The sequence below is a fragment of the Coccinella septempunctata genome, chromosome X (genome assembly GCF_907165205.1).
Source record: "Coccinella septempunctata chromosome X, icCocSept1.1, whole genome shotgun sequence".
In the NCBI taxonomy this organism is placed as follows: Eukaryota; Metazoa; Arthropoda; class Insecta; order Coleoptera; family Coccinellidae; genus Coccinella; species Coccinella septempunctata.
This window is the reverse complement of record NC_058198.1, coordinates 22,153,448-22,297,626: the sequence shown is the minus strand read 5'-3', so window position 1 is coordinate 22,297,626 and position 144,179 is coordinate 22,153,448. Positions and strand designations below refer to the sequence as shown.

Here is a 144,179-nt window from a genome sequence, read left to right as displayed (position 1 = left end):
TTGAAAATACTGTATATTTTTGTGCTTCAATGAACTACGAATCAGTATTACGGTGCCACCATTTTTGTGGTTAGATCTACAGAAGAAATCTACGATTTTATAATTTCCTGTATTTATTTTACTGAATATTTCACTATCTTTTTCACTGACCCAATGTTCGGTAATACACACAATATCAGGAAGAATCTCATTCAGTGTATAATTTAATTGATCTAATTTATTTCTGATGCATTGTATGTTGAGATTTAAAACTGTTAAGTTCAAGGGCTCTGTACTGTTTGAGACTTGGTTGGATCTGGTTGAAAATTTACTATCGAAGATATACTCGGTGAACTCCTGTTGTAGTTGAAACTGAATCGTGCAAAAGCAACACCTACAGGCCAAAAATCAGAATTATATACTTTTTCTTTATGTTCAAAGTCAACACCTATTTGAAAGCATTCATTATCAGTTATTTTATGATATGTGTTTATTTTATTAACTATGATAGTTTCTTTTTTTATTGGTTTCAGTTTTTCTATGAGATAAGACCTTATAATTTCCTCTGTCACTCCTGTTTTGACTCTAGAGACGAAAAGCCATACTCGTTTATTCTGAATTTCTCTGCCTTGAAAGTTGATTTGGGTGTCGTTACTTGTTGCTGTTCCAGTCATTTTTGGTCGTCTTGTTTTAGGTATCTTCATGACAGGTTCCCAATCATTTGAAGAATTTTTGTTGTTTACATTTTCCGTTATATCGATTTGTTTATTTTCCAGGGTTGGTAATTTGAGGTTATTATGGTTATATGTTCTGTCATTTATTATCTTCTGTGATTGTAGTTCAGTTGTAGGCGTCAATTTTTGGTTTGATAGTATTTGAATTTTGAGGTTTTGTTTATTATTTGTTGTTGTTTCTGTATTTTTATTCGATGGTCCACTTTCTGTAGCATTTTTGAGCACAGAGCTATAAGCATGTTTCGAAGTTGACGTCTGAGACAGTGGAATGTCAACATTGTTTTGAGTCCTTTTTTCTGTTTTTGTTTTCACGATTTTTTCTATAGGTCTATTTTGTAGCAGCGTAATTTTTTCAGTTAAAAGTCTGTTATTTTCCTTCAGGATAATGTTTTTATCACTTATCTCATTGATGAGAAGTTCTTTATTTTTTTGAAATTCTATTAGAACATATTTTAAATGCTCAATCTCCTTCTGCAGTAATTGATTTTCATACCTCATTTTTGTATTTTCCTCCCTGAGTTGTATTTCTAATTCTCGAACTAATTCGTTATCCATTTCACTTGCTGGTTTATCACAGCACTTAACATAATCTTCATCCAGGAATGATAACACTTTTTTGTCTGTTAATCTTCTTGCACAAGAATCATGGAACAGAGCTCCACAATTTTTGCAGGTAAACGACGTATACGCCTTTTTAGCACAGCATTTATAGTATTTTAATTTTTTTTGGTAATTTTTCACCTCAGAATCAGTACCCTCTTCAGAGCACTGATCTAACGCGTCATTCACATTTTCCGCCATATTGTCCACTATTTTGGATGGTAGTTTGTTATATAGCTTTAGGCACATATATGTACAATTTCTTTCCGTCAGGGACAACGTATGTAGAGGGTACAGAAAAAATTGATTTCGGGTCCTGTATGAATCACTTTTCCTAAATTTGTCGAAAAGGTTCCTATTTTGGAACAGGAACTGCAGACATCTATAGATGTAGATGCCAGAAAGTGTGAGAATGTTATTCTTCCTGAATACGCCACGGCAGGATTCCCGGTACCTCAGGCCAAAAAGAACCCTAACGACCATCTTCTGGATGTAAAAAACCATTTTCACATGTCGACTATTCCCCCAAAAAATGACACCATAGCTCATTACGGACTGAAAGTTGGAGAAATAAATTGCCTTCAAAAATTCCAAGCTGAGCTCCGATCTCAACACCCGCAAAACAAACACTGTCTGGCTTAATCTTCTGCACAATTTATCAACATGCTCTGTCCACTCAAGGTGTTCATCAATGTGGATACCCAGAAACTTGGTTGTTGTTCGAGGAGAGATAATTTCTCCTGATAATGTGAGCTGATGTTCTGTTTCAACACTTCTTAGTTTATGGGAAAAGAAAACAAATTCCGTCTTATCCACATTGAGATGTAAGTTATTTAGTGTGCACCATGATTGTACAGATTGGTGAGTATATTCAAGGAGGCCCTGAAGATCTTCACGGTTTTTCCCGCGTATTAGAATGTTTGAGTCGTCAGCAAAGTTGATGAATGCTATTGATGGTAGAGATGTCATTCTAGATATATCATTTCCTTCCCTGAAGGCGGAGAGTATATTTCTAACGATATTAGGAATGTCATTTATATATACAACAAATAGCAGCGGACCCAGCACACTGCCCTGTATCACACCTTGCTCAATAAATGAGTCTACAGACGTATAATCAACTCCATCTATCCTAAGAGATACATGCTGAGAGCGTCCGCTGAGATAGCTCTTGAAGAACTTGAGTTGAGCATCTCGTATGCCATATGCCTCAAGTTTCTGTAGTAAAATCGCATGATTTACTGAATCGAATGCCTTCGAGAAATCTAAGAAGAATCCGAGTATCTGCTCATTCATCTCCAAGCCCTCAGTTATCATCTCCACTAGTTCGTAAATCGCTGTTTCAGTGCTTTTTCCTTTTATGAAACCATGTTGTTGTGGATTTAAAACCTTGAATTTCCTGAAGAAGCTGAGAAGTCTATTTACTATAATTTTCTCGAAAATTTTGGAGAAGTTACTTAAGAGACTTATAGGTCTGTAGTTATTTATATCATTTGGATCATTCCTTTTGTAAACAGGTTTTATCACAGCTATTTTGAGCATATCCGGAAATACTCCGTACTGAAAACTGTTATTCAGGATATGTCGTAATGGTTGAATAATGCAAGAGATACTTCTTTTTATTACTCTCGTTGGTATACCATCATAACCGACGCTTTTTTTATTCGCCAAGTTATTGACTACATGTTCGATTTCTCTATCAGTTACCTCGAACATAAAAAAAGAATGATCCAGCCGAGTAACAGCATTCAATGTCTGTGACACATTGCAGTGTTGATGTTGGTTTGCCGAGTTTCCAAATAGAAAGCCAAAATCCTCTACTAGTTGCTGGGGCTCGTTAATAATTAAGCAACGATAAGCAACGATATGCCCCTGTAATTGTTGCAATTCGACGTATCGCCTTTGTTCTTATAGAGGTTGATAACTAAAGCGTCTCTGAAGTCTTGTGGCACATCTCCCTGTTCCCAGATCTTGCGGAATAGTATTAGGAGACTATTGACAATGTCCTCATCCAAGGCTTTGAATATCTCCGCCGGAATGCCGTCTAGACCAGGTGACTTATCATTTTTCATATTTTTAATCGCGCTTATGATTTCCGACATTGAAATTTCGTCATCAAGCGATGTCATCGGACTATACGCGGGAAGCAGGTCTAAAATGGATAAATCCGAGTCGTTATTTTGATTCAAGACCTGTGAGTAATGCTCCATCCATCTCTAGCACTGTGTAAGGCTCTAGGTGAATTAATAATTTATGTAATTCCCTTTTGAAAACATATCTGTTGTCCATTTGTTTGAATCTTCTAGGAAGCTTATTAAACAGCTTCATACAAACGTACTCGGCACCCCTCTCTGTAGCTGAAAGTCTATGGATAGGGTACACAAAATCGGAGCTTCTACTAGAATGAGATGGTAAATTTTCCCTGAAATATTCTCGATTCTTGAAAAGAAACATGAGACATTCCTCAATATTTAGTGCAGCAAATGTCAACAAACCACAACTCCTAAAGAAACCCCTACAAGTTGCTCTATAGCTCAGTTTATTGATGACTTTATGGCCCTCTTTTGAATTCGGAATATTTCATCTGAAGCTTTGACACTTCCATAAAAAATAACTCCATACCTGAGAAGTGATTCGAAACATGAGAAATAAATCATCTTCAAACCACATCCGCCCAAATACTGCGACATCACCCTTAAAGTGTAGCATACTGAATTTAATTTCTTGTTGAGTTTGTCGATATGAACGTCCATTATAAGGTTTCATCAACTATCAATCCCAGTAATCTCGCATCAGTACTCACACCAACATCCACTCCATTTAGGCTTACCTGGTAGGAATATTCAACGTTGCTTCTCTCAGTTTTGAAAAAGACACAATCAGTTTTTCTGTGATTCAATAGAAGTCCCTCATTACATATCCAGTCTGATAAAGCTTCATAAATTTCATTTAATTTTGCAATTAAGGTATTAAGGTCTTTCGCAGCTACTAAAATATTCTTATCATCTGCATAATCACAAAAAAAAACAATTCAAACTGGCAACTGATATAGGAGCATCATTTATATAAATAATGAATAAGATTGGTTCCACTATGCTGCCCTGTTGAATACCTATTTCAACAGGTTCTGGATTAGATCTATAGGAGATTCCTTCCCCTGTAATGATTGTCTGCTGATATCTCCCTGAAAGGTATGATCCCGACCATGCGAGCAAAGCACCAGCAATTCCATACCTTTTCAGTTTTTTCAATAAAACCCTATGACTCACACAATCATACGCCTTTGTAAGATCCAAGAAAAGTCCCATTACTTGATTTTTTTCCTCCAAAGCTTGCAAAATTTTCTCTGTAAACTCCAAAATGGCAGTGTGAGTTTCTCCCTTTCAAATATGCATGCTGGCTCTTTGTCAACAAATCATTTGTTATAAAGTACTCCATTAATCTGCTACTCACACATTTCTCAAAAACTTTTGAAAAACTAGGTAATAAACTTACTGGCCTATAGTTTTCAATCTCTGTAACGTTCCCTTTCTTGTGTAGAGGTTTAACCGTTGCTAATTTTAACGCATCTGGAAAAATTCCTGATTCAAAAGATGACTTTATGGCATATGTTAACGGTGTACTGATCTCATGAATCCAAAATTTTATGAGTGATGTTGAAATTTCATCATATCCACTGCTGTGCTTATTTTTGAGGCTTTTTACTGAGGCTATTATTTCTTCTTCTGTTATTTTTTTGAACCGCATGGACCTATCGGCCTGTTCAAAATAAGGAACATGATCTTCTTCGATGGAATGGGGCACCATGTTGATTGCTGAAGTTGAAAAATATTTATTGAATTTGTCTGCAGTATCCTTTCCGTCACCTTCCACCTGTATATCTCTAGGAGCATTTGATCCCTCCTTTATGCTATTCATTATAGACCATGTAGTTTTGGATTTGTTATCGGATTCATCTATCTATCTATCTTGTGTTGGTGATATGCACCCTTTCTTCTTGCTAACATTTTCTCATAAGTTATTTTTGCATCCTTATATTGTTGTCTGAAAGCTGCATTTACAGGGCTAATAACATATAATATGTCCAGTTGCCTTTTGCATTCTTGAATACCGGGATCCACCATATTCTGTTTAAACACTTTCTTTCTCAGTTGTATCTTCTTTATTGGAAAGCTCATATCAAAGTAGTGTCGAAATATACTGTAAAATCAGGAAAGAAAGAATATATTGGGAGTGTTGGACACTGTTTATTATCTATTGTTCACTGTGTAACAATGCCGACGTTTCGAAACAAATCGTTTCTTTTCCAAGGCTGTAAATAAATACAAAAAGTATACTATAAGACACACAATATGACATAACATGAAAATAAATTACCTAGTTACGAGAACAATATTGTACGCTTTTTAAAAACATTAGGATTTAACAAAGAAATCAAAATCTCTTGGAGAGCAGACATACAATCCCATCACTTTATCAGTTTCTATATTTATGATAATGACATCAACATAAGGTTACAAAATATTGATCAGGAATGGTCTTAACACTATTGACGAGGCCAGCCATTACTTATTACTTATTACTTTCTAAGTATATTATTATAGATCGTGCTTAGGTGTTGCACATCTTCTCTATGATTGACGGTATAATTTCTTTTTATGTGTATCATCTCGCTTATATTACGTCTATAACCAACCTCTTCTCTATCAAGAATTTTTACATCTTCAAAATTAAATTTATGGCCCATAGTCATTTGATGTAAAGTTAAAGCAGTTTTGTTAAAATTTGCAATATTTTCACTATCATATTTATGTTGTTTCATCCTATCGCGTAAATACTGTTTTGTTTGGCCAATGTAACACTTGTTACAATTGGCACAGGGTATCTTATATACTACTCCTGATTCTAAATTATAAGGTGTTTTAAATTTCAAATTTGTGAAAAATCTCTTTGTGGTCAATAAGTTGTAAAAGGCACACTTGACATTCAACTCCTTAAATATTTTATTTATTCTGTGAGAAAGACCAGGTAAGTACGGAAACCTAAAGTAGGAAGAAATAGACGAGCTAGAAGGAACATTAACTATATGACTTCGGTTGGATGTGTGTTTATTTATTATTCTTTTGACTAAGTATGTAGGATAGTTATTCTGCTTCAAAATATTTTCAACTTTATCTAAGTTCTTCCTATGAAACTTTTTGTTGCTTAGTTTTAAAGCTCTTTTAATTAAATTAAGTTTTTTTTTGCATGCTATGACTGCTGTAAAAATTATGCATCTGTTAGTGCTTATTGCTTTAGTGTACCAGTCAGTAATAATACTGACTGATTTTGAAGATGTAAAAATTCTTGATAGAGAAGAAGTTGGTTATAGACGTAATATAAGCGAGATGATACACATAAAAAGAAATTATACCGTCAATCATAGAGAAGATGTGCAACACCTAAGCACGATCTATAATAATATACTTAAAAAGTAATAAGTAATGGCTGGCCTCGTCAATAGTGTTAAGACCATTCCTGATCAATATTTTGTAACCTTATGTTGATGTCATTATCATAAATATAGAAACTGATGAAGTGATGGGATTGTATGTCTGCTCTCCAAGAGATTTTGATTTCTTTGTTAAATCCTAATGTTTTTAAAAAGCGTACAATATTGTTCTCGTAACTAGGTAATTTATTTTCATGTTATGTCATATTGTGTGTCTTATAGTATACTTTTTGTATTTATTTACAGCCTTGAAAAAGAAACGATTTGTTTCGAAACGTCGGCATTGTTACACAGTGAACAATAGATAATAAACAGTGTCCAACACTCCCAATATATTCTTTCTTTCCTGATTCTAAAACAATGGATGATAACCAAGTTACTATACTGTAAAATCTTTCCCAAACTTCATTTGCATCAATCAGCCCATAAACCTTGGACCAATCTGCTCTGCTCAGTCTGTTTTTAAAATCTGCCGTGTTACATTCATTAAATATTCTTCTGTGGACATAATTATCTGTTTTTAGATGGGGGTAACTCACACTTTGTGCTGTGTGATCAGAAATCTGATTTTGATGAGCTTTTACCATATACTCTTTTTCTCCATTTACAAAAATATTATCAATAAGCGACCTTGAGGTATTCGTGATTCTGGTGTAAGCATCTACAAGTGGATTCAAATTGTAAGAGCTCAACAGGGAAAATAGGAGATCTTTTTCCCTATTCTTATCATTTTTGTGCATATGAATATTGAAATCGCCCAACAGGACAACATGACCAATGAAAGAAACTAGACTCACCAGAATCCTCTCCAGACAACTTAAAAAATCTTCTACCACTCCCCCAGGAGTGTACAGACATAGGATGATGGTATGCTCACCATTGATATTAAGCTCACATGCACTACACTCGCAGATTCCCAATTTTGATAATTCTGTGATCTTTGAAAGTCTCTTGAAATTCACACCATGTCTCACAAAAATGGCAGTTCCCCCATGTTGGTTTTCACTTTTACGACATACAGACTCCGCCAGGCAGAAATCGGCAATGCCGTAATTTGTTAACTGGGATTCAGTCTTCCAGTGTTCCGTGATACACAAAATTTTACAGTCAGGAAAATCCTGCAGAAATTTTTCAAGTCTATTCACACAATTTCCAATTGATTGTACATTTTGGTGAATTATTGTTGTTTTGTCCACCATACGTTTTTTTTGTTCTTGCTGGGTATCTGCCTGGGAGTGATAGTTGTTTATAAAAAATCTGCACCTTCTTGCAGTAAATCTTTATGTCTTGTGAAGTCAAAACGTTTTATGCCAACTCCAGAAGGCCAAAATTCAGGATTATAAGTTCCTCTTTCTTTTCATATGGGGCAGACAAGACGAATCTTTTGAGTCGATTCTCTTCTGAGGGAATTTCCTTAATCATTATCTCCTATCCTTGAAATCCTTCCTTGATTGACACATTCTTGAATAATTTCAGTTGTTGTACTTCTTCTTACTCTATAAATGTACAATCATACTTTTCTCTCTTGACCTGAGAAACCTTCACTCTGCTTTCCTGTTCCGATGTTTTTCCTTATTCTTTTCGGTTTCTTGTATGTCACTTTAGTGAATTCATCTTCGTTAGTTGTTTGTTGACTGGAGTGATTATTTTCATTTGTTCGCATTGGTTGTTTTTGTTTACCCTTGTTGACAGTGACATGGAGGTTAGTAGAGTGATCAGTTTTCTGTATTCTCCTGTTCATTTCTGTACTGCTGTTTGTCTTTTTCGCCACATTTTGTGCGTAATTGGAAGCAAATTCGGCGTAAGTGGCGGATTCTACTTCACTCGTATTTCTTGCTTCTTCTCTTGGCTTGTTTGTATGATTTTTTTCTTTTGTGTTCACCTCTGATTTTTTATCCTCGTATTTTTCTTCCAACAATTGAATTTTTCCACGAGAAGGCTATTATTTTGTTTTAAAATATTATTTTCATCTCTTGATTCATCCAATAATTCCTGTAGATATTTTACTTGAAGAACAAGTGCCTCTGTTGAAACCGTATTTGATTTTATATCAACTTGTGAATCGACACCTTCACAACACAGGATTTTGTTGCCACTTAAGTACTTTATTTTCGCATTTCTTTTCGCACACGCTTTGTGGAAAATTGAAAAGCACCGAATGCACACTTTCAATCTGCAGTTTTTTGTTGAACAACACTTCATGAATTGTTCATCACAATCATTTCTATCGGACACATCCAACAACACGTCTTCTTCGTCCGCCATTTTTCCATCAACCTAAGTATTTGCTCCTACAACAAGAAGAAATCATATGGTCCCTGTATGAAGAATGTCAGAAAGAGGAAAAATGGATGCTTTGTTCACAAGATAAACTAGTGAAACCACCTTCGTGTTTGAGTGCATTTGTGCGTGAAAAACGTGAAAATTGTACGAGGAAACGTACCCCAATTTTCAAAGACTTACAAGCCCTACCAAATGGACAATATTTATCCCTCTTCAATGATTTTTTGAAAGAAAACTGTTCAGGCCATTTAACATATGAACATGAACCAAAGAAAATTCTCCTAATAGAAAGTGATTGTATAAGTTCTAATGGTTTTAAAACTTTTCAATCCTCCAAAACTGATCATTTTTACTATGAATTTCAACTTGATAACTTGAATATTTCACAGATTAAATATTTCACTTTAGATCCTTTGTTGGTCACGCATTTTTCAGACTTAAAATTATACGAATGGAATTTTCATCCCAACCACATTTCAACCCTCTATTTTATTTTCCTGATGATGTGTTTACTCATAATTGTTCTTGTAATGTTTAAAATTTTCATAATGAAATTTCGTAAAATTGTGGATAAACAGAGTTCAAACATTCAGAATGAACCCAGTTCAACAAAAGGGGGAGATAATATGTAAGCCGATCCGACACATCCCGTAAATGAAGAAGCACTGACCGCCAACTGCTGATCAGGCATAATTAGTCTATTTAAGGATGTAAAGTGTAAGAATAAGACAGAGTTAGTAGATAAAATTCATTGTGAAGACTTTGAATAAATCGCTTGTAAAAGTTCTTCCTGATTTTTTCAAAAACGTGTTGACGAGTTGAGATTATATATCTATATCTATGGAGGGTGATAGGTAGATACTCACAAAGAATACCCTTTCTTTATTTATCTCCGTTGAAATTACGGTTATGAATTTCGTAGAAAGTTGGGGTATTTCCATAACATCTATTTTGTCCATATTGTATAAAATAGCGGCGGAGAAATTCTTAGAATTGATTGCTACAGATTTCAAGCCCTGCAGGCCGGGGATTTTGTATACACCGCCATGACTCACTGAATTAGGGCAAGGGTAAATTCATCATTTAGAAGTTTCGCAACGAGTTCACTTGTTCCGGTTCTTGAGTTTTGTAGATTTACCTGAATAATTTTGATATTGTTATTCCTCATATTCATATGTTGTTGAGTCTATCAAATCCTGAAACCTATGTTTATACATATTTATTTATTAAATTATTGATATTTGTTAACATATATGTACATACTCTTCCATATATATTTTTTTTCCTCTCCTTCTTCTCTGTTCTGTGCTTTTTGGTTTTGACTCCAAAGGCTTTATTTTTATAATGTTTTGTAATTTTGTGCGATTTGTTATTTTTGAGATTTTCGTCATCAATTTTTGAGAACTATTTATTACTCCAGTATTATTTTGTACTTTTGTCTCACTGTCGTGAAGGGAGAGACTTTTGAAATTTTGTATACTCATTTTCAGTGCCCTGATGATGGAAATATAATTTCCGAAACGTCGGCTAGTTTGGAGGTTTGATTCCCGAATATTTTGACCTTTTTCACCAACATCCCTATACTAATATCATTGATGTAAAGTCACCAGTTTCCAGATTAAATAAATTTCAGATTCGCTCACCATTGAAAGTGCACATGAGTAGTCTGAAATTGGGTGATTCAATTTCAATTGCTCTAAAGCACTTTGAAAATTTGGAACAACGTTTTAGACTGAACCCTGAACTATTTTAACAATATAAAAAATTTATTGATGAATATTTGCAATTAAATCATGCGAAAGTTTTTGATTTAAAATCATACAATTTTGATGCTGGTGATGTTTATTTTATGGCACATCATCATAATAGAAGATAAGAAGTCTACTCGGCTTAGAGTCGTTTTTGATGGAAGCATGAAGTCTAAGGACAAAAAAATGTTTGAATGATTTCTTGTATAATGGTGCGGTTGTACAAAATGAACTTTTTGATATTTTGATACTTTTTCGAAACTATAAATTCGTCATTTTGAGTGACATAAAACAAATGTATAGAATGATACTTCTACATCCTGACCATCACTGAAGGAAACATTTTTCCTTTGGCTGTAAGAGCTTTGTTGCAAAACACTTATGTTGATGACATTTTGTCCGGTACTGACACACTTGATGAACTGATTTATTTAAAAAATCAATTGATCACTTTATTGAAGAAACGCTCGTTTGAACTACATAAGTGGTGTTCGAATTCTAAATACGCCCTGCTAGATATTCCATTGGAAAAACAACATTTTGATGAAGTTGATGTCAATAATAATAATTTCGTAGTGAAAACTTTGGGTTTATCTTATGATACATATATAGATATGTTCAAGTTTAGTTGTCCTGAAATAAATCAGAAATGTTTAACTTAGCGTCATGTTTTGTGATATATTCAAATTGAATTAACCGCCTAGGTAACTACCGCGCATATTAAGTGGGGAGATGCGCCTATTTCACATATTGTACATAGGAAAGAGTCAGTCTGTAATAAAGAGCTAACCAGCAATCATATTATAATTATTAATTCCCCATCACATTCTTAAGTGTGCAAATACAAAAAAATAAAATAAAGACTAGTACATTAAAGTACATTACAAGTGGCGACGAGGGAAAAAAACACATAAACTATTAATATATCGAGCGAAATAACAAAAATAATGAAACGTTCGATAAGCCGGCGTGCTACATCGGTGAAAGAAGTCAAAAATGGCGGAACCGGTGATAGGACAACTACGAGAATTTAATCTCGGGGTATCGGACTGGGCGATATATAGAGCCCGATTGAATAATTATTTCGCTGCAAATGGCCTGGAGACCGAAGAAAGTGAATCAAGAAAAAAAGCGATACTTCTAAATATGCTGGATGAAGAAGCATACAAATTGATGTACAGCTTGTGCAGTCCGGAGAAACCGGAAGAAAAATCTTATGAATTTCTGGTAGGAAAATTCAACAACCACTTCGTTCCGAAAGGTATACCACTAGCTGAACGTTACAGATTCTACCAAGCGAGAAAATTGGAGAGTGAATCACCGAAATAATGGGCAGCACGGTTGAGAAGCCTAGCAGTAAGAAGTGAATTTGGAGAGGAATTAGCAATCTGTCTTCGAGATAAATTTTACTGTGGCTATGAAAAGGGTCCAGTCCTGGACAGACTTTTAGAAGAAAAATTAGACGTTTCCCTGGAAGAAATGGTATCAGTAGCTGAAAGCAAAATGGCGGCCCAGCACCATTATCAGCAACCAACGGCATCCTTGACGATGAAGATGAAGATGGAGGAAATGCACCATGTTAGGAGCAGGCGCAAAAAGAAGAAGCATGGTTACGCAGGAGCTCCGCCAGTTCCATCCAATGAGGAGGCGAGACATGGTCTGACAGCCGGAAATTGTCGAGTCTGTGGAAAACCTAACCACACAAAAGATAAGTGTCGTTTTCGTAATTATAGTTGCAAAATTTGTAATAAGAAGGGTGTAATGAAGTCCAGTTTTCTGAGGAAAATTGGAGTTCATTTTAGTGCATTTCTTTCGTTTTAAATTTCCGTCTTTGAAAATATTTTAATTCTCGAATATTCCGTACATTCATTCCGACAGGCAGAGTGAATGTAAAAAACCGCTTATCTGTATTTCACGTTGTTTTTCTTACATGCCGCTGAAGATTTCGACGTTTTTCATCTGTTGATATGCGATAAACCGGAGCTGACGACGTTTTTCATTCTTGTCGCATTCTGGAATTTTCAGATTTTTACCGTGAGAGGGGATATGCCTATAAAAGCAAATTTTCCCCCGCGACGGTCACTTTTCGACTTTTGACTTTTACTTCAGTTCTTTCACTTCGCTTCAGTGTTTTCGATTTTTCGCTTTCTAACGTGGTGACTTCTGTTATAAATTCAATTAACTTTCGGTATTTCTTTCGCCGTTGAAGAATAATCATTTTGTGTTTGCATCAGTGCTTAGAATTAATTTTTTAGTTTTTCTTTTAAATCCTTTGAGTTTCGAGTGCTTGAAACAAAGGAGGTAGGTCCCCGTCTGTACCGTTCAATTTCTTTGTTAGACCTACGCCGTTACTTTCTTAACTTTGACACTGCTGTACTGTATCGTTTTCTGTTGTATTTTATCGTTCTTTACCCTGTTTCGCGAGTCTGACTTTTCCCTTCGCTATCAGTCATGGCGTGTTGACCCTTGGGGTACTGAAGGGAAAGTTCCGTCAACCCCCCCTGTCCGCGTCATAAGTGTTAAATCCGAAATCTCTTCTTTTCTGTCAGTCATGGCGTGCTATAACCCTTGGGGCAGAGAATAAGAGATACCGCTCGTAGTCAGTGAAATCCCGTAGTTGCGCTAAAAATAGACCTTTTCTTCGCTGTCAGTCATGGTGCGTTATAGCCCTTGGGGCACCGAATAAAAGTCTCGAACAGATCCGCCCTTATTGTGTTTCATTTCCGGAGAAATACAACTACATACCGATACCGTATAGCAAGTCCTTAGCATTCGTTCCGTCAGTTCTGGTTGGCGCATTTTCATTGAACCGTTAATTTTTCACTACACCCGGTATAAATTTCATAAGTGCTCGTGACCGGATAGGATTTCCCGAATGTATGTTCGCTTATAGAATCACTCATAGTTCGTACCTACACATATCTCACTTGTACATCTAATTAGTTTCCGAAGGTGTGAATAAACTTTTTACATAATTCGATTCTGACTTCTTCGTTGTCGCTACCACCCTAGACAACATCGAGCTCTGTCTCCGGCTAGCAGCTACTCTGGTAGGTTTGCTATTCTTCCTATTGAAAAGAATAGCTGGCGCTCGAGATTAAGTTTCCTCCGAGTAAACCACGTTACAAGGGACATCTTGCTGCGATATGTTTTCACAAAAATAGCAGCAAAGAAAAAAAAATTTTTTTTCATAGCAGAAAAAATCAATATTTTGTCAGTGAGAACATACCGAATATGGATGATGAGTTAACCCTATATTCCATTCACAAACGCGAGAATGTCAGAAAAAATGAATTTGAAATTGAAGTAGTGATGGAGAACAAAAAGATTATATTTCAGATAGATACTGGAGCTAGTATATCTGCAATTTCAGAAGGTTTGTACAAAAAGAATTTTGGTCATTTACCTTTACTGAAAACAGTGAAACCTTTTTATTTTCATGATGGCACTGCAGTTATGGCTATAGGTGTAATAAATGCTAAAATAAATTATAAAAATTTGCAAAAACAATTAAAAGTATATGTTATAAAGAATGGTGGTCCCCCATTAGTAGGTAGGGATTTTCTAGGAATGTTTCATCTTATATTTCCAAATTTAAATCATATCAAAACAACTTGCACAGAATTAAATGAATTGTTATTCAAATATAAAACAGTTTTTGATGATGAATTAGGTAAATTTAAAATGGATCTCTTCACAAACCTTTTAGGGCTTTCACTCCCAATCTCTGAAACAAAATCAATTAAAAATGAAATCAACGATTTGCTCCTGCGTAATTTTTTCTAGTTAATTTGCTCCTGACAAATTAGTGCAAGAATTTACGCAGGAGCAAATCGTTGATTTCATTTTTAATTGATTTTGTTTCAGAGATTGGGAGTGAAAGCCCTAAAAGGTTTGTGAAGAGATGCAAAATCCTCCCAAAATAAATTTCAATCGATATCTGAAATTTAAAATGGGTTTAGCTTCAATACGTTTAAAAGAGGAAAATATTACACCTAAGTTTATCAAGCATAGGCAAGTACCTTATGCAATAAAAAATAAGGTGGAAACAGAATTAAATCGGCTTTTGTCCTTAGGTATTATTGAACCTGTTGACTTCAGCAGTTTGGCAACTCCAGTGGTACCTGTTCTAAAAAAAGGAGGAGAAGAAGTACGTTTGTGTGGAGATTTCAAGGTCACGGTTAATCCACATATTTCAGTAGATCAATATCCACTGCCTAGAATAGAGGATTTATTCGGTGCTCTCTGTGGAGGTAAAAAATTTTCAAAAATAGATTTATGTCAAGCGTATCAGCAAATTTGTGTTGACGAAAAATCTAAAGAGCTATTAACAATATCTACTCATAAAGGTTTATTTAGATATAATAGGTTAGCTTATGGAATAGCATCAGCACCTGCAAAATTTCAGAAAATAATGGAATCATTATTAACAGGTATTGAAGGAGTTCAGGTATTTTTAGATGACATTTTAATAACTGGATCTGATGATCACGATCATCTTAGTAGGTTAGAAAAAGTCTTGGGAATTTTGAATAACGCAGGATTAAAATTAAATACGAATAAATGTGAGTTTTTTAAGGATAGCTTAGAGTATTTAGGTTATATAATATTATTAATCAGGAAGGACTTCATGCTTGCAAAGATAAAACTAATGCAATTCAATATGCTCCTAGTCCCAGAAATATCTCAGAACTTAAGTCAATTTTGGGACTTATTAATTATTATGGGAGATTTGTTAAAAATTTGTCCAGAGTTCTTTATTCATTGTATAATTTATTGAAAAAAGACGTTAAATGGAAATGGAATAGTGAATGTCAGAAAGCATTTGCTAATATTAAGCGTCTACTTCAATCTCCAGATGTTTTGGTACATTCTAATCCTGATTTACCATTGAGATTGACTGTGGATGCTTCTTCAGTTGGAATTGGAGTTATTTTGAGCCACATATTTCCATCTGGAATTGAAAAACCAATTGCATACGCTTCCAGAGTTTTATCAAAATGTGAACAAGCATACTCACAGATTGAAAAAGAAGCTTTAGCAATTGTTTATGGAGTTTTGAAATTTAATCAGTACTTATTCCATAAAAAGTTTACTTTACTTACTGATCATAAACCACTGTTGACAATTTTTTCTCCTTGTAAAGGGATACCCCAATTCTCAGCCAATAGATTACGTAGATGGGCTGTTATTTTATCAAATTATAATTATGATATAGAGTATGTAAAATCAAAAAATAATTGGGCAGATAGTCTTTCTGTTGAATTGAATTATTGCTTCTTTTTCGATAATAATACAGAATTGAAATTGAATTATAAAAATGTCAAAACAGGGTCCGAAAATGATAATTTAATAAAAAAAATTATTAGGTATCTAAAAAAATGCTGGTGGCCACGTAAACATATGAAAAGAGAGATATTACCTTATTACCATAAAAGATTTGAACTCAGTTTTCAAGATGGTTGTCTATTTTGGAACCACAGGTTAATCGTGCCTGATAAATTAAGATTTAACATTTTAAAAGAATTACACTCTACTCATCAAGGTATTGTTAAAATGAAAAATTTAGCAAAGGCTCATTTTTGGTGGCCTAAAATGACCACAGATATTGAAAATATTGTTAAATCGTGTATATCTTGTTCATCAAAATCTAACAACCCAGCTAAATCAAGTTTAAATCCATGGAATTGGCCTAATGCTCCATGGGAACGCATTCATTTGGATTTTCTAGGGCCATTCATGGGAAATCAGTATTTAATTATGTTAGATGCCTATACAAAGTGGTTAGAGGTATTTCCCTTATCCAGTATTGCTTCAGAGAATACTATTATAGTTCTGCGAAAATTGTTTGCTCGGTTTGGAATACCTAGATTAATAGTTTCTGATAACGCAAGAACATTCACTTCTGGACTATTTCAAGAATTTCTAAAAATTAATAACATTGATCACATCACTAGTCATCCTTTTCACCCATCGTCCAATGGGGCAGCAGAGAATTCCGTAAAAACCGTAAAATATGCCATAAGAAAAGCTTCAACCGATCAGGGAACACGGAATAAAGATCTCATTCTGTGCAGATTCCTATTTGACTATCGAAATACTCCACACTGTACCACAGGAGTTAGCCATTTCTTATGTTTGGTAGATCTTTGAGATCACGTTTTGATACTTTCAAAAAAGATAACGGCAATGATGACAGAAAAATTAGAGATAAAGTAGTAAAGGCTCAAGAGAATCAAAAGAGGTACTATAAAGGAAATAAATCAATTCAATTTGAAATAGGCGAAAAGGTTTTAGTGAAAGATTATAGATTATTGAATAAAGTTTCATGGTTGAAAGGTACTATTTCAAGACGAATTGGTAAATGTACATATTTGGTGGAGGTGCCAGAGGTGAAACGAACATGGAAACGCCATACAAATCAATTAAAAAGAGCTTTACCGTTGGCTGACCATGCTTGTTCTGCTTCTGAAAACTTCACAAGTAGCACTTGTAATATAGAAATAAAACCAAATAAGGAGAGTAGTGTTTCGGATGATGTAATTGTAGAATCTGATGATTTTGGATCGAATATTGTACAAATTTATGATAATACTTCTGATGAAAAAACACAAATTGTTAATGATAAGGAATTGAATGTAAATATGAGACCTAGGCGGAATGTAAAACCTCCAGATAGATTACAGTATCTTTGAAATGTATATATGTTACTTGGTATGTGATAATTGTAAATAATCTTAGAATAAGTGGTAATTTTATATTTAAACCCCTATTCTGTATTTAAGGGGAAGGATGTGTGATATATTCAAATTGAATTAACCGCCTAGGTAACTACCGCGCATATTTAGTGGGGAGATGCGCCTATTTCACATATTGTACATAGGAAAGAGTCAGTCTGTATTGAAGAGCTAACCAGCAATCATCGTATAATTATTAATTCCCCATCTCATTCTTAAGTGTGCAAATACAAAAAAATAAAATAAAGACTAGTACATTGAAGTAAATTACATGTTTTGAGTTACATATCCAGATTTGTTGACCCTTTAGGACTAGTTGGTCCGGTTATAGTGACTGCTAAAATCATCATGCAGAGTTTGGCTGTGTAAGGTCAATTGGGATGAATTTTTGCCTGATGAGTTGATGAAAGCATGGAAATTTTTTTGTATAAATTGAAGAGTATGCCAGGCCTGAATATTCCAAGTAATTTAAATTTTGCTGGAGCTTGTTTGATTGAGTTGGTTGGCTTTTGCGACTTTTCACTTGCAGCTTATGGTGCTGTCATTTATTCTAGGACTATTTTTTCAGACAGAGTTTGTATGAATTTGATTTGTTCAAAATCTCGCGTAGTGCCAATAAACAAGACTCTATCAATTCCTCGTCTTGAATTGTGTGGTAGTTTATTGTTGGCAGTCCTTGCAAAGAAAGTTTTTGAAACTATGGAGCCAAGAATTAATAATGTAGCTCTTCACACAGACTCAAATATTGTGTTAGCTTGGATAAAGTCCAATCCTTTGAAATTAAATCCATACGTTGCAAATAGGGTAGCAAAAATTCAAAATTTGACAACCGAATTCAAATGGTTATATATCAATACAAAAGAAAATCCTGCAGACCTTTTATCTAGAGGACTTGGACCTCAATCAATTGAAAACAATAAACTTTGGTTCCATGGTCCGAGGAAGTTTCTAGATGTAGAGTATTTCCAGAGGGAAACCGCAATTAATATTCCCATCCTCTTCTTGAAGAAAGGGTTACAGTAAATGTAACTGTTTTACTGTTTTTGAAAAGTTACAAAGAGTATTGGCTAATACTCAAAGATTTATTTTCAATTCCAAGAAAGAGAATAAAAATGTGAAATTATCTGGAACTTTAAAAGCTGTCGAGCTACACAATGCTTTGAAATTAATTATAAAATTTCAAGAAGAAATCAAATTACTTAAAAATAACTTGAAAACTAAATCATTAAGTGCTTTGGTACATTTCATCGATGGCGACGGAATGTTGCGCGTAGGGGAAAGGCTGCACAACGCAAATATTTCTTACAGTCAAAAAGCATCCGTTAATTTTGCCAAAAAGTAGCCACATTACGAATCTCATTATAAGTTATGAACATAAGAGACTATTGCATGCTGGTCCTTAGCTTGTTTTGAGTTCATTAAATTCTGGATATTGGTTAATTAATGGCATCAGAGAAATAAAAAAGATTACCCATAAATGTATTATATGTTTTAAACACAAAGCCAAGTGTTCTGAAAAATTGATGGGTTCTCTACCTGAGAAAAGAGTATGTGCTGCTAGAGCCTTTGAAAATGTAGGAATAGACTTTTGTGACCCTTTCACAATAAAGCAATCTCGATTGAGACGTTCCATAAAAGCAAAAGCGTATACAGCATTATATATTTGTTTTGTCGTTAAAGCAGTTCATGCAGAACTTTCATCATATTTGAAAACTGAAACATTTTTGTCATCTTTCAGAAGTTTCATTGCCAGAAGAGGCAAATCTTCTAATGTGTATTGTGACAATGGTGCTACATTTAAAGGAGCTAACAATGAGATTTTATCAAAACAGTATAAAAATTGAAGAATAGCCCTCTGGAGAGCGCATTCAGTTTCACTTTATACCTAGTTATTCTCCAGTGTTTGTTGGATTATGGGAGGCTGGCGTAAAAAGTACAAAATTCCATTTGAAAAGAGCCGTAGGCAATCATGAATTGACAGATGAGGAATTTAACACTCTGATAGTACAAATTGAGGGCATTCTCAATTAAAGACCACTCATATCGTTAGGTAATGATCCTTCAAGTTTTGATTATTTGACCCCTGGTCATTTTTTAATTGGTACTTCTATTACTTCTTATCCTGAACCGAATAGTCAAATTCCTTCAAATAGATTGAAATTCTGGAAATTGTGCGTGCAAATGCAACAGACTTTCTGGTCAAAATGGCACAACGACTAACTTTACTTCAAAGTAAAGACTTACCAAACCCTAAAGGGGGTATGTTAGTTCTTATACGAGACGAAAACGCTCCTTCTTTCAATTGGCCTATTGGTAGGATAATAAGATTAATTCCTGGAAAAGACGGAAAAGTAAGAGTTCTTGAAATAAAAACCAATAAGGGTACTTACCTAAGGTCTATTACAAAAATAGCTATTTTGCCGATTCATGAAGAATTGTAGATTTTTGTTCCTTTGATAGATCTATTGTTGTAATTGAAAGAAAAACTTTTAGCCATGTTTCATTGATAATAAAGATATATGTATTTGATTTTCATGTGAAAGATAAAATTTTTGGCTGTATGTATTGATTTGCATTGTAATATTTCTGTGCCTTCTGGCACATTCCTATTTTGCCTTTGTCATAATTGTACTTTAATGAAAAGTGTGAGGTTTCTTTCGAAGCGCTTGGGCCGCTGCATGTTGGAGACATGGTCTCAACACAGTTTGAATTTTTACTCATTTAATATTGTCACATGCGCTTGCGTTGCGCACCAACATGATCCAGGCACTTCGCTCGTTAAAAATTCATTTTTCTCTTAATTGTAATGTAGTACAGAGTAAAGTAAAGACAAAGTTGTTAGCTTTCCCAAGTCTATTCAGTATTCAAATAGAAAGAAATTAGGCTCTGTCCTTTAGGTATCCAAAAATTGCAGTTGTGCACGATAATATTGTTCTTTTATGTCGTTCTCAACACCAGGAAAGGCGAAAGAAGCGTAAGTGTTTATTGTGAAATAAAGTAGTACGCATATTGTGTATCATTTAGTAATATGGAAAAGATGCGAAAAATCGACAGTGAATGCAGAAAATTCAAAGATCAATGAAACTTTCAATATTTCGTGATTGAGTCCAGTAATAAGGCGCTGTTTGATTTGCAATGAAACCATAGCTATTAGGAAAGAATACAAAATTAGACGTCATTATGAAACAAAGAATTTCCAAAATTATTCAAAATATACAGGAAGTTCGCGGGTAGAAAAATTTGAAGCGGGGAAGCGATTGATTGAAATCGCAGCAATCTTTGTTCACGGAATTCAATACAGAACAAGAGGCTGCAACACTTGCGAGCTATCGTGTGTCTCTTGAATTCGCAAAACGTGGAAAACCATCCACCAATGGAGAACTAATCAAAAAATGCGTAATTGCAGTAGTCGAAGAAATTTGGCCCGAAAAAGTATTTTTATTCAAATCTGTCAGTTCAAAATCTATGTTTATCAATGTATGAAATTCTATCATGCACTGAACACATTTTGAACTTTTCACAACCATATAACTTGTGGCCAGCTAAGGAACAATAAGAACATTTTAAATGATTATCATTTGTTAACTTAGAAGTAGTGGTTAAATAAGAAGAATTAATTTTATCTTTATGTTTTGTTTCAGGGAAACTAATTGCTTCTAGGGCAGTGGATCTATTCTCAAGAAATGACAAAAATTCCTTTAAAGTGGGAAGCTTATTTCTGTCCCTTTCCATTTGATAAGCTCTATTAGTGAAGTGATCAAGCTTTCTTGACATTAAGCAAACAAGAATTGCGTCCCAACTTTCAATTGGCTGTTGTAAATTTTTTAAGGCACCTGTTTGTTGTTTTATCTTACTTATAAACTCTCTCAAGCTTTGAGTATTACCCTTTTGAATAGGAGGTATGTCAAGTAGAGAAAATATATGAAAATTAATCAACATTGTTTCATTGTTGTATCTCTGTTTTAAAATAGACAATGCTTCAGAATATGAACTATTTATGAGAGGAAGATTATTAATAAGGCTCAAAGCCTCACCCTTCAAATAATTTTTTAGATAAAAAAGTTTTTCAACATTTCTCAATTCTGTATTCTTATCAACTACTGCATTGAAAATTTCAACAAAGGGCTTAAAATTGGTCAAATTTTTACCGTCAAATGTCGGAATGTCAATTAATGGCAACTTTGTGGTAGAAACTCCATCGTATACGGTAACGAACTTACAGGTTTTTCATCGAACTTCGAGGCACTCAACATTTTATTTATTTTTGCGGAAGTAGAAAAGAAAACATCTTCAATTTCTTCCTGGTTGGATACATAGTCTCCATCCAAGCAGCATATCTCCGCTTCCAAATCACTGATCAACTGGGTGTGGTCCTTCAATGCCAGTTGCCTGACTTTCAACTGCTCCAAAATTTCTGGAATTACTTCTACTTGACTATTCTCCATCATATATTTTTCGATTCTTTTAATGGAATCTTTAGCTCGGTGGATTTTAGCCTTGATGCGATCCACTTCTTTAACTTTGGACATGTTGGTTAAGTTTTCGAGAAAAAGGAGGTTACAAATTGCAAGACCACAGAAAGTGGTTGACACAGGAGGTTTTGTGAAATATGGTGTTCAAATGATAACAGTGACAGCCGACAGATCAGAAAATGCGGGAAAATTGGCGTACCTTTCCTTATTTTGGAGGTTAGCTTGGGTTTTTCTTTTACCAATTTTTTACTGTCAACTCACATGAAAAAACACTTGAAATTTTTGTTGCGAAACACCTCACAATGTCCTTTTCTTAATGTTCCAATTCTTTTTCGGCTAGGCTGGATCAATTCTTCGTCCGGCTCGATTGGGCCAATTTTTATGTTGAGAACAACATAAAAGAACTTAGTGGACTGTATTTATATTTATTGTTTTAAACAATAATATTGTGCACAATTACACCTTTGGATGCCTAAAGGGCAGAGCCTAATTTCTTTCTATTTGATTACAATTTGATTGCTGAATAGACTAGGGAGAACTTATACAACTTTGTCTTTACTTCGTGCTATATGACAATTAAGAGAAGAATAATTTTTAATGAGCGAAGTGCCTGGAGAGCATATTGGTGCGCAGCGCAAGCGCATGTGAAAATATTTAATAATATAATATAAGTGAGAATTTAAACTGTGTTGAGACCATGTCTCCTACACGCTTCATGCGTGATGGAAATATAAAATGAATGCATTTTTACAGTGACGGTTCTGTGGATGCGAATATAATAATTATTGATCCTCATCATTCCACCCACTTCATGTTATATAGGTGAAATGACAAAGCTGATAGAAAAAATAAAACTAATACACACAGCATATTAGACAAATCGAAAATAAATGAGAATATTGTATCTAATAAGGGCATGAGAGGCAAAAAGAAATTGTAGTCAACACAAATACTTAAATGAAAATAGCTGTGAATACAAATACATCAATGAATCAATAGACTAAGAGGCATCGATTTCAGGCACTGTTTTTGACAACAAAATCAACTTATGAAGAGGACGTTCTAAGACGGTGGTAGCGGTTCGTAATTTTACTACGCGAACCGAGCCATCGTTACCACGAAATACATTTACAACTCGTGCCAAAGGCTACTTGGCGGGGGGAGTATTTTCAGCTGTAATCAAAACAAGGTCATTCGATTGAAGAGAAGGCTGATTGAACTGCCATTTATTTCTAACTTGAAGTGACTGCAGATATTCTCGCGACCATTGTTTCCACCAATGAGCAAGCATTTGCTGAACTATTTTCCATCTCTCAGAAGGAGAAATTTTGAAATCTGAACAAGAAGATTCAGGAACGATGAAAGAAGGTGAATTTATCAAAAAATGTGCCGGAGTAAGCGGCTGTATGTCACTAATATCATCGTACAAGCTCGTTAAAGGTCTAGAGTTCAAGCAGGCTTCTACCTGCGTCAGCAGTGGGTAAAATTATTCGAATGTAAGAGTATGCGAGGCTACAACTCGTCGCAGATGGTGTTTGGCAGACTTGACTGCAGCCTCCCATATTCCTCCAAAATGGGGAGCAGCGGGTGGATTGAAATGCCAGTTGGTCCCTTCAGCAACAAGAGTTCTATAAATATTATCTATAAAGGCAGTAGATTTTTCGAATAATTCCCTAAGTTCTTTATCAGCTCCAACAAAGGTTGTCCCACGATCACTATAAATATCGGATCAAAATCCACGCCTAGAAGTAAACCTTCTGAAGGCAGCAATGAATTCTTTGGATGAGTAACCAGAGACCAACTCTAGATGTACAGAACGTGTGCTTAAGCAAATGAATAAGGCAATATAACCTTTATAGGTTTTTTGGCCTCGACCAGGAGAAGCTCTTATGTTGTAAGGCCCGGCATAATCCACACCAGCCTTAAGAAAAGGACGGCTAGGTCGAGTCCGAAACTCGGGTAAATTGCCCAACTTCTGATACATTGCGCTTTTTCTGTATCTCAAGCAAGAATGACATTTATGAATTATGCTTTTCACCAGCTGTCGTCCACGAACTATCCAAAAGTCTCTTCTTAGTGTGGCAAGTGTTAATTTAACACCACCATGCAAAGTTTTAGAATGGTAGAATTTAACAAGAAGTGATGATAATGGCGATTCAAATGGCAAAATCATAGGATGCATTTCTTCAAACTCCAGAAATGAGTTCTGCAGTCGACCACCCACTCTGATCAAACTCTCACTCAGAAAGGGGTCCAACCTCAAAATTTTGCAATTTTTTTGTATTGCGCAACTTTCTCTCAGCAATTTGATCTCTTTCGAATAATAAGATTGTTGCACTAAATAAACCCATGCTAGACGAGACCTGTTCAATTCATGAGTGTTCAATTCTAAGTTATAAGAAGTCTGAACGTTTTTGAACCATATATATATATATGCCGGTTTATAACGTCTTACGACGTTGTCCGACGCCTAATTTCCATCGGTGTCGCAGTCCGCAATCTTCTGCTGTTAATTGTCTGGCACTCATTGATTTTTCGATGGCCTTCTGCCATTCTAGTTTAGGTCTGCCTCTCTTTCGTCGACCCTGTGGCTGCCATTCCAGAACTTGTTTAGGTAGACGATTATCTTGCATCCTCTTAACATGACCGAACCATGTGAGCTGTTTCACCTCTATGTCTTGCCAGGTGGTCCCCTCAATTCCCATTCTTGTCTTCACTTCTTCATTTCGTATCCGGTCTCTTCTGGAAATTCTGAGCGATCTTCTTATCGCGTCCATCTCAACAGCTTCTATTCTCGATTTCAACCTTTCTGGAATTCTCCAGGTTTCAGAACCATATATGAGTGAAGATTTGATCATGGTCTCGTAAATTTGAAACTTTCTACTTTTGGTTATTTCTCCACTCCATAGCACACTGTTGAGACATCCTATCATTTTTTTTGCGGAAGTTATTCTCCTTTCAATCTCTCCTATGTCTGTTCCGCTCTCGTCGAATCGTACTCCCAAATAGACATAGTCCCGACAGCCAGATATGCGATGCCCGTTTTCAAGATCCAGAAAACCAGGCGGACCACCTATCCTCAAGTACTTCGTCTTCTCCAGGTTAACTGTTAAGCCCCATTCATTGTACTCCTCCACAAGTTTACGTACCATATACTCCATATCCTCTTGGTCTCCAGCAAGAATCGCCTGATCGTCTGCAAATTGTAGGGTATAAATATAATTATCCTTCAGTTCTATCCCCATCCCTCGTATCTTTCTTTTCCATCTTTTCAGGCAGGCTGCCACATAAATTTTAAAAAGAGTTGGTGAAATGCAGCAGCCCTGTCTCAATCCCTTTGTGACTGCGAACTCCTTTGTTAGAAATTTTCCTATCTTCACTCTTGATTTAGATCCTCTATATAGTTCCTGTAGTGCCTCTATGTATCTGTAGTTTATATTGGAGTGTTTAAGGATTTGCCATAGTCTAGATAACGGGACAGTGTCATAGGCCTTCTGAAGATCTACAAAAGTGATATGGGTTTCCATGTTTCTTGCACTTCTCTTTTCTATCACTTGTTTGAGGCAGAATACATTGTCCGTGCAGGATCGTCCGGCTCTGAAGCCACTCTGTTCTTCCTCTTCGTACTCCTCATACTCCTCCTCAATAAGGTCTCTCAAAATTTTACCATATAGTCTACTCATGAGACTGGTGACTGATATGCCCCTATAGTTACTGCATATTTTTTTGTCGCCTTTTTTGTGTATAGGAGTGATATAAGCCTCTTTCCAAGATTGGGGAGCCGGATGTCCATTTATACATTGGTCTATAATGTATGTTATATGTTTTATGAGCTTATCACTGCCAAACTTGAGCACTTCCGCGTGGATTCCCTCCGGGCCGCTAGATCTTCCGTTCTTCAGGGACATGATGGCTTTTCTTACTCTATCTTCTCGTATTCTTATTTCCTCTCCAACGATCCGTATTTTCTTAGTCGGTGATTCGCCAATGAATTGCTGTCTTGTTTCACCCAGTAATTGTTCATAATATCTCTTCCATTCCTCTGGTTCAATGACTTGGATTTGTGCTTGATCTTCTCTATTGTTTTTTAGCTTTCCTATAAACTTCCAGACCTCCGAGCATTTCCGTCCACCTATGTGCCTGTCAACCTCTTGGCATTTAAGGTCCCACATTCTGTTCTTTTCCACTTTGATCATCCTACGTAGTTGTCTATTGGCGTCTTTATAGTCCTTATGATCTCGTTCATTTTTCGTGTTGAGCCATATCAAGTATTTCCGCTTTTTCTCATTTACCAATGTTTCGATGTCCTCGTTCCACCACAGCTTCTTACCGGTTCTTCTTGCCTTTACTCCTATTGCTTCCGTGGTAGCTTCTTTCAGACTCTCGATGACGTTGTTGTAAACTTCTTCAAAGCTTGCTTGTTCTAAATTTGGTATCAATTTCTGGTCTAATCTTCTATGATATAGCAGTACAGTACTTTCGTTTTCGAAGCTGTAGAAATTATATTTTATGTCTTCTACCTCATCCAAGCTGTCACATCTCGTGCTTTTGGATTTCAGTCCTCTAAATGGAAAGAGTACTTGAGCTCTCAGCAAGTGATGGTCTGTTCCGCATGATGCTCCTCGTAGGACACGCACATCTCTCCATTGGAATATTGATTGTTGTCTTGTTATGACATAGTCAATAATTGTTCTCAAATTTCTACAATTTTGTATCCAAGTAAATCGATGAATATCCTTGTGCTTATAAAAACCATTTCTTATAGTTAAATTGTGTGCTGCACATAGGTGTATTAATCTTTTACCATTATCATTCAAAACTTCTTCACCGAATGGTCCCACCACTACGTCATCCACCTGTTTTCCAGTTCTTCCATTAAAATCACCAAGCAGAGCAATTTCTCTAGTGCTACCAACATTTGCCACTATCATATCCAACTTGTCAAAAAAAAAAGCTTCTTTTATGCCAACTGTTTCATCATTCGACGGAGCATAGGCAGCTATAATTGTAATGCTATGTCCCCTTAAGTTCATATTGACTGTCAGGATATTTTCGTCTATTGGTTCCCAGTTTGTTATTGCGGTCTTCAGATTTTTCTTTATGAGAAGTGAGACGCCTCGAGCTGCTCTTCTTTCTTTGGAAACTCCAGAGTATATATGGACATATTCACCGATATAGTTGGTACCAGTTCCCTTCTTTTTGGTTTCCGTTAGAGCCACAATATCCAGTTTCAGTTTTTCAATCTCAGACGCAATCATCTCAACCTTCTGATTCATCCCCTGCACATTCCAAGTAGCCAAACTCATCATCCTTTTCCGTAGCTTTGTTCGTTTCCTGTTAAATCCATCCAATCCGAGGCTATTATTAGGCTTTTTGGTACATAGAAATTTTTTACGGGTATTAGAGAACCAGTCTAATGCCCCAACCCCCAACCTGGAGGACCAGTCTAGTTTTTTTTTCACGGTGAGTATTTTATTTCCTCACTACCCTCCGGCCCTTGAAGAGCCGATGAGCTTTCCCCAATTCCAATGGGGACGCGCCCGATGGAGGTAACTAGCAAGTCCCCACACGGGGACTGAACCAACTGAATGAAAACATTGTGCACTTGTGAGACAAGTTGACTTTGTCCACCAATTTACTGAGAAATCGTAAAATATGAGTTATAACTCTCAAGAGTTTCTGTACACTGTACACACTGAAAATCTCTCAAGTAGATCCCAAACTGGTTTAGGATGATATGATACCAAAGTAGAGGTGAAGCTATGATTATTAATTAGCGATGAGCGGGGACTCTCAACTGAATTTTGAGAGGTGGTTGCAAATGGTTCATTATCTCTAGACAGTCATTTAGGACCTTGCCACCATAACTGATAGTTAAGCAAGTCACTTGGCTTCAGACCTCGAGAAATACAATCAGCTGGATTTTCAATTCCTCTGACATGTCTCCAAGAAGCATCAGGAACCAAAGTAGGTATTTTGGAGCACCGATTCGCAATGAATATAGGCCAACGTGAAGGATGATCATTCAGCCAAAACAACACATCAGTGGAATCGGACCACAGATGTACGTTGCAGTTTTTTATGTGTAAAGCATCAACAACTCTTCGAGAAAGTTTAGCTAGCAGAGTAGCTGCACACAACTCCAACCTGGGGATAGTAAGTAAGGGTTTTATAGGAGACACTTTTGTTTTACCTTGAAGTAAGTTCACTACAACCTCATTTCCACTGATAATACGAAGATACACCACAGCACCATAAGCAAGTTTTGAAGAATCAGCAAAACCGTGGATCTCGCAGAGGTTAGCATCAGGATTATAACCCAACCAGCGATTGAGTTTGAGACCATTTAGAACACAGAGATCTCGGTACTAACACAACCATTGTCTGGTCATGTCAGTATCCAACTTGTCATCCCAATCGATTTTATTAATCCAAAGCTGTTGCATGAAAATCTTTGCTGTGACAATCACAGGGGAAAGCCACCCAAGAGGATCAAATAGTTTGGCTATTTTAGAAAGAAAAACCCTCTTAGTTATATTCATATCGTAGCAGTCGGAGGTACTTCCGACTCTGAATATAAAACTATCAGTTTCTGGATTCCAACCGAGACCGAGAATACTGAATGAACTATTATCAGCAGAGTTGTAGGACTGAGAGTTTGATCCCTCACAATCATTAACGTTATATAGGAGATTATTGTCATTAGCTAACCAATTATGTAAAGCAAAGCCACCAGAGCTACAAATATCAATAAGCTGTTTTTTCTTGAGTAAGGCTTCCTGTAGCGTATAACCTCCTGAAAGTGTGTCATCCATGTAAGTCTCATCTTGCAAAATACTTGCACCTAATGGGAAAAGATGTTGTTCATCAATTAACGAAGTTAAATCGGGCAACAAATTAGGACCAGAATAAAGATGATCATTTATTGAACAATCATTCAATGCTTTAGCAGAGCCATTGAACACGCAGTTTAGCTATGAAGTTACTTCGTTTCAGGATCCCATGATGGGGCAACAAGTAACGAACATCAGCAAGATCGTCTTCACTCACCCTCTTCATATGGTTCGAGTCTATATAGTTTTGCATAAATTCCCTGTAAAGACGACCAAATTCGGGATCTTTTTCAAATTTTCGCTCCATTCGTTCCAAAGATCTTTTAGCAATATCATATATACCAGGAAAGCTCAACATAGACTTGTCATCTATCTTGAATGGCAATTGAACTATATAGCGACCATCTGGAGCACGAGAACAAGTATTAGCAAAAAATGTTTCGGTTGCAGTTTCATCAGGAGTAAGATGTCTTTCAATTTCGGTGAATTCCTCCAATGCAAAAAATTGAGATAAAAGATCTCTCACCAACATCTGATCATCAGAAACCTGCAGAACCGAAGGCGAGCATTCGAAACATGAACTTGGCGTATTCCCTGATACTATCCACCCAAGAGCTGTCTTCATAGCTACTGGCTCACTTGGTTCAACACGTACAATTTCACCCTCAATAATTCTCGCATGTATAGATGAACCCAATAGTATTTCTATTCGTCCCCTGTTAACAAAATAGGGATCAGCAAGAACAAGATGATTTATGTGTGAAAAGGCAATTTCACTATTATCGTGCATAAGAATTTATTCTAGGAATAACAAAAGCTTGAACTGAGCAACAAAAGTCTGAGTTGAACCGAGGTTTCAGAGTAAAAGTTACTAATTTGCGACAAGTGTAATGTTTTCTTTCTCCAACACCCGAAATTGGCAAATTAACTGGTTGACACTTCAAGTTGAGTCTTCGATATAAAGTTTCAGAAATAAAGGAACCTTGAGAACCCTGACCTATCAGAGCCCTAGCAATAATTACATTATCATCATCAGAACAGACTTTCACCATAGCTGTAGAAAGTAAAACGGTATTTGGAACTCTATATTGATTAATAGTTATGTTTTTGGAAATGGAGCAATTTATTGATTGCGAAGTAGAAGGACCAGAATGTTCGTGGTTATCATTCAATTGCAAGCTTGTAGGAACTGAGTTATTTGTATCGTTTTCAGTATGAAGAGAAGAATGATGTTTAAATTGACAAATCTGACAACGTTTCTTAGAAGTGCAATTCTTAATATTATGGTTAGCAAGGCAGTTAAGACAACGTTTCTGAATGAGAACAAATTCTTTACGTTGCTTAGGGCTTTTCTTCTTATAACTATCACAGTACATGAAGAAGTGATTCTCATTGGACAAGAGACACTTATTTGACTGACTCACCACTTGATGTACTCTGGTATTAGAAAACAAAATTGGTTTTGAATTTTTAGGTGGAGAAGAATGGTTAGAATAGAGAAACAACATGATATACCAAAATATCATCCCAAGTGTTGACAGGACGCTTGAGCACCTCAAGTGTTACTAACGGGGTGCTGATGCCGGAAATTATTTTCTTAACTTCGAAGGAAGATTCCTTCTTCATCGCTTTCATAGCAAAAATTGAGGATAAATGAGTTGTAACAAGGCGACGTTTGTTTTCATATCTATCTGTCAACTTTTTCCATGCAATAGCAAAGTTCTCTTCAGTAATCGCGAAACTGCTGACGAGGCGAGCTGCATCTCCCTCTAAGCTTAATTTCAAATGATGCAATTTTGTTACATTAGATATATTGGTTTTTTTTACAACCAACGTAGTGAAAAGACCTCGAAATGATTCCCATTCATTAAAATTGCCCTTGAACTTAGGTAAAGAAATTGGTGGCAATTTTTCTGAATCATCGAGTTTAACGTTTTCAGATTTCACTACTGGTGCATTTGACTTTGGAAGAGAATCTAGAAAGTATTGAAATTCAGAGCGTCTTTCTAAGTAGGATTGTTCAGTAATGTCGAATTCGTTTTGTTTGAGATAACTGGATTTTTTAATTTCATCACTGATTTCACGCAAGATCTGATAATGGTTTGTTTCGAACTTTAACCAAATTTTATCTAAGTTTTCTATTCGAGTTTTACAATTACTCAGTGTCATTTTTGAGGCTACATCTTTTTTGAAATTTGTGTAAGACCTCGCTATTCTAGCAGATATAGATTGTTGCTCAATCAATAAATCAGCCATTTCGTTCAATAAACGGATAATGGAAATATGAAAAGCAGAAAGATCAAATGAAGCAAAGCAAAAGCAGCACCAGAAAACTCAGCCTAACAAAAGCAATATAAAATCAAACAATTTGCAACAATTATAAGAATGTTGAAAATTTCAAAGCAAATATGAAACAAGCTGTTATAGTGTAGGTATACTGTTTAGGAACACCTATATGTATTTGTGTATATGTTTTAACATATTGCGATTTCCATCTTCAGGCGATTGCGTTCTGTACATATGTAGATAAAAACCATTGTAGAATTTGACGTGGATAAATAAAGTGCTCCCGCAAAGATTCCTGAGTTTCAATATATCTCTTGCATATTCAAGAGTTATAACAGTGGCGACGAGGTTTTTCAATTGTTTCGACGTGAGTGAAAAAGTGAAATGACGGAGTCTGAAGAAAAGTTCACTGTTGGACATCTCAGAGAATTCGACGCCGTCAACAATGACTGGTCAATTTTCAAGCCCAGGTTATCGAATTTCTTCGAAGCAAATAAAATTACGGATGGGGCAAGAAAAAGAGCCATTTTTCTGAACCTGCTGTCTGAACAGGCAGCATATTTAGCTTATGTATGCCAGCTGCTCCAGAATCAAAATCCTATAACGAACTGTTAGAACTTTTCAATTTACACTTCGGACAACAACAATCAATTTTTGCCGCAAGAAGTGAGTTCTACAGTTCTCATCAGTATCCTGAGGAATCTATAAAAGAATGGGCTGTTCGAATTAGAAGTCTGGCAGCCAATTGCAAGTTCAAACAAGAATTAAATATATGTCCACGTGATCGTTTCATCATGGGTTTGCCAAAAGGACCCATCAAGGACAGATTATTCGAAGAAGATGGTGATATCAGTTTCGAGGACGCCATAAGGATAGCCAGTAATAAGGAGGCAGCCATGTTGAAAACCGATGTGCAACGTTCAAATGTGAAGACCGAACCTTTGCAGTATGTGCGCAATCTCCCCAAGGTACGTCAGAGCAACACGTCACAGAATAGAAAAGGACCCACGCAGCCTAAGTCTCCATCTCTGTCAAGTCCAAAGAAGAAAACAGCAGCCTGCGCAGTGTGTGGTAGAAGAAATCACACAACACAGAATTGCAGATTCAAAGATTACAGCTGTCACAAGTATCATAGGAAAGGATATCTAGCACCGATGTGTCGTGAAAGTAAATAGGTATCCGAATCGAAAAATAGACATGAACATAATTTCATTGAGTCTGATTTTTCTTCATTCAATATCGGTAAAACTAGTGCTGATGAACCCATAATGTTGAATTTAAAAATAAATAATAATATAATTGATTTTCAAGTGGATACTGGAGCAAGTGTTTCAGTAATTTCTGAGAAATTTTACGGAGAAAATTTTAATAATTATAAACTTCTAGACACTCAACAAAAATTTTCTTCTTACATAGGGGAGTGTTTTCCAGCTGTTGGATTCATAATAGTAAAGGTTGAAGAAGTCAATTTCCGAAGAATTTCACCAAAAAGTATTAAATTGTATATCATCAAAAATGCAGGGCCTCCCCTTTTAGGAAGAGATTTTCTTCGAATTTTTGAATTTGGTTTATCTTCCATTAATTTTTGCGAGGATATTGATCTGGTTGATGATCTGAAGTCAAAATTCAAAAAATTATTTGAGCCTAGTATTGGAACTTTCAATAAAGGTAAAATTCAATTAAAACTTAAGCATGAAAAAGTATCACCCAAGTTTGTAAAAGCTCGTTCTGTTCCTTACGCACTCAAAGTTAAGGTAGAGAATGAGTTGAAACGATTAAGTGAATTAGGAATAATAACTCCGGTCGAATATTCTGATTGGGCTACTCCTGTGGTACCGATTTTAAAAAAGAATAACACCGTGAGATTGTGTGGAGATTTTAAAATAACTCTCAATCCGGTTTTAAAATCCGATTCGTATCCTTTACCGAAACCAGAAGAATTGTTCAATAAATTGGGGGGCGGTAAAAGATTTTCCAAGCTTGATTTAAGTTTTGCCTATCAGCAAATTCTGTTGGAAGAAAATTCGGTTCCTTTAGTAACTATCAATACTCATCTCGGTTTATTTCGATATAATCGATTACCTTTTGGTATTAAAAGCGCACCTTCCTTGTTTCAACGAACCATGGAAAGTTTATTGTCGGGTATACCAGGTGTCGCAATTTTTCTTGACGACATTTTAATCACCGGTGAGACCGAGGAAATTCATTTAAATAGACTGTATCGGGTTCTAGCCAAATTGCAGGCATCAGGGTTAAGAATTTCGGCGGAAAAGTGTAAGTTTTTCGAAGAATCGGTGGAGTATTAGGGTTACAGAATAGATGTGGAAGGGTTGCATCCAAGTGATGCGAAAATTGAAGCCATACGCTCAGCACCTATTCCTGAGAACGTTACTCAATTAAAATCCTTTCTGGGACTCATCAATTATTATGGTAAGTTTATACGAGATTTGGCTACACATTTAGCTCCTCTGTATAATTTATTGAAAAAATCGGTGAAATGGATTTGGACGGAAGATTGTAAACGTGCATTTGATTATGTGAAATCAAAATTGACGTCGGATGATGTATTGGTTCCATTTCGACCAAATTTGCCGATCAAATTGATAACTGACGCATCCCAGTATGGTATTGGAGCGGTAATTTCTCATATTTTTCCTGACGGTAATGAGAAACCAATAGCTTTTGCATCGAGGACATTGAATTCGAGCGAGAGAACATATTCTCAAATAGAAAAAGAAGGACTTTCCATTATTTTCGGAATAAATAAATTTAATGATTATTTATACGGTAATGATTTCGTTTTAGAAACAGATTTTGGCGGTAATGTGCTGGGGTGAGTTCACGCCATTTGAAGAATGGCGTGCTCTTGGGGTGATTGTTTCGTCCCACTGCTAGGGTCGGACTCATCAGGTAGGTTAATGAACCCTAGCAGCTACCTACGACAATCGCTGAAGCAGCGTAGTTTGTGCCTGCTATAAACGCCGGTTACGTCGAGGGTATAGAGTGTTGCGTCGCCGGTGGCGCCATCGTTTGGCGTATGCTGCACCGCAATAGACGTATAATCTACCCTGTGATCGCGACCGTCGTGCGCAGTGATGCAATCGTTTGGCTACCCTTGGTACCATCATGGTGAGATGAAGTATTCCTCTACCATGGGTACAACTACGCCGCCACAACACTCCCCCACCAGCGGCGCTGACTGGGGAAGCGATGCGATACGGTAGACAGATTGCACATTGATTTTTGTTTGTTTGTTTTTTAGCCATTCGAAATGGCTAGACGCATATCCGATGAACAAAATAACTTCACAAGCAACTATAAGGGTATTGAGAGAAATTTTTTCGCGTTTCGGGCTTCCAAAAACAATCGTGTCGGACCAGGGAACGCAGTTCGAGCCACAGGAATTCGAAGATTTTATTAGAAAAAATAATATGGAGCATTTAACCGGTTCTGCTTATCATCCTCAATCTAATGGCAAGGCTGAAGCTGGTGTCAAGATAATTAAAAACGGGTGAAAAAAAGTTTGATGGACAATATCACGCAAGATATAAATTTTTTGCTGGCTAATTTCCTATTCGATTATCGGAACACTGTGCATTTTTCCACAGGTGTAACACCCTCCGAAGTTCTTTTCCGGCATAATAGTCCGGGAGGTGGCGTCACTTTTGAACTAGTGATCGATCTTCAAACGAATTTTTTAGGATGAGTAGTTCTTCACTTGTACATATGAGGTCCGCGCGTCAGTCAGTCCAATAGCGGTGGGCGTGGGCGTGGGAGGCGGTGAAACTCGCCGGAAAAATCTTAAAAAAAAGTGATTTTTCTCCACATGAAACTTTGTAATAATGTAAATTATTCATTATTATGAGTGAAAATGGGCGTCAGTCACTTTCCCGATGATGGAAACATCGTCAGTCAGGCGGTTGAAGTGGTCGGAAAAATCTGAAAATTGACAAGTGACCCATCTTCACTTGAAATTTTGAAAAATGATTATTTTAATCAAATTGAACGTAAAAATGGACGTCAGTCACGTTTATAGTGGTGGGCCGACGCGATATCGTCCGAGGTCTACGTGAGTTCAGTGTCGAAAAAGTATTTTTCCTAGTTTTTTCTGAATATTTTGATAAAAAAACATTTATAAAATGGTTCGTAAGTGTCATGCATGTGCTATATATATATATATATATATATATTTTTTTTTTTTTTTTTTTTTTTTTAAATTCACACATTATGCGGTGATTGAGGTTGCCCGGGTTCGAGAACCAAGAGCAACTCCCATCAGTGAGGATAGATTACTTGTCGGACGATATTGACGGTTCCGAGGATGACTGCCTTCTGCATCCAGTTTATGGTGTTCTTGGGTAATTTCAATTCTTGCAGATGCCTTGTTGTGTTTCGATGAACGAGTCCGTTTGCACTGATTATCAATGGCATTATCTCCACCTTCCCAAGCCGCCACATGTCTTTAATCTCACGTGACAGTGCCTTATACTTGTTTATCTTCTCCCCATAAGCTTTTCCTAGGTTATAGTCCTGAGGCACCGCAAAATCTATTATAATGGCTGTATTTGATGTTTTGTTCAATACCACCATGTCAGGTCTGTTATGTTCCACCGCCCTGTCTGTTATCACCGTCAGGTCCCAATAAATTTTCACCTTTTCGTTTTCCATCACTGTCTGTGGAGCATATACATGATGCGGTGTGAAATGTGGAAGCAATTGATTTTGAAGGCATAGTAACTGGTGCACCACTTTCCCCATATTGTTATGACGGGTCAGATATTTGGTCCCTGCGATAGCTGAACACCCTGACGTAAGGTGCTGCACAGACTCCTCCACGCTCCTGCACAGTCTACATTTTGTGTCGGCTACTGGCTGTTTCATTATGCTCTTAATGTACGTTCTTGTCGGTATCACTTGATCTTGTATAGCGAGCAGAGTTCCTTCAGTTTGTGGAAATAGGTAACCCTGGCTCAGGTATGTATTCGAGCTAATCTGATCGACCTCCTCTTGATGCAGACTGGCGTAAAATCTTCCGTGAAGTGCCTTCCTCTGCCAACTTTGCTTTAGCTTTTCTACCGAACTTTCTGTTACTGATTCGTCTGTGTCGTTTGTTTGGGCCAATCTTTCGATGCTTTCTTGTGCAGCTACCCACTGATGGACAGGTAGGTATGAATTGTGGAAATAGGTTTTAATATTCCTTTCTTCTTTCAGGCAAGAATCCTCCACACTGGTCAGACCACGACCTCCCTGCTTTCGCGGCAAGTAGATCCTCTCTATCGCTGAGTTTGGGTGCAGCATACCATATTCTGTCAAGGAAGTTCGAATCCATCTGTCTACCAGTTGCAGGTCCGTCTTTGACCACTTCAGAATCGCCGCAGTATAAGTAAAGGATGGAATAGCCCAGATGTTTATAGCTTCCATTTTATTTCTTGCCGATAATTGTGTTTTCAACACTTTCCTCACCCTTCGGTACAGCTCTTTTTTTGCCTCTTCTTTATTTTCCTGTTGGTTTATTTCGAAGGTCTGTTGTATTCCCAGGTATCTGTATCTGTCCTCTTCTTTCAGTCCTGCTATTTGTCTACCGTCCTTTAGCTCTATGTCAGTCTCCTCAGCAAATTTTCCACGTTTGATATTCACCGCGGCACATTTCTCCAGTCCAAGTGACATACCAATATCATCACTGAATTTCCTAACTAGTTCCAACAGACCTTCTAGCTGTCTTCGCCCCCTGGCATAAATCTTCAGATCATCCATGTAAAATAGGTGGGTAAGTGTTGTTCTATCATTCATGGAGTAGCCGTACGCTGACCTGTTGAGGATGCTGCTTAGGATGTTCATAGCCATGCAAAACCACAACGGACTCAACGAATCTCCCTGGAAGATGCCCCGCTGTATTTTCACTTCCCTGGTTTTGTAGGAGGTTGATTTATTATTCACCACGATGTTTGTCCGCCAAGAGGACATCAGGTACCTGAGCAGTTCGATCACCCGTCTGTCAACCTTATAAATTTCAAGGACCTCTAGCAGCCATGAATGAGGCACCGAATCATAGGCTTTCCGATAATCTACCCAAGCCATTGATAAGTTCTTTTTCTTTTTTTTTGCCTGCTTAGTCAGTACATCGTCAATTATCAGCAGCTCCTTGCTTCCTCGGCCTTTGCTCTTACAGCCATTTTGCTCCCATGCCATTATGTGGTGTTTTTTCAGGTGTCCGCTAATTTTGAAAGATATGGTGGAAGTCATGATTTTATACGCTGATGGCAAGCAAGTGATCGGCCTGTAGTTCTTTGCTTGGGAGCGTTCGCCACCTTTTGGAAGCATATAGGTTATTCCCTGTGTGAAGTATCGAGGAATGTCCCGCGGGTTCATGAGCGCGTCCTGAGCAAGCCGAGCCAATACTTTATGGGTCGATGTTAGGACCTTCCACCAATAATTGTGGATACCATCTACACCTGGGGATGTCCAGTTTTTCAGCCTCTTCACTGTTCCTCTCACGTCTTCTTCAGTGATAACCACTGCCTCCATTTCCTGCAAATTGCCAAGCTTTTGCACTTCAGTTTCAATCCAGGAGGCTTTTCGGTTGTGCTCTATGCTCTGCGACCATACTGTGGACCAGTATTCTTCCATTACTTCGGGACTTGGCGGGTTTTCTGCTCCATCTATTTCTCCTTCGAGGCTTCTGAAAAATGCTCTCTGGTTGTTAGCGAAGAGATTGTTGTTACGGTATCTTTGGGTCCTTTTGTGATACCTCCTCAACCTTTTTCCTAGTGCTGCTATTTTCTGTTTGAGCCTTTCCACGTAGATTTTCAGATTTTGATGGAAGTTGGGACAGTTTTTTTTTTCAGACCTATTTTTTTGGCGTAGGCTCCCACTTTCTTCTCTACCTTCTTACTCAGGTTTTCTGTAGTAGTGAAGGTATGGAGAATTCCTATTTCTCTCCTCAGAGCAGTTATCTTTCTCTCGAGCCTCTCCTCCCATGGTGGTCTGGGTTGTTGATGATTATTTTGATTTTTCGTCTTTGGTGTCGTTTGCTGGATGGTGTTAGCTACTATCGCTGCACAATATACTATGTGACATAACTCCTCGAAGTCAACTGAAGATTCGATGGTCTCCCTCAGTGCGTCATTAATGATTTGCGTCAGGTTTTTCGTCTCACTACTGCCCTTCATTTTAGCAATTTCCGGTCTAGCACTCATCGACACTCCCCTCCACTTGAAATTTGTCTCCTGAAAAAGCGCCAAGATTTCAGCTGACACCTCATCTGGTTCTGGTTCCCCATCTGCTTGTTCACTCTCCTCGAACACTATCATTTGTGGGTGCACAGTACTCCTTCTGTTGATGCTTCTCCTGATATTCTTGATTGCTGAGATGGGAGAGCGCCTTATTGCTTCTGTTTTCATTACTGCAAGTTCATCTGGGGCTAGCAATTTACGTACTTTGATATTTTTAATTTGTGCAATTAGATGTTTTCCTGTGAAGTTCATGGTAGGGTATGATTCTGTCCATCGTTCTACAAGTCTGTCTGCGTATCTTTTGGTGTTCGTTTCTCCTTCCGTGACCTGATAGTAAGCATTGATAAGACAAACATTCATATCTCTTGTCCAATGCTGCCTCACCCTTGTACGGGATTGAGCGGGACCCGCTGACGGGAGCTCTCTCGAACTACCATTCATCAGATCCAAGCTGGTTCCCTGGGTATTCCTTAATCGGGTGCCTGGCCTTGTGGTTCCGGTTCGCAGAGAAGCGCCACTTGCTCCACTTTCTTCTGCTAGGGACTGTATCAATCTGCCTCCAGGCGCACTCCCGACACCGGAGGGGTTTTCCGAGGCTTCGTTATGACTGTCGAAAGCAATTACAATTCACAGTGTTGGGGTTGCTAGCCCGAAACACTGGGGTGACTCAGGTACGCGGGGACGTCACTCCCCGAAGGCCAAAGCCCCCCTGCGTATATATATATATATATATATATATATATATATATATATATATATATATATATAGTTATAAAGTGTTAATACCACCTCCAAAACAGTAACTCGTTTAACGCTCTCACCTCATATATATCGCTGTCACCTCCGAAATCGGAGGTGACAACCTTGTTTTTTAGCTTGTTAGATTCAGGAGGCTTCAGGGATCAACATATCAAAAAATCGTTTTGAGGTCACAACGCACCCCCTTTATGTACTGAACAATCTTTTAGTTCGAGTGTATATCACTGGCGCTAGTGTGCTGAGCTGTATATCGAAGAATTGCTGTGGGCGACTCTTTGCTCGTTAGCACCTCCGAAAATGGCAACGTTGTATTTTCAAAGCAGATGTAGACAGGCGGAATATAAGTATACGGAGGAATTAACTGTAGAGAGGCGCAGCGCGCTATCTCCTCCATAATTGCAATCCAGGCGGCATATCTCAACGATTTTGTATCGCATTCTTCTGTAGGGGAAAGAATCACGTGAAAGAAAACCAATCTTGGCTCTCTCGAATGGGATTATGACTGTTTATATTTCATCGTGTGTATCTATGCATCCGTTGAACTTCTTTCATCTCAAGCTAACAATATAATTCTGAATTTGGCGAACTATTTCATTACCTATCTGAAAACAAATCGATTTGAGTCTTGTCCATAATAATATTGCTTCTCTCTATGGAAATGATCTATATAGATAATACTGCCTATTAGAATAACGAATAATCAGTATTGGTACATTGCATATAATAAAATAAGCTGTTCAGCGAAAAAAAAATTTTTTGGAAAAGAATATTCAGATGTGAATGGTGATGAATATTCAAGGCCAATGAGCCATTCCGAAAATTTTCAGTTCATAATCAAGAGAAAAAAATGCTACAAATTTTACAATATCACTGAAATGAACAACGTCGGCTAAACCGAATGTTGGACATTGTTATGTTATTTCAAATGGAACGCTCTATATATTTTTCTTAAATCGGATTGCTCAATGATTTTGAGGAATCCTTTGCTCAGAAACATCTCTTTTATTATCGATAATGTTAAATATTGGATTTTCTCGAAAACTTAAAGAGCTTGTACCATTTCTCTGGTTTAAATTTTTTAGTGATGTATCATAAAGAAAATTACAAATTATATCGAAACCCGTAAGATTTCATGAAAAATTATTCAAAACAGATTTGCATTTTGCGATAGATCATACAGGATGTAAGGGAAAAAATAAACAAAATTGAAGTCTTTTGAAGGCCTCGAGTCAACATATTTTGAAATTGCAACCATATTTTTGTCAAAACATGATGAACCTACAAAATGAAGTTAATAATATAGATACGTACTCGGATAAATATGATTGATATACAGATGATTGATTGGTAAATTCCCAAAAGCTATGATGAACATCGGACACTATGATGGACGCATGATGAAAGGAGAAAGACAAAAGTTAATTCAAGTATTTTCGCATGAAGTTTTATTATTCAAAATAAATGATGATTCTTATAGTTGACTAATCAGGTGCAATTGAAGTTTTTGTTTTGGTCTTCGAAAATAACACATATTGATTGAACTCCCACTATCCAAAATAAATAAGTACATAGATAAAATATATCTATATACAGGATATCTGTAAACAAATGCGAAGGACTAAGGGAGATGATTCCTTAATAAAAATAAGCGGGGGTAGTTCCTATAAATTTTTTTCCAAATCGACAGCCCTTCCAAGATACAGCCTTTGGAAGACGATGACGAGTTTACAGTTTTTAATTTTTTGTTACAGGTTCTAAAAAACACGGAGTCATGAAGCAATATATATTATATGAAGCACTGAATAGATTGGTACCAGTTTCAACTTCGGCAAGCTTGTAGTTTAGGCGCTAAGTTGCTATCGATTTTTTTAATGTGTCTCTCCCTTAAATTCAAAAATTTCTGTTAAAATGTTAAAATTTGAGTTATTATGCTATTATCATAGAAGTTTACGAAACTAGCAGGTCGGGGCATCCTAGATTTTGAGCTGATTTACCTTAAAAAAACATAATAAAATGAATTTCGTGAATACCGATGCTAAAAACCACTATCATCCGCTATAAAAAATTAGTATTTTTCCCATAATATACCGACTTAATGAATGCTACGTTGCTATTACTATAAGGCCCGGTTGTTCAGTTCAGGATTAGGCCGAAATTTAAGATGATCCTAGATTAACCTGACAGAACTGAACTGAAATGTCAAAATCAATCTAGGAAAAACTTTAATCCCGAACTGAACAACTCGGCCTATTCATGTAGAGTTTCGGATTTTGCGAGAATCTACTACTTTTTCTTCAAAACAACAACTGCGCTGAAGGAAATGTGATTGACTGTTTGCGACACATGATATCAACCATCTAAATTCTGTAGTCTATACAAATTTTTTTGAACTCTCTTTATACTATGTAGCAGTCTGATACTGAAATCCGTCATTTGACAAAATGAATTGTCAGTTTATAGACTGACCAACATTTTCCAAAGCTATTGATCTATTAATTGAATCGTTCTATAATTGGTCCTAAATTGACAGTCGTATTGTGAACAACGATATGCAGCGGATTATCTAAACACGAAATAAATTCTGAAATGTTTCGGATCATGAGGCTAATTGAATAAGTATCTTGTTCGTCACATTTGTTGAACTTCATTATTCTAAATATTCTTCAATGAATGATAATATAATATCAACACACATAATTTTTTGATTTATTCGTCATCAAATCATTAAATATATCATTTTTCGAAAAGTTTCGAGTCTTGAGGCAAATAGAATATTGAATTATTCACATCATTATTTGCCGAACTTCAAAGTTCTGAATGAATTAAAATCTAAACTTGACAATATACGAGATAATTTTCGCAAGAGTTTCAATGAAATCTGAAAATTTTCATCATTCTGGAGCATTCTGGACATCAATAATTCTCGAATCATCCATGGAATAAATTCAATTTCATCCAATATAACACGCAAAACAAAATGTTACTTGAACTCGACATCTTGAGCAATTCGTTCCTAAAAAGCTCGAATCAGGTAGAAAAGTTTGAACCCTTCATATCAGCATTAACACGTGTTTTGCAGTAAACAGATGCCGATTTCATTTCGGGCAATGTAACCAGGGTCGACGTTGGGTAACGAGATGAACCAGTGTCTCTGGATGAACGTTTCTCAAAACAAGAAGAATTTGAATTTTCATTTGTTTCAAAATTTTCAGAGTACAAGGAGTATACAGGGTGTTTCACGAGTTAACAGACAAATGAAAACCGTGAATAGAGGGCATTGCGCTAAGTTCAAAATCACCCCATATACAGGATGTCCCAAAACTAGTGAATCAAACGTCACACCACGATAGAGTAAACCAAATATTATCGAATGACACCAACATTAGTTCGAAGAAAATGTACCGTTTCCAAAATAATCAGAATTTTATTAAAATACTGAAGTTGCCGATTTTCGAACTATTTTTCTTCACACAGGTCCAGTTTGTGAAGAAGGATATCGATTTTAAATTATATTGAACTAAGATTATTGTTTTATCTCCCCTAATTGAAATTATTTCAAGTAGTTAATCGATAACCATAACCTAAGTAAATGTAAATTAAAACAATTGTTTTTCTACATGATTTTTAATACTCAAAATAAACAGGGGTGATAATATGGGAGAAAAACGCTATCATCAATCACAAATTGGCCATGTGATTGAAAAAATAGTTCGAAAATCGGCAACTTTAGGTTAGGTTTTCTCAGAAACGGTACATTTTCGCTCAACTAATGTTGGTGTCATTCGATAGTATTTGATCTATACTCTATCGTGGTGTAACGTTTGATTCAATAGTTTTGGGGCAACCTATATATAGGTTTCTTCGGGGTTTTTTGAAATTTCTCGAATTTCCGTTTGGCTATAACTCCTGAAATTCTCGATCAAGTCGACTGAAAATTTATATTTAGCCTTGAGTTGTTAACTTCATTGAAACAGAGCATTAAAATTCGACAAAACTCTGGACCGGGCTCAGTGAGGCTTTACTTAACGTCAAACTCATACAAACACCGTGTATGTAGTTTTTTAATCATAATTTTAACTTTTTTGTTATCTACATTATTATTGTCTCAAAATGAATTGATTTTTGGGTTGCCCCACCTGTTGATCATGTTCTAGAAATAATTGTTTTGGTCAGACGCCTCTGAGGAATAGAGCACTTCATGAAAATATATTTAAAAATTCTTAATTGATTTTTTTTTTCAAAGAATATTCTGTTGAATGTGTTCAACAATTATACTATATTCGTTCTACGAAATAGTCATTCACAATGATAAAATGTTTCAAAATTGATAATATCCAATTATGGATGGAAAAACAACGCTATCTTGAAACTAAAAATTAAAACTTGATCTTCAGAAAGAATCTATTTTTCTATGGACAACTAGTTGTGTGAATGAAAACATAGAAAGAAAAAAAGAACAAAGAAAACATTTTCAATTCCATTTTTAGATTTCGACATTTGATTGGCGATCATATTCATCCCATTAATTAATGTGAAGTAAAAGTCAATATGCAGCGCTGTTTTTTCCAGAGGCATTTCACCACCAAACAGTTATTCATTAAAAATCATCCACTGACAAGACATACCAAAGTTTCATTGATTTTGAGAAAATCAATGCAGATACCTGTTGTTTTCTCTTTCCATGTACTTTTCTTTTATTTTATTACTGTTTTCATACATCTTTGTATTTGTCTGCAGATGCCTGAAGATGGCCCTAATTTTGTAAGGGCCGAAACATATGTAGCAAATTTTGATAAAGAATTTGGAGCAGACACGAAAATTTCGTCTTTTTAATTATCTATCAAACTCCAATGAACAGGATGGATAACAGAGTTGAAAAATTCAAAATTATGACGAAAAAAACTACAAACAGAGTGTTTTTCATGAGTTTAAATTTGAATATAGCCTCAATGACTCATTGAGGCCTGTGTTCGTCAACTTTTAATGTTCTGTTTTATTGAAACTTACAAGTTTAATCGGATAAAGAATTTTTAGCCGAATCCAACTAAAATATTTGGAGTTATAGCCGAACGAAAATTCGGGAAATTTGAATGAACTCCTCTGTATATCGGAGACGGAATGGCTAAGACATACATATGAGGTGTTTTTGAACTCAGCTCAATGCCCTCTATTCACGGTTTTCGTTTGTCCGTTAACTTGTGAAACACCCTGTGTACTGAAAAATCGCAAAAGACTCCTCGAGCAATTAAAAAATGCCATTAAATCAAGGAGTTTCTTTTGATCCGCTATGATGAAAAATGTCAATATCCAGCTGTTATTATTATTTGGGGTGATTAATCGAAAATCCCCAATATCTCGAAAACCAAGGCACTTTTACCAAACGTAAAATATATTTATCTGAACCGTCATAGAGTCCTCTATGTATTGAATATGAGCAGACATGAATACAAGCCAGTTGTTTTGTTTGAAGGTGAAGCTCCTCTTGCTTCAAACTTCTTTCAATTATTTTGACTACCATTCACGCAAGATGATTTTTGTTGAAGAATTCAATATTCTTGTAATTATCCGTTCATTTCTTCAAGAGATATCCATTCCCTACCACCTTTGAGAATTCAACTCAACACTGCATCAAATGCATTTCATCTTCGGGTTGATTTTTTTGAATTCTAAGAAGATAAACAACAGTAACTCTCCTCAAACTACTGATCACTTGTATTTTCCATGTAAATAAATAGATTTGGTATGTCTTCAATCAGTTTGTATAAACGTCAATTATGTTCGTTACATATTTTCGACTCAATATTTTCCGAAGTGATTTGACATTGTGATTAAATACGTAATCACTGAGAGTCTCACGTAGAACGGACTAAGTAGCACTGATTTAAAACTCAAAAATGTGACAAGCGTCTCAACCAAACATTTTCGTACCATGCAGAGTGAAAGGTATCCAATTTTCATGGTCAATCCAGTGCTAAAATAAAAGTGAATGAAGTATAGAAGCTGAAAGTAAAACGTATATCTTTGTTGATTCATTCGGGAAAAACATTTCAATGGAGTTCCTAATGTCGTTGATATAATGCCCAAAAATTATATTACTATTTCATACCAGAACAAATTCGGTAAAATTGTCTTTGGAATTGATCTTATATGTCAAGAAAAATTTCATTGTCATGTATCATTCATTTTGGGACCTATATGGTATTAAACTCCCCTATCGGACGAAGTATCGTAGACATAAGCATATTTATTCAAAACTGTTGATATTCATGAAGAAAAGATAATAATTTCTGTCCAAATTCATTTACTCCGAGATCACGAACCTTATCAATCAATTATTAGCGTATGCAGTTTATTAATATCAGTATCGTTTTCGAACTATTTACAGGTTTCAGTATGTGTGAATGAATCGGAAGAGCAGCTGTATTCTGTATATGAGTAGAATTCAAGCTGCCTTACTTTCTGTCCTCCCGAAATCTGGCAACGTTGCGGGAGGTGAGAGCGCACTACTAATAAGAAATATATGCGGAGGTAGTAAGGTCTGATTCGTTTGAAGAAAAATTTTTCGATGAAAATCATTTCCCCTCTTTAGGTACCCCTGTTATTTACCTTCCCCTCTACATATATAAGCAAAAATTATTCCAATTATAAAACTCCTTCACCCGGAGGTCAGGTCGCCCAATGAACTTAACGGAGGTAACAACGAACTACGGATTCATATATATATATATATATATATATATATATATATATATATATATATATATATATATATATATATATATATATATATATATATATATATATATATATATATATATATATATATATATATATATATATATATATATATATATATATATATATATATATATATATATATATATATATATATATATATATATATATATATATATATATATATATATATATATATATATATATATATATATATATATATATATATATATATATATATATATATATATATATATATATATATATATATATATATATATATATATATATATATATATATATATATAGTAAGGGATGAATTTGGGTACAAGGCAATATCTGGCAGGAGTTAACAATCAATCGTCATCAACATCTATATTTCGAACTTTTAGCTGTTCTTCATCAGGATGCTGCAATGTATACATTGTAAAAAACTAGAAAAATAAACACCTAATAACTTACATCTGACAAGACTATTATTTAAATTAGCAAAGAGAGCATCAGAAAAACATCTCAGTTAAAATTCAATATAAAATCTCAAAAATCCTCTATTATTGCAGCGTGAATAATTTGACATACAATCAATAGATTAAAACACAAAAGACAAGGTGAACCACAGAAAATAACAATTCAAGTTATGACATCCACAATACGTATGTCCTTCGAATTTTTGTCGAGGGATAACAGATAACTGTAAACTACACTTAGATTTTTTAGGTCAGTCTTCTTATTAATATTATTTTTATTTTCATTGATGAAACACATTTCGAGAAATGATCTCTTGTTATAATTCGAGCTGGTGCATAGTATCTCAACTTCATCGAATTTAAATGCGTGATCTAATGTGGATGAATGAGTCGCCAATGCGCATCTGTCAGGTCTCAGTCTGACGTCACTCTTATGAATGGAGATACGTTTTTTTAAGGATTGGGATGTCTGTCCTACATATACAGAATCACACCCACTACACGGAATACGATATACAACGTCGGATCTAGACGAATTGTGGACTGGGTCTTTAATTTTAGAGAAAATATTTCTTACTGTCAGTGGGTTGTATCTTGCTATTCTTATATTCTCTACTTCCTTTAGAATATTCTCCAATTTTGGTGTTAGGGATGGAATGAAGGGCAGGGACACATATCTCGGTTGTTCTATTGGGTGCGCAGTTTCTTCTCTCTCTGCCGGCGTTCTCTCTCCAACTTGTCCGAGGGTCAACGAACCTAGACACCTATCCAAAAATATCCTGGGGTAACCATTATCTTCGAAAAGGCTGAATAATCTCTTTATTGCATTTTTTTGGAAATCTGGATGGCAAATTCTGATAATTCTCTGAAACATCCCCTTAACAAGATTGGTTTTCATAGCCCAAGAATGATTGGACCTATAATGAATGTAACGACCTGAAGAGGTCGGCTTGTGGATGTCATAACTTGAATTGTTATTTTCTGTGGTTCACCTTGTCTTTTGTGTTTTAACCTATTGATTGTATGTCAAATTATTCACGCTGCAATAATAGAGGATTTTTGAGATTTTATATTGAATTTTAACTGAGATGTTTTTCTGATGCTCTCTCTGCTAATTTAAATAATAGTCTTGTCAGATGTAAGTTATTAGGTGTTTATTTTTCTAGTTTTTTACAATGTATACATTGCAGCATCCTGATGAAGAACAGCTAAAAGTTCGAAATATAGATGTTGATGACGATTGATTGTTAACTCCTGCCAGATATTGCCTTGTACCCAAATTCATCCCTTACTGTTTCATTTCGGCAAATTTCATCTTTACAATTATATATATATATATATATATATTTTTTTTTTTTTTTTTTTTTTTTTTTTTTTTTTTTTTTTTTTTTTTTTTTTTTTTTTTTCCCTTCACACTTAACGTGGCTTCTTCTGAAACTTGCCGGGTGGGTAACCCCATCAAGACAAGTTCCGATCCTTAGTGCGGAAAGAGGACCTGTCGGATGATATTGACGGTCCCAAGTAGGACAGCTTTCTGCATCCAAGTGACCGTATTCGGCGGCAACCCAAGTTCTTGCAGGTGTTGAACAGTTTTTCTGGGCACAATTCCGTTAACACTTATGATAAGAGGGATTATATCCACTTTCCTCAGCTGCCACATATCCCTCATCTGCCAGGCTAAAAGTGAGTATTTACTGATCTTTTCAGTGTACGTCTTGACCAAGTTGCCATCCTGAGGCACTGCAAAGTCTATGATTGTCGCTCTCATCTCTTTTTTGTTCCACACTACCATATCCGGTCTATTATGTTCAGTGCCTATGTCAGTTGTGATGTTAAAGTCCCAGTATATTTTTGTTCTTTCATTTTCCAGGATCGATGCAGGCATGTATATGTGATGAGGTGTGAACTGCCGGATCAATTCCTCTCTTTGTGCTATAAGCTGGTGCACGACCTTCCCCATGTTATCGTGCCGGGATAGATATTTAGTACCAGCAATACTTGAGCACCCTGATGTTAGGTGTAGGACTGTTTCCTCGGCTTTGTTACATAGACGACACTTCGTGTTCTCGATCTGCTTTTTAATTATATGCTTTATGTAGTTCCTTGTGGGGACAACCTGGTCTTGAATAGCAAATATTGTGCCTTCTGTCTGTGGGAACATATATCCTTGGATGAGGTAGGTATTAGAAGCGGTTATATCTACTTCCTCCTGATGTATGTTGGAGTAGAATCTTCCGTGCAGTTCTTTCGCACTCCATCGCTGTCTGAGCATTTCAAGATGGTCTTCATCAGGCTGTAATATCATGGATCGTGTACCTTGAGCTATCCATCGATGAATCGGTAAGTGACTGTTAAGGAAGTGATTCCTGATATTATGCATTTCTTTTCCACAGGTAGCTTCAACAGAGCATAGACCACGGCCTCCCTCTTTCCGGGGTAAGTAAAGTCTTTCAATAGCCGAATTAGGATGGTGTAGGCCGAATTGGGTCAGTGTAGTTCTAATTTTTTGGTCTATCTGTTGTAGCTCCGTTTTTGACCATGAGAGTACTCCGGCTGTGTAAGTGAGCGGTGGTATGGCCCATATGTTTATTGCCATTATTTTGTTCTTTGCAGATAACTGGGATTTTAGTATTAGTCTAATCCTTCTCAGAAGTTCTTCCTTTGTATGATCTTTATTTTCTTTATGTCGAATCTCGAAAGTTTGCTGAATCCCTAGGTATTTATATTTGTCTTCATTCGTCAGGTTATTTATTTCTTTTCCGTCTTTCAGCCTCACATTTTCTTCCTCCGACAGTTTTCCTCTCCTTACTATGATTGTTGCACATTTTTCCAGCCCTAAGTTCATTCCTATATCTGCGCTAAACATCCTCACCATTTCCAGCTCTCCTTCCAGCTGTGCTCGGCCCCTTGCGTACAGTTTGAGATCGTCCATATAAAATAGGTGTGTGATTTTAGTTCTCTCATCCACGGCATACCCGTAAGCTGATCTATTAAGCATACCGCTAAGAGCATTGAGAGCCAAACAAAACCAGGGTGGGCTGAGTCCATCTCCTTGAAAAATTCCTCGTTTGATCTGAATTTCTGATGTTTCATAAGAAATTCCTCCCTCGCAAAGACTGAGAGTTGTTCTCCACGTCGCCATTAGGGTTTTCAATACTTCAATTACCCGTCGCTCTATTTTATATATTACAAGAACCTCTATGAGCCATGAATGTGGGACCGTGTCGTACGCCTTCTGATAATCGATCCACGCTATTGCAATGTTCTTATTTCGTCTTCTCGCCAGCTTCGTTAACTCGTTGTCAATAACCAGAAGCTCCTTACTCCCCCTACTCTTACTTCTGCATCCGTTTTGTTCCCATGCCATCACGTTGCAGTGCTTGAGATGGGTGTTTATCTTATTGGCTAGAAGAGAGGTAATTATCTTGTAGATTGACGATAGGCAGGTGATTGGCCTGTAGTTCTCTGGATGGTCCAAGTCTTCTTTTTTTGGCAACAGGTAAGTCTTGCCCTCGGTGAAATAATGTGGGATTTTCTGAGGATTCTTCAGCGCTCCGCCAATTAGTCGAGCAAGTACTTTGTGTGTTGACGTTAATGCTTTCCACCAGTAGCTGTGGATGCCGTCGATGCCAGGTGCTGCCCAGTTCTTCATTCTCTTTATAGTATCTCTGACATCTACCTCTGTTACATTGACTGTCGGCATTTCTGGTAAGCTCTGACTGTTTTCTCTTTCTGCTTCAATCCACGGCGCATGGGCCTTATGTTTCCGTTCTTGCGACCAAATGGACGACCAGTACTGTCGCATTTCTTCTGCGCATGGAGGCTTCTGATTTTCGATCCTCTTCTGTCCATCTACACTCCTGAAAAAAACCTTCTGGTTGTTCTGGAACAAGTTGTTCTGCTGGTATCTCATTGATCTTTTATGATACCTTCTCAATCTGTTTCCCAACGCGGCTATTTTTTGCTGGAGTTTTTCTGCATGTTTACGAATCTTCATTTTAAACCCTGTGTCACTTTCCTTCAGATTGATTCTTCCTGCGTAGGCCCTCATTTTTTTTCTCACCTTTCTGCTCAGATTATCTTTGTTCAGATATAGATGGTAGATTCCTATCTCTTTTCTGAGTGTTGTTATTCGCTTCTCCAGTCTTTCCTCCCATGGTGGTTTATTCGATGGTTCCTTGATGTTCTTCGCCTGTTTTGCTGTGGTCTCCAAGATGAGGTTTGCAACTATTGCCGCACAGTGGACTTTATGACAGAGTTCTTCGAGTTCTTCTGATTCCTGAAGTGTACTTCTGAGAGCCGTGTCAATCGCTCTAATTGTACTCTTTGCTTCAGGGTTCAATTTGATTCGGCTGATGTACGGCCTACATTTCATTGGTATTCCTATCCATTTCAGGTTAGTCTCTTCGAAGAGAGCCTTTATCTCCGTGGCTGATTCATCCTGTTCCAATTCTGTCACCTGTTGTGTGTTGTTCTCGACCTCCTCTTGCCTTAACAGGCTATGACGCGGAGCGGTTGTCATTTCTCGAATGCTTCTTCGTATGTTCCTCATTCTGGATGTTGGTGATTGTGTCTGCGATTCTACTCTCATAGACTCCAGTTCATCAGGTGATAAGAGCTTTCTGGATTTTATGTTTTTTATCTGTGCTATCAGATGTTTCCCAGAGAATTCCTTGTCTGGATATAATTCCAGCCATTTTTCAGCCAGTTTAGCTGCATACTTCTTTGTGTTTTTCTCTCCTTCCGTCACTTGGAAATAAGCACTGATAAGACTCAGGTTCATGTCTCTGGTCCAGCGCTGCCTTCCCCGTCTAAGGGTTTGAGCGGGATCCGACAGTTCAGATTCAAGACCGGTAACTGCCGGCTCCAAGCTGTTTCCCTGCGTTATCCTGCTCGAGGTGCGTGGCCTTGTGGTGCCGGTTCGCGGAGTGGTGCCACTTGCTTCACCTTGTTCCGCTAGAGACTGTGCCAGTCTTCCCCCAAGAGCAGTCTCCACTCTGGGGGCGGTTTCCGAGGCTTCTGTTCCTTTGTCGAAAGCATTTCATATTCACAATGTGAGGGGTGCTAACCCTGCACATCGGATGACTGGGGTACGCGGGGTCGTCACTCCCCGATGACGTAAGGCCACCCCTGCGTATATATATATATATATATATATATATATATATATATATATATATATATATATATATATATAATTGATATATATATATATATATATAATTGATATATATATATATATATATATATATATATATATATATATATATATATATATATATATATATATATATATATATATATATATATATATATATATATATATATATATATATATATATATATATATATATATATATATATATATATAATTGATATATATATATATATATATATTTGCCGAAATGAAACAGTAAGGGATGAATTTGGGTACAAGGCAATATCTGGCAGGAGTTAACAATCAATCGTCATCAACATCTATATTTCGAACTTTTAGCTGTTCTTCATCAGGATGCTGCAATGTATACATTGTAAAAAACTAGAAAAATAAACACCTAATAACTTACATCTGACAAGACTATTATTTAAATTAGCAGAGAGAGCATCAGAAAAACATCTCAGTTAAAATTCAATATAAAATCTCAAAAATCCTCTATTATTGCAGCGCATATATATATATATATATATATATATATATATATATATATATATATATATATATATATATATATATATATATATATATATATATATATATATATATATATATATATATATATATATATATATATATATATATATATATATATATATATATATATATATATATATATATATATATATATATATATATATATATATATATATATATATATATATATATATATATATATATATATATATATTAGACTGATTCAAAAAAATCGACTTTCTTTTTTTTCGAGGAACACACCCCTTATTATCTTCAGGGCACTGAAAAATGACGTCTGTGGAAATATTAGTCAAAAATCTTATTATTTAGAGGTCGCTCATCGAGGATTTCTATTTTCCCTACTAATAGCAGGGAAAAAAAATGTATTTCTAGTTGAAAAATTCCAGTTCGCAAACCAATGGACGGATTCCATTGAGCGATATATTTTTATGTAGGGAGTTAGGTGCTCTACAAAAACTGTCTCATATAATTTTTCCATAAAACGGCTTTTCGAAAAGTTATTAGAGCTTGAAATGAAATTTTTGTCGAAGTAGCTGTTTTTACTCGGATATTGGGGAGAAATTATTGGAATTTACTTTGAAAATCAGAATATAGTTCTGGAAAGATACAATTAATATGATTCTATGTAGATTCAAATAATTTATGACATCCTAAAATAGTCAACATCAACAATTGTTAGAGAGTTAGAAATTTATACTCTTCAGAATCGAATTATTCAGCATCTATTATTTCTCATTCACTTGGGTCAGAAAGAATGATTGGTTTTGTGCCCTCTTTCAGATTAGTGTTTGTTCTTAAACCCAGTACTTGTCTTCAGTTTCAGTCATAATACAATTTTGTGTATTCATTGTTTTTATAAATCCAAAATAGCCGCTGTCACAAAATAGGTAGTGAACTATCAATTTTTCAACAAATGTCTCGATATTTGTGGGATTGGTAGGTTTAATGATATTAGAAATAAGTCGCATATAGAAAGCATTTATTCGGTTGTGAAAAATAATATTGGTGTTGGTATATTCAACATCTATAATACATAATATGTTCTAAACAGATAATTTCAATTTTTTTGTTGCAATCCGGAAAACGATGACGATGTTCGTTTATCAATTGTAAAAGAAACTGTAACTGTTTATTCTTCATTCTTCTTTTAGTAATTATTGCATTCTTCAATTAAACCAATAACTCGCTCCGCTGAATTGTAAACAACAGAAAGATCCTATCATCTATATGTTACTTTCACTACATAATGTCTTCTCCAATGAAATCATATAGCGAGAATTTTGTGAATGCGGCCATTTTGGGTTTGCAAAAATGATGAATACACAAAATTGTATTATGGATGAAACTGAAGACAAGTACCGAGTTTAAGATCAAACACTAATCTGAAAGAGGGCACAAAACCAATCATTCTTTTTGACCCAAGTGAATGAGAAATAAGAGATGCTAAATAATTTGATTCTGAAGAGTATGAAACACTAACACCCTAACAATTGTTGAGGTTGACAATTTGGGGATGTCATAAATGATTTAAATCTAAATAAAATCATATCAATTGTAACTTTCGAGAACGATTTCCTGATTTTCAAAGTAAATTCCAATAATTTCTCCCCGATATCCGAGTAAAAAGAGCTACTTCGACAAAAATTTAATTTCAAGCTCTAATAACTTTTCGAAAAGCCGTTTTATGGAAAAATTGTAAGTGGCAGTTTTTGTAGAGCACCTAACTCCCTACATAAAAATATATCGCTCAATGGAATCCGTCCATTGGTTTGCGAACTGGAATTTTTTAACTAGAAATAAATTTTTTCCCCTGCTATTAGTAGGGAAAATAGAAATCCTCGATGAGCGACCTCTAAATAATAAGATTTTTGACTAATATTTTCACAGACGTCATTTTTCAGTGCCCTGAAGATAATAAGGGGTGTGTTTCTCGAAAAAAAAGAAAGTCGATTTTTTTGAATCAGTCTAATATATATATATAATTTTATTGAAGTAATAGTCGTGAAGGTATAATGAATGACTAGGTTTTTTTTGGGCGAAATGAAGGTCAATTCGTTCTCATACTTCCCTCACGAGGACAGCACCTTGTCGTGGTGTGAGGGCTTCAAGTACTTGCGATGACTCTTCGGAGCTATGTCGGGTAGGGTCTCCCATGCCGAACAGGTCCTAAGAGGAGCAGCGAAAAACTAAGACTGTCCACTCCCAATGGTAAGGCCAGTCCCAGCTTTCACCATTTCCCTTAAGAAATCTATACTCACCTCACACTCACACTGGGGAAATAAGACTTACGGAGCTAAAAGTCCCTGAAGGACACGATACGCCAAGAAGGAGCAGCGTTACACTCCTAGGAACTAGGAGCGCACATGTAAGTGTTAAACAAAGGAGCTTCTCGGCAGGTTCATATGAGAAAAAAAGGAAACTGGAGGATAGGTCGCCTAACCTCGCACCTGAAATCGTCAAGAAGAAGGAAGACGCTACTGCACACTTCCTCATTGAAACGTTGGACAACATAGAAGGACAAATCAGACAATTAGAAAAATACATAGAGAAAAATACCAAGGTGGAGATAAAAGAGATAGCAAAAGCACTCAAGAATAGTGCTGAATTCCTTAGGAGGGAGTCCACCAAAAAATGGCTTGAAGACAACAACAAGTTTGGGAAAAATATAAGATGAGTGATTGTAACCCTATAAGTACACCTATGGATCAAAATTTTGATTTTGCTTTGTTGAAAAATGAAAATTCACACAATTTAAATGAACAGTGTAGAAAGATAATAGGAAGTCTTCTTTATGCAGTGTCAGGTACTAGACCAGATTCATGTGAAAGTGTAAATGTACTTAAGGTAAAAGCACCAATTATTGACACCGCCCCACTAGTTGACATAACTATATAGAATAGTTCAAAATAAGAAAACTGTAACGCTTATGGAGTTCCGTAATGCACCAATAGATGCTTCATGCCATCTAGATTCTGCAAGTGAAACTAACTGGGTAGTCAATGATAAAAAGAAGTGTTATGAGGAATGATATTGATCGGGTTAGCAGTCGGTATTAGGTGTTTACTTTCTCTTTATTGTTTAGGCCTAGCTTTCGGAAAACTAGGAAAGCTAGCGGAAAGCTAGGCCTAAACAATAAAGAGAAAGTAAACACCTAATACTGACTGCTAACCCGATCAATATCATTCCTCATTACAATCCATCAGTCGATATTTCACACACTAGAAGTGTTATGGTTGATGCAAACCGCGCATGAGCACATTGTTATTCCTAGTGAGAATTAAGTGAGTGGTTAAGCAGGTGAGAATAGATTATTTTGAATAACTAAGTTGATATTGTCCAGTTTCCAATTGTTCTATTGAATTCATTTTATGTTGTTAATACATGAACTCTTCTGCATTCATTAGTTATCATATTCCTTCAATTTAATAAACAAAATGGAGATGTCAATAAATGGTTCCGAATTTCTTTATTTCCCCAATAATCGACACTTATGTCAATTATTGGATCAATTCATCTGATAATTCAATGTGAAATTATCACTTTGAGATCCTAAGCCGACTGCTATTTGTAACATTGAATTGAGGACCCTAATATCAAAAGCGGCTATCTCCACCGTGTTCCCATTTGAGTAAAGCGCAAAAAACGGCTACGTCCATATTGTTTTATATTTAACTGCGAGCATAGTTTCTAACGGAATAGAATACTAAACTCCATCGAATAATGAAGTAATTATGCCTAATTTCTTTCTCGTTTTCGAAAAAATGAGAAAAAATGAATGGAGAATGCCGTGTTTGATACTGACTATTGGATTTTGCCGGATTTGATACCAAAAGTTCTACTGAAATGAGTTGGGATCTGAATATCATGTGTTTTGAAAGAGATTCAGGAATAGAATAATAACAATATTGAAATAATTCCAAGAAAACGTGTAATCAAAAATATTTTTATTAACATAACACATTCATTAAACATATACAGACGGTATTTCTTCAATAAATTCGCAGGTTTCTCCTTCTGCTGCTGATTCTTCCAGGTCTGGCAATGCGTTTTATTCTTTCCTTGACTCGAAAGATCCATTTGAAAGGATTTTTGCATAAAAATCTAATTCTTGAATTGATCTCCAGGTAGCCCCGAAGTGTTTTGCAAGAAGTTTGTCAACATCTTTAAGCTTTAACATATTTACTTGTTTCAGACCACTTTTTATAATGACTGGTTCGATCATGTGAAGGGTTTTTCCTTTTCTTAATACACTTTTGTAGGTTTGCAAATTGTAATGGTAATATAATTCACCTCTTATCAAAACATTTCCAGTTTTACACTTCTTTAACAAGAATCGTTTTGTATTCTTGAAAGAAAAATGCCATGTTCCTGTGGGTCTCACTACATCTGAGATGCTTTCTTTCCAGTCAAAAACGTTGCAGTTTTCTCCCAAATGGACAGCTGTCCCGTTTTTCGATAACAGCTCTATATAAGTTTCTGGCTGTGTTATAACCTCCAGCTTTCTGATCTCCTTCTCGATATTACCGAAACCCCTATCTGCTGGAAGAAATGAATGGCCTACTACTGGAAAAATCACTTCAATATTCTGAATATTTTCTGGTGATTTCTCCGATAGCCATTTGCAACACATTCCAATGAGTGTTGTATTCTTATTCTGTCCACTGCAACCATCTGCCATCAGCCTGACTACTGTTACGGTGGGGCCAAATTCAATTTTATTGAGCCTGTCAAAAACGCAGGATGTAATTTCATTGGAACCTTTTCCAAATTCGTTTTCCGTCCAAAAATAGGAAAAAACATTTTTCTCGTTGAGTTTCGATTGAGACGTCCCCTGAACAATGGTGAAATTGTACAGATAAAGTTGCCTTGAGTAGTATGCAGTTTGATCTGGGACCTTAGGTAGTACAAGATTCTTCTGGCAATCGAAAGATAATGTTATCAAATCATTCCTGGTTTCTTTAAGCAACTGGAAAAAAGCATTCGCTCTTCGTTTGTGAACATTCTTCTCAATGATGAAGTTATTCTTTTCCTCTTCATCTGTACATCTCTTAATCTTCTCGGCGAGTTCTATACACGTGGAGCACACGTCGGTCCGAGGAGTAGTAAAGCTGAGATTGTACTTTGTATTGAATATCATTCGAAAGTATGACGGCTTCACTCTTTCTTCTGGAGAACACTGATTGTTGTACATTTTCGACATTTTTTCTATAGACAAATCCGAAGACAAATAATTTCTTCGGGAAGAAGAACGACAATAAGGAGATTCTATACTTTTGAACGAATTAATGAATGTTTGTACAGCCATTTGTTTCAATTCGAACTTAGCTGTTTTTCTGTCGCCTCCTCTTTTTTCTGAAGGTGCTTCTCCTGTTTTTAGGAACGATTTCATGACGTATGTTAAACGATGTTTCGTAATATTTAATACATTCAAAAAAGACTGCTGGCATACAGGAACATGGTCCTTCGAAACATTTTTTCTAATAAAGCATCTGACAGAAGTTTCTTTTGCTGTATGTTGGTAATTTGATGGACGGCGACGTTTAGGTGTTCGAACATTGCAAAATTTCAAAATAAATGCGTCCTGACTCATTTTATTTCGTATTGCGTAAAATGCGTCATGAAAACTTTTGATGTCTTCCATTGTTAATGTACTACATTGATAAGCCTTCGTTTTATGTCCACAAGTGGGATATTTTGTCAACAAATTTGGAGAATATCTGAAAAAAAAAACATGTGAAAGGAAAAATGTTTCCAAAAATTTGATAATATAGTGACTTCAGACAGTAATATACATACCTTGACTCTTTACGTATATTTCGTTGCCAAGTAGAGGGCTTTCGAAGCCGTTTACGAGCTTCATTGTTTTCAACAGGCGTTGTAACACTTTCCATTCTAATTTTTTTTTAAACTCAAAAAATTTATCGACAATTAACCAACTGTTCTCTAATTATTGCAAAGAAAACGAACCGAATTGACGTTCGGAATTCGAAACTGATTAATTACGAACGTCACGACACACATGTGCTGATTGGCCAGAACGGACATTGCCGGCTTTGATTCTAAGCGGGTCTTGGAGATTGCCGGGTTTGATTCTCAGACGAAGTTTCAAAGTGGTTTTTTAATGGGATATAGCCTTTCTTGACACACGCGAATCATATGTTCAGATAGAGCGCGAAAAATTGAGAAATATTATGTATTTAACTCAATTTCGACCAAATGTGGAGATTGCCGACTTTGATACCAGGGTCCTCAATTTTCACATACCGAACCAAAGGTTGACATCCATGTCAAATATTGGGTATCGAAGTGTCAACTATTGGTTCCATTTCAGACTGCTTTGAAGATGTCATCAAAAAAGAATTTCTTCAAATACACAGAGGAACAAATGGCAGCAGCCATTTCCGACGTTAAAAGAGGGTTAGCCGTAGCAACTTCTGCTAGAAAGCATAACGTTCCTAGAATAACCCTCATGTACAAAGTAAAGGGTAAAACACCAATACATCGCAAAATGGGCAGAGATTCCTATCTTTCTGCTGAGGAGGAATCTCTTCTGGTAAAATGGATACTATCGATGGCGAAAGTAGGTTTTCCTATTGGAAAAGAACAATTACTGAACAGTGTTCAACACATTATAGTTACACTAAAAAGAAAAACTCCTTTCAAGAATAATAGACCAGGAAAAAAATGGTACAATTCCTTTTTGAAGAGAAATCCAACAATAAGTGAACGAACATCTCAAAATTTAACAATTACTAGGTCATCAGTTTCCAACACACAATTAAAAAACTGGTTTGAAGAAATCCATAAATACCTCACTGAAAATGAGTATTTAGATATACTAAATGATCCTACACGTCTGTTTAATGCTGATGAATCAGCGTTTTTCCTTAATCCTAAAGGAGACAAGGTTTTAGCTGCACGTGGGGAGAAAAACATCTATAAAATTGTGAACAGTGACGAAAAAGAATGTTTAACTGTTCTGATCTCCGGAAACGCTAATGGTGATTTACCACATCCGATGGTAATATTCAAGTACGAAAGGATACCTAAGGAATTAGCTCTAAGTGTTCCAGAATCTTGGGGAATAGGGAAGTCGGAAAATGGATGGATGACTGGTGAAACATTTTAAGAATTTATCGCTAATGTGTTTCACCCATGGTTAATCACCGAAGCCATCAAGCTTCCAGTTATTCTTTTCATAGACACTCTTCCCATTTGACTTTACATGTCAGCCAATTTTGTGAAAAGAATGGAATCATTCTCATCGCGCTCTTTCCAAACTCAACTCATAGAATTCAACCTATGGACGTCTCAGTATTTCGGACTCTGAAAGCTGGATGGAGAGATAAAGTACAGCAGTGGAGATTAACAAATTTTCACACTCCAATCTTGAAAAAAATTCACTTCTGTCCTTTACTGGAAGAAGTTCTCAGAGAAAGATTAATTAGAGACAATAGTATTCTCAAAAATGGATTCAGGAAATGTGGTCTATTTCCATGGGATCCAACCGCTGTAGAAGAGCAAGAGAAGGAGGATGAAAAACTACAAAAAAGCATAGTACAGAACTGAATGAAATAAGCAGAGGATTGCAATTTCTTGAAAAGTATATAGATAAGGAAAAAAGAGACAAGTTTGTTAAATGCTCTGAATGGAGTGGTGAAGTGAGTGATCAGTCACTTTTTCGAATGTATAAAACTATTCTCGGCCGTAAAAACGATTTGGAGAAAAGACTGGGAAACACTGAGGAACTACAAGAAATGCACGAAACAGAAATAGTTAGCCAGGACGAGATATTGGAAAAAGAAATCATTAACTCGACAACACCCCCAAAAACAGTAGTAAATCAGAACTTCGAAGCCCCAGCTGAAGAAAATGATTCACCCATTTCAAATGTACCAACTCCTTTCAAAAAAGCACTCTTTTGGCCTGGTCCGAAACCCATGAAGAAGAAAGTCATAAGAAAAGAAAAAGTGCCCTCTGCAACAACGTCCAAATGTTGGCAACAATATCCGAAAACAAGGAAAAACAGAAAAAAGAATTAGAATATCAAAAGGCCAAACGACTTGAAGAAAGAGAAAAGAGAAAGCTTATGAAACTCAAAACAAACATCGAGAAAATCAGCATTTCTGCAGGAAAGAAATCAGCAAATATTCGGAAACGGAAAATCGATGATTTGGAAACTACGTCAGAAGAAGAATGGGTACCTTCTGGAAGCAGTACGGAAGATATTAATGTCTTCGATGAGGATATTAGTCTGGTACATGAGGATATTAATAATAATGATAATAATGAACTGAATTCCAATAATAATGGACGACTTGAGCAGGTAGACTCTGCTCACACGCCATTCTATAAAGAAGATTTTATTGTAGCTTCCTTTCCTGGAAAAAAAAATTTGTTTGTGTGATTCAAGAAATTCTCCCATCTAAAGAAATTGAGATTGTGGGAATGAAAAAGTATGAATCAATGAGCAATGTATTCATTTTAAATGCAACAGATGTGAGTATAATTGATTCCTCACAGATAATAAAAATCTTACCATTCCCAAAAATGTTCTCCATTCGAGATGGACTTAAATATGAATCAAGAAAAAAAGTTATATGCTGACTTAATGATTATACTCCTTTTTTGTAATACAGTTTTTTTTTAGTATCGTTTATTGCTTTTTTACAATCTACTTCACAGGGAGTATTAAGTAAAACAAATGAAAGTAATAGTCGTGGAAGTGAGGTGCCCACTGGCACCAGCACTTATTTATTGATGCTGTAGTAGGTCTTCAGGCCAGAATTTTTTTAGTCTTCGGTTGGGTGGTCCATTCCTGTACAGATTTTCGATATGGTCATTTGTGTGGCCCGTTATTCGGTTTTGGTAGTTGGTGGCAACTGTTTTGATTTCTTTGCTTATAAACGGTATTTGAAGGTCTTCATGTAGGTATCGATTGAAATTTATTTTGGGAGGATTTTGTTGCTTACGTACCAAGGAGCATTTACCATAGAACGGAGAGTTTTTGACTGGAATCTTTGTATTATGTTGATTCTTGATGATTTCGCACAACCCCAAAGTTGCAGGCCATACGTCCAAATGGGTTTCAGCATTACTTTGTACAGTAATACCTTGTTGTTGACGGAAAGTTTAGATTTTCTCCCCAGTAGCCAGTACATCTGTCTGGATTTGATGTCTAGTTGTTTTCTCTTTGTTTGTATGTGCTTTTCCCAAGTGAGTCGTCGATCCAAGCGCAAGCCAAGGTAGTTTACATTGTTCTTAACTGGTAGAGGTAATCCATCAATTGCCACTATGGGACAATTGCTTTGGCGAGTTGTGAACGTCACTTGAACTGATTTGGAGTGGTTCATTTTGAATCTCCATTTTTTGTACCAAGAGTTCAGTTTGTTCAGATGGTTCTGCATGTTAGTTGATGAGATGATTGGGTTTTCGTCTACTGAGAGAACAGCGACATCATCCGCAAAGGCGGCCACGGTCGTGGAATTACTAACTGGCAGATCGTACGTGTATAAGAGGTAGAGCAAAGGACCTAGAACACTACCTTGTGGTACTCCAGATCTTATAGGGTAATGGTCTGACGTGGCGTCGTTGAACCTCACTGAAAAATATCTGTTAGATAAGAACTCAAAAGAGGAAGTAGTTGTGGTTCAGGGTACATTTGATCTTAAATTTCAGTCCTGTGTGCCACACCTTGTCGAAGGCCTGCGCTATGTCGAGGAATACTCCAGTACAGTATTGTTTATCTTCGAGAGTTTTAGCAATAGTGTTGACTATTCTGTGGGCTTGGTGAATAGTGGACATGTTCTCCCTGAAGCCGAATTGGTAGTTGGGAAGAATATTTGCCAGATTGTGCTCTTCGCGAATTCTTTCGAGTAATAGTCTCTCGAATATTTTACTGGGTATGGGTAGCAAGCTGATGGGTCTATATGATGTTGCCTCTTCTGGGGGTTTACCATTCTTGTGTATCATTATGATGTTGGCGTATTTCCATATGACAGGGAAGTAGCACAATTGCAGAATGCGATTATAAATCGTGGTAAGGAAAGCAATTGCTTTTCTAGTCAGTTTTTTGAGGATTTCAGATGTTATAAGATCGTACCCGGGGGATTTTCTGTCTTTGAGTTTTTTTATTTCCCTTTTAACCTCTGTTGGGCTTATGTATCGGATCGGTCGTGACATTTGACAAGGTGTATCAAGCAGTTCTTCTATATTTGGGGAGTCAGATGTTTCCTCAGGCTCTTCGAACACGTTGTAGAGGTGCTCTGCAAATGTATCTGCTTTTTCTTGGTTTGTGCGTGCCCACTGGTTGTTGTTGGCTCGTATTGGAGAGGCTCGAGGAGTGGGTCTTTTAAACTTTTTTGTTGCTTTCCACAGGCTACGATCATCAGGAGATAGGTTCTGCATGTAGTTCTCGAACATAGAATTTTGTGCTTCCTTAAGTGTTCTTGAAAGTTTTCGCGACAATGTTCTGTATTGATGCAAGTCATTTTGATTACGGGATCTCTGCCACTTTCCTCTGGCTCTCCTTTTCTCGGCAATCAATTTTCTAATGAATAAAGGGGTTCTCATGTATTCATTGGGTTGTTCTTCCTGGGGGGGTGCAAACCATGCAGCTTGTTGTACGATGTTGGTGAAATGTTGTGCAGCTTCGTCAACTTCTATTGGTTGCTTTATGCTGATTTTGGTGTTCAAATTGTTCTCAATATAGGTCGTAAATTTATCCCAGTTTGTTCGTGCTGAGGTCAACTTGGGATGAACACTCATGTTTATTATGGTGGGGCACATGGTAGTGATGAAAGGTGTGTGGTCGGATGACAGATCGTAGTTGGATTCTATAGAACAAGTTTGGGTTGGAATGTTGTTCAATATGAAGAAATCAAGTAAATCAGGTAATTTCCTAGGGTCGGTTGGCCAGTAAGTTGGTTCCCCAGTGCTTAGGTGACTGTAGTTAGCATCCGTCATAGCTCGGAGTAGATTGCGTCCTTTTGTGGTGATGAGTCTGGAACCCCAATGGGTGTGTTTAGCGTTCCAATCGCCTCCCACGATGAATTTATTTCCTAGGGTGTTGAAGAACTGGTTATACAAGTCTGTAGAGATGTTGTGTCGTGGTGGGGAGTATAAAGCGGAGATGTTGAGGTTTCCTATGTTGGAGTTTATTTGAATTGTCGTAACCTGAATTTCTCTGGTTTGGAACTAGCCTAGTTCATGATGTGGGATTGTGTTCCGGATGATAACTGCATACCCGCCGTGTCCTCTACCGTCGGGATGGGTGGTGTGATACAAGGTGAAGTATGGTATAGAAATGGTTGTCAATTCAGTAAAATGAGTTTCTGAAACTAGTAGTACATCCACCTTATTGATGTCTAGGAAGGTAATCACCTCCTGTCTATAGTTTGCTAGACCATTTGCATTCCATGTTGCAATTCTCAATATTTTAGTATCCATTTTTAATTTATCTTTTGAATGACAGATTGAAGCAGATTCAAAATCATGCTGTTTTGATTCATCAGTTGGGAAAACATGTTCTTGAATTCTTTTAGGAACTTTACGAGTTGTGAACCTATTTCCTGTGTTTGTTTTTCATTTGTGTAGGTGTGCTTGTTTTGTGTCGCCTGTGCATAAGTTTGGTAGTTTTTGTTTTGCTGTTCGTTGATGTTTGAATTAGGTTGGACCATATGGGCTGAGGGGGGTTGTGAGGGATTCGTTATTCTGTTTGACCTGTGTCTTGATTTTCTTTTATTACTTTTCTTTTATTCTGTTAGACAACTGAAATGTATAGCTTAAACGAAATAAAGTGGGTTTGTCTATTAGTGGATACTTTCCCAGACGGCACCCAATATTGCTGGAATATGCCTACAAGATCCCATTTTCCAATAGATATTGCAATATCCCTGGAATATTCCTTGAATATGCTGTGTTATCTTATACCCATGAAGAATATTCATCGAATATGTTTTCACGAATATTCGTCAGATATTCTCCTTGAATAATACTGGAATATTCAAACGGCATATCAAGCTGAAATGTAAGAATTTGAATATTCCGAGAATATTCGAAGAGAATATCTGACGAATATTCAATGAATATTTTTCATGGCATATTTATAGCATATCAGTTTTTTAAAGGATCAACTTGGAAAGTTCCTCGTTCATATTTTATGAAAACGGATAGGAATCATTTATTTATTCTATTCAGATAAAAAAAGAGTTTTAAAGCTTTGGCAACCAAAATATTGATAATTTAATTTGCAATATTATTTTATCAACTTCCGGACGTATAGCAGCATACCTCACTATGGCCATGAGCGGGAATCGAACCCGCAACCATCTGTGTTGCGAACCTACCTCTCAATCGACAAGCTATTGCAGATTGTCTAGGATATTGTAGTCATACGGGAATATATGTATCATTTAGTGTAAAGTGAAAAGAAAACCCCTCTAAGTGTTAAGCCTCGTATTCAAAGTTCGCCCTTGAGGGTGAATGAGAGTTTGTATCGCCCTTATGAATACTGGCCGTAAAGGTGACCTCAACTCTCACTCACCCTCAAGGGCGAACTATGAATACGGGCCTGAGTCTATTAACTATTGTTAATAATAATGAAATAAGAAGTAAAATTTTCTAATTAAATTGGTATAACTATATATATATACATAAATTTTTATAATATACCACAATAATTATGAAAAAAAAGAAAAGGTATGCATCACTTTATGATTCATAATTTTCTATGATAATCTAACCTAACCTGTTAAACTTTAAAACTTTCTCTTTTAGTTCGATTTGCTCTGCGTCTGCGTAACTTGAGTAAGTTGTGAACGTTAGAGCACGTTTTCGTTTCTTAGTTTTTGCAATCTTAAGCTGCCAACGATTTTAATCAAGAGCAAACATTTCTGGTGAGTAAGATTCGTCTTATTTAAAAAGATGTGAATTCGTCTGAGTTAAATAGAAGTGAATTCGTCTGATTTCTATAGAAGTGAATTCACCTAGGTCTTTACAGGAGTATACCTGTTCATCTGAAGTTCGTATTTTGCTTTGCAACAATGAAAAAAAGTTTTATTAGAAAAGTGAAAAGGTTGACCCACCAAACATTGTTGATTTCCCGAAACAATGTTACTGAAGAGCACAATATAACTGATTTGTCAGTGTATGACCAGAACGCTGAAAAAACATTAGATAGTTATTCTAATGAAACAATTGAGGCTTTGCCTACATCAGAACGTAGTAGCATTGCTTCTGAATGGATATCAATACCAAGTAACGTATTGGAAAATGCTTCTCTCCCAGGACCAAGTCAAAGTGATAGCCTGAGTTTTCAAGAAGAAATTAAGCTGTGGGCAGTGAAAAATCAAATAACTCATAAAGCGGTTGAGGAGCTACTGACTATTCTCAGGAAACAACCAGGCTTAGATGGTATTCCAAAAAGTGCTCGATCTTTCTTATCAACAGTTCGTGAAGTAAAAACTAGAGTTGTGAGCCCTGGTACATACTGTCATCTGGGCATTGAAAAGGTACTGAGTGATTTTTTCAGGATGCATAAACTGATACCTCCTGAAAATCTTGAAATTGCTGTAAATATTGATGGACTCCCATTGAGTAAGAGTTCTGGTAGTCAAGTGTATCCTATTTTAGGGGTGATCTTGAATTTGAACATAACAGTTCAAAATGTTGTTTTGATTGGTTTATACCATGGGTTTCAGAAACCCCATGATGCAAATGAATTTTTGCTAGATTTTGTAAATGATGTAATTAATGTATCAAAGAATTCTTTGAAAATAGGAGACAGGTTGGTTACATTTAAGTTGAAGTTTTTTCTCTTTGATGCCCCAGCCAAATCATACTTATTGAAGGTGAAGAGTCACAGTGGCTATTCATCATGCACTAAGTGCTGTCAAGAAGGAATATACCTTGAAGACCGTGTTTGTTTTCCAGATATTGATTCAATGAAAAGAACAAATGAAACTTTTAGAAATCAAAGCGATGAAAACTATCATCTAGGTTTCACAATACTTCAAAATATCGATTATATTGATTTGGTTGAAGATGTGCCACTAGATTATATGCACTTAGTTTTGCTGGGTGTGACTAAAAAACTCCTTGTTGGAACTTGGATATTTGGGAAACCACCACATAATTTACCAGCTAGTTTAATTAAGAATATGAATTTATTAATAAAACAGATAGCTGTGTATGTACCATCTGAATTCCCAAGAAAGTCACGAAGCCTATTAGAAAGTAAAAGGTGGAAAGCAACTGAATTTAGATTATTCCTTTTATACACGGGTGTTGTAATTTTAAAACCTTTTCTCACAAGAGAAAAATATGATCATTTCAAATGTCTTTTTGTTAGTATAACAATATTGGTATCATTTTCTCTGACAAATCTGTATGATTATGCAGAAAAATTACTTATATATTTTGTTCAACAAACTCAAAATATTTATGGCCGTCACTACATGTCACACAATTTTCACAATTTAATTCACCTCACAGATTGTGCTCGTCGTTTTGGAGCATTAGACAAATTCAGTAACTTTTCCAGTGAAAATTTTCTACAGATTTTAAAACGGTTAGTCAGAAAAGGTGATAAACCGTTGGAACAAATAATGAAAAGATTGTCAGAAGGTTTTCTTGTCTCAAAATCAAGTAAGTCAGAAAATTGGTATCTCCAACATGAAAAAAACATATCACCCTTATTACCATATCCTCAGTTTTTAAAATTAGTGCTTCCAACTTTTACTTTGAATGCAGGGTACAAGCGGGATAACTGTTGTGGATTGAAAGATGGCACTGTATCACTAGTTTTTGGTTTTTCTAATAAAAAAAATTTAACTGTAGCTCTTGTGAAAAAATTTCAGTCAAAATGTAACTTCTTTGAAACACCATGCAATTCTTCCATTCTCGATGTGCATTTTGTGAAAAATTTATGTAAAAAATTTGTAATAGTTAATATTGAAGAAATTTCCCAGAAATATGTTCGCCTTCCTCATGAAGATGGCTTTGTTGTATTTCCAATGTTGCATACAGTCGGATATTTGTCTAAATAAATTTATTGCTGCTCCCTAATTTGCATTATTTTTTGTTATTCATTATGAAATGAACGAGAATGCTATTCTTTTGTCAGGATATCATATTTGCCATATAATTAAAATGGAAGGCGGGTGGCAAATTGTGAAATTTACTGAGGAGAATGATATGGTGGAAGCAGTGCCCGCTTCCTGGTTAATTGATGGCTGCAAATGTCTGTGGCCAGATACTATCTCTGGGGCCAAGGTGAGAGCTGCTATTCGGGCAAAAGAAAAGCCTTCAAAGAGCTGGAAATGCTTGCCAGTGGAAGTATTGAGCAGTTCAGTATATGAAAATTTTTGTGTGGCATCTAAAAAAGCTGGGAAGGCAAAGTATACAAGCGAGTTGGATACAGAGAGCGAATTTTCAGAAGATGTTTTAAATAAAAGACGAAGAAAAAAAAATTCCCGTTATGTTTCTTCGGAAGATGAAATATCCCCTCCTCTGGAAAAAACTCCAAGAAGATCACCAAGATTTAAATTGCCAACACCTCCTGGTATGATAAAATCAGTATTTTCAGATATTTTTTTTTGCATATCAAAAGATCTAGAGTATTTTCTTTGTATAGTTTTAATTTTATTTATTATGCCAAGAATATATTTTTCCAGGTCATTCACTACAAGCCAGCCCATCAAGTTCTGAAGCACTGGTGAAAAGAAATATAATTATGGAAAAGGAATTCACCGACTCAAATCTGATGTCGACTTCAAGAACTGCCTCTACAGCAATACAGAAATGTTCGTCCTGTAAAGGTCAGTAAATCGCTTTTACATTTATGCATTTTTGACTTTAACTGTTTCTTTGTTTTTTATAGATTCTACTGAAATTATAAAACTGTTGCATATAATTAATGGCAGGGTTATGCAAAATTCAGAACTAATTACATCCTTGCTAAATTCTAGAACAGAGAATATAAAAGATAATAACCCAGCAGAGGCGTTATTAGATGTCCAAATTCCAGCAAAGTCCTACATTGAGCTGATGGAATTGGACAAAAAGCTGGGTGACAAAACTACAAGAGATTTTATGGTAATTTTTATTTAATTTTATGACCAAAAGACAAAACAAGTAATTTTGTTTATAGATTTCTAAGCTCATCCATGTTGGAGGTACAGACATCAAAGATATCATCAGAAGATGCATGCCTCAGTTAGTGGAGGATGAGGTTTTAAGGCAGTTCAGCTGGGTTGGAGGCAAAGGAAAAAAGAAATTTTCGCTTTTAGACATAGCTTCTTTAATCAAAGGTAAAAATTTTCTTTATAGTAGTCAATTCTGTTGGAATATATTGATATATCAATATTACATTAATGTTGTTTTTTGTAGAAGTATGTAAGAAAAACCCGCTTACAAAAAACGTTACAGAAAAACAAGTGGAAGAAAGACTTGCCATTTTTTTGACAAAAGCAACTGAGAGGTGCAATAGAAGACGGTTAGTAAATGGTTTTAATATTAATGAGGTTTGTTTTTTAAATTGGCTCTTTTTAGGGACAAGGAGAACCAACAGAATAATGACCTGCCTGAAGAATTGTTAATATAGTACCGCTATGCCTAATTAATATTTTTTCAATGTGAAATTAAATATTGTTCAGTTGAGTTCACAACTATTACATAATATTATTTTTTTGCATTTTATTATTTTTATTTTCTGTTATTAATATTGTTCTGTTAACAATATGTTTCTGATTTTTGTAATAAATATTTTTCTCACATAGCTTTTTTCTCAAAATAACTGACATTTAATCAGTGAAGACAGTGGCTTAGGCATTTTATTTCCCATCTGAAATTATTAGTTATTGTTGATGTTCTCAAAAAGAATGATTATTTGATTGGCTATTTTTTGCTCAGAAGAAATAATAAGCTTTCCAAGGACTATATGTCAAAATAGAGAAAACTTTGATTTATGGACATGTAAAAAAAGACCAGGATGTAACCTAAAAGTATGTTAAAATATTCAAGTGACTTGTATTCCTGAGACAATTTTAAGAAAAAACTACATATTATAAACTTGTGCCCGGATATATATGCTTCGTTTTGGAGATACAGAGGGTGTTGAAATTGAAATTTTTTGTTTGCTTTTCAAAATTTTTGATAAAAATTACTCTCAAAAAGTTACTTTTGCCAAAAATTTATTATATATGTATATGTATTATATTAATTCATTTTTGACAAAAGTTACTTGTAAAAAGCAAACAAAAAAATTCAATTTCCACACCCTGTATCTCCAAAACGAAGCAATATTTTTTCTGCTATGCATATGCTAGCGCAGATATTCCTGGCATATATTTTTAATCTAAGAAAATATATGCCATGAATATGTTTTCGGATATTCCTGGGATATGTTTCTTGGTGACTTTGGATATTCATAGAATGTGCATAGCATATATTTTGGAGGATATGGAATATCCCTGGCATATGCCAATATTCCAGTGGGATATGCATAACATATGCATGCAATATGTTTGTGCCGTCTGGGTTCATGTCAATTACTGGGTGTTCTAACCTTATGCCGAAACCTTTTTCAAATATTTATAATTTCCAACAAATATCTAATCTAGCATAAATTTCCTTCACATACAGAGTTTGAAATAACAGACGGAGAATAGATACCGACTCTGTTTTTCAAATTGAATTAATTATGAATGAAATGTCAATTATTAGGTACCTGATATGTCAATTATTAGGTACCTGATATGTCAATCATTGGTAAAACGTCCAATCGCTGATGTCAATAATTGGATACTAGAAATTATTTTCAATTTTTTTTTGTTTGAACTTCTGATGCTGAAATGATTCAATTTTCAATCCATGAATTCGATTTCCGATTATTTAACACACCTATTTTGATAATTCAAGTTCGAAGAACTAGCACCGTTTCAAAATTATGCTGGAATAATATAAAATTTTTCCTTAATGTGTCAATCAATGGTGATTTTACCTTAGTAGATTTCAGGATAAGGCAAATGATTATTTGTATAAAGCTTTAAAAAGAGTTCTCCGTTATGTCAAGGGAACATTGTATCTAAAATTAATTCTCAGGCCTAATGGTAATTCTGATGTTCTTGTTGGTTATGTCGATTCCGATTGGGGTGGAGATGTTGTAGATAGGAAGTCAACTACTGGTTATGTTTTCAAATTATTTAATTGCACAATATGTTCGGCTAGTAAGAAACAGCATACAGTATCAATTTCTTCTACCGAATCGGAATATATTGCTCTAACAGTAGCTATAAGTGAAGCATGTTGGTTGAAGAAAATTTTAATGGATTTTCAATTGTTCTCCATGAATGATCCAATACCAATATTTGAAGATAATCAGTCTGCTATAAAAATTGCTAATAATCCTGAGAATAATAGAAGATTGAAACATATCGATATTAAATATTATTTTATTAAGGAGAAAATTGATACAGGTTTAGTTAATATAATACATGTAAAAACTGAAGAGCAATTAGCTGATGTGTTTACTAAACCATTATCCAAGATCAAATTTTTGAAGTTCATAAAATTGTTAGGTTTAGTGAACAACCATATATTATGTGAATGATATTTTTTATTTTATGTTCAAATTGTATCATTGAGGGGGTGTGTTCATGTACTATTGGCAACAATGATGCAATTTGGTAGATTGGTAGTATGTAAGTCTATGGTCTCTTATGTCAGTCATAGAAACAGTAGCAGAGCAGGTTATCTTGTTAGCTGAACGTGTTGCAGAAGTTTAAGTTTCTTATTATAGTTAATCCTCAAAAATACTGATTCAATTTTATTCCAACGATCATTTTCTTAAACCTTAACATTATTTTTAGCTGAATCATCAAAAGGAGATATTGAAAAAAAATTTCGCCACAAATATACTGCCGTAACTGTACGAACAAACTCCATTCTGAAATAAACAACTAAATGAAATGAAAAAATACCGTCATTTGGGGTGACTTTGCCTTACGCGGTGACATTGCCCATTTATGCCTGAAAAGTTGCGGCAGATAACCTCGAGCACTCTTGAAGCGAAGTGCGCTGTCTGTTGCGTCGAAATTATTGGTGGGAGTATACTGCGCTCGAAACGATTGTTTTCACCTCGCACGTGTTCGTCGTAGTGCTGTGAGATTGAACAAGTCATTTCCAAGAAATTTATTTATTTCAAACTTTCGCCTGTCTACCATTGTAAACTACGATATATTGAGGTGAGTATCTAACAAATGTACAATTTATTATTGAGGAAAACTGTGGTATATAATGAATGCCAAGAATTTGCTTTTCGAGCTTTGAAGTGGGGTGGGCAAAGTCACCCCGTCAAATGTTAGTCAAATTGGGGGGATTTTGCCAACTACATTCTAACTTTGCCCACCAGCAGGGTCTCCATCTTTTTAACATTAATGTGTTATTACAATTGTTTCAGAAACATGCCTAGGACTTACCGAAGGAAATTAGGGGCCCGCCAGTACAGGAATTATTCCGAAGAAGTTCTGTCTCAGGCAATTGTAGACGTTCAGAATGGTAAATTATCAGTGAGACAGGCCGCAATTCAATACAAAATACCCAGAAAAACTCTAGGAAACAAGATTGCACAGAAACATAATAAAAAACCCGGTGGACAAACGGTATTTTCTGTACCCGAAGAAAAAGTAATTTTACAACATATATTAACATGTGCCGATTGGGGTATGCCACTAGATTCCCTTGATATAAGGCTTATTGTAAAGGACTACCTTTCGACCCTTGGGTGGACTGTAGAACAATTTAACGATAACCTCCCTGGAGATATGTGGTACAAGAATTTCCTAAAAAGAAATCGGGACGAACTCTCTGTGAGAAAATGCCAGAATGTAAAGAGAGCTCGAGCAGCAGTTGGAACTGAGCAAATAATATCATACTTTGACCATCTAGAGAGGTCTTTAGAAAATGTTCCAGCTCAGAATATAATTAATTTTGATGAAACTAACTTCTTAGATGATCCGGGGTTAAAAAAAATGGTTTTCAGAAGAGGGGTGAAATATCCCGAACGCAATATCAACTCTACTAAAGGCTGCATATGTGTAATGTTTACAGTTACTGCTGTTGGAGAAGTTTCACCTTGTTATGTCGTATACAAGGCGGAACATTTGTGAATAACGTGGGTTGAAGGAGGACCAAGTCACACAAGGTACGGAAGAACAACCTCCGGATGGTTTGATGGACCAAATTTTGAGGAATGGCTCCTACAAATAATTGTTCCATGGGCAAAAAAACAGGAAGGTCCGAAATGTATTATTGGGGATAACCTATCCTCACATCTAAGCATGAACGTCATACAGCGGTGTGAAGAATTGGATATCAAATTCGTATTTCTACCTGCAAATGCAACGCATCTTTGCCAGCCCTTAGATGTAGCTTGTTTCGCTCCTATCAAAAAAGTTTGGAGAAACATTTTGACAGATTATAAAATGAAACATCCTAACAGTGTGAGCTTGGACAAGTCAGTTTTTCCAAGACTATTAAAAAGACTACTTGACGAGATTAACCCAAGAATTACAGAGAGTATCAAATCTGGTTTCAAGACGTGTGGTATTGTTCCAGTGAACCGAAATGAGGTGCTGAAAAAGATACCGAATTTGCCCCTTCCTTCTCACGATGATGCTCCAGCAATTGTGAGTGACACGCTTCTCAGTTATCTGAAAGCCTACAGAAAAGGGGACAATGAAACACCTATCAAAGGTCGCAAAAAAAAATTCCATTCCTGCAGGAAAATCTGTGTCCCTTATTGATTTGCAGCATTCTGGCAGCAACCAAGGCAACGTACATGACAATACAGAAAATTCTGATCCTACAGTTGGTTGCAGTAAAGATGAACCTAATTCTGCGTCTAAAAGTGGCAAAAGATGTAGAAGAAAATTGCAAAACCACTCTGACGACAGCAGCGACTCGGACGATGAAGCCATGTCCTTACACAACAGTTCAGATGGTGCAGAAAGTTTATCTGGTTTCGAAATAAATTTGCAGGTGGATGCGGAACAACTCAAAAAAGACGACTTCATCATTGTAAAATTTCCAACGGACAAGAAAACATTTTACAGGCACTATGTCGCCAAAATTTTAGACACTTATGAAAGTAACCAGGAATTTTCAGTTAGTTGCCTTCGAACAAATGACAAACAAGTTTTCGTCTTTCCTAACGAACCTGACATCTCTGATGTCATTTTGGAACAGATTGTTGGTGTTCTTCCTGCACTTATAAGTTGTCGCCGTGGAAGAATTGTCTTTGGAATTGACTTCCACAATTATCAAATGTGAATTAAACGAGAAATTACTGTTCATTGTGTTTTCTTTTTTTATAATCAGAATGTTGTTCCCATTTAGTTACGAGAAAGTAATTTTCATTATGTTTTCTTTTTATACTCAGAATGTAGTTCCCATTTAGTTGAGAAAAATAAAGTTACTTATTTGCCTATGTCTATTTTCGAAAATTCCTATCAAAAAATGTTGCATTTTTGTCCAACTTAACTAAAATTATTTAAAAAAACTTAAACATGCTTTTAAATGGGGTGACTTTTCTATTTCAATGAAAATAAATTAGGTGGGCAAAGTCATCCCATTCGGAAAGCTGACTTTGCCCACCCCGTTATTCAATTTTTTCTGAATTATTTTTTTTTATTGCAAAAAGGATACTATAGCAGCATTGGCCTTACTATCCCTCATTGATTAGATCATAATACTGAGGAAAAATCCTACACTATTTGAAAAAAAACTGATTCAAAGTTCAGAATTGGGCAAAGTCACCCCATTTTACGGTATATCGATAATATATATATATATATATATATATATATATATATATATATATATATATATATATATATATATATATATATATATATATATATATATATATATATATATATATATATATATATATATATATATATATATATTATCGATATACCGTAAAATGGGGTGACCTTTATTTCACCAAAGGAATAACCATCATGTTGCCGAAAAAGGGGAATCTAGCCCTGCCAGAGAACTATAGACCTATAACATGCCTACCATCAGCATACAAGATCATTACATCCACGTTGGCTCACAAAATAAATTGTCACCTCAAAAGCAACAACATCATGGCATGGGAGCAGAATGGATGTAAGGGCCAAAGTCGCGGCAGTAAAGAACTGTTGGTGATAGATAACGCGATAACTAAACAGGCTAAGAAAAGGAAAAAGAACCTGGCAATGGCATGGATTGACTACTTAAAGGCGTACGATTCGGTGCCGCACTCATGGCTGGTCGAGGTACTGAAAATTTACAAGGTGGACAGAAATGTGCTTGAACTACTCAAAGCTCTAATGGCCACATGGAGAACGACACTCACACTTAACGATACACCGACAGTCTACGAAACGTCTGAGATTACGATTAGGAGAGGTATCTTCCAGGGAGACGGCTTGAGCCCAACCTGGTTCTGTCTAGCACTCAACGCCCTTAGCAGTAAGCTCAATAGAACAACTTATGGGTATTCTCTCACAGATCAAACAAAAATCACTCATCTATTTTATATGGACGATCTGAAATTATTTGCAAAGGGGAGGGTACAACTCGAAGGGCTTCTAGAACTAGTACGGAAATTTAGCATCGACATCAAGATGACGCTGGGACTGGAGAAATGTGCTGCGGTGATAGTTAGAAGGGGAAAATTGGCAGAGGAGGAGAATATACGGCTGCGAGATGGCAACGAAATAATCAGTCTGAGTACGGAAGAAAGATATAAATACCTGGGGATACAAGAAACGTTCGAAATAAAACAACGGGAAAACAAGGAACAAGCAAGAACGGAACTAATCAGACGCACAAGACTCGTACTCAGATCACAGCTATCCGCCAAGAACAAGATAATGGCAATCAACATCTGGGCCATACCCGCTTTCACCTACACAGCAGGGATACTGTCTTGGCCGAAAACCGACCTACAACAGATGGACAGAAAGATCAGAACCACAATGACCCAGTTTGGACTACTTCATCCCAACTCGGCCATTGAGAGATTATACTTACCGCGAAAGGAGGGGGGACGAGGACTGAGCTCCATAGAGAATACCTGTTGGAAAGAACAAGTTAATATTAACAATCACTTCAATAGTATGCACTTACCAGTCCACCAATGGATAGCGGCACAAACAGCTTCTTACGCTGAAGCGGAGGCAAATGAAAGCGAACCTGGAGGAGAAAACACGACCGACGACCTCAGACGGAAATGGCAATCAAAACAACTCCATGGAAGGTTTTATGCAAGCTTACATCAGGATGACATCGACATCGCGGCATCTAATACTTACCTCACCCAGGGCTATCTGTTTCCACAAACGGAGGGAACAATCTTCGCCATACAAGACCAGGTCGTACCCACCCGAAATTACACCCACCATATAATGAAAAAACACGTTGAAAGCACAAAGTGCCGGCTTTGCAATGGTGCAGAGGAAACTGTACAACATCTCTCAGCGGGATGCTCCTCAATAGCAGGGACCAAATATCTGTCTCGACATGACAATATGGGTAAGGTGGTACATCAACTACTGTGCCTCAATAAAGACCTGATTCAACACTTTACCCCACACCATTTGTATGTACCAACACCCATCCTGGAAAACGAGAACACGAAGGTTTATTGGGATCTCTCTATAACAACCGACTTAGCAGTGGAACACAACAGACCCGATATGGTGGTTTGGAACAAAAAAGAGAACACGGCCACCATTATAGACTTCGCAGTTCCACAGGATTATAACATGCAAAAGACATATGCGGAGAAGATCAGTAAGTACGAGGCACTGTCGGGACAGATCAGGGATATATGGAGGTTGAGGAGAGTGGATATAGTGCCTTTGATAATAAGTGTCAATGGTCTAATATTGAAGAAAACCGTCTCAAATTTGGAGGAACTACAGCTACCACCCAGTACTGTCACCTGGATGCAGAAGGCGGTCATACTGGGCACCGTCGGAATAATCAGACGAGTGGTCACACCCCATTAGTGAACAGAGCTCCTCTTGGTGCGGGCACCCGAGAACTCTATGAACACCACGACTATGTGTGAAGGGATATATATATATATATATATATATATATATATATATATATATATATATTCTTTTGAAAAAGAGTGTTACAAACTTTTACAATCTGAAAATAACAATGAAGCGGGTGTAAAGAGATGGAACAAGAGACATATCCTAAAAACCTGTTTCTCGTTCCAGATCTCAGTGTAAGCAGAGGAAAAATGTCAACGGGGTACCATACATATCTTCGTATGATACATGAAAAAAACAGAGATAAAAACCTCAGAAAAAACTCTCTGTTTGCCCGTATAAGTGTAATGATGATGTATTTGTGTAAAGAATAAGCTGAAAATAATTGAAATTGAAGGACATCTTCTTCATATGACAAAATCCAAGAACTTCTTCCCATTCTTTCTACTATGATGGTTGACGAAGAATAATCTGAAAACAAAAAAGAAAGAAAAAAATCGAGAGGGGTGTATTGAATTTTATATTACTCATTAAATAATTTTGAAATTAGTAACCCAACTCAAAAAAGAATCGGTAACCGAATGAATACCTTCGAAACCACCCTGAAAATGATATATTCTACAACTCTTCACCAAGTGGTCTATAGTTTCTTCTTCTGCACCACACTCACATCTTGGACTATCAACAGCATTCCACCTAAAGAGCATGCTATTACACCGACCATGGCCAGTCCTCAGTCGATTTAGTGTACACCAAATTTTTCTTGGAAGATCAAAGCCAGGAACTTTTTTTGAAGGATCAGTAATCAAATCTTTATTAAAGAGATTACATGAATTCCATTCTGATTGCCAAAATTCTTTATGGTTATTAGTTGAATACAGAAAATCATTAGTCCATAAAGGCTTACGAGATTTTAATCTGGCACTTCTAGAATCTGGTAAATATGATAAAATTGGAAATGAATTTGGGTAGGAATGGAATTTAGACTTCGAGACTGCCACCTGTCGGCGAATATGAGGTGGTACGATGTTTGACAGAACGGGTAACCAATGCAAAGGTGTAGATTTGATAGTCCCCGTAACGATCCTCATAGAATCATAATAATTATTATTGTTGTTTAATTGATTCACATAAATGTATTATATTTACCTATAGATGGAAAATGGACCGTGGATAATTAAAAAACTTAAAGTAAATATCTAAAATCAAAAGGTGAAAACAACGTGTTTTTGGGGCTGACAGATAGGTTATATTTACTTGTGATTGTTGCAGAAATTCGAGGTGTAGTTGGAATATTTCAACTACAAAAGGGGCGTGTCGCGACACTTCTCGACAACCAGAAATGAAAAGGAAGGGGTCAGGGGAAGTTTTGTTTACATGTTCCGATTGGTTGGACTACTGTCGCTGGCGACACTACGAAGCTCTGAGAACTAGGCTAAATATCTAGGCATTACCCTGGATAGGAAGCTTCAATGTAACTCCCATGTGGAAAAAGTCATCCACAAAACGAGGCACTCCCTATGGGCCTGCCAAAGGATTTGTGGAAAGACTTGGGGGATAGCGCCGAAGCAGCTCCGCTGGCTGTATGTCACGGTGATCGTCCATTGATCACCTACGGCCGTATCGCCTGGTGGTCCTGCACAGAACGCTTTCTAACCCAAAGTAAACTTTCGAAACTCCAGCCTGAGCCTGACAAACTCACTTTCGTGCCCAGTCGTATATCAGTCCAACTAGAGACAGACGGGGTGATGGGCATGAGAACTGATCAGATAATAACTAGAACCAGCACGGATGGAACCTTCAGTTCTCTGATTCCAAGCAGAGACGAATGGCTCCGTCACAAGGAATTCTATCTACAAGGACCTTGCTGGTTTACTGATGGCTCCAGAACCAGTCAGGGATCTGGAGCCGGAGTCTACAGTCGTAGACCGCTGACTAAACTCAGTGCTAGTCTGGAAAAGTCGGCGACAGCTTTTCAGGCAGAAATCTTCGCCATCGATCTGTGCGCAAGCCATTTGCTGAACATTGGTTGGGCGAGCAGATCAATAAAAATCCTAACGGATAGTCAAGCTGCGATTAAATCTCTCGCGGCAGACAAATGCAACTAGGCACAGGTATTTGAATGCAGATCTAAACTCTCCAAATTGGAAAGTTTAAACAGACTGCAACTGATTTGTGTACCTGGACACTCTGGCTTCAGTGGCAACGATGCATCGGATGCTCTAGCCAGAGAAGGCGCAACATCAACGCTTATTGGCCCGGAACCCAGTATAGGAATTTTCAATTCCTTAGTCAGGGACCGAAACAACAATAAGGCAAAAGGCCCTGGAGTACTGGCGCAACCGTCCTGGACTGCGTCACTCGCATAGGGCTATTTCAGTGCCTCCCAGCCAATACACCAGTTGTTGGCTAGGATTTTCTAGAACAAATCTGAGATCTATTATGGCGGCTTTCACTGGACACTGCAAACTCAGAGCCCACCTTAAAAAGCTTAGCCTCGTCAATGACCCGCTCTGCAGACTCTGCTTAAAGGAGGACGAAACAATTGTCCCGGCGGCAGACAGGGTTAGACATGGAGTATTTGGTTCTCCGAAGATGATCCTAGAGGAAATCAAGAATCACTCCCACTCCGACATCATCTCCTTTTTGGGCAGGAAGGGACTGGAGGGAGAGATCTGGTTATATGAGCTTGCCTGTGTGCTACAATAGATCGCTTGGTCGCAGTGGCAGGTTTGAGTTTATCCGTTCAACACACCCAGCAATCAGTAATCAGTAATCCGTACCATTACGGATCATCAAGGATCGCGCATCGTACGTCGTGAGTTGCCTGGAATCAACCGGGTTTCTGAGAGTTTCGATTCTCAAATAACTGAGATTGGTGTACCTGCTGAGTACCTGGATGATCTCCAAATTATAACTGGAAATAAAGTAGGAGCGGTCAACAATGTGAGTCTCTAGATACGCCTATCAGAAGATACTCTAGTTGCTCGTAATCCTTATCGACTATCCGCTACCGAAAGGGAAGCTGTTCGTCAAATCACAAACGATTTGATGGCGAACAACATTATACGTCCTAGTGAATCACCTTTCGCAAGTCCTATACTATTGGTGAGAAAAAAGGATACATACTTCAGAAGGTACGTCGACTATCGTGAACTTAACACAAGTATTTAGAAGAGGTAAAGAAAACACACTAATCCAATTTTTTATTTAATTCTCTTGGCGATCGATTTCGGCATCTATGCCATCATCAGGCCAGCTGAAATACACAAAAACATATAATCAAACAGAATTTCCATGGACAAGCCGTTAGACATGACATAACAATTTACAAGTTAACAGGGAGAACATGAGTGACCTCGAACATGGACCTACCGTCAAAATATGAAGAATCGTTGCAATAAGTGTCATACGGGTATTATAAAAAAGGGTTTATCAAAATCCGTTGTTTAATGTCAGTTTATCTATCAAGAAGTACCAGAACCATCAAATTTCCACTTCAAACTCCAATAGAAAAGCATGTGTATCGTCATATGAGGTTAAACGAATGGACCGGAAACATTAGGTGACAACTCGCTGTCAGAGTCATAACACCACAGAGTATGGTCATATCATTGGTATAGAATATGGTGTTATTTTTCTTATGTTGGAAATGTCTCTTATAAGTACTTGAATAAATGCCTCCCAGAAAATTCTGAGATGTCATTTAGAAGGTGAATATTATCCTTGTTTTTGAGGATCTCATGCTGTTCAAGGAGAACTAGTTTATTATAGTTGTTTTCTTTTCGTATCAGTGACAGATTTTCTATTGTGGTCCCATGTTTACATTCGATTAAATGGTTTCCAAAAGCTGATTTAGGCCTGTTTTTTATATGTTCATTGAACCTTATTTTGGCAGCACGAGTTGTCATGCCTATATAAAAGGCCGGACAATCGTTACAAGTTATCTTGTATATACCACTATGATATTCATTACTAAGTTTGGATTTGTTATTAGTTAAGATATTTTCTAGGGTTGGATGTCGTTTGTTGACAATTAAATAGTCATGTTTTCTCAGAATGGAATTCAGTCTATCATTAAACTCTTTAAAGAATGGTATGGAGATGTAATTTTGTCTGATACAAATGTGGGGGTATATTTTTTTGAGGAGTATTTTCTTCCTTATAGAACTCAAAATATTCTCAACATAATATCTGGGAAAGTCATTAGATTCAGCGATTTTAAATATTGTCGTCAATTCTCTGTCAAAATCATTTTTGGACAGTGGAACACTCAGAAGTCTGTGGAAAAGAAACATACACGTTGAATAAGAGACATCGTAACAGACAACATATAGAATTTCTACACGAATGCAAACAACATGACGTTATCCCAAGATTCCTAAATATCAGATTACCAGCTGTTCATAACGAAGCTAAGAAACATCGAATACGAATGTCACTACTGAAAAAGGAACTGCGTCGACAATATCAGTTATCGAACAATATCGATTTGAGGTTGAAATTTCTCCACCACTTTCTCCTGAGACACCTACATACTATAGAATATAGCATATTAGTTGATAGTCTGGTAGAAGATACATTCTACATTAACTGGAATGCTGACCGAAAGAGGAATCAGAAGTTAAAGTTCCTGATTAACCAAAAAGAGCGCACACGACAGCAGACAAATAGAGTTCACAACGCTCCACCTGATATCATCCAACCGAATGAAGTACACCAATTTCACGATAGATTCACCAACCTTAGTGATGTCGACTTCAGTGAGGAGGAAGAAACGATACTGAATCTCGGACATAAATTTGCTCCAATACCTAAATCATTCGACATCCATGAGATGGCTGTTGATATTGAGCTACAAATTAGAAGTGATCCAAGCTTCGACACTTTAGCTGACGGAGTTCTTCATACTTTAAAGTGTTTTAGAGAAAAACGGGTTAAGGTGAGTGACCGAGAACAAATTGACATTAATAAAAAATTACGTGGAAGTATAAAAAACATACGCGAGAAGGTTTCAATTAATGATCTAATAATAACAAAAGCCGATAAAAACGCAGGATTAGTTATTCTGAAGAAACATCTATATATAGAGAAAACTCTTACTTTTTTCAATGACAATAACATTTTAGAGATTAAAAACAACCCCTTGATAAAATTTTCAAACAAAGTTAATAACATCATAAAAACTTCACTCCCAACCTTGCATAAATTTGGGGAGACAATATTCAGTATTAAAGAAAGAAATCCACAAACACCTAAACTTTATAGCTTAATAAAACTACACAAGCCTGATAGAAGTATCAGACCCATCACCTCGGCAATAGGCTCGCCCACACATAAAGTATCCAAATTCCTAAACAAGTTGATTAATGGAATATTTAAGATGAGATCACAATACTCTATTAAAAACTCACAAGAACTCATAAAAGATCTGAATTCTCTTAAGCTGGACCCCCATAAACGATACCTTCTAATTTCATTCGATATAGTTAATTTATATAATAATATCCCAGTTGAGGATACACTTGCAATTTTGTATAAACAGCTGAAAGATTATCTTGAAGCCAACAATGATCTTAATTTGGACGCAACAGATATAGAAAATATCATGGCTCTAGCCAGAATTGCTTCCGAACAAAATTTTTTCATTTTTAATGATAGGGTGTATGTAATGAAGGACGGTTTACCAATGGGATCTCCATTTAGTGGCCCAATGTCAGAGATTTATCTTGACTTTGTGGAAAAATTGATTATGCTTTTACCTTTGGCTCAATATATAATACTATGGAGGAGATACGTCGATGATGTTTTTTGCGTGTGGGCCGGAACTGAAGAAGAATTAAGAGCGTTCTTCAACACATTAAATATAAAATTTAAGATTAAATTCACCATAGAAAAAGCGCAAAATAATTCATTAAATTTTTTGGATCTGAAAGTTACTTTGACAGAGCATAACACTTTCACATACAATATTTTCCGTAAGTCAACCCAGACAGACGTTATCATCCCTTACAGATCATATCATTCAACCCCTATAAAAAACTCTGCTTTTATGTTTCTTTTCCACAGACTTCTGAGTGTTCCACTGTCCAAAAATGATTTTGACAGAGAATTGACGACAATATTTAAAATCGCTGAATCTAATGACTTTCCCAGATATTATGTTGAGAATATTTTGAGTTCTATAAGGAAGAAAATACTCCTCAAAAAAATATACCCCCACATTTGTATCAGACAAAATTACATCTCCATACCATTCTTTAAAGAGTTTAATGATAGACTGAATTCCATTCTGAGAAAACATGACTATTTAATTGTCAACAAACGACATCCAACCCTAGAAAATATCTTAACTAATAACAAATCCAAACTTAGTAATGAATATCATAGTGGTATATACAAGATAACTTGTAACGATTGTCCGGCCTTTTATATAGGCATGACAACTCGTGCTGCCAAAATAAGGTTCAATGAACATATAAAAAACAGGCCTAAATCAGCTTTTGGAAACCATTTAATCGAATGTAAACATGGGACCACAATAGAAAATCTGTCACTGATACGAAAAGAAAACAACTATAATAAACTAGTTCTCCTTGAACAGCATGAGATCCTCAAAAACAAGGATAATATTCACCTTCTAAATGACATCTCAGAATTTTCTGGGAGGCATTTATTCAAGTACTTATAAGAGACATTTCCAACATAAGAAAAATAACACCATATTCTATACCAATGATATGACCATACTCTGTGGTGTTATGACTCTGACAGCGAGTTGTCACCTAATGTTTCCGGTCCATTCGTTTAACCTCATATGACGATACACATGCTTTTCTATTGGAGTTTGAAGTGGAAATTTGATGGTTCTGGTACTTCTTGATAGATAAACTGACATTAAACAACGGATTTTGATAAACCCTTTTTTATAATACCCGTATGACACTTATTGCAACGATTCTTCATATTTTGACGGTAGGTCCATGTTCGAGGTCACTCATGTTCTCCCTGTTAACTTGTAAATTGTTATGTCATGTCTAACGGCTTGTCCATGGAAATTCTGTTTGATTATATGTTTTTGTGTATTTCAGCTGGCCTGATGATGGCATAGATGCCGAAATCGATCGCCAAGAGAATTAAATAAAAAATTGGATTAGTGTGTTTTCTTTACCTCTTCTAAATACCGTTCACACTAATGGAGGATTTCATTAATAGAATTAACACAAGTACTATTGAAGATCGATTTTCATTGCCATTAACTGAGGATCAGTTGGCTAGGTTAGGAAAAGGATGTTATTTCACATCTTTGGATATGGCTTCCGGTTTCCACCAAATACCTCGAATTATTTTTTGGTGCCATCAGAAGTAAGGGAGGCTTTGGAGCAGTTGGGTTATTATTATAATAACCCAACTGCTATGCAGTTCGAGGTTTCTTATAAAAGAATGCTAATCCATACTGAAATTGCTGCCTCAAACAGTGGGAATGCTGTCAATTTGGAATCGGTAGCAATTTTAACATGTGGATCTGGACGGAAAATAACCCTTTCCGATTCAGGGCAAAATTTGGAGGAAGATGAAGGCTATAAATCCTTCATCATCAAAACCCAGGCTAAAATTGAAAATTACAATTTCAATGTAGACCCGGCATGAATGGTCATCAATATATGTAAGCAGGCTGAAAAATATTTCAGATTTTTTCATAAAACTTCTCATATATATGTATATATATATAATCCAAATGCAAAAAACGTGTATAAGATCTTGGATGCATTTGGAGATCATTTATATGACGATGATCCTATTGATGGCCATTCAATACATCTGGTAAAAATGATTTTGAAAAAAATTTTCAAATTGAGGTTACACCACGAGACAAGAAAAAATCTAGATCAAATCAGACAATCAAGGTCAAGATTACTGTTCACTAAAATGATCCTATTCAGAAATGAATAGGGTATTAATAAATTATTCATTATATAATATTATAAAACTGAATTATATAAAATATGTATTGTAAGAAATCGAATACACGAATATGGTGAGCCGCTGCCGGTCAAAGGGGATAAGCGCTGAGTAAACATAATAGACAGCCGAGATTTGAAGCTGTGGTACTCAGGCAATTGGATTTGAAGATCCCTTCGTGCTCGGATGTACAAGCCGCTCGATATTTCTTGTGTATACGAAAATAAATGATTAAGTTTGGAATTCTTGAGTTTCATTTCTAACAGTATATTGTTGTATACAAAAAATCCCATTATTGTTACTAAAAATAACTTTGCTGAATAAGCAATATTAAAATAATATAAAAGAGACTTCCTCAAACTGCGAAGCAGTTCCGCCCAGACCGTCATACAGAACATTAGTTCCGCCCAGACTGTCGTATAGAACGTTAATTCCGCTTAAGTAATCATACCACACGTATCACATATTGTAATTCATACGTATAGTAGCTCTAAGTACCAGTTAAGTGTAAAAGTGACCTGTAACCATAACCAGTAATAAATCAAGTTAAGTTAAGTGCACAGTTTCAATTCCAACGACCATTCGACGAGTTTTGGTGTCTTCTCTAAAAAGCCACCTGGTGTCAGAAGAACCTTTTTAAAAACCCAAAAGTTCGCAGCAGGAATACGACACGAATTTTTGGTGTCAGAAGTGGGATTAATCAAAAAGAAAGTTGATCAGGGATTAACCACAAAGTTGATCACCCAGAGGTACCCAACAACCCCAAGAGGGACAACAAAACAAAACCAACCCCAAGAGGGACAACAAATAATCAGCCCACAAAGGGACAACAAGGGATCGCCGGATAGGGATCACCTCAACGCAACAAGGGGTCACCAGAAAAAGGGACCACCACAATTCAACAAGGGATCGCCAGAAAGGGATCACCAAAGAATCAATCCAAGGGTAACCTAGAGCCAGAGCCAAAGCCAGAGCCAGAGGGATCAACACCAATCAACCAGAACTTCCGGACGCAAAGTCAGAGGAGCACCTCGACGGAAGGCCCCACCCAAACACCGCAACCAAAAGTGAGTCAAATTTTTGAAACTTTGTAAAGTATATAAAAACTGCACAAAATGTCTTTCAAAGGAGAAAAACCAGGCACCGCGAATGATAATCTAAGTGACGACGAACCATTTGAAGAATTACCATTAACTGTTCTATTCAAATTCATAAAAACATTCAATGGCGACAGGACGGAACTCAACACTTTTATAACAAATGTGAATTCAGCATTTTCATTGGCTCAACCAAATCAAATTCCAAGTCTTTTTCTATTCGTAGTATCACAATTATCCACAAATGTCATAAATGAAATCGATATTGATGAAATAAGTGATTGGACAACCCTAAAAACCAAACTGAAAACGTATTACAGTCAAACAAAGCATGTCGCACAAAGCCATGAAGAACTAGAAACACTTCGTCAATATTCGAATGAGGGAATTACCGATTTCTTCAAAAGAGTCGAAAAAATCAAAAATGAATGTATCCAAGCTGAATATCTATCTTCCGAACCAGACGAATTCACCGCGATTAAGAAATCAATTCAAAGAACTGCATTGAGAAGATTTATCATTCATTGCAAACCGGAAATATCTCAAATGTTAAGAGCTCGAGATATCGACAATTTGAACGAAGCTTATAATATGGCCCTTCAAGAAGAAAAAATTCTCAATTATACGAAAAATAAATCGAATAGTTCAACCGGACTTTACTGTTCTTATTGTAAAATGAAAAACCACAACACACAAAATTGTCGCAAAAAACCAAGGTCTAATAATTCCAACCATCAATCAAGTCGAAACTCTTATCGTAACAACAACAATTCTCAGCCAGGAACCTCCAATAATACTCATAATGCAAATTCCAATCATAATCCTAATCAATTCAACCCAAATTTCAAGAGAATCTTTTGTACGTATTGTAAAATACCTGGACACGTTTATGAAAACTGTAGAAAGAGACAAAATCGAAATAATTATACTCAAAATCCCAAAGTCAATAAAGTAGAGAAGGATTCTTTAAACTCGAAAGGTCAAACTCTGTCGAATGTCCCAGAGTTGGACCATGGCCAGTATATGGAGGCATTCGAATGAATCATTACGGAGCAGAACTCCAAATAATTTCATTCAATGTCGAAAATTCACCAAACAAAAAGATAAAATTTTTAATAGACAGTGGAGCAGCAATGTCTTTAGTGAAACACGATTCATTAATTCTTAATATCACAAAATTAAATCGTGAAAATGTTGTTTCATTCAACGGAATAAATCCAAACCAACCAATTTTATCCTTAGGCACAGTCGACCTCGAACTTAAATTCGAAAATTTCACTTTTCCCATAATGACTCAAGTAGTTGTAAGTCATGAAGTTCGTTTTGAAAATTATGATGGAATTTTAGGTGTTGACTTTTTACAGAAAAACAACGCAGTACTTGATTATAATAAGAAAGCTTTAATCATCAACGACATAATTATTCCCTTTGAAAACAAGAGTCCTCAGAAAATAATCTTACAACCACGCAGTGAAACGATCGTTGAAGTTAACCTAATTAATAATTTATCTGAAGGTGTGATTAAAAACCGCGAAATCGACGATGGTATACTCATTCCGAACGCACTCGTGAAGAACAATGAACAAAAGGCTTATCTACCCATTCTGAATCTGAGAGACAGTACCGTAACGATTGATACTGACAAATTGAAATTCGAACTAGAAGAAATAATTCCTGATGTAATGATTAATTTCACCGAGCAAATGACGCCGAATGAAAGGAAGCACTTGTTATTTGAAAACCTACGTACCGAGCATTTGAATTCAGAAGAAAAACAATCCTTATTGCAAATTTGTAATCATTATTCAGACTTATTCCATCTACCTGGAGATTTTCTTACCTCAACAAAAACTTTGAAACATAAAATTCCTACGACAACTCAAGTTCCAATTTCCACAAAAATTTATAGATATCCCAAAATTCACGAAGAAGAAGTGAAAACGCAAATAAATAAAATGCTTGAACAAGACATAATTCAAAATTCACATTCACCCTACTCCAGCCCAGTTTGGGTTGTACCCAAAAAAGCAGACGCTTCAGGAATCAAAAAGTGGAGATTAGTGATAGATTATCGGAAACTCAATGAAATAACTGTTGGAGATAATTATCCATTACCCAATATTGAAACAATTTTGGATCAGTTAGGAAACTCAATTTATTTTTCAACATTAGATCTAACCTCAGGTTTTCATCAAATCGAAATGGACGAAAAAGATGAAGAAAAAACTGCATTCAGTACTCCTTCAGAACATTTTGAATTTAACAGAATGCCATTTGGATTAAAATCAGCGCCCAATACTTTTGCACGACTAATGAATATTGTTCTATCGGGACTCCAAGGAATTGTTTGTTTTTGTTATTTAGATGACATTGTTGTATATGGCTCTTCTTTACAAGACCATAACGAAAAATTAAGGAAAGTATTTGATCAATTGAGAATACATAATTTGAAACTGCAACCAGACAAATGTGAATTCTTGAAAAAAGAAATTACTTATCTTGGTCATATCATAACGGATAAAGGTGTAAAACCAGACCCAAAAAAAGTCGAAGCTATTAAGAATTTAAAGGAACCAACCAACGCAAAAATGATTAAAAGTTTCTTAGGATTTGTTGGATATTATCGAAAATTCATTAAAGATTTTTCAGCAATTGCGAAACCTCTTACATCATTATTGAGAAAAGATCAAAAATTTGATTGGGGAGAATCACAACAGGAAGCTTTTTCTGAACTGAAGAACATAACAACAACCGATTCATTATTCATTTACCCAGATTTTTCTAAACCATTTATTTTAACAACAGACGCATCAAATGAAGCTATAGGCTCAGTTCTTTCGCAAGGAAAACATGGAAAAGATTTACCAATTGCCTATTATTCAAGAACATTATCAAATACGGAAAAAAATTATTCAACCACTGAAAAAGAACTATTAGCAATCGTTGACTCTTGCAAACATTTCAGACCATATTTATTTGGAACCAGTAATATTCAAATCTATACGGACCATAAACCTTTAATTTATCTAAAAAATTGTTCGGATCCTTCAGGACGATTAGCACGATGGCAAACATTATTAATGTATTACAATTTCGAAATAAAATACAAAAAGGGTAAAGAAAATAAAAACGCTGACTTCTTAAGTAGAATTCCAGATTATAATGTGAACTCTATTGAGGAGAGGTGTGAAGAAACAGAAAATTTCACATTCAATGATTTTAAACGTTTTCATCAGATGAACTTGAATATTCCAGAACCAAAAATGATGAAGAAACCTCTAAATAGAATTCGTAATTTAGTAATTCCATTTTCAACAGACAAATCAGAAAGAAATGAATACTCCGATTACGTGTACAAACATTTTTCGAATATAATTCCTCAAAATAATCGAATTGCAGAAGTAAGTCTCAAAAAACTACCTGAACAAATAATCTATGTGATATTTATCAAAGATGGCGTCACAGAATCCACAACATACGAAACATTATTTGAAACCCTATATAACTTGAAAGCCTTATTAAAATTCAACAATTGTTCTAAGTTTGTCATAACTGATATTCCCAAGAATAATGACTTGATCAGAAAAGATACTTTCAACAGCCTTCTATTCTACTTATTCCGTGATTTCAAATATAACATATTAGAAGAAGATAGAATGCCAATAACAGACAAAAATATGATCAAACAAATATTATTTGACTATCATGATTCACCATTATCAGGACATCAAGGATTTGAAAGAACGTATCATAAAATCAAGGAAAATTTTTATTGGGATAATATGAAAGAAGATATAAGAAATTATATCAGAAATTGTCAAACATGTCAATTGTCGAAAACAGATTTTAGAAATAATAAAAGCCCAATGCAAATAACGACAACCTCATCAAAATTTTGTGAACAAATTGCAATGGACATAGTTGGTCCTCTACCAGTAACTCAAAACGGCAACAGATTTATACTCACTCTTCAAGATGATTTAACGAAATATATTCAATTATATGCAATGTCTAATCATGATGCAGAAAACGTAGCAATTCACTTTTTAAAATTCTGTACTAATTTTGGCTTCCCAGAAAAAATATTATCAGATCAAGGAGTTGAATTCACATCCAAGACATTGAAAGAATTGAATAGAATGCTAGGAATAAAACACAAATTAACCACTCCATATCACCCACAAACAAACGGATCACTCGAGAGAACTCATTTAACGTTAAAAGATTATTTGAGATGTTACGTAAACAAGGATCAAAATAATTGGGATGAATTTCTTAACTTAGCAGCATATTCCTATAACACGAACATACATAAAAGCACAGGAGTAACACTGTATTATATGAATGTGTCTCTATGGTTGTGTATAGCTTAGATCTATGTTCATGTCAATGTCAATCAATAATAGAATGGCCGCTAGTGAAGCCACGCTTGTATTGTTGTTGCTGAATAGAAACTAGACTTAATCCTTTAGTTTTATTAATGTACCCTTGCATCATAAATGGTGTCAGGTGTTCAGGTGTGTATTTCTGTAAAAAGTAAGTGAATAAACAAATAGTCTGCTTGAAAGACGAACGACTAGACGAGAATGGAGTCATTCTTTAGATCACCAGAACCGCTGCTTCTAGACGGCAATATATCAGAAAACTGGAAGAGGTTTGAACAAAAATTTAATGTTTTTCTTGAAGCCACTGGATTAAAAGACTCGCCAGAACCGAAGAAAATAGCTGTATTCTTAAACTTGGTGGGAGATGATGGATTGGAGCTGCACAACAGTTTCACCTACAGCGAAGCTGAAAGTAAATCTTTAAGTATGATAATGCTCAAATTTTCAGATTACTGTTCCCCAAAAACAAATGAAATCTTTGAGCGCTATAAGTTCAATAGTATTTATCAAAAGGAAGGTCAAGCGTTCGACAGCTTCCTCACTGACCTGAGAAAAGCAGTAAAGACCACAGGATACAAAGAACAGAATGAAATGATAAGAGACAGGATAGTAATGGGAATTCATGACAAAACCACGCAAGAAAGACTGCTACGAGAATCAAAATTAACACTGACGAAGGCAATTGAATTTTGTCGAACTGTGGAAGTAAGCAAACAACAGTCGAAAACATTGCAAGAAGGTGGTGCAGATGTTCATTTAGATGATGTAAAGCACAAGAAGCCAAATATGTGCAAATATTGTGGTTACAAACACGATTTTAAGAAAAAGTGTCCAGCATTTGGAAAAACGTGTGCTAGTTGCCAAGGAAGAAATCATTTTGCGTCTGTTTGCAAAAGCAGAACAAAGAACCACAACAATAAAGGAGACGAAGGAAGTTCAAGAAAGAAGAAAGTTGATGAGCTACAGAAACAAAACGATGAACCAGACAAGGATGGGACAGATGCTGACAGTAGTGAGTTCTATGTTGATTCTGTGAAATCAATTGGTGCAGTGGGTGCAAATGTAAGAGAACAAACAGTATGGAAAAAGAAACTTATTGTTGAAGATAAAGAAATTGAATTTAAATTAGACACTGGAGCTGAAGTGAGTATTCTTCCTGCATATGCTGTTAAATCTTGCAACTTATCTAGAATAAAACCTACAGATGTAACCTTGGTAGCATATGGTAGTGAAAAATTTAAGATCAAACCTGTTGGAGAAATTTCTTTAACTTGTAGATGTAATGGTAGGAATGCTATCATCAATTTTATTGTAGTAGATTGTAAAAATCAAGTTCCATTGTTGGGTTTAACTGGTTGTATAGCTTTGAAATTGATCAAACGTATAGATAATTTAGTGAAGAACATTGATCTCAAAGTACATGGGAGCAAGACAATTTTTAGATCACTTGAGGATATTAAACTAATGTATCCACAGGTATTTGAAGGCCTTGGTAGATTTCCGAATGAGTATCATATCAGTTTGATATGATTCTCTTAGAGAAAAACTTAAAACTAAACTTGATCAAATGTGTGAATAAGGAGTAATTAGAAAAGTTGATAAACCAACAGCATTTTTACATCCTTTAGTAATAGTAGAAAAACCTAATGGTGATTTAAGATTGTGTCTTGATCCCAAAAGCTTAAATGAAAGTATTAAACGAGAACATTTTCTCATACCATCTCTTGAAGAAATAACTTACAAGTTGAGTAACAAAAAATATTTCACCGTTCTTGATATGAAAGATGGGTATTGGCAAATTGCTCTGGATGACGCAAGCTGTGACTTATGCACCTTTGGTACGCCCTTCGGAAGATTTCAATTCACAAGATTAGCTTTTGGTATTAATTCTGCGCCAGAGGCTTTTCAAAAGAAAAATTATGAAGTTTTTGGTGATATTGAAGGTGTAGGATTATATTTTGATGACCTCATTATAACAGGTGAAACAGAGGGAGAACATGATAAAAATTTAAAAGAAGTTCTTGATCGAGCAATTAAATGCAATTTGAAGTTTAATTTTTCAAAAATTCAGTTCAAAAAAGAAAGTGTCAGATATATGGGTCAGATTTTTTCAAAAAGTGGAATTTCTACCAACAAGAGTTATACAGATGCTATTATTAAAATGCCATGTCCCCAAAACAAAACTGAATTATTAAGATTTTTGGGAATGGTCAAATATGTTAGTAAATTTATACCGAACATGTCAATAATAAGTGCTCCTCTGAGAAATTTAACCAGAAATGATGTAGACTGGCAATGGTCAACAACACATCAAGAAGCAGTTGACAATCTAAAAAAATTATTGGTTAATGCACCTGTATTATCTTTCTTTGATCCTGAAAAGTCTATAGAAATTGAAACAGATAGTTCAAAAGATGGGTTAGGGGCCTGTCTTATTCAAGATGGTCATCCTATCGCATTCGCTTCAAGAAGTTTGGCAAAGAATGAAATAAAATTCAGCCAAATTGAAAAAGAATGTCTTGCAATACTATTTGCTGTACAGAAATTTCATTTTTTCATATATGGTTTACCAGTGTTGGTCAATAGTGATCATAAACCACTCGAATCAATATTTAAAAAGGAGTTATCGTCAGCAACTCCAAGAATTCAGAGAATGAGATTAAAGTTACTGAGATACAATATTACGGTCAGATATAAACCAGGTAAATATTTGTATGTAGCTGATACTCTATCAAGAGCTTTTCTAAATGATCGAGAGAACAATTCCGGTGAAGAGATTGATTTTGCAGTGCATTGTCTAATAAAAAATCTTCCAATATCGGACAAACGTAAAATTCAGATTGCTGAGGAAAGTGAAAAAGATCCAGTGCTACAGCAAGTAAAATTATTCATTGATACTTGTTGGCCTGATCAGAAAAATATAAAAGGTGATCTAAAATATTTTTATAAAGTCAAAGAAGATCTTATTGTTGAAAGCAATTTAATACTATTCAAAAATAGATTAGTGCTTCCGTCACAAATGAAAACTGAAATGCTACAATTGCTCCATCAAGGACATTTTGGAATAGAAAAAACAAAAGCCTTAGCAAGAAGCATATTTTATTGGCCAAGACAAGCGAAAGATATAGAAATGTTTGTGAAGTCGTGTAAGATTTGTGAAAAATTCGCTCGTAAAAATCCAAAACAGCCCTTGTTACAATATCCGTTACCGCAAAGACCCTGGGAACGTGTAGGTACTGATATATTTACGTATGGTAACCAAAGTTATCTGGTACTATTTGCTGCATACTCAAATTGGTTGGAAATATTGCCAATAACTGATAAAAGCGCTCATGCTGCTATCAAAGTGATGAGACCTATATTTGCAAGGTTTGGTTCCCCAGAGTTTTTGGTGGCAGATAATGTACCATTTAATAGTTGGCAGTTCAGAAATTTTGCTGATTCCTGGAACTTCAAAATACTGTTCAGAAGTCCACATTTTGCCCGCTCAAACGGTTTAGCAGAAAAGGCTGTATCAATTGCGAAAAATATTCTTAAAAAAACGGAAGGTAAAGATAGTATAGAGGGTATTGATAGCGCTCTGTTGACTTATAGAAATGCTCCACTCAAATATATGGACTACTCCCCAGCGCAATTATTGTTTAGCCGTAGGTGCAAAACAAAGGTGCCTATTTCTGACAGGTTGCTGCATCCTGAGTTGTGTAAAAATGTTTTTGAAAAATTAAAGAAAAAGAGGGAAATTAATCTTTTCAATTTCAATAAAAATTGTGGTAAAGATTTGCCTCCAATTGATAGAGATGCTGATGTTACTGTTTATAATCATCATCATAAGACATGGGAACCAGGAATTGTAATAAATAAACATGGGGCTCCTAGGTCTTACATAATTGAGGATAAGTTTGGAAATAGCATAAGACGAAATCGTCATGATATAAGGCTATCTAATAACCCTTACATGGCACAACATACTCAGGATTTCACTGATGTCTTAAATGAAAATTTGCCCAATCAAGAGCCTTGTAAAACAGCAAGTTGTTCTAATCATTCATCAGTAAATAACAATTTGAGTTTTGATGTATCATTTGATACTAGTGTTGGGTTACCTAGTAATAGTGATAATACTTTAAGAGTTACCCGTTCAGGTCGTACTGTTAAAAGACCTGATAGACTTAATCTTTAAAAGGGGAGATGTATTATATGAATGTGTCTCTATGGTTGTGTATAGCTTAGATCTATGTTCATGTCAATGTCAATCAATAATAGAATGGCCGCTAGTGAAGCCACGCTTGTATTGTTGTTGCTGAATAGAAACTAGACTTAATCCTTTAGTTTTATTAATGTACCCTTGCATCATACATTAATGTACCCTTGCATCATACAAACACCCTATGAATTAGTATTCGGACAGAAATCAAGAATACCTAACTCCATTCGAAAACCTTCTGAAAAACCTCATTACTCAGATTTAGCGAATTCAATTGCGAAAAAATTGAAAATTGCCAGAGATGCAGCAAAGGAAAACATAATAAAGTCGAAAGAAAAATCAAAAACTTATTATGACAAAACGCATAATCGTACTTACACATTCAAAGAAAATGATCTAGTAATAATTCAAGATTCAAGAGCAAAACAAACCAGTCAAAAATTTCCAAACATTTCAAAGGACCTTTCAAAATAATTCAAATTCATGATAATGAAACCGCCACTATTGAAATCGATAAAAACAAATTAAAAACTTATCACTTCAATCTACTGAAACCCTTTAATATAATTTCAGAAGACGAAAATTCCCAAAATGGACATAATCAAGATATTACCATTAACGACCCTTCTATTGATGACCCAGGGCCTAGCAACCGAATATAAAGTAACTCCAATTCCTTCATCCTCAGGAATCATATTTCATAACTTAGGCTTAGCAAAAATATCTAATGAACATTTCACTCTTTTATCCTATATTAACCTTACACATATAGAGGAGAAAGTACAAGTAATTAAAGATTTTTATTCAATAACACTCAGTACGTGTCACATCGCAATTAACGATCAATTGGCTAATGAATGTTTTAATCAAATGAAATATATTCAAAAAAAGTTGGAAACTATTCAAAAATCATTCAATATAATTACTCATAAAATCAATGTTATATCTAGAAGAAAACGAAGAGGATTAATGAATGCCGTTGGCACGGGAATTAAATGGTTATTTGGAAACCCAGACAGTGACGATGCACAATTTTATTCTGATTCCATAAACTCGTTAATTAATAATGAAAAACAAACCGAAGTTTTAATGCAACAGCAAGTTAATGTTATTTCCGATACCATAACAAATTTCAATAATTCACTCACTAGAATGAATGAAAATATTAATATTCTGAATAAAAATTTGAAAAGTTTCAATAAATTTCAACAAGATATGATAACTAGTAAAAACAGTTTTGAAGTCGAAATAGGATTATCCAACCACATTATTTTACTTATCGAAATGACAGATGAGTTAACCAATCAGTTGAATGAATACGTGAATGATATTTCTCTTATTTCAAATAATATCATCAGTTACAATATTTTACCACCAGAAACTCTTTATTCCGAATTGCATAAAATTTCTACGAAGCAAGACCTCCCATTGCCATTGAGCGTTGAAAATATTTTTATCTTTTACAAATTGCTAGAAATGAAATCATTCATTAACAAAGGATTATTAGTATTATCGTTCAATGTTCCGATTGTTACTAAAGGAAAATATGAAATTTATGAAATATTATCAGCACCAGTACCTCATCATGAAGATCCAATGTTATTTTCATATATTGAACCAAGTACACCTTATATTGTGATTTCGAGAGAAAAAACCAATTACTTTAATTTGAATACTTTAGATAAATGTTTCGAAACACTTCCAAATAATTATTTGTGCAGACATTTATATACTATGAGGAAGACAAACAACAATAATCAATGTGAAATAATATTATTCAATGAAAGAGTTGATGTTATTCCGAAAACTTGCAAAATCCATAATTTCATTGCAGAACTAGAAATTTGGCATAAATTAAGAAATAATCAATGGTTTTATAGTTTATCTTATCCAACACAACTATCAATTGTGTGCGATGATAAATCCACAAGAGTTGAACAAATCTCTCAAATAGGCTTATTTGAATTAAATCCAAAGTGTAAAGCATTTACAAAAACAGTAATTCTAGAAGTTCAAGGACAAATTGGCATAAGTGAACTGATGAATATTTTGCCATTCACAGATATTAATGAAGACGATTGTTGTAAAAACTTAAAGAAAAATCTCACTAGAAGCAGTAAAATTAGAACCATTAAAATTGAGCAATTTAGATCTTAGAGAATTAAAATATGCCCAACATAAATTATCAGAATTCGATGAACAATTGCAGAACCAATTGAATAAACCATTTATAATTAAACATACGAATTGGTTCACAACCATATTGTTGATAATTGCTTTTATGATAATTTCCATTATAATTTACAAATGTTTGAAATGCTTCAAATTCATAGACTTATTCAGAAAATGTTGCAAATCAGATAGCAGCAATGAAAGATGCCTTCCTTGTCTCCAAATATTTAATAATTGTAGTCAAAAACCCACTCATGAATTCAGTGTTTCATTTAAAAACGATAACTTTGAATCAACTGAATCCGATTTAAATGATGAGAGTCAATCACTAAAATCATTAAGAAGATCACAAAGACTCAAGAACATAAAAATATCAAGAAATTAATTCAGTACTTGACTCTATGAATATTTTGTATTGTATAAATTCAATCTTCATCATTTCATATTTACAAATTTTTGTTAAATTAAGAAAGCACAAAAATTTTAAATACCCCCAGAGGTGTTGTATACAAAAAATCCCATTATTGTTACTAAAAATAACTTTGCTGAATAAGCAATATTAAAATAATATAAAAGAGACTTCCTCAAACTGCGAAGCAGTTCCGCCCAGACCGTCATACAGAACATTAGTTCCGCCCAGACTGTCGTATAGAACGTTAGTTCCGCTTAAGTAATCATACCACACGTATCGCATATTGTAATTCATACGTACATATAGTAGCTCTAAGTACCAGTTAAGTGTAAAAGTGACCTGTAACCATAACCAGTAATAAATCAAGTTAAGTTAAGTGCACAGTTTCAATTCCAACGACCATTCGACGAGTTTTGGTGTCTTCTCTAAAAAGCCACCTGGTGTCAGAAGAACCTTTTTAAAAACCCAAAAGTTCGCAGCAGGAATACGACAATATACCTTTCCATGCAAGAACTACTTGTAAAAATACCGCACGTCCATGATCATTCTGAAACGGATGACGTACGTTTTCTTTGCGGCGTTGCTGATAGAAGTGGCGCGACAAGGAGGTCCGATGTTTTATCTTTGTCGCACTCGTTGTGTGCAACCTCAGTGTTAGAATCACAACAAACCCGATATTTGTAAGGTGATGTTCCGTCTCCTGGGGGTAATAAGTCTATGGTTATAACTACACGGCGAAGAAATTCGTGTAGTTAACTATGGTATACTATGGCTAGGTGTGGTAAGCTCGAGGAAAAATCCCTGAAGTGTTTTTGAAGAGAATAATTTTCTGTTGTGGTTCAACTGACTTTTTCGACAACAAAACTTTTTTTCGAGTTATGTTTTATGTTTAATTGTTCCAAGACACTTCATCGTCTATATTAAGAAATGCTCACAAGATAATGGCATTACAATGCTGAGTGTTATTGAACTGATCGGATTATTATTTTTCAGCAAGTGATCAGAGTCCCCAAACCCCCAACATTCATGTTACAGAAGCAACATCGAGGGTATCACTATAAGGAATGAGGAAAATCTGGAAAATCTTGAAGAATTATCGGAATCGCATTCCAAACTCAATGCAGTAAATTTTAGAGGTATAAATTCTCAATAAAGTTGTGAATTATAATTATTGTTTGATATTTTTGAATCTTGTAGGTTTTCAAAAAAACGTGCTCTAAATATTGTTAGGTCTGCAGAAGCAGAAAGAAGAAAAAACCATTCAGAAATCCCAAGAATTTGAAATACCTGTTGAAATCCCCTTGGAATCAGAAGATAGGCTGGAGGAATTAGAAATTTTTTTAAATGAAAAACACAATTTTCAAGCATTTGTAAGTCGTTTATATTTATATCTAATGGTACGTAATAGTTAGTTGGACTGTGGATTTTTTTTTATAGTCCGAAGAGATATAAATTTTTATTATTTTTATTATTTCATAGGTGAAAAAAATATCTTTATTTGGAGCAAGAGATATTCCTGCTGCCGTTTATAGCATCTTGAGACATCTGATCACAGAAGAGGTGACAAAAAATTACAGTTTTTATGGAAAACGAAGCTTGAAGAGACCATTTCATATTTTGAAATTAAGAGCCTCTGTAGTTGGTAAGTTTTCAAATTTTAATATTGGTGATTGTGCAGGAAAAGGGGGCAATTATCTCGATTTTCAACTTATTTTAATCAACTACTTTCAATGGGAAAAATTGAGTAATGTATATCATTTTAGAAGCTGTGCAGATCTGCATTGGAAGTGCAACACAAGTAGAAATATCCAATTATATCAAAACGTGACTCGAACATGCACCAGATCGTCTCAGGAAATCGACAAAAATGAGTACTAGCAGTAAATGAATTATTAGTTTTATTGAGTTTCCACTTCATCCAAGATATCTGGTAAAATCCGTTATAAAATAAAAAAGTGTTTATCGAAAAGGCAGGATTATAGGCGTGTGTCAGAAAAAGTTAAGGGTATATTAGACAATATTACACCTGAATATGAACAGCATTTACAGCCAAGTAGGGTAAAGTGGGGTAGGTTGAGACAGAGGGCAGGTTGAAACATTTTAAATTCCCGCTTTTAGAGTCATCCAATTAGTGGCGCTACTACCCAATTCTAACATACCATTATAAGGCATTCCAGACCACGTGATCCAATGTGGCGGATGCAGGCAAACATTGATCTGTGGTCCATTTGTTTTCGTCGCGCCGTCGTGTTTAGATCGAATTTCTGAAGAATTTCTTCGTGTTTTGAGAGACAAGTGTGATTTGAGATGGAGAGTGAATACCTTAAATTATTATCAAGGGAAAATCCAGTTGTTGCTGAAAGGTAAGATCTATAATTACTGTCTAAAGTTTTTCTACTAATTTGCTCTTGGTATTTCAGATATCGTTCGAAACTGGCGATCATAAATGATTTAGATCCTTTTTCATTGGAAGACCAGGACTTGGATCACTCGTCGGATAATCTTCAATCTGTAGGATTTTTGGATATTGCTGCATATCTGACATTAAGCCATAGTTTTTATACCAACCAACAGATGAAGGCTTATAAAAGTTTGCAGGCCTATAAATACTTCGAGGCGGGCTTTGTATTGAAGGCAGGAACGAAGTATATTAACAATTTGTGTATTCTTGTTGGAAAGGTAAGAATTTTGTGTGAATCTACCTGAATATCATATAAACTTCAAAAATAGTTGTCACTACTAATTTCTCAATGTACGTATTTTTTTAGGTGAAGCATTCGCAAAGAGCTAATGAAAAATGTTTAGATGTATGGATAATCCTTCAAAAAGATGGATCTGTGCTAACAGCCCATTGCACATGCATGGCTGGCAGTGCTGAAGTATGTAGCCATGTCGGAGCATTATTGTTTGCAGCTGAGTTTGCATTCAGATCTAAAGAAGAAGGTGTTTCAAGTACAGATACCTTGTGCACATGGAATATGCCCTCAGCTTCTACAACTGTGCCTGTTCTACGTGTCAGGGAAATAAACTGGGGAAGGACATCTGTGAGTAATTCATATCCTGGCATGAAGAATATTGCACCATTAACAAAAGAAGAGAAGTGCAATATTTTAAAGGAAATTTCTGACTTAGGTCTCAGTTCTGCAATGATGAGAGTGGTAGAACCATTCGCAACAAAAATTTCTGAGCAGACAAAAGAGTCCTCTATTGCCTTCGTATTCGATGTTTTTGATGAGGCAAATATAAATAAGAGCCACATAGCTTATGAAGATGTCAAAAACAATCGTTTTTAATTTATCTGAAGAAGACATCGATAAGATTGAAGAAATTACCAGAAAACAATCCCAATGTGAAAGCTGGTACAGACATAGAGCTGGTCGAATAACAGCATCCAAATTTAGGGCTATTTGTAAGACAAACAAAGAAAAGCCTTCTTTGACTTTAATCAAAAGTTTATGTTACCCAACCCGAATTTCTTTTAGCACAAATGCAACTATGTGGGGCATTACCCATGAAAATGTGGCAGTACGGCAATACCACTCTGAAATGAGCGAGATTCATAGTGCTTTTTCCATAAGTGAGGTGGGACTCATGATTTCCAAGGAATATCAACAGTTGGCTGCATCACCTGACCGTTTGGTATTTTGCAACTGTTGTGAAGGGGGCTGCCTGGAAATTAAGTGTCCCTATTTACTGCACACTAAGGAGATTACTTCTTTGGAGGATTATTTAAAATGAAAAAACTGCTGTTTGACCAAACAGCAGGGTGAAATAATATTAAAAAAAGATCACCAATATTATTTCCAGGTGCAAATGCAGATATTCGTTTCCACATTATCGTACTCCAATTTGTTGTGTGGTCACCAAATTTGTTTTTTAAACAGAGGATACTACCTGATAATGAATTGTGGAATGGAAATTTTAGAACAGCAATCAAATTTCATTCTGAAATTATTCTCCCCGAGCTGTTGGGTAGATATTTCACCAGAAGGGAAGGCACTGCTACAGTGGAGTATTGGTGCACTTGTAAAGGGGTTGATGATGGAAGACCTATGATAAAGTGCGATAGGGACACCTGTGAAACCGAATGGTTTCATTTTGATTGCGTTGGCTTGAGTGATACTCCAAAGGATCCATGGAGATGCGTACAGTGTGAAAACCGTTGATATGTTGTCCTATAATTTATTGTATTGTTTTTGCCAATATAAAATTTCGTTTTAATCAAATGTATTATAAATTCTTTAAAACCTTTTACTCTATTCATATTTAATATATGATGAGAAAATTTCCTAAAATTATATTTAATTTATATACATTTCTAAAAAAATAGAACAATGTTTTGGCAAAATTGAGAATCGGAATGAAAACACATGAGTTCCACAATTGCATTTATTTAATTAGATTGAATCTTCGATATCAGGTAACAAAAAAAAATCTCTAATCAATAACATTATTGCACTGAACTGATTATAATAATAATAATAATAATAAAGTTTATTCTGTTAATCAACATACAGTTGTTCTCATAGAAATATTAACAAGGTATAAGTTCATTTGCTACATAAATTTCTTATCACAAGTTAGAAATATTGAATATTAACAATAAAATCACACAACTAAATGTTCTCGTATACCAGTTCGAAATGTCCCCAGCGATTTGGAAGATCTGATGGCAAGGGGCAATTTGTTATAAAGTTCTACAGCGGCATAGCTAGGTCTTCTTCTACCATAGTTTGTTTTTGTGTTTTTATCCAGCTTGAATCTTTCTCTATTTCTTGTATTATATTGATGGATGATGTTGCTCTCCACTGTAAGGCCGTTCTTCAAGAGATTATTGGTGATCTTGTAGACAAACATGTACGATTGACATTAAACATATTATAACATAAAAATGAAAGATATAATCATCACATATCACATAATAGAAAGGAATACAAAGTGGATGCCCAAACATCATCATGCTGTGCTCATTAAAAAATATTTTTTCTTTTTTAAAGGGGTATTATTGGAGGAGACAAATTGATTAGTGCACAGCACACAGTCACAATTTTATCAAGTAGGCAAAGATTTTCATCTTCATTATGTACATTTAACATTGTAATAGGTATCGTTCCCTTAAAAATATTAAATTTATTTTTGATATACCCTATGATTCTTTCAACGTGCACTCTAACATGAGCAATATTTCGTGTTGTTTCAACTTCAATGGGATCTAATTGATTTTTGCCATTTGTAAACGCGGGTATTACCAAATCAACATTGAAAATGTGCAATAAATCTTTTATTAGGAAGCCCCTATCTGCTGAAACAACATTCCCAGGCTCAATCTTATTACAAAATCCACTATTTTCAACGATTTGCTTATCTGAAGTCCTCCCACCGAAAGATTCACTTATATAACAAATAAGCCCTTGTGGAGTAATACCTATTAAAAATTTCACCGTATTGTGGTGCTTATAATTTGACCAAGTTGCTTGTCGTGATAGAAACGGGTTTGGCCTTTCAATAAACACTCCAAAACAATCTATAATGGTAGTTGTCTTTTCATGAAAAGCTTCCCTGAAGCAAGTAGGAATGTTTATTGCAGAATTGTGATCAGGCCACTCAATAAATGATCTCAGTTTGAGGTACAGTATGTCGATGACAATAGCGAAGTACCTTGATGCAGTTGATCTAGAGATTTTGAAGTGATAAGACAATTCTTTGAAATGAACATCCAACCTCAGTTTAATTAAGGTCAGTAATAACTGATTGAAGGAACTTAGAGCAGTGGTACTACTTACTGGAACATATTCTTGGACAATTGGGTGAATAACAGAAATTATAAAAATATATGGAAATCCCGTGAAGTATTTCCACTTTTCTTCATTTTTTTCATCTTCCATAAGACCATACGGTGAATTTTCAATTTTTTTTCCATTTCTGCTAGTTTCTTAGCAGCAAAACCAAGCTGCTCAAATTTCATCTCTAGTTCATTCATCGTCAACTCTGTTTGTGTTGAGACGCCAGTGTTCTGCTGTTGATCTGAATCTTCTTCCTGTTGCTCTATAATTTCTTCCTGAACGCTTAAATCTTCTATCTCTACTCGTTCCTAAAAGAAAACACAAATTATGTGCAAACAAAACATGAAGATGTCATATGTGTATCGTGAAACATATGAATCGAGGTTGATTTCGTGGCTCTCTCGTGTTTTCGATCGATTTTGGGTGTTTGTTAACGTGATAAATTCCCAAAGTTATAGAAGGTGTGACTAAGTATCGGCAGTTTTATAGTGGAAAATATTTTTCCGATCGGTGTAGGAACTTGGACATTAATCATAAATAACAATTAAATATTTTCTTGAGTTTGGATTGTGAATTCACAGAATTCAACATGCCAGCGAATTGTTTGTCATGTGGTACACCGGTGAGCAGAAGTAAGCCAGCTGTTCGATGTTTTTTGTGCGTTAATGAAGCACATCTGAATTGCCTGGGGCTTCCTTCGGATGTGTTGAGCACGTCCGGACGCGGGGGAGGCATGAAATGGGTGTGAGACGGTTGCTGCACAGGTGATAAGGAGGTGCCACGTAATAATCATAACAATAATATTGATATCAAACTCGATGAAATTATGTCCGATTTGACTGCTATCACAAGTCAGCAGGCGAAGTTCATGGATTCATTGAACTTTTATGGGAACAAGATAGATGATTTTGAGCTGAAGATGGCAATCTTTGAGGACATCAACTCGAAGCTGCATAAGCACGATGCTGAGCTCAAGACTCTTGTGGATGAGAATACGGACATAAGGCGAGAGTTAATTATTTTACAACAACAGCTCAAGTCGAAAAACCTAGATGTCATCGGAATACCGGAAAGAAAAAATGAAAATATACTAACTATTGTGGAAAAAATCGCCTCAAAGCTTGGTATTCCAAATGTGGCAAATTTTATAGAGGGCTGCTATAGAATTCACTATATGCCAAAAGCCAAAAGAATTCAAGAATAAGTCTTACAGAGATGAGTTTTTGCGAGCATATAGGGGAGATAAACAGAAAATCAAAACGAGCGATATTGGTTTTGATGGGGTTGAAGAGACCATATACGTTAATGAAAGTCTGTCCCCCTATTATAGAAAACTATTCAAGTCAACTCGGCAGTTTTGTAGAGACAATAATTACAAATATTGTTGGGTCCAGGATGGCAGGCTGTTGGTGAGGAGAACTGATTCCTCGAGGATTTTTCGCATTGTTTTTGACGCTGAGCTGAACAAGTTGCCAAAGGAGTAGTGCGTGATTCCTTTTGGTAGTTATTTTTCGGTATAGTTCGTTTACATCATCGGGAATGGCTTTTAATTTGACTTTATCTTACCAAAATTGTCGAGGACTGAGGACTAAAACGACAGAATTTCTTAATTCATCATGGAATAGCACTGCGGAGGTGATATGTGTTACGGAATTGTGGCTCAGATCGACTATTAGCAGTTCGGAATTTATGTGTAGGAATTATAAAGTGTATCGGAAAGACAGATGTGATACGGGCAGTATTAAAAAAGACGGAGGTGGCGTATTCATTGGCGTTGCTGAATGCCTGCAGTGCGCGCAGGTGACGGAGGTCTGTCATTTGACCATGGTTGAGGACGTTTGGGTCAAGATTAGGCTCGGTGGAAATAGAAGCCTATTTATTGGTGTATGTTACATCCCTCCAGATACAACTTCTCAAGATTATGCGGGCTACTTTGACGCTGTGACCGTCTTCATGGAGAATCATGCCGATGACATTTTCCTCCTCATTGGTGACTTCAACCTGCCACTTTTTTCCTGGCATGCGGATTTGAGTGGGGAGCTTGTTTGTGATGATGTGCAGAGAGACTCGTACACCTTCTTCCGGAACTTCACAGCGTACAACTCGTTAGTACAGTTTAACGGTAATCTCAATAAAAATGGGAGAATATTGGACTTGATTTTGGCTCCTAATATTGACATCCATATATCGCATTCTTCATCTCCACTCGTGAGTGAAGACCCACATCATCCTGCCTTAGATATAAGTGTTAACCTTAGCATAAATAAGCATAAACCGAAAAACTTTATGTCAACGTTCAAATTCTTTAATGCTAATTATTCCGAAATAAACAATGAACTTTCAACCGTAGATTGGAAGAAGATTATGAACAGTGAAAATGTAAATACTAATGTTGCTACTTTTTATAGTATTCTCAATCATGTGATAGAGAAGTATGTCCCGAGGAGATCTATGAGACCCGGGGGTTTTCCCTGTTGGTTTTCCACTGCATCAATTAAGTTAACAAAAGACAAAATTAAAGCTCATAAAAAGTTTAAAAAATTCCGTAAAACTGATGACTATGCTTATTTTTCTGTTCTTCGTAAACAATGTAAGAAACTGATTGAAAGAGATTACTCTGATTATATAGCACACATCGAAAATAATATATCTAAAAATCCAAAGAACTTCTGGTCATATGTTGCGGAGAGTAGAAGAGACGGGCGGATTCCTATTCCTAGTTCGTCTAATTCGAATAATGAATCTGTAAATAATAGTATCCCTTCAGGCCAAAAAAAAAATCCCAGACAGTTTCTAGCTAGTTGGGCGTTAGATAATAATATTACCCATAATGCCTTATCGCAACTTTTAGAATGGTTAGGCACTGGTCCTGATATCTCAAATTTGCCAAAAGATGCCAGAACTATTCTGAAAACATCCAGAGAATCCAATATCAAGACTATGGGTGATGGTTTGTTTCATTATTTTGGTATTTAGTCTGGCCTAAAAAAAACAGTTTGAGATATATGGATTCACTGAATGCGACCTTATTTTTAATATAGATGGCCTTCCTATTCACAAAAGTTCGAAAAAAACTTTTTGGCCAATTTTATGCCGCATTCACAGCTTGCCTTCGAATGCATTATTCTGTGTGGCCATTTACTATGGCCCTGGTAAACCACCTGTTCAGGAATACTTTAAAGAATTTGTTGAAGAGTTGAACACTTGTTTAATAAAAGGCATAGTTATTAAAGAGGAGGTTGTTGTCAGTGTTAAAGTACTAGCATTTTGCTGCGACACACCAGCAAGGGCTTTTATTAAATGTACTGTTGGACACAATCACTACAGTGGTTGTGATAAGTGTTCTGTTAGAGGTGTTTATGTAGACAGAAGAATGACTTTCGTGGATAGTGGAGCGACTTTACGAACAGATGAAAACTTTTTCAGTCATCAGTTCAGAGAGCATCATAAAGATGTGACCCCATTATCTAGTGTACTGAATTTGGGATTGGTCACTTCTTTTCCTGGTGACTATATGCATTCAGTTTGCTTAGGAGTCATGAAAAAGCTTATTTTAGAATGGAGAGATGGTAGCAGATTGTACCGTTTAACTAAAGATAAAAGTGTTTTACTGAATGGAACTGGAAAGCGAAAGAGTATCGCCAGTTTCTGCTCTACATAGGTCCAGTTGTCTTGCACGATTTGTTACCAAAAAAAGTATATTGTATTATAGTTCGATGACTCATGAAGATAAGGTATATGATAACGGCCAAGATGTTGTTAATGCGTTCGGTGAATACTTCGCAGGTGTTTTTGATGATCCCAATAAACCGAACATCTATAAAAATAAAAAAAACACGAATAATTTCGATAACATCAACATTGATTTTATTCAGAGGGAGGTTATATTGAAAAAGATAAGCGAGCTAAAACTCAATAAGGGACCTGGACCGGATTCAATTCATCCTGTATTCATAAAATCTTGTGCCAATTCTCTAGACTTGCCGCTACAGATGATTTTCAATCAGTCTATTCTCACCGGAATTTTTCCCAGTAAATGGAAAATTGCTAAAATTACTCCTGTTCATAAAGGTGGTAGAAAAGATATTGTGTCCAATTACCGACCGGTCTCTGTTCTGAGTCATTTTGGGAAAATATTCGAGTCAATCATAGCAGACTTTCTTTTTCGATCACTAGGAGGGAAGCTCAGCGTGAAGCAGCATGGATTTTTCAAGGGAAGGTCAGTTCTTACTAACTTGGCCCCATATGTTGATTTCATCTCAAAAAATCTGGATCAAGGTACTCAGGTGGATGCTGTGTATACGGACTTCGCCAAGGCCTTCGATAAGGTTCATCACGGAACATTGTTAGGCATATTAGCAGATTTTGGGGTTTCAGGGAATTTATTGCTGTGGATTGAATCTTACTTGTCGGATAGATGTCAGTATGTTGTTGTGGACGCATTCTCGTCCACAGTTCACGAGGTCACATCAGGAGTGGTACAAGGATCGCATTTGGGTCCACTTCTTTTTAATGTTTTTATCGACGATGTGTCAACTTGTTTTTTTACATGTTTATTTCGAAATCTATGCTGACGATCTCAAAATGTATAAGTCGATTGTAAGTTTGGATGATGTCACTGGATTTCGTGAGGATCTTGACAGGTTTTCTGTATTCTGCTCGAAACGATATTTAACACTCAATATTGGGAAATGTAAGCATATAAGATTCACTAAAAATACTAACGTTATGGCATTTCCCCTACACATTGATGGAGTAATTGTGGAGGAGGTGAGATGTGTGAGGGACCTCGGAGTGTTTCTTGATTCGAAGCTGTCATTTGAGTTTCACATAGACAGTGTAGTCTCTAAGAGTTTTAAGATGCTAGGTTTCGTTTTGAGGATTTCTAAGGCGTTCAAAAATGTGGAAACAGTCAAGACTCTATATCTCAGCTACGTACGTAGCAATTTGGAATATGTAACACCGATTTGGAGTCCCTTCTATCATAAATATATCGATAAATTGGAAAAAGTACAAAGTAAATTCACAAAAAGTTTGCTTTACCGTTATGGTAGTAGACAAGACTACGCTTATGAATATAGACTTCAATTGTATAAAATGATGAGCCTGGAAAATAGAAGAGTAATATTCGATCAAATATTTTTGTATCGTATTTTGAATGATTGTTTTGATTTCCCGTTGATAGAGAATATTCATTTTAATGCACGCTCTTTCAGTGGTCGTCGAAGACACTTATTTTTTGTACCACAGGCTAGGACCTCTCTTTATTAAAACTCCATTTATTTGAGAATAACTCGTTTTTACAATTGGCATGTTGGCGAAATTGATTTGTTTAATTTGTCCTTGTCCGAATTCAAGCGGAGACTGATGCAGTATTTGTCAAAATATTAAAATTAGGTAATTCAATTTTTTATATATGGTGCTAGTATAGACCTTCATTTCATATTTATATTACCATGTTTCACGACATTGTTAATTTTATGTGAGTTAAATTTGTAGTGAATCCCTGTTATTGGGTTTATCCTGTTGGGGTTCCAGTTATGTAAATAAATAAATAAATAAATAAAATATAACACCACTCACTTCTAATTTACGTGTCTTTCTTCTATCTGCTCTTTCTTTTCTGTCGACATCTGCTTTTCTTTTGCTGATGACCATTGAATGATGTCCCATATTTTGTGAAGGAACCCAATCAGGATGATCCCTATCTTATAAAGAAGCTGGTTTTCCTAAAAAAAAAAAAACAAGAATATTCCTGGTACCCAAAAGCAATATTTAATCACTCACCTGTGATAAAATGCTTACTGCAAACTCTTTGGTTTTTGAGGATAGCATCAGTGAGATCATCTCTTTTTATTGCGGCAATTCATAAACTCCTACGTTCTTTGGATAATTCATTTTTATGAGGCAAAAGCCGATGATTTAATACAGAAGGAACTGAATAAAAGCTAACATCATCCCGGTTCCCACGACTTCCACAGCCGACCACGAGGCAAGTTGTTGGCATTTTTTATACACAATTCTTTTAACTATAGGTAAAAAAATCCAGACGCCAAAATATATCACAAAATACAGATTATACACAAAAGAACACAACACAAAATCAACACAACCTTACTTTGTTTGCCTACAGCCGCCACATTGGAATTAGTTTGACAGTTCGTTGGAATACCTAATACCCACCAGTTAACCTTACTTTGAAAGTCAGTTCGTGTTTGGCTGTTGAGTGACGAGTACGTGTGTGTTTTGGATCACGTAAAGTAAAATTTCATTATTCTCTTTGGAAGGCTGTGTTACTTTCGTGTTGGTTTTCATGATTTATTTTGATGTTGGTAAGTATTTAGCATCTATTAATCTTCATCATAAGATATAAGGACTTTTATTCTGCTCATTTGGTTTTGCATCTTGTTGAAAAATTTCTAAAAAAACGTGGGTGGGGTACGATGAAACAAAACAAATGGGGCAGATTGAAACGTTTCATCCTGCCCCGATATCTGTTCTGGTTGGAATTTGATGTTAAATTTTGTAACTAGGGCTATAATCATGAGGAATCGCATCAGGAAAACAGCCATTTTGTCACGAGGATATGCAAAGTGCCTTAAAAGCAGTAATAACCGATGACATGAAAATTAGACCTGCTGCCATCCGATATAGAGTGGATCATGTGACACTAAGCCGGTAATTAATTGTTATTGACTACGATGTGGTAAAATTAATAAATCTTGAATATTTTCAGTTACGTTAAGAAACAGAGAGCCCTCGGAAAGAATCAGGAAATTATTAATTGAAAGCCACACTATCAGACCCGCCTTGTGTTTACGAAAGATCAAGAGTCCATACTTGCTGTGCGAAAATGTGTTACGGAAAAACTACAAGAAACACCCGTGAGCTGGCTTATGAAATGGCTACGCTTAATGGAATAAGAGTGCCAGAAAGCTGGCATAAAAATAAATCGGCTGGTTTAGATTGGATGCGAGGATTTTTTAAGAGAAATGGAACTTTGAGCATAAGACAACCGGAGAACTGCTCGTTGTCAAGAATGACATCTTTTACTAGACCAAATGTGGAGTTATTCTTCCACAACCTGGAAGAAGATTTAAATAGATTTGCTGATCAACTCAATGGCTCTCGAATATTCAATCTGGATGAAACGGCCACTAGCACAGTTCCAAGCAAATCTGTAAAAGTCATCGCCCAGAAAGGTGCAAGGACCGTTTCCAATGCAGCATCTGCCGAACGTGGAATTTTAGTAACTACTACGTGCATTATTAGTGCATCAGGAAATTCGATTCCACCAGCTATGGTATTTCCACGTGTAAAATTTCGGGATCATATGCTAATGAATGCTGTTGTACATTGGGTTTAGCTTCACCTAGCGGATGGATGAGTGCAGATCTATTTCCAAGGGTAATGGAACATTTTATCAAGTATAGCTTATCATCTAAAGACCACCCTACAGTTCTAATCATGCATAACCACGCCAGCCATATGTCGATCGAAGCTATATCGACATGGCAAAAAATAATGGGGTGACGATCATTACTTTGCCACCGCATTGTAGTAACAGACTTCAACCTTTGGACGTCACATGCTTTGCGCCTTTTAAAAAATTCTATTCAACGGCTATAGATAATTGGATGTAAAATAATCCAGGAAAAACTTTTTCGTTTTATGAAATAGCAGGTTGTGTCCGGTTTGCGCATCAGAAGGCAATGACGCCAGAAAACATCACAAAAGGATTTGAACGGTGTGGGATTTATCCCTTCAACAAAGATATTTTCTCCGAAGAAGATTTTCTTTGCTGCTCTGTTACCGATCGGCCTAACATCAATTATGATGAAGCGCAGCCTGACCATATTATGTTGAGTGATCAAAATAATATTAATGATAATAATGATATCAATTCTGACCAAGCAGGTCCCTCGCAACCTCAGGAAAAGATAAATAATTCTTGTGATGAAGCGGCATCAACACAAAAAGACCCAACGCTTAAAAAATTCATTAACCCTGAGCAAATAAAAGGCTATCCAAAAGCGCCGCCTAGACAGAAAAATGCAAGACCAAGAAAAAGGGGTCGAAGCATGATTCCCACTGATACTCCAGAAAAAACTCAAATCGAAAATAAAGCAAATAAAAAAAATGAAAGAACAGAAAAAACAAATCAAAACTAAAAAAGTAAAACGCAAAGTCTTTGATGAGAACGTTGAATCTGAGCCCGATGAACCTGATTACACTTCTGATTCTTCTTCAGAGGTATCATTATTCGTGGAAGATTCACGTCAAATGGAGTTTCAAGATATTGAGGTAGTCCACATAGGGGACTATGTTTTAGTAGAGTTTCAAGATCGAAAAAAAATTTACTATGTGGGAAAGGTGACGAAAGTGGTCGATGGGGATATTGAAATATCATATTGTCGAAAAAGCAGCAAAATGCATGAAGCATTTGTTTTTTCCTTGGTAGAAGACTTTGCTCAGGTCGATATTAAGGACATAAAACTAATTCTTCCCCCTCCAATTAAGCAAAATGGTACAAAGAGAGCCTGCAGTTTTCTAAGGTTTTCTATAAATTTCTCGGGTTTGGACGTTCGTTGAACTCTAATAAAGGTATAACGAGTTTTTTTTTCAATTTTTTAGTTTTGAATAAATTTTTTCCAGATTTTTTGTTACCAGTTGAACAAAATGTTAATGATTCATTATTTTGCCAAGTGTTTGCTAAGTTTTGAATAAAATGTATCAAAAATTTTTCGAATTATAACTATGTTGCAACCTACCCAATAGTATTTTCAGAGATGTTTCAACCTACCCTATGTATGGGGCACATTGAAACATCAAACATGAAATGAGAAAGGTAGATTTTCAAAGATCATTTTCAATGTCTTCACATATTTGTAAGCATAATATCAGGCCACAAATGGTAAGAAAATGGTATGTAAAGTACAGATTTCTCTAGTCCAAAATTTTTTTTTATACTCACTAATATATTATTTGTACACCTAATATTATTTTTGTTTCAACCTTCCCCACTTTCCCCTATCTCCGAATACTTTTAGTGATGGTTATTTGTCACATCACTTCATTTGCGAGTCTGAATTTCCTGAAGTCATCAGTACTGAACAAGGCTCGAGTTACATATCCCACATATTCCAGCATGTGGCAAGGATGCTGACCAAGCACCTACGGAGCATCCGTCCATGGAATCTTTCCGTTATCGAATTATTTTTCATTGTCATTATAAATAAGATTGAGGGCCACTAATTGATCAGTCTTGACTTAGTCTTCGCGATTTATTTCTCTCCCACAAAACTTAACTGGCGCAGTCGAAGGAGTTTTTGTGACGTTCTATCCAGAAACCTGCAAAAATCCGAACCTATCATCCATTGGGTCCATCCAGGAAACCGCATGGAATTAGCATTGTTTACTAAGTGTTGAGTTATACTGATCTATTGATTCTTTTGCATTTTAGGTCAGACTCCTCTAAAACACGGTCCGATTCAATCCATGAAGACGATTCTGATTTAGAGCTAGATTTATTAAACTCTTTCAAAAATCTTAGTATAAAACCAATTTCTATTAATTTAAATACAAATAAGATGGCTACTGTTCCGAATTTTCGAATTTTGATTCGAAAGATTTGAGCATTATTCCTGATTTCGATGGAAATCCTAACAAACTTCATAGATGTATTCACGGGCGTAGCCAGGGGGGGGGTTTTGGGGGTTCAAACCCCCCCCGAAATAATATAGGTACATAGTATTAGTTTCAAAGAGTCCCACTTTATATGTCAAAATCAGATAAATTTCATTTCAAACGCCCCCCCGAAACTCAACCCTGGCTACGCCTATGGAATCAAGTACCCGCCATATCAATTCGATATGTTTTTATTCAATATGAAAGAAAACTTTTCAGGCTAAACTGAAAATAAAATTGGTAAAATGAAGAAAGAATAAATCGAAGTAGGACTAGACTGCTTGAAATTGGTTCCGTAGGTTCTAAATTTGATCGGCTTCACATTATTACCAACAGCTGATGGATATCATGATGAGTATTTTCAATGGCTTATGAACCATTTTGGGAATACCACGATTTCTCTAAATTTCTCTAAAAACAAGTGATTTTGAAAACTATTAGAAAGTTCCAATCCATCAGTGGAAGCTATGTATTTCATGGTAAAAGGTTGAGCCGAACCATACAGGATACTTTCTTGGTCTTCATCCAGAGAATGTCCCCTGGGTAATATTTATTCGGTATTGATCCACCACTTCAACATTTTAATGCTCCTTTCACTATTACTTCCGATGACGTTCATTGACCAATAAAAATCTGCTCTTTTCTCACAGGAATATCGGACCATCATTGTAAGTTTAATAGGTAGCAGCAATCTACACCTGGCGAAGAACACCTAGGCAGACTCTCCGTAGATATGATCAGTGAGTGAACCATAACACCGTTTATTTAGGAACAACTGAATGTACCATGACCTCAAGCAACCTGTAAGGCACCGAAAAATAAACTATGAAACAAATCGCAGTGTTCCCTATTACTTGTCATTTATTTATTAGGCTGAAGAATGTGGACAGATTTACATAATATAATTTTTTTTTATCAAAGATACCTTGTGTTTGGTGATAGAAGCCTCACAAATCAAGTTAGGATCTACAGTACCGATTACAAACCTAACAATAGGTGAAAGAAGAAAAGAGATCTTTCGAATTCCACTAATGATCCAATAAGTTTTTGTACATTATGCATGTTCAAACTTCAATCTATCTGATTACAAGGAACTAGACAACAGTAATTCATATGAGAATGAGGTGAGGTGAGTTAAATAAATTTCTTCAAATTAATCTACATTTAAAACTCACGTGTTGTATGCAAAATTTTATTCCATTTTGATTGGGATTCAAATGATAACACTTCCCAGAAAATTATGTAATTTGCTAGCGCGTTATTCAATCCATAGCAATAAGATCAAAATGACGTTTATCCACTATTGCTTGGTTTTTTATTGAACTTGTGAATTAAAAATAAATAATTCACAGAGTGGATAAACGTAGTTGCTAAGGGTGGAATAATGTTGTCTCAAAATGTCAAAACGTCGAAACTTTAAAAATTATTTGCTAAGCGCATTATATTCATTAAAAGGAAAGATTTATGAGTTAATCGTCACAAATCTGATTTCAGCTCTTCAAAGAAGAGAACTTTTGAAAATATCTTCGAAATTATGATCATTACCTATATTCAACAGTCCCTATCGTGTATCATAAGGAATAGATGTAATTAAAAGTATAAGAGCCCTAGAAAGTATGAGGCTAATATATAACTCAAGGTTTTCTCTTGAAGTTTTTAGAAGCATAAATTTCACATATCCAGATAAAAATAGATTACACTCTCGTCAGTCTCGTTAAAATTAGTTTAATCATCGTTTTAAGTTTTTGTTTCTTTTTGTTGCAATTCAGTATACTGAAATGCCGTAAGAAAGAAGAATTTTTTGGATATAATTCAGGAAGATGATGACCTAAATGCAGCGAACTTGATTGTTTATGGCATTCCCAGAGGAGAAATAGGAGAATATGATACAGGCTCGGGTATATTATACGAGAGTACATTATATTCATAGCTTTCATGACAAATTGTTCTACAAATTAATCTGCGTCAGTGGGGATGAACTGAATGTGTAGTAGCACGTTGGCGCAGGTCAATGTTTTACATCCAAACAAGGCGATTTTACGTAGGGCTATTCGGATAAAGCTCATTTTGTCTCATTTGCACAAGCAGTTATTGAAGGAAGTTCTTTGAATAAGTGAAACAGTCATCTACTTCTTCTCCTTGTGAGTAAGAAAATGCCGAAGATTTTGAAGATTTATGATTCTAATCCTAAATCCTAACCTAAAAGTTTCTGGAACTCTTGTCCGATGGTTTGATTGCTTATAATATATAACTTTTGAAAACATTGGATACTAGATATTTTCCAGGTTGCAATTACATAATTACTCGAATGATTATTATATGTTGGGTTCCTCGCTGATAACAGTATAGTATCATTATTATCTGAATTGGAAAAAAATTTGAAAAAGTTTCGAAAACTGATCGGTTGCGGAAGTTTTTAATGAAAATGCGACAGAATTACTCCCATGAATACTTGGCCCAAAGTTTCACAAGTTTCTGTAAAGATGAATACAAATTACATCAAATACTACTCCCCCACCAACCCTCTGAAGTTGAATTATCTTGATGCAGTAAAGAGTGCAACAAAAAACCGTTGCTCTGGGTTTTTTAATGGAAATGGGTTGTTACCAACATGCCGATTACGACATATAGGGTGAAATATTTTGTTCATCAAAAACTACCCCCCCAAAAAACCTCTGAAGTTGAACTATCTTGATACAGTAAAAAGTGTAAAAAACAAACCTTTGCTCGGGGTTTTTTGATGGTAGTTGTTACCAACATACCGAACACGATATTATAGGGTGAAATTGTGCATCAAAAACTACCTCCCACCAATGAAAATCTAGATTGACATTGGATATGTTCTGTTCATTCGTATCACACGCTTCAAAAATGCTCGTATAAAAACTAGTTTTTTCATGGGAAATCGAGCTCCAAAAATTACGAAAAAGTATATTGTTGCCACCCTGTATACAAGGGCCCCATTGTTAACATATTTTTGCTCAAGTCAGCATTTTCCAAAACAATATATAAGTAGCAGCATGACGCTCTCAGTTCAGTTCAGATCGTACCGTTGAGATTGATTCTTCATTCATATCGCATAGTTCAAATTAATTTTCGTATCTATTGATCTATTTCTGTATCTTGTGCCTTCCAAATAAATTAATTAAAATAATAGTGCGTTATCCTTCGTAAAGTGACAATCTATCAATCTAATAGTGTTAACTAAAGGTTTTACGGAGCTTTACCTCAATAAAGCTGCCCTGGTGACAGCGACCCTGCTTTCTGTTAGTTTTTTTTAAAACTAAGTTCGTTCCGAAAGGAATACAACACAAAAATTGGTGACAGAGCGGTGGGATACCTAAAAGAGAGCCAGCAGAATACCTCAAGGAAAGCCAACAGGACATCTGAAAAAGAGCCTACAAGGACCTGCAGGATATCTACTGGATTGCAGTCGCCGTGTTTCTTCAGTTTAGTGCAGTGCAGTGATTGTGCAGTGTCACTCGAGAAGAAGATCACATCTTGACCGCCTCTCTATGAGCACAGCTCCTAATAGGAAAAGACCCCAAGCTATAAGCCAAAGCTGCTTCCCTCTTCTGTAACTGGATCTCAAGATTCACCGGACTAGCGGAGTCTACGCAGAAGAATCCACCTGTGTAACTGGATCCTAAGATTCACCTGACTACTGGAGTCTACGCACGGGTTCAAATTCCTAATTCCCTCGAGAAAAACGTAAGTCAATTTTCTGTTTATCAACCATCATTTATATAATCGTTCTCAAGTGAAATCAATTTCCTTAAATCCTTCATCATGTCAAATCCTGAAATTAAGAATATTCCTCAAAATGACGATCTCTCTGACGACGAAAGTTCTTCAAATAATCTCCCAATAACAGTTCTCTTTAAGTTTATCAAACCCTTCGATGGAAATCGATCTGAACTCAATACCTTCATTCAAAACACAAATTCTGCTTTTTCACTTGCTTCGCCTGATCAAATCGATAGTTTATTACTCTATGTTGTATCACAACTCTCAGCTAGTGTCGTTAATGAATTAGAATTATCGGATATAACTTCTTGGACTCAATTAAAAATTCGTTTGAAACAATTTTATGGCCAAACGAAACATTTAGTTCAAACGCACGAAGAACTTGAAACCATTCGACAAGCGCCATATGAAAATATAACTGATTTCTTTAAACGTCTGGAAAAAGTGAAAAACGAATGTATTCAAGCTGAAATCTTGAGTTGTTCTCATCCTGACGAACTTCCGGGATTGAAAAAATCAATTCAACAAACTGCTCTTCGACGGTTCATCATTCATTCCAAAGCAGAAATAAGTCAAATGCTTCGAGCTAGAAATATAGGTGATTTGAATGAAGCTTATTCTATTGCTCTTCAAGAGGAAAAAATTATAAATTATACTAAATCTAAATCTACTTCTATGAATCGTATAACCAATCAAAGAAATTCTTATTCAAATAATCACAGAACCTCTTTTCAAAATAATCAAAGGAATGGCACAACTCCTAATTTCCAAAATCATAACTATAAACGTAATTATAATATGAATAATAGACCTCCTAATCCTTCGAATGAAAGATATAATTTCGTAAAGAATAATTCAAACGTTAATAATCATGCCTCAACTTCTAGACAAAATAGTCCTCCTAATTATACCTTAAATCCAAACGCTCAATCTTACAAGTTTTGTAATTATTGTAAAAAATCAGGTCATATAATATCAGAATGTAGGAAACGAGAATTCAACAATTCTAAAGTCAATCATTTAAACGGGGAAAGTTCGGACCTGAAGAATGCCCAGGATTCCGACGAAATCATTCAGAAGGCATTCAATTAAATTCAAAAATACACAGTTCTCACAATAAGTCTAATATTCTTCATGACAAATTAAAATTTCTAAAATTCAAAATCCCAAATTCTCCTAAAGAATATGTAACTCTTTTAATTGATACAGGAGCGGCCTGTTCCATTATAAAACATGATGCACTTATTCCTAGCCAAACTCATCTTGATAAAAATGATATTCTTTTATTGAACGGAATAAATCCTAATATGCCTATTAATACAATTGGAACAACGGAAATATCTTTGTCAATATCGTCCATAAATATTGTTCATAAATTCAATGTTATAAACGCTGCAAAAATACAGACTCATTTCGACGGGTTGCTTGGTAACGATTTCTTCCAAGAACAAAAAGCTATTCTTAATTATGCAGACAATGTTGCAATTATAAACGGACACCGTATTCATTTCAACAATGAAATTAAAGAAGATAAAATAATCATTCCTCCTCGATGCGAAGTTATTGCTGAAGTCGATATTGTTGGCAATTTGAGACAGGGACTCATTGAGAAATTAACAATATGTGATAACGTTCTTATACCCAATACTCTTGTTACAAATGATAATTCAAAAGCTCGTATTCCAATTCTCAACTTGAATTCTAAAGAAGTCACAATAGACAGACCCGTATTGGAAATAATTGAATTCTTACCGGAAAAATCTATAAATTTAAATCTCTCAACTAACTATAATCAGAATCACTCAAAAAAAGAAGCATTTCAAAGAAATAAAATTCTTGAAGAAAATCTTCGATTGAATCATTTAAATGAGGAAGAAAAAGCATCCATTATAAAAATTTGTCATAAATATTCAAGCTTATTTTATCTACCAGGCGATTCCTTAACTTCAACACCAACATTAAAACATGAAATTCCAACATCATCTAACATTCCAATCTCTTCTAAAATTTATCGATTACCTAAAATTCATGAAAAAGAAGCTAATGAACAGATTCAGAAAATGCTCGATCAAGATATCATAAGACCTTCTAATTCTCCGTGGAATTCACCAATTTGGATTGTTCCTAAGAAAAAAGATGCATCAGGACAACAAAAATGGCGATTAGTTTGTGATTTTAGAAAACTTAATGAAATAACGGTCGGTGATAGTTATCCACTTCCTAATATTGAGAGCATATTAGATCAATTAGGAAATGCAATCTATTTTTCAACTTTAGATCTCGCATCAGGGTTTTATCAGGTCGAGTTAGAAGAAAAGGATAAATTTAAAACGGCTATAGCTACTCCATCAGGACTTTACGAATTCAACAGAATGCCTATGGGACTCAAAAACAGTCCGAGTCGTTTAGCAAGACTTATGAAAATTGTACTATCCGGGCTCCAAGGTGCTAAATGTTTTTGTTATATTGATGATATAGTGGTTCATGGTTCTTCATTAGAAGATCATAATTCAATGCTAGAAGATGTTTTCCGTCAATTACAAATTCACAATCTTCAATTACAGCCGGATAAATGCGAATTTTTATGTCGAGAAATAACGTATCTAGGTCATCATGTATCAGAAGAAGGTGTTAAACCCGATCCAAACAAAATCGAAGTTATTAAAAATATATCAGTTCCCAAAAATCCTAAACAATTAAAATCGTTTCTAGGTCTTATTGGTTATTATCGGAAATTCATTGAAAACTTTTCCGCTATTGCTAAGCCATTACATAACTTACTGAAGAAAAATCAAAAATTCGAATGGACAGAAGATTGTCAGAAGTCCTTTGAAAAATTTAAAGACATCCTTACCAAAGAACCAATTCTCAAATTTCCTAATTTTTCAGAAACATTTATATTAACTACTGACGCTTCAAACGATGCTATTGCTGCAGTACTTTCTCAGGGACCTATTGGAAAAGATTTACCCATCAGTTATTATTCTAAGACTCTAACAAAATCTGAAAGAAATTATTCCACGACAGAAAAGGAATTATTAGCTATCGTTGAATCTTGTAAACATTACAGACCATACCTTTATGGGCAAAAATTCATTATTTGCACAGATCATAAACCTTTAGTTTGGTTGAAAAATTGTAAGGAACCTTCAAGTCGCTTATTGAGATGGAGATTGAAATTAATGGACTATGATTATGAAATAGTGTATAAGAAAGGAAAGTTGAATCAGAATGCAGATGCTCTAAGTCGTTTAATTCAAGACAATAATAATGAAATCTCATATAATGACTTCATGAATAAATACGAATCCAAAAGCATACAGAGTTCTTCCAATATTCAAGAAAAGCTAGGCGATCTTTTCGAAGCGCCACCTAATCACTCTCTAGTACATTGTGTATCTCAGGATTTTAAAATGGGTAAAGGAATAGCATTAACATTCAAAACTAGATTTGGACAAGTAGATGAGTTGAAATCTCAAAATAAAACGGTAGGACAAGTGGCTTATATTAGTGATCAAAACCGAAGAATTTATTACCTCATAACCAAAGCTCTCTCTTTCCAAAAACCTACTTATCAAACAGTTTTCAAAGCTCTAATGAATCTCAAAATTTTATGTCAACAAAATAATGAATCACATTTAGCTTTCCCTCGTATCAGTTGTGGTTTAGACATTCTTTATTGGCCAAAAATATTTGATATGATTAAATACATTTTTCACGATTCGTCGATCAGTATAACAATATATAATTTACCTGATAAACACAGTAAAAGTTTTGTTTATTCTGTAGATGACGAAGACCTCACATTTGAAAACTTCAAAGGCTTTCATCAAAGAGAAGTTAAAATTCCTAAACCTAAGGTTGTGAATACGCCAATTTCCAATATAAAAACATTTATAATTCCAATGTCATGCGACTACTCAATTTCGAACAAATTTATTGATTTTATAAAAACTCATTTTACAGATCTTCCAGAATATCCTAAAGTTACTGATATAATAGCAAAAAAGTTAACTCATCAATTTATTTTTGTTCTCTTTCTAAAAGAATTTAATGATCAATCTGTAACATACGAAGATTTATTCGCAACTTTCGTTAATCTTAGGCTAATGCTCAATTTCAACAACATAAAAAAGTTCACGATTCCAAATATAGCTCTTTTTAAAAATAATTCAATAATCCGAGAAGATACCTTTTTCAGTCTCTTATATTTTCTATTTCGTGACTTTGAATATGAAATTTTATGCGACGAACGAATTAATGTAAGTGATGAAAACTTAATAAAGGAAATTTTATTCGAAAATCATGATTCACCATTAGCTGGACACCAAGGATTTGAACGCACATACGAAAAGATAAAGAAATTCTATTTTTGGGATAATATGAAAGATCACATTCGGAAGTATATAAGGAGATGCAAAATATGTCAAAAATCTAAAACTGATTTCAAACATAATAAAAGTCCTATGATCATTACAACTACCTCAACCAAATTCTGTGAACAAATTGCCTTAGATATAGTTGGTCCTCTACCTATGACGAAAAATAATAATCGCTTTATATTAACCATTCAAGACGACTTAACGAAATTCATTCAAGCTTATGCTCTCAACATACATGATGCTGTAACGGTAGCAATACACTTTCTTAAATTCTGTACACAATTCGGATTTCCAAACAATATTCTTACAGATCAAGGCGTAGAATTCACATCGAAAATATTCAAAGAAATAAATAAATTAATGTCGATCAAACATAAGCAATCATCTCCATATCATCCTCAAACGCAAGGATCCTTAGAAAGAACACATCTAACTCTTAAAGATTATTTCAAATGCTATGTAAATAAAGACTCTAATAACTGGGATGAATTCCTCAACTTCGCAACGTTCAGTTATAATACCTCAATACATAAATCTACTCAAAAAACCCCATATGAATTAGTCTTTGGACAAAGGGCTCGAATTCCGTCACAAATAAATAATCCGAAAAATCTCAATAATTATTCAGAACTAGCTACTGATATCACAAATAAATTGAAAATACTAAGAGAAACTGCTCGTGATAATCTTCTAAAGTCTAAAAATAAATCCAAGGAATATTATGATAAAACTCACAATAGAACGTATCAATTCAATGAAGGCGATCTTGTACTTCTTTATGACTCACAGTCGAAAGCGAAAAATAAGAAACTAGCTCCAAATTACAAAGGACCTTATAAAATAGAACAGATACATAATAATCAGACAGCAACATTGAGAATTAGTCCTTCGAAACTAAAAACTTATCATTTTAATAAATTAAAACCTTATGTTGCAGATAATGCAGATAATGACGAAAATAATTGTTCTCCTCCAGTTATTCACTTTCCAAGTCCTTCTTCAAGCACATCAGTATGAAATCAATCCTATCAAATCATCCTCCGGTTTACTATATCATAATCTTGGTAAGGCACAAATATCAAACGAAAAATATATAATTCTTACATATCATAACTTAACTCATTTCAAATATCAAGTCGTACAAATATTAGGTTTTTACTCAAACTCTATTAATCTATGTGATATCGCAATGGCAGAGCATCTTTCTAATGACTGTAAAAATCAATTAAGTTACGTGAAAACCAAAGTTACAATAATTGAGGAAATTTATAATATTATATCTCATCAAATTAATATGCCAAGAAAGAAACGTGGCTTATTTAACGGCGTCGGGACGGCTATTAAATGGTTAACTGGTAACCCAGATTCAGAAGACGCTCAATTTTATTCAGATGCAATAAATCAAATCATAAATAACGAAAAACAAACTGATGTTCTTATGCAGCAACAAGTATCAATTCTTTCATCTACTATTTCTAATTTCAATAATTCATTTTATAAAATGAACGAAAACATAGGAATCTTAAATAAGAACTTAAAAGAATTTAATCAGTTCTCGAAGGATCTTAATAATATTCAACATGCGTATGAAATAGAATCTCAAATTTCAAATCATCTTATACTGCTCATTGAAATGACTGATGAACTCCTATTCAATTTGCAAAATTACGTGAATGATGTTTCACTTATACAGCATGGAATAATAAATTATAGAATTTTGCCTCCAGAAGCACTTTATCGAGAACTTCTAAAAATCTCTACTAATATTTCTCTTCCTATTCCTTTGAGTATCGAAAATGTTTATTACTACTATAAAATCATGAACTTGAAATCTTTCATAAAAAATAGCTTACTAACAATTGCATTCGAAATACCTATTTCTTCCTCACAAGACCTCGATCTTTATCAACTATTCTCCTTACCACACCCTCATTCTGAAGATAATAGTTTATTCTCTTATATCGAGCCATCCAAACCCTTCCTACTAATTTCACCTATGAGAACAAGTTATTTGTTGGCTGATAAATTGGAAAATTGTATTGAATACCATCCGAGAGAGTGGATTTGCAATCAGATGCCAACCATGAAGAAAATCGACTCTTCCTGTGAAGTACAACTGCTAATGAAAATCTTCAACAAGATTCCCGACTCCTGCATGAAAAGAAATATCATAGCCGATGCTGAAATCTGGCACAAGACCGACGTTAATGAATGGCTGTTCTCCCTATCCAATCCAACTCGAATCTCTATCATCTGTGGTGAAGAATCCTTAAAGCAAGAAATCATCGAGAAGATGGGTATTCTAAAGCTCAACTCACACTGCAAGGCATTTACTGATCGTACAAGTCTAGAAACCAGCGCAGTACTAGCTTCCCTAAACTCAAGTTATGAAATTCCATCTTCAAGTATAATACAGGACGATTGTTGCCAGAAATTAAAGAGAAATCTCACTGTCCACGCAATTCATATGGAACCAATAAAATTAACAAGTGTCAACCTCCACGAACTCAAGTATGCTCAACACAAGCTAGCAGAATTCGATGAACAACTCCAACAACAACTGAATAGGCCTTTCATCATCCAACACTCTTCGTGGGTAACAACAGCCCTATCAATTACATGTGGTACCATTTTGCTCATTGTCCTCTACAATTTTATGAAATGGTGTGGATGTTTCAAAAATTCTCCGAAGAATCTTCTGTTGTACCAAAGAGCCTAGAGCCATAGAAGCAGGTCCATGTTTCCAGATCTTCAACCAATGCCACAAAAGACCAATACAGCAACCAGTTCAAGTCTACTACGATGCAGAACTCCAACGTCTTAATTACCCAGGTTCCTCTGAGACAGAAATCCGAGTATCGAGACCAGAAGACGCCTCCAGCAGCGGGTCTCAAACACAGAGAAGAACAAACAAGACATTAAAAATTAATCCTCATTAATTGTTACAATTTTACATATATCTTATATATCTTACTCCTTTATATTTTTTCTAATATCTCGTTCAATTTGAAAAGTCTTAATTTCTTGATAATTCTATTCTCTCATTTTTGCAGTAATTGAGTGTCCATAATTTATTGATTTTAATCTTGATATCACTGAATAATTTAATTAGAATATATCTTTACATTTTAATACCTCATGTAAGGTGTCATACTGCTTCAGAATTCTTATTTTAAAGATTTTTGCTTTTCTTGCACATCAAAAATCTTCTTTTAGGGGGGAGATGTTGCCACCCTGTATACAAGGGCCCCATTGTTAACATATTTTTGCTCAAGTCAGCATTTTCCAAAACAATATATAAGTAGCAGCATGACGCTCTCAGTTCAGTTCAGATCGTACCGTTGAGATTGATTCTTCATTCATATCGCATAGTTCAAATTAATTTTCGTATCTATTGATCTATTTCTGTATCTTGTGCCTTCCAAATAAATTAATTAAAATAATAGTGCGTTATCCTTCGTAAAGTGACAATCTATCAATCTAATAGTGTTAACTAAAGGTTTTACGGAGCTTTACCTCAATAAAGCTGCCCTGGTGACAGCGACCCTGCTTTCTGTTAGTTTTTTTTAAAACTAAGTTCGTTCCGAAAGGAATACAACAATATACTAATCAGTGTACCGGTAATCAACAAAATCTGTTGATGTGATTCAAATATCTTTTCTAATTACGTGTAAATAATTAAAAATATGGTTGCATTTTGTACGGACTCTCAATTAGTGCTGCAATAAACACCTGTTTATCGATTATCGTACCAGTTTTTATTGGTTGTTTGGGATACAATTTCGTGTTTTGGTTTTCGTGCCTTTGAACCGACTTCAATCTTGTTTACAAATTTGTTTTCTGGTGTTTATTTTTTGATAAAATGGTGGAATGCAACAATTGTGACAGAAAGCTTACAAAAAAGGACTATCAGGTAATGTGCAACAAATGCAAGATATGGCACTGCAGTGGATGTTCGAGTCTGTCAAGTGCAACTATCAAAGAATATGAGAAAAATGATATTGATTTTGTCTGCTCTAAATGTACAAAAGTACGAAAATCTATAACTCCAGGGAACAAAAAAGATGAACAAAATAGTAATGATTCTAGTGACAATGAAGAAGAACCAATGGTAATGGCAAATTTGTCAGAGTTTACATAAACCATGATCTAACTGCTTATAGAAGAATTTTGCTTGCTAAGGCTAAAGAAGTTAAAAAGCGTTTAGGTTACAAATTTCTATGGATTGTTGAAGGTAATATTTTTGTGAGGACGATGGATGGTACAAAAAAGCTTAGAATTAGATGTGAAGAGGACTTGTTTAAACTATAATGGAAATTTTTGGGCTCCACCATGAAAAATACACATATTACATTATAAAAAATCTAAGGGTTTTTTTTTTCTGGATTGAATAATTTCTCTTTGTTTTTTAGAATAATATTTAATTTGGAATGAATACAAACTTCATTGATGATATTGAAAATTTGGATTATAAAACTTATGAGTGTGATACACCTGAGGATGTTTGCAACTCAATCTTTCTTGGTGGTACTGGTCTAAGAATATTGCACTGCAATGTGAGGAGTCTGGGTAAAAACTTTGATCTTTTGCAATTTTTAATTGGTTCTTTTAAGGAAGATTTCCATTTGATAGTATGTTCAGAAAGCTGGAATGAGATCAATCAAAAAGTGTTTAAACTTTTTAACATGAAAGGCTATAATATGTATTTTAGTAGTAATAATTCGCCAAATAAATGTGACGGAGTGGTATGCTATATAAAGTCAGATTTTTGCGAAGCCGTAAGTTATACTACCTGCGGTTTATTAAACACTATGAATCTTAAATTTAAATTCGAAAATATTAATTTTTCTGTATCCTGTCAATATAGGTCACACGATATAAATGCCAATATCTTTATTGAAAATTTAAATGAGTACTTCCAAAATATGAATAAAACCGATGTAGAGCTATTCCTAGGCGATACAAATATTAATATATTAAATTGCGCAAACAACAGAAAAATTAAAAATGAATATCTAAATACTTTATACACGCACGGTTTTAGATCTTATATAAATTGCATCACTAGGAGAGGACATTTTAAGAATACAGGTACTTGCATTGATCATTGTTTTATATACAATAGAAGTAGAAGTAGTAGGAGGTCCAAATACTGACATAAATAATTATCGTCCTATATCCTTAACTCCTAGCCTTTCTAAAGTTTTCGAAAAAATTGTTAAAAGGCGTATTACTAAATATTTTATTGATAATAATTTGTTAAGCCCAAATCAATTCGGTTTTATAGAGGGCGAATCCACTAGTGATGCAATTATGAAGGTAGTGGGTCAGTTGTATAAAGCAGTTGACGATTGCACTCCAACTATTGCTGCCCTCTTGGATTTAACGAAAGCGTTCGATTTGGTGCCACATTTGCGTTTATTGGAGAAGCTAGATAAACAATTCGGTATTAGGGGTAATGCTTTAAAATTGTTGAAAAGTTATTTAACAAATAGGGAACAAGCAGTCAAGATTAAAGATATTATTAGCGAAGAACGGACTGTTAAAAGAGGAGTGCCACAAGGTACAGTACTTGGGCCGCTTCTTTTTTTATGCTACATTAATGACTTTCTTAGCCTTGAAAATATTGGTAAAATTACGGCCTACGCCGATGACACTGTTTTAGTTTTTGAAGATAAAAATTGGGATATACTTAGGAATAAAGTGTCATTTGGTCTTTTCTTAGCTAAGAAATGGATGAACATTAATGGTCTACTTCTTAATGAAGCAAAAACGGTAATAATTCCTTTTGCCAAACGTAAAAAAAGTTTACCTTCATATAATACAATTACTACACATTTCAGTTGTGACTTCTATGTTTCTTCTACGAACGTTTCTACATGCACGTGTAACTCTGGTATTTTACTTTTACAAAATCAGGCTAAATATCTTGGGATTATAATGGATTCCTTTTTAAGTTGGTTTTACCAAATTGATAACTTGTGCAAAAAACTAAGATATCTAATATATGTCTTTAAAAATTTATTAAATATTACAGATATAAATTCCTTGAAAATTATCTATTATGGACTTGTAAATTCTATCCTAGAGTACGGTTGTCTTGGTTGGGGTGGGGTTTTTGATACTAATCTGAAGCCTCTTGATATTCTTCTTAAGGTGCATTTACACCAAACGAGCATTGTTTTCGAACGTTTCAAAATGTTTTGAAACGTTTTGAAATGTTTTCAAACGTTCGAAAACTCAGAATGGGAGGTGTTCACACAGCCCGCGCCTGTCCGAACGAGCGGTTTTTCTTGATAATTCAACGAGATCTCTCTAAAGTGCACCGACATGGCGCCCTCATTATCTAAAATTGCAATTTCTACTGAATCTAAAGTAATCAGAGTCTCTGATAGTAATACTCTCAAATAAAATAACTACGCAAAGGAGGAGAAGAACAACCTGGGCGAATTCTTTTCTGAAAGGAACAAATTATACCCAGCTGCTAGATGACTTGAGAGCGGACGAAACTGAACTTTTTAGACTGCCGCATGTCATTATCGGACTTTAAGATATTACTCGCCAAAATTGAGGAAAAAGTGTCAAGAAAGACACCAATTATCGAGAGAGCATTCCAGCGTCGGTTAGACTGGCACTAACACTTCGATTTTTGGCTACAGGAGATTCATACGGAATTGTCATCGTGTACCTTTACCGAATTTCAAAACCATCAATATCGAAAATTATTTCCGTCTGTCTGTGAAGCCATTTCAAATGGATTGATTAATTATGAAATCACGATTCAAGAGATTCCACCAAAATTCAAAATAAATTAAATACCAAGACCCAATAACTTATCACGGTCCACCGGTGATTTCGATGATATGACACGCCAGATGTGCAAGGATGATTCGTCGGTTTACCGACATGAGACGGAACGGGATCGAGCATTTTAAAACGTTTCGAATCAGGCTTCATAAACTTTATTCGGCGTCGATGAGTGTTTACACCGACTGTGCATATTGCGTGCATTGTTCGCAAACAGTGCCTTATAATGAAACGTTACTTCACCGGCATGTGGCGAAATGAGCTCGAGCTCTCTGAAACATTCGAAAACAGGGTTTGCGAACTCTGTTCGGCGCCGATGACTGTTTACACCGCTTGTACTACTGTTTGCAAACAGTGTTCGCGAATAATGCTCGTTTGGTATAAATGCGCCTATAGGAAAATAATCAAAATCATGTATAAAAAACCATCCGATTTTCCTACAGGAGAGTTGTTTCGAATTAGTTCTTTTTTGAATATTAGACAGATATATGTTAAGACACTTTTAATAAATTGGTATATGAAAAAAATTTACACATATGCATTACCTCATAATTATTGCACAAGAAATTATATCAACAATAATGCTTATTCTTTTAATACAAATTCTAGATTGGGGGAGAGATACTTTTTGAATTACATTCATATATTTGTGAATTTAATAGATATCAGTATTAGAAACTTGAAACGTGTTAGTGTTTTTAAAAAACATACTGTTCAATGGATTAAACTTAACTATGACCGGATTAATAACTTATTTTCTCATTAATCAGGAAAAAATTATCGTTGTTATTCTCGCTCTGTATTGCTTTTCTGGACCGTTGCCGTTTGGAGAGATTAATAAATAGGAAAGATAAATAAGCTTTGCTTTGTTTCAATATATTACATCCTTAGTTTGTAAGTCATTAATTTTGTTACTTTTTGAGCCACACACAAGAATTTCTTCTGTGGCAAAATAAAATATATTAATTGTATATGTACTTTTGTACCTAATAAAAAATTTTCAATTTCAATTTCAATATGGAAAGACCATATAGACGATATTTGTAAAAAGATGAACTCCTCCTATTCTGCTATTAGTAGAATCAAAAAACTGTTTCCTCTCGAATCTCTTTTTCAGGTGTATTACTGTATGTGTTTCCCTCATATGACTAACAATTTCAGGGACACTTACAGGTTTCTTATTTCTGCGAGTTATTGAAGAGGAAAAGATTGTGTGGTGTTTTTTTTCTGTGTTGTATTGTTGATTCACCTTGGTTTTTTGTCATTGTTGGGCCAAAGAGGAACAAGAGATTTCACTCTACTATTATGACGCTGCGTGTTGCTGTGATCTTGAGCAGAAATGGGCGGAGTACCTTACGTCAAATTCGAAATTTTCAAACATAACCTAGCAAACGGAACAGATTATTATTTTCTGAATTTTAAATTATCACGAAATATCCTCTAGAAACATTGATATTGTCAATATGATTGTATGTTGAATTATGAAGAAAACGATTGAAACTCTTACGAATCGAAGCCATTCCAACCTTCTAACCTCACAAAAATTGTGGACGACAAAAATCGCTTCATTACAAGTGAAATTTCTCACTCGAAGAATTTAATGCTAATTCAATGTACGTATATTAACTAAAAGTACAATAATATTCCTAATTATATGATTTATATGTTTTATTTACGTACACAACACCTGTTAATCCTCCACAATTGTATTTTTATATCTATCTGACAGCGGGTTGGAGTGGCCTATTTATCGATATTATTCATAAATGAATGACTTATTCTTTATTCTAATGAAAAAATTGGATTACGAAAAGATGTATTGCGGCCTCGGAAGCCTTATTAGGTCATTATTTTGATGTGAATAACACCAATAACTTTCAAAATTTGCTTTTATTGAATGGCATTCCTAATAAATTGCATGGTCGAGCTGAAGAAATAGTAGTTATTTATGGGGCTACAAACAACTGGATTGAAATTAAAAACGCTCTTATTCAAAATTTTAGTGATCAAAGAGATGAAAATAGCTTGAACCAAGATTTAGTTAATTCTAGGCAAAATTTCAATGAATCCCCTCAAGAATTTCATGAAAGAATTTTACATTTATTGAACACTATTTGCAATTATATTGACCTTCGGTGCAGAGCCGAAGATCAAGAAAGTAAAAGAGTATTTTTTTAAAATCAAGCTTTAAAGACCTTCCTGGCAGGATTAAGAGATCCTTTAGGCCCTATTATAAGAGCTATGCGGCCAGATTCATTAGCACAGGCACTTCAATTCATCCTTGAGGAGGACAATATCAAACGTCTTCAAAAATGTAATGATTTTACTATTCCTAAACGACCAAACCAAACTAGAGCTAACTCTAAAACATCTTTCAACATGAATTCACGATTTCCATCTCCCCATTTTTCGTCACCTCATTTTGCAAGACCTAATCAATTTTCCAGTACACAAAATGCACAAAGATTTCCAAGTAGACCAATAAATTTACAACGAAACCCAAATTATACTCCTTCCAGATTTCCAACCCATTCTCAAGTATTGAAAAGACCGGCCCAAAACTTTCCGACTCCAATGAGTATCTCTACCAATAATACTGCTTCCAAATTCCGTCAAAATTACTCCACTTCACGCGACTTTCCAAACAGATCCCGTAATCCAGATTTTATCAGCGAGGAATTATTCAACACCGAAAATTTGAATTACGAAAATATCGAATCGGAACATACTACTGAAGAAAATTTTCGGACTTTACCAACAAAAAACCTATCGAGTTGATAAAATATCATGTTTCCAATAAACGAGAACTGCCTTTCATATCTATTCAAAATCCTCCTTTGAAACTACTTATAGATACAGGTTCCACTAAATCTTTTATTAATCCTAAACTCGCAAAGCAGTTTTATTCCCACTTCATTTTCCGGAAACCATTCATTGTATCCACTGTCCATCAAACTTCACACCATGAATTTTGTGCTAATATACCAATTTTTCCTGAATTTAACCAACGTGGCGATTTCGAATTTTACTTATTCAAATTTCACACCTTTTATGATAGCCTTATAGGTTTAGATAACATAAAACTTTTAAATGCAACTCTGGATTTTCAAAATTCTAAGTTAATTACACCATCTTCTCTTGTAGCGATTCATTATCATGAAACCGCTGCGAAACTTCCTTTCAAAATTAAAGTTGATTCCAATTCAACAATTATCAATAAAATCCCTTTGAAACCATTTTCAGGTGAAACCATGGTTCCCAACCAAATTATACAAAATTGTGAAATACCTGAAATTTTAACTTTTTCATGCAATGGATTGGCCAACGTAGAAATTTCGAATAAAACTGATGAAGATATAATATGAATTTTGAATAATCCAATAGACTCTTTTCCTTTTATTACTGACGATTTCGAAATATATCAAATAGATACCAACATTTGGTCAGATAATAGTGACATAGAAAAACTTATTAAAACTGAACATATGAGCGAGGAAGAAAAATTTCGTATTCTTAAATTATGCAAGAAATATTCCGATATTTTCCACAGAGAAAATCAAACACTTTCATTTTCGAATAAAATTAAACATTGCATCAAAACCAAAGATGACATCCCTGCTTATACGAAATCTTACAGATACCCGTACGTTCATAAAGAAGAAGTAAAAAACCAGATAAATTTGATGTTGAAACAAGGAATCATTAGGCCTAGTCAGTCTCCGTGGTCATCTCCTATTTGGGTAGTCCCTAAAAAGACAGATGCTTCTGGAAAGAAAAAATGGAAAATTGTTGTCGATTTTCGGAAAGTCAATGAAAAAACGATAGACGACAAATATCCTATCCCTAATATTAATGACGTTTTAGATAAACTTGGAAAGTGTCAATATTTTACTACATTAGATTAAGCAAGTGGTTTTCACCAAATAGAAATGAATCCGAAAGATATTTCCAAAACAGCTTTCAATGTGGAAAATGGACATTACGAATTCTTGCGAATGCCCTTTGGCTTAAAAAACGCTCCTTCCACTTTTCAACGTGTTATGGACCACGTTCTTAGAGGTTTAGACAATTGTTTGGTCTATGTTGATGATATAATAATATTCTCAACTTCCTTACAAGAACACCTTGTCAATCTTAATAATGTTTTTCAAAGACTTAAAGAGGCAAATTTCAAAATCCAATTAGATAAATCCGAATTTTTAAAGAGGGAGGTAGCATATCTAGGACACATAGTCGCCCCGGAGGGAGTGAAACCGAATCCCGACAAAATTATAGCTATTCGAAAGTATCCCCTACCGTGTACAACTAAAGAAATTAAAGGTTTTTTAGGTTTAGTTGGTTATTACAGTTTCACCTCACATAGTGGAAAGAGAGGGTGATTTATTTATGGCACCAGAAGCTTATTCGTTGGCTCATTGTGTATCTCAAGATTTTCATATGAGTAAGGGTATTGCACTTTCATTCATAGAAAAGTTTGGTAAAGTAGAGGAACTGAAATCCCAAAATAAAATATTTGGCGAAGTAGCCCAAACTGAAAGCAATAATCGTCGAATTTATTACCTTGTAACAAAAGAATGTTATCATCACAAACCCAGGTTTGAGGATGTTTTTCGAGCTCTTTTGAATCTTAAAATATTATGTGAACAAAATAGCGAAATATATCTTGCTTTACCAAGAATTTATTGTGGATTAGATAAATTGGAATGGACAAAAATTTTTAAGATGATACATTATGTTTTCATGAATTCAGAAATCCAAATTGTTATTTATCAGTTTTCTCCGAAAGAAACAATTAGTGTTGAAGAACCCATTAACCAATCTGAAAGTAATACGATACATTCAAATTGTGAAAATCCAATTCAAGAAATTCCTGTTTGAATATGAGAAGATGAAGATTATAAATCTATGACATGTCATGACCATAGAATAAGATATAGGCTAGATGACATTCGGGTAACCTCAATGCCGATCTAAGTAAATGTTTGTATTGATATTGATATAAGTGTGTAAGTTATCTTCTGAACATGGCGCAGTCGTTTCAATAAAAATTCACGAGAAAAGCACAAAGTTTATTGTGTTTCGCCTGTATAAAATACACCCAGAACACGTGCAGCGTGATTTTACATACAAAGAAAATTTACCCTGACCGAAAATGTTACATGGACCAGTAAAACTACCACCCGACTTTGATCTGCAAAGTGCTAACGCATCGTTTGGATTCGATCGTAACCCGTGCGGGAGTGATCGAGTCACCGATCTCGAAATGACCCAATCATTTCGATCATTCGGTCATATTCGAGTTCGACCCGCCTGCGCCTTCTGGACACGAACATTACTACAGAATTCGACTGACTGAAGTGACTATTTTCTCAATAGATTGTTTATTTGACAAAAGATGGCAACTTTCAGTTTCCCCCTATAGATGGATTGGTTGTTTTGGCATTGGTTGTAGGGTGTATCGCGTATCGCTGGTTGTCTATCCAAGAATAGGTATTCGACGGAATATCTATGGAGAGACCTTCAAAGAAGATGATTTTTAGTTCTATGGTTCTGTGTATATAAGGCGACGAGCATGATGAGCTCTCTCTCTTTTTTTTACGATTGTGCTTAATGGTGAATAAAGGTGTTAAATAGATTTTATTGTTTTTATTCCAACGTGGTGGAGGCGCCGGGCACAATTCGGCCCCAAAATAGTTAAAGTTGAAAAAGTGGTGTATAAAGCTAGGTGAGTAATAAAAATTCAATTTCGAATTAAAAGGTATTGCCCAAAAATTGAGTTGAGTTATACGTAGAGAACACTGATATCAAACTTTACGTGAGAAACAAAATGGTGGTGAATAGTAAAGAGACAAAAATGTAACTATGTTGAATGAATTAAATGAAAACTTGAAGGGTATGGAGGCTGTTACATTTTTTATAGACGAAACAATTTTTAATATTTATCAAATGGGTACCCAGTATGAGAGGTAAGGAGTTTCATGCGAGAGAAGTTTGATATCAGATATCTAGAAGACACAAAATTCATAAGTGGTGATTTTTCAGAATAAAATGGAAGAAAACAGCTCAGAGAGCATCTCCAATGTCAATATTGGTGAAGAATTAGAAAGGCTGAAAACTCAACTCACCGAAATGAGAAATAAATTGAGGCAAGTACCAAAGATACAGAATCCTGCCTGCATTTTACAAAAGGATACTTCATATGATGTATGGAGGAAAATTGTGGAAAACGATTTCAGAACCTTCGGCTATTTATATTTAATTGACAAAAACGAAACAAAACCTACACTTTCTGCCGATGAAGAAACCAGTAGAAGTGGTTTCGCTATGGGGTATCTAATAAGTAGACTAGATGATGAATACAAAAGATTAGTATGTGATATAAATGAGCCTATGGCAATACTAGAAAAATTGGATTCATTAAAACATCCAAAAATCCCATCGACTAAATTTGTTCTGAAAAGGTCATGGTCTAATTTGACATACCTAAAAGGTAAAGAAACAGCTACTCAATTTATTACTAGATTCGAAGAAGCTACACGAAATCTTATGAGGGTTACTGAAGGTGAAATGAAAGAAGAAGATATTCTTGAAAATTTTCTTATGGCGATTTACAATTCCGTACCAGAAGTAATTAGAAGGTATGATGCCTCTGGTGGGAAAATCTCACTGAATGAAATAAAATCTATGATGTTAAACACTGAGGCAACAGAAGCGGAAGCAAAAGCGAGGTGCGAAGAAATGGAGACAACAGTTGCTCTTAATGCCTCTGTTGGAAGTAGAGATTCAAAGAAATTCAATATAGGGAAGGTGAAGGTATGCTATCGATGTGGAAAGCCGAATCATATGAGTTTTGAATGTAAGAGTAGAGCTATCATTTGCTACAATTGCAAGGAACTAACTACAAATCATGATGCAAAATCATGCAAAAAGAGGAAAGTAATCGGAAAGAATCGTGTAGGTTACAATTATAGAAAGGAGCAGAGAGGTGGATATCTAGGGAGAAGAATGTATAAAAATGTTGGAAACAGAAGAAATACTGAAGGTTCACAAATGAAAGAGGATAATAATAATAGAAGAGGTTTGTACAAGAAAGTAAAACTAAGCGGGGAGGAAGGTGAAAAATCTAAATTTGCCTTTGTCGCAATGGAAGATTTTGATGCATCGTATGCAGAGAACTTGCAGGAAGAAGGAGAGGCAAACGCAGCAGAAGTTGAAGGTGAGTGTATTTCCAAAAATATAACGTTTTTGGCAGACTTAGGTGCAAATGAACATTTAGTAAACAATTTAAACTATCTGACTGATTTAGAGGAAATTAAAAATGAAATTAAAATAAAGGGGGTAAATTCAGATAAAGGTGCTGATTTGAAGATTAAATATAAAGGTGCTATTGATGTCAAACTTTCAAGTGGTAGAGTAGAAAAATTGAGGAATGTGTTATATTCAAAACATTTATCCAAAAATCTATTTTCATTGAGGAAACTAGTAAATAAAGGAGCTTTAGTCAATCTATCTGAAAATGGGATAAATATTATTGATGGCAAATCTAATAAATTAGTTAAAAGTGGTAAATACGATGGAAGGTTCTGGTGGCTGAACTTTGAACTAGCTAACCAAACAAAATATTCATTCAATTCAGAATCTAATGTTGAAATGCATGATGAGCAAGGTGTGAATGGAGAACTGAATGTGATGGAAATTGATCACAATTATCATAAAACTGCTGAACAAGAATACAGTATAAATGAGGAACATAATTATAATTTGGAAAATGATTTTAGTTATAAGGAGATAAGTGATGAAGGGAAATTGGAGCGATATGTTGAGTGTGTGAGTGAAATGAATAAGTCTGACCTTGAAGAAATGAATAAAAGAAAAGTTGAAAGTTTGAAGAGCAACATAGGTCTTTTATGGCATTATCGTCTGGGCCATGTTTCTAAATCCTATTTGGAACAGATGGCGAAAATAAACGTATCATTGCACAATGTAAAATTTACGAATGATATTCTAGAGTGTGAAGTCTGTAAAAGAGCTAAAATAGTTAGAGAACCTTGTAAATCTGTACGATATAAATATGATGAACCTTTACGATTGGTACACACAGATGTAATGGGACCAATCACACCAAGTACATTCAAATTTGGCAATACTTATGTAGTTACATTTATTGATGATTTTACAAGATATGCGTGGGCTTATCCAATGGCCAACAAATCAATGGTCCATATTGCTCTTAGTTCTATGTTAGAAAATGCTAGAACAATTTTAGGAAAAGAAGCTAAAATTACATTTCTAAGGTTAGATAATGGTACAGAATACCTTACGGAGAATATGAAGTTGTTAGTTGAAAAAGAGAAAATAACATTTAGAGAGGCACCCCCATATACACCAAACTTAAATGGTACTGCAGAACGATTTAATTTAGATATTCAACAAAAGATACGAAGTTTGTTGTTTGACTCTGGCTTTCCTTTGCAGTTATGGGGTTATGCTTTAAACTTTGCAGTAAATGTATACAATAAAACTCCAAAAAGAACATTGGGTTATAAAATACCTTATGAAATAATTCATAAAAGATCTTGTTCAATTAAATATTTCAGACGATTTGGATGTTTGAGTTATGTTTTGAACACTAAAACCAGAGGAAAATTTAATGAAAGAAGTGTACGTGGATTCCTTGTTGCTTGTGGTGAGACTAGTTATTATGTAATTGAACCTGAAACTGGTAAAGTTTATAGAAGTAAAAATGTTAACTTTATAGAATCAAAAACATATGGCAATGTGTTTGTTAAGGGAGATAAAAGTTCAGTCCTTTCAGATCCAAATGAAGTTGGTAATATGTCACAATGGTTGATTTGCGAAGATAAATTAAGTTTGACCAATAAAGAAAACATAGGCATTAATGTAGTAAGAGAACATTTTGGTCTTATGTGTGAAAAATTTGTAAGTGAAAGTGGAGAATGTATGAATGAAACTCCATTTGATAATGATGGTGATATTGAAGCTTTTATGGCTTATGTTGAAAATGAACCAAGTAGTTATAAGGAGGCAAAAGAAAGTAAGGAATGGAAATAGTGGAAAAAGGCTATTGAAGATGAGTTTAATTCTCTGATTAAAAATGAAACATGGGTGTTGATTGAAAGAAATGAAGTACCAAATAATCATAATGTTTTAAAATCAAGGTGGGTGTTTAAAAGAAAAGATGAGAGTAATGTTGGAACAAAATATAAAGCTCGACTATTAATCAAAGGTTTTGCAGACAGAAATAAGTATGATTTAACAGAAACCTTTGCACCTGTGGCTAGACTATCAGATGTAAAATTCATTCTGTCAGTGGCTAATAAATATGATTTAGATATCCATCAAATGGATGTTAAAACAGCTTTTCTTAATGGAAAGTTAGAAAAACCTGTATATATGGAGATTCCTGAGGGATATAAGGGTAAAGAGAATTTGGATGAAAAGTATGTATGCAAGTTGATTGGTGCTTTATATGGGTTGAAAATAAGCCCTAGGAGATGGTATGAAAGATTCAGAGTGGTAATGAAAAAATTACATTTTGAAACTTACGAATTTCAGCCATGTATTTTCACATGGAGAAAAATTGAAAAATTTGTAATATTACTTCTATATGTTGATGATATTTTGATAGTTGGGAATTGCAATAACAAAATAAATCAAATAAGATACAGTTTGTCTAAAGAATTTGAAATGGTGTATCTAGGGTGCCCTAAGAAATTCTTAGGGATAGAAGTTAGGAGAGATATAAAGAATAAAACTTTATCTTTAAGTCAGAGAGATTTTACGTTGAAAATGCTTGAACGTTTTGGAATGAATGAAAGCAAACCTGTGAGGACTCCTATGGTGAGTGTGAATTACTCAGGTGATGTGAGTGAGACGAATAAAAATAAAACACATCCATACAGACAAGCTATTGGTAGTTTACTTTATTTGTCTAATGGAACAAGACCAGACATTACATATGCAGTGAATGTTTTAAGTAGAAAACAAGTAAATTTTGATCTCAATGATTGGGTTCAAGTTAAGAGAGTCTTCAGATACTTAAAAGGGACATTAGATTATGGACTGAAGTACAAAAGTGAAAAGAACGATTTAGAATGTTATGTGGATGCTTCATTGGGTATGAATGACGAAGCCGGAAAATCCACAAGTGGTCTGGTTATAATGCTTTTTGGGGATGTGATCTATTGGAGATCAAAGAAACAAAGTCATGTTGCTTTGTCCTCATCAGAGGCAGAGTACATAGCTATGTCATTAGCCTGCAAAGAATTAACTTGCTATAGGGAAATGTGTAGAAGGCTGATTAAATTTGAAGTTGTCCCAACACTATACGAAGATAGCAATGCTGCAATTAAATTAGCTAAATCTGAAGAATCAAAAGCCTTGAAGCATATTGTAAAACTATGCTATCATTATGTGAGACTTGAAGTAGCAAATAAAAATCTCATTATAAAGTGGGTGAGCACGAAAGAACAGTTAGCGGATATATTAACAAAAGCTCTTGGTTATTCCGTATTCGAGAAATTAAGAAATTCACTTATAGCAAAATATGATGACTAATTTTCCTTAAATTTTACAGGTGAAACGTGTGATGTCTTTGAATAAAAGGTGAAGAAAAGGAGATGAAGAAGAGATAAGGAAAAGAGGACAGAAGAATAAGATTTCAGTTGTTATGTTTCAAGAAGTTTATTTTTTATACAAATATAATATGTACTATGTTTGAAAATGAAGGGAGTTAAGTGGTTAACGATGAAATGTTATGTTGGCATTTACGTTGATATATCTGATAATAAAGTTGATAAAAAGTATATGGAGTATATCAGTTTATGTGAGATAAGAAGAGTTAGGAGGAGATTTTCTTTTTTATAGGTAGGTAAGGAGACATTCATGAGGTGATGTTGTCCAGTCCGAAGTTTTCGAACTGACCAAGAAGGGAGCGACGGAATATCTATGGAGAGACCTTCAAAGAAGATGATTTTTAGTTCTATGGTTCTGTGTATATAAGGCGACGAGCATGATGAGCTTTCTCTCTTTTTTTTACGATTGTGCTTAATGGTGAATAAAGGTGTTAAATAGATTTTATTGTTTTTATTCCAACGGTATTGTAGCATGATCGAGTCGAGATCGAAAGATCGAATGAGAGGCGACGCGATGGAAAAGATCCAAATGATCGAATGATTGAATTGTATCTTAAAGAACCCATAAGGATCGATTGTGAATTATGGAGTTGGAAGCGATAGATTAATTGAACAAGTACATATAAAAGTTGGGAAACTTCTCATTAAGTGAAATTGAAAAGAAACTTTTCGGAAGAAATGAAATTCTACTAATTTAATGATAACAAAAACCTCTTGATTTAGGACGACGCAATTTTTGGCCACATTCAGGCTGAAAATGCTGGACCATTTGATTATGATCTTCTATCACAAAAATACATCTTTAATTAGAAAAATTCATTTCCTGAGTCGATCTTTAAACTCGAAACTCAAAAAAATTTTAACAGGCTCGAAAGTCGGTGAATGAGTCAATGCGATATAACAAAATCGGGTTTTATGATCGAATGATCGAATTAGGTGTATGATAATTGATAAAATATCAATTGTAAATACATTTCATATATAAAAACCCGTTAAAATCATTTCTGACCACAATCTAGAACCCACTCTTTTCATTTCTGAGCCCGATCACATTTGAACAGGCTTTATACACGATAAATGAGTTAATTTAGCATATTCGGGTCTGTGATCGAAGTGATCGAAATGATCGAATCTTTTGACCCGATCCCTGAGCCGGTGGGTCGCGATCGACCCGGGTTACGAAAATACCCTGATCGACACAGCCCTATGAGGATCGAGAAATTGAAGCTGTCCAAAGCCATAGAGGTACCTATGCAGAACAAGCGAGATGTCAAAGAACCAGAGCAAAATGTTCAACGACGACAATGAGGTGAACCTGGTGAGAAAACATCAACCCAAAGGTAAGAAGAAAAATTTTGATAATCCTGGACACAAGGAAAAGTTTAAATGCCGAAGATGCCAAACAATACATGGTTCCAAAGAGTGTCCAGCATACGGTAAACCTTGTACCAAATGCGGAATATTGAATCATTTTGCTGTTGCCTGTCGGGTTAAAAATATCATCAGTAAAGATTCCATTTGGCACAAAGCAATTGTTATTGAGAAAGCTACTGAACCCAAGTCGTACTGGGTAAGAAAAGAAAGCAATAACAAAATAGTTAGACGTAATACAAACCAAATGAAATTATCGTTAACCAAAACTGACATTAGTGAATACATATTAGACCCAGAATTTTATCCAGATTTGTATTCCGACCATGAAAATTGTAAACATAAAAACATTGTAAAAAATAATAACCATAATAACATATCCACTTCTGTAAATTGTAAAAATGATAGCACTGTAATAAATAGAAACCATTGTAATAGTTCCACTTCCGTGGATATAAGTATTGACCAACATCACGATAATGGTCCAAAATGTGGAATAACTGTAAGGTCCAAAGCACCCGAAAATAGAGTTGACAATCTCAAGCCCTCAAAAGACAATACCGGTCGATCAAGATCTGGACGCTCAATTAAGAAACCCTCCAGGTATAATACTTAAGGGGAAGGTGTTTGAATATGAGAAGATGAAGATTATAAATCTATGTGTATAGATCAGTCTATACATATATATTTGTATGACTTACAACCAATCCTGTATATTATAATAATTATTAGGTATATTTTATCACCGCGCAATGCGCATAGTTTTGTACCACATATGTCGAGTGGAACGACCGATTCCGCAGCAGTGTAAATTTGAGAGTCAAATAAACCAAACTAAAACTTTGAATAATTAATTTTTATTCAGAAAATTTTCTTTATGTGCTCCTCACAAACCTCATAGTGGTTTGCACATAAAATTGGTCCTTCGAGCCATTAAACTAATTAATAATTAATTGTACTGCGGTACGACAAAATAATTGGCGATTTCGTCGACATCTGAAAATTTGGTCATCGGCGTCAACCATCAAACCATCATCAAGAAAGATTCCTGTCCATGCAATTAGGGCTGATTCTTCTACGAATAAATCAAGGAGGCTGCCTTTTGAAAAAATTCAGCAATTTCCAAGAATTCCATTCAACAGGGGGAACGAAGATTTTCCGTTGCGAGAAAGGAGATTTTATCCGCAACATCTGTCGGATAAGAACGCCTGAAGAGATAAGTAGACTTTGTTCCTAAAAAACTGATGATATTTTGTTTTCAACGGTTTTTATAATTGAATTGTATTTGGAATTCATAATTATGCCTTTACAAAAATTAAAATTACAAAGGTCCTATTATAAGGGAACCATAACAAAGATTGAAAATTATATTTTAGAATTATTAGGTTCTGAAGTCAAATTAGATATGATAAAAGAAGATTTAGAAGTTAGAAAATCAAGATTAAATAATGCCTTCCAACAATATGAGAATATTCAATTAGAAATTCTCAATTTGGATTCCACGGATAACGAAGATATGTTCGAAGTGGAAACAAAATATTTACAAGTTTCTTCAAATATGAAACGTATTTTGAAAAATTGTGAAATCTCAAATAACCAATTATCTACCACAATCAATAATGCAACATCTAGCTCATCATTACCCTCTATCGATATTCCATATTTCAGTGGAAAAAATTTAAGTGAATTCAAACCCTTCATGGATTTATTTCGCGCTGTTGTTAATGATAATTCAAGTTTGTCAGAAGTGGAAAAACTTTTTTATTTGAAAAAATATTTGAGGGATGAGGCTCTATTAATAATTAATAATTTACCATTAACTAATGAATCATATGAGGAAGCCTTAAGTCTTCTGAATAAAAGATATGACAATCCAATAATATTGATAAGCAACCATGTAAATTCTCTGCTTGATATGAAACCCCTTCAAAAAGGTACAGCTTCCAATTTGAGAGAGTTTATATGTTCAGTAAAACAAGAAATAAGTTCCTTGAAGAATTTAAATCAACCTGTGGATCAATGGGACATGTTGTTAATATGTATTTTATCAAAGAAACTTGATTTGTACACTAATAGAGCTTATCAGGTTGCCAGAAATTCAAAAACACTTCCTGATTTAACGGAATTCATTGATTTCTTAGAGTCTAGAGCAACTGCTCTAGAGTGTTCATCAATTCAACCAAGCAAGTCGATTAGGCCTAAGGCATCAGTTAACCTAGTGAATGTTCCTAAAAATGTTGAAAATCTCAACAAAAAAAATGATAAAAATTTTTCTAAGAAATATAATTTCAAATGCATGTATTGCAAAACCTCAGATCATAAATTTCAACATTGTCCAGAATTTAAGCTGATCAGTTCATCTGATCGTCTCAAGTTTGTTAATTCAAATGGTGTATGTAAAATGTGCTTGAATAAACATAGTTCCATGTGCAAGTATCCGATACAGTGTGGAAAATGCAGTAGAAATCATAATATTTTGGTACATTTGGATGATGAATCTGGACCAAATTCTCTTGCGGTTTGTGAAGGAAGATCTGATTTTTTAAATGTTCTATTACCTTCCGCTAGAGTAAAAGTTTTATCCCAAACTGGAGAATACGTTACTGTAAAGGTTTTACTTGATTCTGGCAGTCAGTTATCACTCATCAAAAAAGAATTAGCAGACAGCATAGAATGTGAAAGAGCTATGACTGACATGAAATTGATCGGGGTGAATGTAAAAGAATCAGTAGTTGAAAAATTAGTTTCCTTTCAGATATTTTCCTGTAAAAATAATTTCAACTTCAATGTCACCTGCGCAGTTGTAGATAGAATAACTTCTAAATTACCTCAATTCCATTTCAATACAGAAAACTTCGAAATTCCGAATGATGTTTATCTAGCTGATCCAAACTTCAACACACCTGACGAGATTTCAATATTGTTGGGTGCAGATGTTTTCTTTTCAATATTATTGCCAGAGTCTATTAAATTAGGACCTCAGAGACCGGTTCTGCACAACACACTCTTCGGATATATTGTGGGTGGATCTATGATTGCAAATAATTCTGACAGAGATACTAATGTTGTTTTTTCTCACCATTGCTCTATAGATACCAGGAAACTGGATAGCTTAATGGAAAGATTTTGGCAAGCCGAGAGCATTCCCGAAGTTCAGGAAGAATTCAGTAACGAGCAGGAAGCCTGCGAAAATATCTTCAGAGAGAGCGTAAAAAGAATTGGAAATAGATTTCAGGTGAAACTACCATTTAAAATCCCGTTATCAGACATATATCTGGGAGACTCATACTCTTTTGCCCTGAAGCGGTTTCATAATTTAGAAAAACGTTTTAAAAATGACAAAAAATTATTTGAAGATTATTCCCAATTCATTGATGAATATTTAAATTTAGAACATGCTGAAATTCTTAAATCTAACGAAATTAAAGATTATGACACTTCAACATACTTTCTCGCTCATCATCCAATAATACGTAATGACAAAATGACTACAAAGTTGAGAGTTGTGTTCGATGGAAGTATGAAAACTAGCAACAAACTTTGTTTAAATGATTTTCTCCATAATGGAAAATTAGTCCAAAGAGATATTTATGATATTCTGATTTTATTCCGTACTTATAAATTCATTCTTATAACCGATATAAGACGTATGTTCAGAAGTATAATGCTCCATCCAGATCATCGAAATTTTCAGCTCATTATTTGGAGGACGGACCCTTCCTTACCTTTGAATTTTATTCGTTTGAAGACTGTAACTTACGGTCTTAAGAGTTCACCCTTTTTGGCAACAAGGTGTTTATTAGAGTTAGCCGTCACTTATAAAGATAAATATCCACTGGCGTTCAAGATTCTCACTAATAATACATATATTGATGATATAATATGCGGAGCTGATACTTTGGAAGATATCAACAAAATGAAATCAGAAATTATTGAGTTATTAAGTTTAGGAAATTTTTCTCTCCATAAATGGGCATCTAATTCACCAGATATCATCTCTGATATTCCGTCAGAACTTTGCCAATTGAATGAAATTGAATTGAATCAAAACTCAGAAGATAATTTATTGTTAAAGGCTTTAGGATCGATTTACGATGTTAAATTAGATTGCTTAAAAATTAACTTCCCAACGGTCCAAATCGAACATAAGTTGACTAAAAGAGCATTCTTGAGCTTAATATCTAGATTGTACGACCCTTTAGGTTTAATCGGACCCATTGTGATTGCCTCAAAGCTACTAATGCAAAAACTTTGGATACAGAAATTGTCTTGGGATGAGGAGTTACCTCAAGAATTATATGTTAGCTGTTATAAGTTTCTCGAACAACTGTCATATATACCATCTGTAATAGTTCCAAGAAACATTAAAATTTTTACACAAAACACTAAAGTTGACCTCATCGGATTTTGTGACGCTTCAATGAATGCTTATGGTTGCTGCATTTATGTCAAAATTATTAAAGATGATAAAGATATTTCCATGAATTTACTAACTTCAAAATCTAAGGTAGCACCATTGAATAAAAAATTAACAATTCCAAAATTAGAGTTGAACGGTGCAGTTTTATTGAGTAAACTATTACACAAAGTCACAAAAATTTTTGAGCTTGAATTCGAGATATCAAATATTTCTTTATTTTCTGATTCAGAGATTGTATTGGCTTGGATCAAATCCGTACCAATAAAATTAAATGTTTATGTTGCAAATCGAGTCAGTCTCATAAGAAAATTAACTTCAGTTTCCTCATGGCATTATGTGAATAGTCGAAACAATCCAGCCGATTTGTTGACGAAAAATGTACAAGATTTCCATTGCTTTAACGAGAACAAACTATGGTGGTGTGGTCCTGAAATTGTTCCTAATAATCAAGATCAAGAGACTCCATTCAATATTGATAATATTCCTGACTTACAAAAAATATATCCCCTTCAGGAAGATGAAAATCTTTTATCAGTTGGTTTGAATGTTGTTTGTAAAGAGAACATCGTTTGTTTCGAAAGATTCTCATGTATTAGTAGGGTTCAAAGAATTATAGCGTTTATTCTCAGGTTCATTCAGAATTGTAAGGTTCCAAAAAATGACAGAATTACTGGAAATCTCACTAGTACGGAATTGAATAGGTCAATGAAGGCTATTATTGTATCAATACAATCTACTTATTTTGAAAATGAAATTCAAAGTATAAGAAACACCGGTAAAATTAGCAGTAAAAAGTCAAACTTGTACTCTTTATTTCCATTTATTGATCAGGATGGATTATTGAGGGTAGGGGGAAGATTGCATAATGCGCCGATTTCTTATTCTGAAAAACATCCCATCATTATCCCTAAAAACTGTCATATTACGAACCTGATTATAATTAGAGAACATTTGAATTTATTTCATG

General features: G+C 35.2%; 9 protein-coding genes and 1 long non-coding RNA gene across 19 annotated transcripts; 8 read left to right on the top strand and 2 right to left on the bottom strand.

Moving 5' to 3' along the window:
- Positions 1-3,445: 3,445 nt before the first annotated feature.
- On the top strand, positions 3,446-7,130 carry LOC123322004. Its single transcript, XR_006539018.1, has 2 exons — positions 3,446-6,985; positions 7,051-7,130. It is a non-coding gene; the product is annotated as an uncharacterized LOC123322004 (long non-coding RNA).
- Positions 7,131-47,833: 40,703 nt separating this feature from the next.
- Positions 47,834-57,269, bottom strand: LOC123322386. The gene is made up of 2 exons (XM_044910330.1): positions 56,360-57,269; positions 47,834-51,381 (listed from the first exon to the last, which is right to left on the bottom strand). The coding sequence occupies exons 1-2, from the start codon at positions 57,267-57,269 to the stop codon at positions 47,834-47,836; spliced, it is 4,458 nt and encodes a 1,485-aa protein (XP_044766265.1).
- A 6,913-nt stretch (positions 57,270-64,182) lies between these two features.
- On the top strand, positions 64,183-68,846 carry LOC123321988. Of its 7 annotated transcripts, none has more exons than XM_044909801.1 (6): positions 64,191-64,965; positions 67,194-67,631; positions 67,744-67,887; positions 67,950-68,164; positions 68,220-68,379; positions 68,459-68,846. In XM_044909801.1, exons 2-6 carry the CDS (start codon positions 67,220-67,222, stop codon positions 68,665-68,667), a joined length of 1,140 nt encoding a protein of 379 aa, XP_044765736.1. In that variant the 5' UTR covers positions 64,191-64,965; positions 67,194-67,219; the 3' UTR covers positions 68,668-68,846. The 7 variants fall into 7 exon arrangements, with proteins under 7 accessions (XP_044765731.1, XP_044765732.1, XP_044765737.1 ...); XM_044909800.1 differs by having other exon boundaries at positions 64,191-65,580; XM_044909799.1 differs by having other exon boundaries at positions 64,193-67,631; positions 68,459-68,564; positions 68,621-68,846.
- A 2,062-nt stretch (positions 68,847-70,908) lies between these two features.
- Positions 70,909-73,689, top strand: LOC123321997. Of its 2 annotated transcripts, none has more exons than XM_044909813.1 (2): positions 70,909-71,313; positions 71,529-73,689. In XM_044909813.1, exon 2 carries the CDS (start codon positions 71,533-71,535, stop codon positions 72,235-72,237), a length of 705 nt encoding a protein of 234 aa, XP_044765748.1. In that variant the 5' UTR covers positions 70,909-71,313; positions 71,529-71,532; the 3' UTR covers positions 72,238-73,689. Both variants share the same exon structure in this region, with proteins under 2 accessions (XP_044765748.1, XP_044765750.1).
- A 10,679-nt stretch (positions 73,690-84,368) lies between these two features.
- LOC123321989 lies at positions 84,369-96,883 on the top strand. Its single transcript, XM_044909803.1, has 2 exons — positions 84,369-85,157; positions 94,350-96,883. The coding sequence occupies exon 2, from the start codon at positions 94,368-94,370 to the stop codon at positions 95,931-95,933; it is 1,566 nt and encodes a 521-aa protein (XP_044765738.1). The 5' UTR covers positions 84,369-85,157; positions 94,350-94,367; the 3' UTR covers positions 95,934-96,883.
- LOC123322384 (uncharacterized protein K02A2.6-like) lies at positions 92,703-93,752 on the top strand. The gene has a single exon (XM_044910329.1). The coding sequence runs from the start codon at positions 92,703-92,705 to the stop codon at positions 93,750-93,752; it is 1,050 nt and encodes a 349-aa protein (XP_044766264.1).
- Positions 96,884-97,690: 807 nt separating the features above from the next.
- On the top strand, positions 97,691-100,560 carry LOC123321995. Its single transcript, XM_044909811.1, has 5 exons — positions 97,691-97,730; positions 97,840-98,002; positions 98,124-98,723; positions 98,781-99,039; positions 99,129-100,560. Exons 3-5 carry the CDS (start codon positions 98,668-98,670, stop codon positions 99,651-99,653), a joined length of 840 nt encoding a protein of 279 aa, XP_044765746.1. The 5' UTR covers positions 97,691-97,730; positions 97,840-98,002; positions 98,124-98,667; the 3' UTR covers positions 99,654-100,560.
- A 175-nt stretch (positions 100,561-100,735) lies between these two features.
- LOC123321998 lies at positions 100,736-108,699 on the bottom strand. Its single transcript, XM_044909816.1, has 3 exons — positions 107,931-108,699; positions 107,727-107,872; positions 100,736-102,451 (listed from the first exon to the last, which is right to left on the bottom strand). Exons 2-3 carry the CDS (start codon positions 107,814-107,816, stop codon positions 102,182-102,184), a joined length of 360 nt encoding a protein of 119 aa, XP_044765751.1. The 5' UTR covers positions 107,817-107,872; positions 107,931-108,699; the 3' UTR covers positions 100,736-102,181.
- Positions 108,700-114,873: 6,174 nt separating this feature from the next.
- LOC123322383 lies at positions 114,874-122,678 on the top strand. The gene is made up of 2 exons (XM_044910328.1): positions 114,874-115,541; positions 120,906-122,678. Exon 2 carries the CDS (start codon positions 120,909-120,911, stop codon positions 122,676-122,678), a length of 1,770 nt encoding a protein of 589 aa, XP_044766263.1. The 5' UTR covers positions 114,874-115,541; positions 120,906-120,908.
- A 9,589-nt stretch (positions 122,679-132,267) lies between these two features.
- On the top strand, positions 132,268-137,592 carry LOC123321992. Of its 3 annotated transcripts, none has more exons than XM_044909806.1 (3): positions 132,268-132,491; positions 132,809-133,982; positions 137,364-137,592. In XM_044909806.1, the coding sequence occupies exons 2-3, from the start codon at positions 132,815-132,817 to the stop codon at positions 137,387-137,389; spliced, it is 1,194 nt and encodes a 397-aa protein (XP_044765741.1). In that variant the 5' UTR covers positions 132,268-132,491; positions 132,809-132,814; the 3' UTR covers positions 137,390-137,592. The 3 variants fall into 3 exon arrangements, with proteins under 3 accessions (XP_044765741.1, XP_044765743.1, XP_044765740.1); XM_044909808.1 differs by lacking the exon at positions 132,268-132,491 and adding an exon at positions 132,526-132,732; XM_044909805.1 differs by lacking the exon at positions 132,268-132,491 and having other exon boundaries at positions 132,526-133,982.
- The last annotated feature ends 6,587 nt before the right edge of the window (positions 137,593-144,179 follow it).

Excerpts from the sequence above, each read along its gene's own strand:
- LOC123322386 (XM_044910330.1), bottom strand. The coding sequence starts at position 57,269 with ATGTCGAAAATGTACAACAATCAGTGTTCTCCAGAAGAAAGAGTGAAG. Across the intron at positions 51,382-56,359 it reads TGGAAATGTTTTGATAAGAG|GAACAGAAGCCTCGGAAACC; the intron begins GTGAATTATATT and ends CTTTCGACAAAG.
- LOC123321988 (XM_044909796.1), top strand. The coding sequence starts at position 65,113 with ATGAAAAAAAGTTTTATTAGAAAAGTGAAAAGGTTGACCCACCAAACA.
- LOC123321997 (XM_044909813.1), top strand. The coding sequence starts at position 71,533 with ATGCCTAGGACTTACCGAAGGAAATTAGGGGCCCGCCAGTACAGGAAT.
- LOC123322384 (XM_044910329.1), top strand. The coding sequence starts at position 92,703 with ATGTTTGTGAAGTCGTGTAAGATTTGTGAAAAATTCGCTCGTAAAAAT.
- LOC123321989 (XM_044909803.1), top strand. The coding sequence starts at position 94,368 with ATGGACATAATCAAGATATTACCATTAACGACCCTTCTATTGATGACC.
- LOC123321995 (XM_044909811.1), top strand. The coding sequence starts at position 98,668 with ATGGAGAGTGAATACCTTAAATTATTATCAAGGGAAAATCCAGTTGTT. Across the intron at positions 98,724-98,780 it reads AATCCAGTTGTTGCTGAAAG|ATATCGTTCGAAACTGGCGA; the intron begins GTAAGATCTATA and ends TTGGTATTTCAG. Across the intron at positions 99,040-99,128 it reads TGTGTATTCTTGTTGGAAAG|GTGAAGCATTCGCAAAGAGC; the intron begins GTAAGAATTTTG and ends GTATTTTTTTAG.
- LOC123321998 (XM_044909816.1), bottom strand. The coding sequence starts at position 107,816 with ATGGGACATCATTCAATGGTCATCAGCAAAAGAAAAGCAGATGTCGAC. Across the intron at positions 102,452-107,726 it reads GAAAGACACGTAAATTAGAA|GAACGAGTAGAGATAGAAGA; the intron begins GTGAGTGGTGTT and ends GTTTTCTTTTAG.
- LOC123322383 (XM_044910328.1), top strand. The coding sequence starts at position 120,909 with ATGACGAAAATAATTGTTCTCCTCCAGTTATTCACTTTCCAAGTCCTT.
- LOC123321992 (XM_044909806.1), top strand. The coding sequence starts at position 132,815 with ATGGAAGAAAACAGCTCAGAGAGCATCTCCAATGTCAATATTGGTGAA. Across the intron at positions 133,983-137,363 it reads AAACGCAGCAGAAGTTGAAG|GTGAAACGTGTGATGTCTTT; the intron begins GTGAGTGTATTT and ends TAAATTTTACAG.